This window comes from Helicoverpa armigera, chromosome 14 (assembly GCF_030705265.1).
Source record: "Helicoverpa armigera isolate CAAS_96S chromosome 14, ASM3070526v1, whole genome shotgun sequence".
NCBI classification, from domain to species: domain Eukaryota; kingdom Metazoa; phylum Arthropoda; class Insecta; order Lepidoptera; family Noctuidae; genus Helicoverpa; species Helicoverpa armigera.
The window spans coordinates 1,282,137-1,426,315 of NC_087133.1; the positions used below are offsets into that span (position 1 = coordinate 1,282,137).

Consider the following 144,179-nt stretch of genomic DNA (forward strand, 5'->3'; position numbering starts at 1 on the left):
TTATCCATTATTAATACCTGTTATCACCGCTTTGGATGTACATAGAATAGTCAAGAGCTGTGTCGCACGGTTTTTGTTGGTTGTCAATTAACCACTTTATTTTCTACCTCTATTTGTAAGTGATTATGATTATTTCAATTTTAATTATTGTAATATTGGCTTTATATCATGAATATCCTATTGTTATATCCTATTTACTTATTTTTATAGGTACTTCCTTTGTCTATTTCAGTAATGTACGTAAATAATGCATTAACACCAAATCGTTTGGCCATCATCCCCATGAACTATGCAATTAGCTTTACTTGCTTTATTTACTCTTTTCTCATGAATATTTTATGTATTCAATGTGTAGCAAAAATAACACCATACATAATTACTCAGGATATAAATGTTTACCTCAGAGTATCTATCATGTTCCCAGCTGGTTTATGGATGTCTAATGAAATATATTGTTGTACATTTACTCACCTTAAAAATGTATGCATCAAATGGATCAATAGCAAACTCTGTTCACATCCATGTAAAACTGCACTTATGTGCTAAATTATATTTTGAATGGCACCCATTATATACAACAAAATATCTATAACCTAGAGAAAACTCAGTACCGAAGCTCTGAAATGTCAGCTCAAATAGTTTTTAGTATATAGAGCTAAATGTTTCTGGTTTTATATTTGTATGCCATGACAAGTGGCAAACATGTTTTAAGCACATACCTTTAATAATTGTATTATCCTACATGCATGCACCTGCGTGTGTATGCATGTATACACATGTTTGGGCAATTAAATGATTGTTTTCTATTCCATGGATTAATTGGAATGAGAAAAAAAAATATTAATGCTTATACCTGATTGTCCAATGTCTCGGGTACCTGTTGCATCGCGGCGGAGAAGGTGTCTAATCGCCATCAGGCGTAGTGTGTGTCAAGCAGTAATCTACACACAACTCCGCCCCTAAGACGACCCACTGACCCAAGAATCTTGTCTGGTCGTCGTCATTATAGGCTCCACAAGTTGTTGACCATGTCGCTTTGTTTTCCTTGAGTAGATAAGTCCTTGATACATTATTGCGGTTGAGCAATCAGTGCTGTGGTCATCTCGTCTTCGTTTAAGTGTTTCGCATAGTGTGGCGTGATCATTAATTTTATTGTATTCGGAGCATTCGCGCCCCATTGGTAATTAGGCGTTTTCTGTTCTTCCCGCTTCTGATATAAGCTAGGGTATGATCTCCTAGCCTTAATCAGAAATAAAACGTCAATTCGTATCACAATAACTTCTTGTATTCACTTTTAAAACACAATTTAATATCAATCGTAAGAAAACATAGTTTATCAGTCCACGAAGGAAGCGCATGGGAAGCGCGCGCTCTCACTGTCAAAATCTCTTTTTAGTGTTGTCCTCACAGTAGAGGTAGTGTTGTCCGTATAAAACTAAAATGATTTAGTATACTTCGGTAAATATAGTATAGTTCCTTAATGTATGAAAAGAGAATATAACATACAGAACAACACAGGATAATATTAGTCTAACAAATAGAAGTACTGAATAACAAAAACTGAGCCCTATGTTTTATAGTTTCTATTTCTATGAGCTTAGAAAGTACTATTGTACCGCAAGCTGGAGATTTTTGTTTGTTTGCATGCAGAACAGAACACCATCATGGAGAGACTTCTCGCAGATAAATACTCTTATTCTTCTTGAATACCCTAATCTCAGGAGCTACTCGTCCGGTTTGAAAATTCTTTCTGTGTTAGATGGCCCATTTATTGAAGTATGCGATGGGCTCCTTTTCCCACGTTCTTTGTTGTTCCCACGGAACTCAAGTGGTACAGCAGGCGAAAGCTACTTATACAAATAAAGTTCTAAATCTATCTCTCCCTTCCAGTACCGTCAATTCGGCAAGATAGGTGTAGGTCGCCACAACTTCAGAAGCCTACAGAAGATCAAGCATCACCTGGTGTTCACGCCGGGAGAGACCAGAATCCACATGCCACAGATAGCGGTCTTCTTCGGAGACGTTGTCAAATTATTCAGAGAATTCTTCAGGAAAATCGGGACGTAAGTCCTTTTAATACCGCCAAAAAAGAAGTTAGGTTAAGGAGGTCATCATAAATAGGGATGAATATCAAACATCCATGTATGTAGCAATTGTACGCCCAATAGCAAAGAATTCTAATACCATATCTCCATATACCATACCATATATCATCCTCCGAGCCTTTTTCCCAACTATGTTGGGATCGGCTTCCAGTCTAACCGGATTCAGCTGAGTACCAGTGCTTTACAAGAAGCGACTGACCTGCCTGACCTCCTCAACCCAGTTACCCGGGCATCCCAATACCCCTTGGATGGACTGGTGTCAGACTTACTGGCTTCTGACTACCCGTGACGACTGCCAAGGATGTTCAATGACAGCCGGGACCTACAGTTTAACGTGCATATACCATACCATATATCCAGTTTTTAAGTCGCTCGTTGTAAAACACTGGTACTCAGCTGCATCTAGTTAGACTGGAAGCCGACCCCGACATAGTTGGGAAAAGGTTCGGGAGATGATGATGCAAAGTTTTATTTTTGCCCACAACGAACTTGCAAGACCTTTTTGAGTTTATACTACAAAATTTAATTTCAGCCGCTTACAATTCAGTGTAAAATGAACAATAATATTATTGTTTCAGGTTCATGTCAAACGGTATCAAGAGTCGATAACACACAGACTTCAATTAGACATGTTATTGAAACTTCAATGTACCGACAGATTGGTCAACCAGAAGTAATGTGCCATTTGATACAAATTGTCAACGATGATATTCCGCTGTGCCTAATTCAATAAAAAACTTTAGAAAAAATTTCAAGGGTCAGGTCAGGGACTTCTTTAGAAATAATCCATTATGCAGAGATTCCACCAGAATTGTTCGTTAATAAAAATGTGTGAGTCCACTGCTAGCATACGTTCGTTCGACGGTTTCTCAAAAGGTTGAGAAACACCAGATAAAACCAAATACCTTATTGAGTAAGGAGTATTTTTTAAGGGAATGCAAAACGATCCCATTGATAAAAAAAATTGTACTTATAACGTTGTTAAATAAAATAATTCGTTATGTTGTTAATTTTAGAGTATAGGTATTTTGTTAAATTAAAATAAATATAAGCTTTATTATTGTTAAATCTGTTTTATTTAAATAATATTAACAGCCGTATCTACAGTCTCACGCACACATTCATACATTTGTCAACAGTTTTTGTCTAAATTGAGTTTTGTACACATATATCACTTTGAAAAATAATACGTTGCCTTGTAGTTTCTTCAAAAATTAGGCAAATTAATTTGAGGAGTTATTAACATAATTTCTGACATTATATTATACTCCTAGATATTTACACTAATTTCATGAAGATTTTTTTTAAACAACATATTTCTACAAAGCCATATTTGTATGCATAATTTACATCCAAACATTGGTTACCAATACCAATATTACGAGCAACCCATATTTTAAGACATAAGTACAAGGGCCCCCGAATATTTGATATTGGCGCCCAACGTGGGACATAAGATCCCATTGTAATCCCAAGCATAAAAATTAAACTAATAAATTAATATTAATACGGTTCGTTTCGAACTAAAAATGTATGGTAACCGCAGTTTTAACTAAAATATGTGAAATACGTATTCAAAACATTCGACCATATAAAAGCATCGATTTAAAGTATTTATAAAATGATGTATCTGTCTATAACAACATAACTCTGTGTATACTGCTATCTTGTTTTGTTACAAAGAAAACGAAAGAGACAAAACATAAGTTCAACGTCTGTCGAGTTGTGTAGTGTAAGATATTTCATAACAAAAATATTATATATGTAGTTACTTACATTATATTTTAACAACACATGTCGTTAGAAAAAAAACAACAAATACATAATATACAATAGTAACAAAGAATGTATCTACGAATATTTCAAGTTATTACCAGTTTTTTTCCAAGTCTAATAGATTTGCCGCTCTGAAGTTGTTTCATGCCCTGCGACGAATTATAATTTATTTATTATTACTCATCTATTTGCAGACCGACTTATAACCGACTTCAAAAAATGAGGTTCTCAATTCGTCGGAATCTTTTATAAGTCACTGTTGATCACTACTAACTACTTTTTGCCAACTTCAGACCGGCAAAGTAATATGACGAAAGCTGTATATTTCTAATTGTAATGAAGGTTATTTTAGAGTCCTTGAGTGCGGTTTTCATAATGTTTTCGTAAGTCCGGGATAATAAATCTCGTTTAAAAATGCGTTTTTTAGGCACAGTCGTAGCTTTGGTAAATGTCGTAGACATTTTCAACAAGAAAAAGGAACAGTCAGCAAAAAAATCTTATTTTTTGAGTACAAAAAGTAAATCCTTACTGTTTTCCTATTAACGTATTTATGAACCCTCATTCAGGACTTATTTCTTCACAAGTCCCTCTAAAGAGTTACTTGAAAAACATCTTAATTCCATTAACCATAAAATAATTTTTACATCAAAACTTTTTCTGCTGACCGTACCTTTCACAAATGACAGTAGCTACACACGTTCCATTCCACGCAGTTACCAACAGACATACATACATACATTAAACAATATATAGTACATACAATATATCTACAAAGGCCTACGATTGGCCGTGATTACTAACAATTAGCTTTAACTTTGACTCTATGTATTGTACTCTGCTCACCAGCTTGTCTTTAGGATTAAATTCTGTGTATGGAATCTGGAGTACTTTGTAGCCCTGGAAAGGAGAATGAAACACTTGAAAAATCAATCTTAAGTTAAGGATATAAGGTCTTAATTTGGTTAGCAAAAGTTTGTTATGTTGAAATATTGTAGGCTTTGTTTATAAGGGCAACTTTTGGCCTGTTTCAAACATTTAATGAAATGTGAAGACATAACGAAAGATTTTGTCAATTACTAGGTGATAATATTTAACACATACTGATATTTGCAAGGAAACCGTCTGAGCGGTTTTATGGGGTAACTGTTTCATAAATAAAAATTAAATAAAGATATAAATTATATGTTACCTTAAGTTCGAGTAGCCTAGTGTAGAGCTGGTTGATGCCGAGCGGCGCCGTGGTCTTGCGCGTCATGTCGTGGTAGTCCAAGCCTAGCACCGCTATCCGGAAAACGCTGGAAATACAGTTAATTGTAATTAATAAAAGGGAAATAGAAGGAGGTATAAAATAAATTTTATTAAATAATCTTCTTTATATAATAGAAAGTCCTGTCAGTTACACTATTTACAACTCAAAAACGGGTGAAGCGATTTGACTGGAAATTGAAGGGACAAGACTTTCTATCACCAACCATTTACGGAAAGTATTTGCCTCGGGACGAGGGTGAAACCTCGGGCAGAAGCTAGTACATAGAAGATATCTTACCTTTTGTTATTTTTAGCTTTCTCTAAAGGAACAGGATGGCACTTAGAATCGACAGCAAATTCTGCATCTGTGGACAAAAAAATGTATATTCAAAAAATAATCTTTTATTTAAACATCTTTTTCTAGCAGTTTTAATTGCTCTTGTTGTTTTTTTTTTTATTCATTTCCAAACATGGAGTATCATATTATTCAAAATTTTTATTTATTAATATCCAATTATAAGAACTGGATAAATAAGAAAATAAAGTCTCGACCCAACGGATTCTAAATATCTATAAATTATTTGCACTTAAACAAACAATTCGATCCACTTTCATCTACATTAAATTTAAAATAAAATATGTTACTCACCATACAAGAACCCCATACCAGAATTGCACTCTCTTTTCAAAAACGTGTCCGCAGACACAAAACTCTTGAAAGTATCCATAATGCTCTGTACATATAGAGACTTGTCCTTGGTGTGTAATACCGGGACTCCGACGGAGATGTGGTCAGCCAGGCGCGGGGAACCGGGGTGGACCAGTGATAGGTAGGAATCTATCATCATTAGCTTGCGACGGGCGGGGATTGGTATTTCTGAAAGAGTGGAAAATATAGATGTTGAGTATTTACCTGAAATATATTTTTTTACAACAAACTACATCACATTTTCCAAAAAGGTTAAGTATTTATGGAAATAGACGTTTTACCTCACGAAAACTGGTGAGCTATACTTGTAAATGTACAGACACCAACAAGTTTCTCCAAACTGTCAAATTTTGCCAATCAACATTGAACCTTATACTTTAGAGTTAGAGATCAAAATCTATAAGTTGGACTGATGTAGTAACTTTATGTGTTGGCTTCTGTACTACATATATTGTATGCTATGTGTAGGGCCATAGCCTTGTGTATGACTCACCCACTTTCATTACATCAAAATTGTGAATAGCTCAAGAATCTTTGTCATTGTCAATTCAAAACTCGCGGGTGACAGTGTTATACATAACTATCTTTTGAAGGAATAAACAATAACTAAACCAAAAGGAATATATTTACCAGCTACAACATCAAAACATGTTAAATTCCTTACCACCAGCAGACAGCAACTTGTCAATGAACTCAGGCTTCAGCGTGGACTCCAGGTGATGTTTCTGAGCTTTGTTCAGGGTCAGCAGGGAGAACACTAGGTCTAGCCATGATGACGACTTGGACATCTCTTCTTCTTTGAGGGATAGGGCTGTCTGCAAGGAGATAAATTATGTTGTCAATTGTTTGTGGTAATGTTAATGGCGGATAGGAGCTAAAATCGCCAATATGTTTGGCGAGAATTTTTGTGAGAACATCTTCAGAATTAACCATGTTATGCTCATGAAACAGACCGGTAAGATGTTAATATTTGTTGTTATATGTTGCCAAAAATTGAAATTCGATTAGCTGGCAACCCTCAACCACGTAATTACAGCTCAATGACTTTGCTTACTGTCTTGTAAATTGGGTTGGAGCATTAACAGTATAAAAAAAAATAACAATAAAAATGGCAGATAAAAAGCTAAGTCAAAAGTTTAACTATTTGACATAGACAGACTAACATCTATGAAAAAACACTTACTTCAAGCAAAGCTGACGTAGATTGCGTAGGCGGCAAATAATCAACGGTTGCCATGGTAACCACAGCCGACGCGATATCCGTCGCCCTACACAGCTGTATGTGGTTTTGTAGCCAATCAGCGATCGCCGTGAGGACTGGTTCGTGTCTGTACTTCAGAAGCCCTAGGGACACTGTGATGGAGTTCACGACTGCTGACTTCTCTTCGTTTGAGGGTAGGCAGGTTATTACGTCACTGAAAAGGGAAAATTTTGAATTAGGCTGGTTGAAGACGAGTGACAGAGAGCTCGCGAAATATATAGGATGGTTGAAGAGGAGTGGCACGCGGTAACAGTAAAGTCCGAAAGTGCCCCTGCTATTTTTTTTAGAGTGGCAACACAATAACATGCGTATTTGGAATAAGAGCTATTTTATGTAAATTATAACTGCATAATCTTGTGTTATCTGTGTACAATTAATTGTGTGAATAAAATAGTTTTTTTTTTTTTATAAAACCACTAGCTGGTGCCCGCGACTTCGTCTGCGCAGGTTTAGTATTTCGAACAATATGGTTACAAATTGTAGCCTATGTGTTATTCTGATGTATAAGCTGTATTATTGTAAAGTTTCATTAAAATCCATTCAGTAGTTTTTGCGTGAAAGAGTAACAAACATCCATACATCCATACATACAAACTTTCGCGTTTATAATATTAGTAGGATTATTATCACCAAATTCCACACCATTTCTGGCAGTATTCCCTTTTTGAGTAAGCATAAAAATCTATGAAATATATCAGTCTCCTCAGACACTTTTAACTTTATTGAGGTTTTTATCACATTTATAAACGGTTTGTTATAAATTTTTCCTTTCACACAATATGTTGCTTTTTGCCCATGCTTCTCTTAACAGCTTATTTTTAAAACACACTTACTCGCAAATCCTATCAAGTAACACAGGATCGGGGAAGTTGAGTGATGCCATAGCGTACAGGAGATCAGCTGACTTCTTTAGGTCAATGACCTCGGTCTGGTTGGTGATGTTGTGTGAGAGAGCGCGGAGGAGTGGGGTACTACGTCGACCTTTTTGTTGAAGCGCTTTCATTACCTAGAAGAGTATATAGTTTTTATTTTTACTAAATCATAAATGTAAGATGTTAATGTTATACCAATACGGCAACTTCTTAAATAAAAATATTGAATATCATTTTCATAATTATAAGACCTATTTGTAAGTAACTGGTTTCAACAATAAAGATTGATTGATTATCCGGTACAATGGAAATCGGATGCGAAACTGTATTCAACATAGTAAGCAGACATAGGTACAGACTGCCAAACCAATTATAGAAGACTCCATTATCATAAGAGATATTGCTAGGCCAGCTGGCCAGATAAGTACATACAAAATTGATTCTCAAGTTTTAAGTTCCATAACAAGTGATTGCCTGTTGCAAATGAAAAATGTCTGGGATATTACATAAAGAGAACTAAAGAACTACTCAATATTAAGTATGTTGAATCTTAAAAAAAAATTAAAAAACTTTTTAACCAACTTTAAGTAAGCAACTCAACTTACTTTAATCATCTGCGGCAAAGTCAAGTTTGTAATCAATCTGGCAGCCTCATCATCACCAGTGATGCCCAAAACTGTGCTCAAATCCTCAGCCATGGTCAGGGAACCTATTGCATGGGTTGACGAAGACCTGGCCAGGATACGGCACAGCTTGAGGAACCGGGCATCCTTCTCAAAATCTGCTAACTTGACTTTGCTACTGGTTGTCCATTCTGATAATATTGATACCATCTGGAAGGAAATAGACATTTAATTATTGGAGGAAAATATAATATTTATAGAATAAAAATGTGATTGTGGATGTTATGTACTTTTACTGGAAAAACAGCTGAAAAGGTTTGAAGCTTGATAGTAGCACGAGCTTTATCTTAGCCTGAAGCTTTTCTCAGAACATGGATGCAACCAGATAAAACAGCTAGTCACTCAATACAATATTTTTTAAATTATATGTCACCAAAGACTCAAATCAACATAGTTAGGATAAGGCTAGGCAGATGATGATGACCAAAGATTCACATTACTTTATTATTATTTGACAAATAAGTTATTAAACAGGTATGCTATAACCGACCTTCAAAGCATGTCTTCGTGACACAACAGGGTTTTCAGCAACCACTAGCAAAGTATTTAAATCTGATGCGTTGGTTATCTGCTTCTCAATCTGTGCTAGCCTATTGTACTTCACAGATTTTGGACTCGGCTTGCTTTTCTCAACCGGGTCTATATTGTGTAGGGATGCAAATGCTGCTGCTACTAAACCTGTAATAAATCATTAAGATATATTTAATAATTTTCTTAACATTTTATTTCATGGATAAATTATGGAAATGCCTGATTCCAAAATATTTCATTCATATTTTTTTATTTAACACCTTCACTGTTCATGATGCAGACACAATAATTAAACAATACGTGGATATGGCTCTTGGGACAGAGATTTTTTTGAAGTAATAAGGCTGAGTGTGCTGAGTTAGGGGCACCAAAGACCTGATTATAGAATCTAGAATTTATTGTGGTATATATTAGGGTAATAAAGAATAGGGGTGAGCATATTGTTTTCTTTCAACAGTCAATGCAGGTGTAAAAATCTGTTAGGAACATAGCAAGTAACGGAGAGGAAAATAATTAAAGATTTACCTGAATTATCCTTGTCATCCCCCGTTAGACCTTCAACCTTTTTATCAGCTATGTTTGTGGATAGGTCCAGCTTCTCAGTTTTGAATACTGTAGCGCTGGGGCCTGAGTATTTCCTCACAACTGCCCTTGAACCTAACCTCCAAATCAGTGCCCCGCTTAATTTCAACATCTGTGACCGAAAGAGGATTATTTTTATACACTTCTTCACACAACTAACTCCAGCGAACCACCTAATGCAGTTACTTATGCGTTAAAATCTAATATTTGTGTTAAAAATACGTAAAAATCGACTTCTTACATCACGACTTCAAGCTATGATAATCAATACTATATTTTTACTGTTTAATAAAAGATGTTGAAAAGTATGAGCTATTAAAGTACCTTTGAATATTATGAAAACGACCTGAAAAGGAAAATTGCAGTTTTTACAGCATTTACAAAAAGCAAAATTATTTATCTTTTTGACAATGGAATGGCAATGTTGCTAACTGGAAAAATATATTACAACTGCAATCGTCAAACATTGTTAACTAAACGTAAAACAAACGGGTTTGACATGTGATCACGATATTTGTAGCAGTCACGAAACGTTTTCTTCATATTATCTGTAACACTAGTGATGTTCACCTACGACTGATTAACGACTAGGTTTTTCAGATCACGTATTTCTTATTTGTTTAAAAATCCAAGTAGTTTGATCAGACTTGGAAATCAATGAACTTTTTGTTTATCCTTTGTTTTGTTCCAATTTTCTTCTCAAAGACTGGTCATAAATTATAGCATTATTATTAAAATTCGTTATCAATTTTAATCTCACTGAATTTGAATTGAAATGTTTCACATCACTAGTCCAGAAAATTGCAAACGGCGGTCGTGGGAGGAAGTTTTGTTGTGATATTTTGTTGTTATTTTTACCAAAAACAGTGAAACCGGCATTGAAAATCATGAATATGGTAAGTAAATTCATGAAAACGCCCATAGTATCAGCATTATGAAGTGTAATCAACAGATTAGGATTAAAATTATTACCGTTTTAGACCGATGAGTCTGTACGAATTTGAATTGGTTTCCTATGAATTTCTGTCTTATTTTTAATTAGAATGCTATGAATGATGTCTTATTTGCATGAACTGTTAAATTCTTACGTCAAGACAGGCATAATCTAAGTAAAAATAGCAGAAAGCATGGTTATAATGTGTTTTACAAAACGGTCATATCACCTACCTTCAGTTTATTGATAAATTAATTACTACCGGCGTTTCGAAGAAGATCTTATCGCGTTTGCCCTTTTGCTTCTTTCAATGTCCTATATCTCAGTGATGGCATAAGTTTTTGTAATAACAAAGCATAAAAAATACTTGATATTGACAAAGGATGATATAATTATAGATTGACATGAACTTAAAATCAATTTTAGTAACAATCAATATTACCCTTTCCTCCTACCCTTTTATTAGCAGAAGCTTACCTGCCTTTGTTTCAAAACAAATTGAATTTATAGCCTATCTGTGAAAGCCTTTGGCAATTCTAAATGTTTGCTTAAAAGAACATATTATTGTTAAATGACTTGTTAACAGCATACTTATGGATTTGCAAAAACTTTCCACTTTTAGTTTTTTTTTTAGTATGCGACAACAGTAGCCAATCTTAAGCATTTCAAGGTAACTTTTTCTATAGCATAGCTCCATATGTTACAGAGCTGTGTGTTTATTCCAATGTAAAAAGGGTATTTACTTATAATCTCTTATTGTAAGTTATACTAACTTACAAAAGACAGAGGCTACCTTGACGGTATTTGCGTTTTACTGAAATTGCGTTCTCAAATTAACTGAAATACTTTTTTCTTTGTATGCTGTTTGTTTCCTAGTAATTACTTTATAGTACATAGTATTGCAAATGGACTTCCTATGGCTGAGATAATGATGATGAAGAATGATAAAATCCTTGCTTTGACTTCAATAGTTGCTGCACTAGCTCTCCTACAATAACAATGTTAAAACGTGTAACAAACATACAAAGCTTCTCATATTCATATGTTTAGTAAGTCTATAAAACGGGAGATATGCATAAACATAGATTGCGATAATTGCATTTCTCACTGCCAAATATGAATTACACCCACTTGCGAAAATATTTCTATCTTATCAGGTTAATCACTTAGCATTCAACAACTGGTTGCAACCAGTAGTTTGTAGAATATGTAGGTATATAGGTACGTAGGTTTATTAAATAATCCTTAATTTGTGTGTCAAAACAAGATTATTTTTGACATACTAATTTTTTTATACCCAAACGGATTGGGACAGATGAGTGAAGAGCCATCTTCTGCCTGGCGTTTTCTTAGTGCATGTTTATCTTGATGTGTATAAATCACAATGAGAAAAATATAACCATGATTTTTCCTATTAGATTTTTACCAACAGATTCAGCTGGTAATATAAAATTGTACTTTGTATTAAATACCTAAATAATTTTGTTTATTTCACAAAAATTTGACATACACTAGTAACATACTTTTTCAACATGTTTCATTGCTTAGTTAAATACAGTGTTTACGTGAACTCTGGTTCCCATGTGAAGATTTACCTTGTGTTATGGGTACCAGTATTGTTATTGTGTGTGCAGCTAATTTATTTCTGTTGTTACCTTTATAATGTGTTGATAGCAAAATCTTATTATGTTAGTATCACTTCTGGATAAATAGGTGAATGCCAAATCTTATCAATGATGACAATCAGATGATGAATTTTATTTATGCTTATAAAAATAAATGTTCTTATCTCAATCTTACAATATCACTACTGATTTGTGTTTATTGATTTGCTGAGTTTTTTTTGTGAGATATTGTAAATAAAAAAAAATACACATGCATTGTTTTTTAAAGAAGTTCTTATAATGCAGGTCAATGTGCTTTTTGCAAACTCTAAGTTATGGAGTTGTTGTCCTACTATAAGTAATGTAGTAAATAAGCAATTAGCCCATTCGCCCACGTTTCTACGTAGAACTGAAATAAACAATTAATAAAATATACCTGTGTTGCCAACAACAATAAGTATAAATAACGCCAAATCAAAGGGCTAATTTATATCCGTCAGGCCGTGCGTCACTCTGCAATCGAAAATAGACTATACACCTATTCTGTGAGATTTTTATTTATAGTGGTATGACACAACCAGCTAACGGTGAGTTGCACCATTTAACTATAACGATAACCAGACCATTTTCAGTCAAATTGCCGATTTGACCAATGGGTGGAAAGTACACAGCTGGTTATGGTTTTTTATCGTTAGGCTGCGTTCAATCCAAACTGACTGACAGCCGCCGCCGAAAGTCAGCGTCTTTGCATAGCGTAATAACATATCGTCGTTCATTGTTGTCCGAAATAAATGTATTTTATTTTATTTATGTTTAGATGTGAACGAAAAATATGCATAGAAATACAATAAACTGCGTAACGTTCGCTCTCATTCGGCGACTGACAGTCAGTTTGGTTTGAACACAGCCTTATAGATAAATGGTGCAACTCACCCTCAAGCTTGAAGCAGAAGATGGATGGGAAGGGCCTTCTAATTTACGTTAGAAGTCAAGATTGTCAGCAGAGACGAGGAATTTGGGCAGGTTTCCATATTCTTGGTATTTTCTTTGATAGTTAATTGGATTTTTGATGTCACATACGTTATCCATCAAGGCTAGCTGATATTCATGGGTAGTGTAGTAAACAGTTAATATTTAGCTATGATGGTTCATGAGACCAACAGGTGACAGACCAACAGTCGTCGGCGGGCAGTCTTATTAATGGAATTCCGTAGTACCCTTTGTATGCGGAACCTCAAAAAGTATGTTATTGAACCTTTATTAGGTTTCACCGAGAATTACCTAAGTATGTAAGTCCTAGTGACTACGTAACAGTAAATAGGTGAAATGTCAAAAGGTCCGTATACTTCGTAATAACTAATGAATGAATTATACGTAAACATGTAGATAGCTGGTACTTTGCCAATTATGTATTGCGAAAGCAAGAGTTCATTATAATTGGATGGAAATCTATCGACAAATTATAGTTTGTTTATTACGTCTCTGGACCTATTATAACTTGATGTATCTTTGAGGAGAGCTTAATGAGGACCCACCATTTTAATTTGCCATCCGAAGAAACTCTTAGCGACGAGATGGTCCCATGGACTGTACCGGGCAGGTGGTACTCACGTTACGAGTATCTTAATATAAAAAATAAACTTACAAACATTTATATAGAGAACCTTTTCCTTTTTTGGAAGTCTGTTAAAAATATCCCTGTAAATTAAATGTCGTTTGTATTCCATGCAATTAATTGAATTCAAAGTTAGTCTTTGCTTTCGTCGTATATTTTTACGAATGTCCGAACTTTCTTGTATTTTAGCAAGTCCAACATACACCCCTAAAGTGGTGAGTGCACAATAATACAATAATTAGTAGTAAGTAAGTATATGTAACGGGTTGTCATTTCCAGGCGGGGGCTAAAGGCGTCGGTGCGGCTCGCTGAGCGCGCCCCGCTCCGCGCCCCCTCCCGTCGTACAGGTGAGAATGAAAATTATCATGCAAACAATACTAGAAAGTAGAATTTTTAATTTTGAGGATATGTGATTGATGAAGAGCTGTGGGTTCTTAATTTCTCAAGTATCAGGGCTAAAATCCTTTCCAACTCTTTAGGAGTGTCTACAAAGTTTCTTGACGGTTCTTCTCCATAAGATCCACTCCTTGGAGCCGTCCTTGGAGGCGTACGAAGTAACTATGTTTTTAGTAACCTGTGCCATAGGGCTATTTTAAATAAGAAATCTTGACTTTGAAGTATCGATCACCACCCTATATATCTAGCTAGAAGATTGATTGAGACGAATTTCTTTTCGAGGAAAGACCGTGATCTTACTGTTAATGGCTTTTAATAATGATTTATTGACCAGGTACTTCGTGAGGTGTTGTTAGTGCTTCACTCGTTGCTACGGAGTTCAGATGGATCCCACACCGGCTTACATTTATAGGTAAGTTCTTATACATAATATCTTAAAATTTATTCCAGCTGTGAAGTTAATTTTAGACCAGGAACAAGATTAATTTTGAAAGAAGACCGATCAACTTCGAGCTATTTTTCTTCCGCAGTTTAGACCCATACAGCGTCCAAATGGCAAAACTGTCCACATAACGTGAGCAAATTTGCGATTACCGTTTCAGTATTTTGGGAAACGTACAAATGAATAGAAGAATCAAGGTTTTGTTAACATGGAATAAGTTATTGTCAATAACACCTTTGTTTCTCATATCGAAGTAGGATTTTACATCACAATCATTATTCCCTTCTAAAAGTTCTCACAGAGATAAGCACGTCATAAGTGCACTTATAATTAAACTTCTTATCATTCACTTGGATAGATTCAGACAGTTTATCTTTGCAATATTCCGTAAATAAACAATAACACGTTTCCTATTACGTACTTATCTATGTAATAATAATATATGTATGAATTAACTTTCCTCTGTTCACGTATTATTCAGAATTCAAATCTTGATTTTCTCAAGTCGATCGTATTCCCAAAGAGTGGAAAATTTAATAAAATCGTGAATGAATGAAAGCAATATTTGATATTTGAGAAGTCCTCAGCGTTGAGAGCTGAAATCTTATAAGTAAAGAGGAGAAAGGTGAATTAATATATGTACTTACTAAGTTGTTTATCAGACTTTTATATTTCGCGCGAGTTAAATTCACAGAAATTCGCTTTTCTGTTTAATAAAATATTCAACGATCACCTAGCCATCCTTTCCAAGCTTAAGCGTATGCAAAACAAAACATAGTTACCTACCATCCATAAAACACCCTAACTGCACAATGCCTGCATTTCTACAACTTTCGAGGAACAAAAATAAAACACGAACTCGCTTCCCCCATTACCATTCGCCGTGGCCGGATCGATACGGAGCCGCTTCGATTCCCGACCCAAACACACCCGGGTAAATATTCCCCTTGGGCCAGTGACGTGTGGGGAGACTTGTGATTGACATTTCTGAACTTTTTTTATGGTGTTAATAATGTTGCCATTAACTTGAGTGGCTTTTGAATGTTAGGTTTATTTGTGTGGTTTGATTGTTATGGTTGATATGATAAGTAATTCGCATGCAACAAAGTGTGTGCTAAGTATGAATGTAGATGGATGGAGAGGAAGAGGAAGACCTAAAAAAAGTTGGATGGATTGCCTGAAAGATGATATGAATAGGAAGGGAGTGAGTGTCAGTATGACGAGTGACAGGGGAAAATGGAAGAAAATAACATATTGCGCCGACCCCAAGTAAAATTGGGAACAGGGCAGGAGAAAGAAGAAGAAGAAGATTGTTATGGTTGGTAGGTCAGACGGTCTTTATACATTGGTGTACTTAGTAGCTTTTTGAGTCTGTGGCTTGCTCTTTAGTCTTGAAGTTAATGAATGTTTAATCCAACCTACGCTAAGTTCTAGGAATGATCATAAGCTACGCCCACTTGTATCTTAGAAGTATTTCTATACCTTTGTAACTTGATAAGCCTTATACAGCAGTATAGACCGATAGAAGCAATATAAAATCTTGTAAAATAGCCTCGATGGAGTGGCAATACGTAAATGGACGGCGCACCCCGGTCCGTCAATCCCGCTACTTGTAGTTGGTAAATATTTTATTACTACATACCTACTTATTTTTATTTTATCGTTAGTTCTACTTTTGTAGCTTCTTTATATCTATAGTAAAAGCAAAACAAAAACTGTATTTTTATTGGTACCATTTTACAGAAACTGACTAAACTTAAATGCAACTTAAAATGCAACCAATTGTAACCGGGATAATGTCGCCGAATTTATTGCCTAAAATCTAGGCCATGAAAGTTTAATAAAAATTAACTTTTTGAGTACCCTTTAATTACATATACGAATTAAAAAACCCATGTCAATTATCATTCCTAAAATCAAGCAATTCAAATAAACGTCGCATTAATACCGAACCCCACTGTGTCAAAATAACAAATCCCACGTTTTTGTACTAAATTAATATTAGGATGTCTGCACACGGTATTGGGGTGCAAAGGGATCGTGCAGCAAAGGGGAAATGTTCGTGCAATCGTGTTGAACCCTGCCTTATGCTTTAGGGCTATATTTTTTCGATGAGGAATGGAGGTACTTAATCTTTTCTGCAAATTGGAAATGTCAGCTTAAGCTCGTAACGTTTTAATAAATGCATTATGTTACAGACGAATATAATGGCTAAGTTATCTTTTTAGAGGCATACTAGGTATTCGCTACTTCCTCGATTTCACTTGTGCCTCTGATGAAAAACTGTTGTTTGTCATTTACCAGATTTCAATGTTGACACTGCAGTATCATCCTTAAATAACATAGGTAGCGTTTTGGTCTTTTATCGGTCTACCCGTGACCATTTATGCTGTAAAGGATCCGAAACGTCGGGATTAAATAAGTGTAATATAACCACGATATAATCCGGATAAGTAGTTTTATTTAAATAGGTACCGAGCGTTATTTTCCTACGATTCTATTTATATTTTCCTTGTTCTTTAATCTCAACCTACTATAAATCTCACCCTTCCGCATTCTATGTAAAACTAGCCCCCATACCCCCGTATCCTTTACTATGGAATAGTGAACCTGCTAACACACACTCAATGGTCCCCATATATCAATAGGGGTGCTAATAATGGGATCGATTCACGTTGATGTAGGTACCACTGATAGCTTTGTAGGGATGGGGATATGTGGTGTGTTCTGGCTTTAGAGAAGTTTTGCTTAAAAATGGTATGGGGAAGGTTTTAGGAGTGATTTTGAAAAATGGTTGTCGGCGATTTAAATAAGCCACTGACGTAGCAAAGCAACATATTCGTAGCTTGTGTTACCTCTCTCGAAAATCCATAATGTAGCTATCTAATAGTTTGTGAAACCAACTATCTGTATGATACAAAATTCATATTCGAAGCTATGGTAAAACTTACAAGTCATGCCGCCCTGTATCAATCAAAAATAACGTAACCAAACATCATCATCCATGAAATATTAAATCTTTACCAACACATTACCCCTAAAAGTCATTTAGGCCCCATCATTAATATTTAATTCCCCACAAACTGTAGCGCTATTCAAATAACTGAGTTATCTGCCGAAATACTGGGAGAGGAAAATTGCAGCGCGTAGCAATAGGGAGGGAAATCTAATCTCCGTGCAATAAGTTGTAATCCCCTACAGAGGGAAAAACCTTCGGCTGAGAGGGACGTTTGGGAACTTTCGTCTTGCAAGAATGATTACTGTCTTGGCGTTTAAACGGTAATGGATTTCAAGTAAGCGAATGTAAGTCGCTTTTGGGGGTAGAAGCATTGTTTGTTGGTAGAAATATATCAAAACCGACTTCTGAATTTAGGGTAATTTTTTCTTCTATTTTGTTATCATTTGAATTACCTACTTTTAGAGGTCTGTGGTCTCATCTTTGGTCTTTAGAACGTTCATTAACAATTTAAACAAATATTTCCTTTAAATTTTCTAATTCGTTTTTATAACCCAGACGATTTTCCCAACACAATTCCACACAGTAAAAGAGAGCACGAAAATCTTTATTTCTCACATTTGTCCTGTTAAACGTACGGTTTAGCAGGATCCCGTCGGGTCCCCACACATTTATCTAAAGCAACACGAGCGGATCAATAAGCCACGTGGTATGTATTCACGTGCGAGCCAACCATGCGGCTTCCAACGTGGCCACCTACCTTTATACCAAAGCTGGGATATAATGTCCTTTTTTTCTTGAAAAAATATAATTTTGTAATCATCATCTGCTTAACTTTTTCCTACCATAAATGACTAGCCTATGTTCATGTAGCTGAGTACCAGCATTTATAAGGACTGCCTACCGGGCCACCTCAGTGCAATTAAACTGGTTGTCAGACTTTTTGGCTCTATGACTACCTGTAGCAACTGCCAAAGATGTACATATATAAATCTGAAAGAAACATCTTTCAAGACGGGTTTAAACTATATTTTTCTTCGAATGCGGTAAATAAGTAGGAAGTTGTCAAATAATTGCAAGCTTACAGCAGCAGAACTAGTTTCCAGTAGAAAACTTGTTCGTTTTTCAGTCGTTCCAACTTTTCAATTTGCACAGTTTTCAGATGACTGAACAAGTTACACGTGCGACCTACATCTGGAGTTTGTCCATTTCCATCTGAGTCGTAAATAAACATTTTAGCTTATGTAACTAATGTAACCTTACTTTTACGTCATACATTTAGTTTATTACTATAACGAGATACCTAAGTTACTATCATACCTTCAATCTTCATCGTTAACGGCAGATTTCAATGACCCGTCAGTTAATTTGCCTACTGGAAATAGGAATTAAACAACTTGTTTGAGGCTAATGTCAAAATTCATAAGCAAATTATCAGATGGATAGATTATGGAAATCCAGGGTTAACAAAGATCTGATATGATGAAGTGACATCCTTAATACCTGTAGCAACTTCTTACCGTTAAATTGTCTCCTGATCGCCTAAAGTTAACTTTAAGCGGATAATGCGATAGCCACGCTTGACAGAGTGATTGCTGATCGACCTTTCAGCAACTAGATCTAATCCTCTTATACGTCTCTATTTGGTAACACCGGCTTTTCAATCAGACGACTAAGAACAAGCCTTTTTGGGTCTTGTTACAAATCATCGAGCTTATTATGTATTGCCTTACTGTGTAATTCACGAGTCCGATCACAAGATTTTTAATAAGTTTTTTTTTTAAATATTTACCTGGATATTTTCATCCCAGAAAATTGAAAATACATATTGTATTGAGGTTTCTTAGTGGTCTCATGTGTTCTGAGCAGTGTTTACAGTTCAGCTCGTGGTAATTAGAAATGGCGCTGGTGTATTGAAGCTCGAAGTTACGTACTTGTCAAAGTATTCATCCAAAGAGCAAGGTGCTAATTAAATTGATTGGACGAATACACGCTAGCTTGTCAGGTGTTTTAATTAAACTTGCTTCCAATTTGAACAGGTTTGATGAACCTCCGTTCTCCTTTGCCTTATGAGGTAATTTACCTGCTTCTTGATAAAATTTTGCGAAGTACTCTATTAAAAATACAAGTTGAATTAAAATTTTCCACCTGGGGAGCTTTGAATTTTAAAATACAACCCACGAAAAGGCCCTTCACACTACGAAGAAGTGCCGTAACAAATTCCCTAACACACTTGCCTCGATTAAACCCTACATAGTGATTATAAATGAAAGACAAGCAGTTCCTTTATGCAAAGCGTCCTTATTACAAGCCGGACAGCCACTCCTACGCCTCAAATAGTTCTTACACCCACAGGACTTGCAAAGTCTATAACTTATGCAGACCACAGCGTTTTAACACCAAACACAGTATTGCTTCCGTTCCTAATATTTTTGCTCTGTCAACTTCTGTTTGCTTGCTAGCTTGTCGCTTACTTTAATGGCTTTCGCCGTCTGCTCTTCGATAGCAATTTAAGTTATCGATGTCTGAAACGTGAATTTTAATCTGTTTAGTTTGTTGGAATTTGAATCTTGAGTTGTCCTAAGTGATTGTAGTGGTTGCTAATGTTGGTATTCTGAATCGCTATTAAAGAAGTTTTTCATTCTCATAAGAGAAGCCTGTTCTTTCCAAAAATCTTTTCAACTTTCCTATTATTTTGTCACGTCAGTTTAAACCTGTAATACAAAATAGCTTGCAATCGCTCATCGTATTAACTTCTAAAAGCGGCAACTCATTTTTAAACATTTCCACGGACATTCACGTCTCCTGTCGCAAATCCCATCAAATATTCACATGGCAACATTTTACAGCAAGTCGCGAAACACTGGGGCCAAGCTTCCGTTCCTAATATTTTGTTCTGCGACGTCAGAAAATATTTATGCACTGCATGTCGCTTCCTTCGGGCTGCGTGAAGTGAATTTATTTACTTTGTGACGTATCATCGTGCTTATGTTCTTTGTATTTGCCTTTGCAAACTCCATAGTCCAAGCTTTACCAGAGTCCTTTCAATTTTTCTTGTCCTCTGCCCATCATTTAATATCTTGACCTTCGCTAGTCATTATGTAGTGTATTGTTGTGAAAAAGTTATTCCGAAAATGTTAATCCCACACAAATTTCTCTTATCGTATCTACCAGCCCCGGATGAAAGATTGACATTACGGATCCTAAAGTGGGCGGGATATCAAGCCTAAAAAAGTTTAACTGGAGTGTTCAACAAAAATAAATAATTACTCTAATGGAAACTGACTTGTAGGCGGGAAAAGAAGAACAAAAGCACCTGTAATATTAAAGAGTATAACCCTACTTAACTTGTGAACTTTATAGACAAAGAACGTACATAGCTTATTATTCTCTACGAGCAGAAGTCTGCAACTTCTAATTAAGATAAGCCACTGAAGCTCTCCGGCTTTCTTTCATTCGTATAAATTAACAGCAACAATCATAAAATGTGCTCGGTTCAGCCACACAATAATCTTTCCTCCTTATTGTTCGGAAATCCAATAGAATTGAATTAATATAGCTTGTGCTACAAACTGATGTTGTTGGTTTCCCTTTGTGCAATATTGTTATAATTTATCCTTTGATTTATTGTTTTGATTCTATTGGTCTGTTATTTAATTTATAGCTTTCTAGGTTATTTCTTATTCATTTAAGTTATGATACAAAACGTGATCATTAAGTAAACTATCTGATGGTGAACAATGCAAAACTTGCTACAGCATTTCACAAAACAATTGACGTCTAGACAATAGCGGTTCCCCAATCCAAATTAACTAATCCTTCTCAAACCGCAGTCGAATAACAAATCCAAACAGTTAAAGGTCAGTCCAATCCCAGTACTAATGTAAACAATAGACTATCCTTCTCTAATTACAATTAGTGTGAAAGCGAGCTACCTTGGGCTTATTGATTGGACAATCCGGCTCACGTGGATGCTGTGGCTGAACGAGTCACGTGGACTAAGGGGATGAGGGCTGTGGCCAAACAGTGGGATGGAAAGTTCTCAGAATCTTACCAAATTAGACCCATGTTTTGAATACTAGGGATGATTAATAAGCACCCTGAATGCAGTAATTAAAACCTTTGAAGGCAAGGTTTCAAAGGAACGCTCGACAAACCTCAATTAGGCTTTTACAGGCCACAGTTGACTGAAAAAATACAAAATGGTAGTTCTCTAATTGAAAATGACGTAGTTGATGAATATGCAAACAACATATGACCCAAAGGAGTGATAGAACATATCCGGATGGTTATATTGGCGTGATAACAAAGTGAGTTTAATGAAAGCGCCCGGTAACAGCCTTCTGAGCGAAACAACGCCCACCCTGGCGTTTATACCCCCATTCAAGTTCACTGCGACCGCACCTCATCCCTAGTGTTTCCCCAGATTTTATCGCCAAACTAATTTCCACTTTATGCGTTCAACATAAGCCCGATTACTGAACGCGCGTCGTAACTTCTTGCGACGTTTTAAAAGTGAACGGCACGCGTTTGTCGAATAATAGTGGGATGGTGAAATTGTAACCTTATGTGGGTGGATAGTAGGTTGGTATTGGGTCGTCTGTCGCGCGCACTTACGCAGCCTCCCCTAGGGTTGGCACGGTCGATCCTTGCAGTCGCGTCGCCGGCGTTGTCCGGACGTGTCCCGGCGCTGAACACTTTTATTTTCATAATTAATCAACAGTAACAAAACAATCCACTCTCTCCTTCCTCGTGGAAGGAAATATGTTGGATTTGAATATAACAAAATTATTTCGCGTTTTTAACTCGCGCAGTTAATTTCGTAGAGAATCAATTTTTTTAGTATTTTTTTTTCGTGGTGGCGATGAAAACTTGAATAGTGAGAACTGCCGTGGAAGTTATGTACGAAGGATGTGATGTGTTTAGTGCTAAAAGAAAATTAAATAAATTACAGTGACATCGGTGGTGTTCGCGAATTTTCTGCAATATATTCGAGCTTAGTTTAACAGGCTTAGTCGTTAGGGAAACAGTATTATTTTTTATTGAGGAGTCTTTTACAAAGAGGTATTGTTTGGTGATTTTAATGTATTGGATATCGTCCTGTGTCCGCTTGTAGTTAGGACCGCATTATGTGACAATGCTTTTGTCTTTGTGAGACAAATACGCTTCGGTACTGCAAATGACTACAATAGTTTGCAGGATGACAATTTGATGCACTAAATTGATTGTGTACAATTCAATTTGCCTAGATCTGAACACAGTAAAATCACTTCAAATCCTGTTATGAAACGCTTGCAGTGAATCATTTTCTGAATTGAAACACAAAATAGAGTCGAATCGCACAAAGGTTTAACCGCTAGCCGAAGATTGATAGCGTCAGTAATAGATTCAGCAGAAAGTTCGCGTTATAAATAGCTGACGTAATCACTGTCTAATCGCATTGTCAAGATATGACGTCACAGACATTATTTTGATAAACAGACGACTAACGGTGGATGGTACAGCACTCAGCACGGCATTGGCAATGCCTACATTTTGGTATGAGCAAATATTTGTTCTAGACATGCACTGGGTTTTGTGTAAACTTGTAATTTTTGTACAACGGTAGATTTTGAATAACGTGTGATTCACAGATAAGTAATAATTTAAAAGTCTCACATTCATCATTGAACAAACAAACATTGTGTTAATCCATAGTTATTTCAACCTTTAAGTTGAATCATGTTTTACGTATAGTCATCAACATTCCTAACAGTATTACGGTAGGTATACTTTCTAACATAAACATTTTCCATTTCATGAATGGTTCCAGCAATCTTACTAGATTATCAGATAATGTACGAGTACAAGTAGTGGGGTTACATAACTCGCACGATGCAGCCGGCACCCTACACGATTCGTCGGTTTCACCAAATTAAATTGTTATAATTTTTCCTTTTCAAATTCTGACACATGCACCGTCACGCCCTTTTCACATATGAGTGATTAACTTAAATCTGTACCTTCGTTAACTAATGATTAAAGTATTTACAGGCTTCAAGGTTTCCGTAGGCGATTTGATGCAAGTAAATGGAATGTAGGCAGGTCTTAGCCTAATGAATGATTCATCATTTGGCATCTATAGTTCATCCGTCTATTTTTCCTTTACTAAGTTAGCGGCAACAATGCGTGTTCATATCTCATTTAAAATTACATAGATTAGATTGACAGAGCAACCATGTTATTCTTTTTTTCGAATGGTGATCCATGAGACATGAACCATCTGCACACCCTAAGGTCACAATCATTCGTAACTGAATATCTCACGCAAAGTTTATTTTATGGGGACATCCTTACTAATTTAGCCCAATGAAATCAATGTGAAAACGAATGTTTACTTTTGATTCATCGAATGTTTGAATAGTCTCAACTGCCCAAAAGTGTCCTTCATCTAAAATTTTACTGTCTTGTCCTTCCGTTGCTAACATAAACTTCGACGCATCCTTCGCTACCCAATAAATATCGTAGCCTATAAAAACCAGCTTGTTGAACACATCCCCAGGTTTGTCAATACGAGACTGTTTACCGACGCAATGCGCAAGTCTGCCCGCGACCCTGGCTAGGAGCCAGAATATCAGCTGATTTGGACTCCGGGTGCCATGATGGAATTTTTATATCCATTGTGGTGTGATCGGAATTATTTTATTGGTTGTACTGTCGATGGTAGATTAATGGGTGTTTAAATAGCGATGGGTTATGCTAATTCAATTTTACTGATTATGTCACTTGGTTTGGAGTCATTGTTGTTCACATGGATCCAATATGTGAGTGTTCAATTTGATCGAAGTTTTCACCTATGTTTTATTCTTCAACATGTTTCGAATATGGCAAAAGGTTTAATTTTATTAAAGTTGAAAAATTATCACCAATAGGAAACTGAAAATAACTTATAGTCATTATCATTTCAATTTTCTCCTTTTTCAGCCGCCATAATTGCGATCGAAGCACTATTTTCACCGGACGACTTTCTAAAAAAAGTCGACGCCATTTTATTAACCACTTTAGCTTCCCTTTCCATTTCTCCGTCTAACAAATTTTATATTCTCTTAAAGTATGAATTAACTGCAAAGTCGAATAGTCTCTATAAATTCTTTGGGTATAAAAGTGCGGTCGTCGCGACGGTATAGTTTTTACTGCAGCTGTAATACTTTACGTGTAATAGCCATTAGTTCAACGCCCCTCGCTGGGCGCGCCTGTGCCTTGTCGTAATTAAAAGTGCCTAATGTCATTATGATCGTCCTTTTAGTTGCGATGAAAGAAAAAAGTTTTGTTCAGTCAGTAACTACTGTTGGCGTTGAAAAATACGTTTTAGAAAAGATTCTTTTAAAGTTACATTCTGTCTTTGCTGATTCTTCTTGCAAAATAAATTACTGAACTTGGCTGAAAACATTTAGAATTCATGGCAGTCAAAAAACTTGGCACGATCAAACTTTTATCTAAAAAGTAAACGAATCGTTACATTTTCTTGGCAAAAATCTGAAGATGAGAAACTGGCGAAAACTTCAGACGTTGAAACATAAGCAGATTATAATAAATCAAGTTGCGGATTATCTCTTAAACAAATTCAGGTGTCCTGAATTGCCTAAGATTAATTATAAGGTAATATATTTGTTGCTAGCCTTACTGATTGACATACGTAAGCCCACAGTATTTATTTTTTCTATGAGCGCGTGTGTACCAACTTCCTACTTATACATAGTATCAGCCTTGGAACATTAGAAGGCATGTATAAAGTTGACATGCATAGTTAATTATGTAACTAATAAATAGGGTCTAAACTAACCCAGACCCAAAAAATGTTCATACCAACCCATTTTATCAATTATTTTTTTCCTTAAGTTCTCAAGACAAATTAGTGCTGAATTCTACAACCGTTCTGCCTTCAATATTACTAATTCCAAAACCTTTTCAAAATATTATCCTCCAATACATTCAAATCCAGATTTCTCACACACACACCACATACGAGACAGGTATCACATGATGTACGATTACCAATAGCCGGATCATTCAGAGCGTGGCGATGTCGCGCAACCTCGATACGCGAGCCACTTCGCACCTGCACCGCAATCTTGTCTATGGTAATGAGATCCCAGAGATAGGAAGGTTTAACTTCTGTTCTATTTGGACTAACCATGGCTTGGTGGATTTTTGCCGTCTACATCTTTGGTTGTTTGCTTTTTAAAACAACGTTCAAATATCAGTTTTTTAGGTAGTCAGTCAGTCCATATTAAGGATACAAGCCCTTGCTTGGATTTGCCGTATTAATTGTAATCTTGTCGCAATTTCACTACACAACAAGAAATCTAGTAATGACTCATGATGCTTTTTTTCTAATGTTCGAAGCTTGGTTACCGACAATATCATCATCGTCGTCTTAATTACAATACGTCACAATACAACATCTTATATCATGTTACGTTTCAATTTCATGTAACTGTCATTAGCTACCAATCTACCACTCACGTACGTCCATGGAGAAACTACAAATTAATTCTGTATTACAATGTAAATGTTTAATCTAGTCACTACTCTAATAGCGATCGCCGATTGCATATCAATTGCATTCGACTTTAATTTGTAACCATCGCTTTCTAGTGTTACCTCACGTTACATGACAGATTCGTGTTTTTGCTACAGATGACAATTATGGAAAAATTGTCCATTTACATAGAAGTTCTGATGCTAATTTTAGTTATTAAATTGGTTTGATTAGCATTATTCTAATAGTCTATTCCATGCACGCAACATGTTCAGAAATCAATACTGATTTCAGTTTTGAAGTTAAGGAGAAAGGATATTACAGTACCAAACTGTAATATTATCATTCATGTTGATGTGGGATTACAGTTTCCAAGTAAGCCTCTCACTCAACCCCATCATCTGTTTCTATTTCGATTGAACACTGTACAGATGCACTGGTAAACGAACCCGCGTTAAGTAAACATAATTATATCGGCTGAAACAATATCCCACCATATCGGCTTGCGCATGCGGTTGCATGCACGCACGCTGCGTACGCGCCGCTCCGCGTTCAGTCTGCGCTCCACGCGGCCATTGGGCGCACAACCGCCGCCATTACTTTCTACATTCAAATTTCGAACCGCGTTCGCGAATACGAAATTGTTACTGTGTAATTATTTAGTTTTAATTGGTTTTTATATGTGAACATGAAGAGTGACTAGACTAGTGATTTTAATCATCAGTGTTTTTTTTTTGTTATAACTTTTTGCAAACAAAGCCCGCAGGGTTTAATTGAATAGTAAACGGGCAGAAATCGCAACATTATCGGCGGAATGCGTAGAAATCGTTCTGCATGAACGGTCCAATCGAAGACCTATCATGGAGGTAACCATCGGATAGTGAACTAGTGTACCTTCGGTGATTTCAGGCATCACTGGCTATTGTTTCATGGCTGGTGCGTCGGTAGCCGTTAGTACGCTTCTCTATATTTTTTACCACGCACAGGTGTTTACTAACTGTGGTCCACCGGTCCATCTTATCATATTAATGTTTAACCACTGTAATTTGAATCATTAGAACACTCATTCAACGTAGCGAACACTTAAAATCCCACAAAAGGGAGCATCACGGATATTCACGACATTTTTCTAACAAGGAAAAGCACTCTATAGAATGAAGACATCTCGAATACGAGTTTAACTACCGGATGTTTACCGTGGGGGTGCATCTTGACGTGCCACCTTCCACTTACAGTCACCTTGTACCTTAACACACTAACAATACGGAGTATAATTCAGTAGCGAAGTGTACAGTAGTACATCAGTCTTCTCACTTCTAAATCCGTATTTCAGGAGCTGGATATTCGGTAGTTAGGATCTAAATTTATGTTTCGTTCCGAAGTGTTAATGAGTCCCTTAGTGTGGGTGGTAGCCATGAAGACGATGTTTTGAATGCAAGCGATGATTAATTTATTGATTTATGATATGAATAGCCTGTGAACGGCTTGAGAATAATTTTAGTAGTATTTTAAGAGCTCGAAATATATTATGAATTGCTTGCCGTGAATTATATTAAAAGTACGAAAAAAAAAGTTCATAGAAACCCTATTATGCGTATGATAGTTCAATTTTCCTCAGTTATTTTCGGACAGCTTTCGATACAGTAATTGCCATACAAACCACAATATGTAAATAAATCATCGAATGTTTGTTAAACATCACTAATTATTGGTTTGTTTTCAAAACATGCAATTATATGCCAACAACATGGTACAATGTGTTAAGCTTAATACTTAACGGTGTTGAAATGACCGACCTTCAAACATCACTGCTGCCCACGGGTCCGCCTAAGATGGAACACATTATGAGAACATTAGGACTGAATCACTGTCTTGAATGCTTAACTAAAGAATATATCAAACAATGATGTACAATGGACGTCAATCATCTTGAAGATATGTTTTATCCTTAGCCTGCCCTTATGGGTGACGCTAAGACCAAGCTGACAAAACATGAAGTAGGGGCAACGAATTAGCGAATACTTTCTTAATAACATCCAAATCACTACATGATAGGAGAAAAGGCAACAAAGATAAAGCTAAAGCATCACAGCATAATAAAGAAAAATATGATAATATAAACAATCCACCAACAGAACCAGCTGCGATCCTCTATTCTTTCAACAAAACAGTGTCAGAAAGTGAACGCAGACCCAAAACCTTTGACACAGATAGAAAATTATATCCATTACACGAAGTGGCTAATAAATTTCCACCAGTGAGCTTCGAGGTCACTATCTATTCAGAACTTAATGGATAATACCGGACTGTAAATATTTTCACTATGACTGATATGAATGAAAACAATTCGGCAATACGATGAGGTGTTTCCTAAACAATGTGTAAGGTGTTTGGACAATCTTGTTTAATATTATCTTTCTATAATTAATCTGATGTAACTGTAATTATTTATAGATCTCTATAATTCCTTCGTTATCATTCATTTGTTCATCATCATACGAATAAATTGATGAGGATTATGACCCTTCTATTGCAGACCCATGAATTTTGACATCCCGTTATTCAGTTTTCTGCAGTGTTCTTATAACTACTTTCTATCTAGAAATAATTATTTTTGCCTCATATTCTTTTGTCTAAAGTTTCTAAAGTATGTTTTTTTTGTTTCAATGCAGTCTTTCTTCAACTTTCAGTAATTATTTTATTCTTATTTACATTTGTATCGTGCATTCTAACATCTATTAGAGCATAGAGCCTACTTGCATCACGATCAGAGTTTCTCAACTAGTATGATTCTCAGTATTACTGTTTATGGTGCATGTGCAATATTAATGTGTAATCAGCGTCATTTAGTGCAGCGATTGTGAGAGTTCTTGCAAAAAATACTTGATTTATTCTTTGAGGACATTCGATTACGCGTGGCCAACTGATTCTACGTTATTTATTGGTCAGTTATGAAATATTTATATAAGTATAGCTTCATATAAGTGTGTTATATTATAACAGTGGTGTTTTTCATTATTACCTATCTTCTCATCAATATTATCAACTTCATATTCATGTTCTTTGCGTTGATTATTTTCATATAATCCGTGTATATTGTGATGTTATTGCTTTAGTCGTGTGAAAGTTTTGATGGGATTCATCATCATCCTCATAATATCTTTGTCCTTAATAATCTGTCTTATGTAGATGTTATAAATTACTTATTTTTCTCTTATAAAATGATGTGAGTCAGCATTTTCACCGTTGTCAGATTCGGTGGATATCAACCGAAAGATCAAAAAATCCATAATTTCTAAATGTTCTTGACCTACGTCCACCTAAAAATAAATAAAGCATTACCTAACTTGTTACAACCAGTCGGTGGAGTAACGACCGTGCTCGAGTAATTTCACTTATAATTAGTGTAGTGAGTCACGCTCGGGAATAGAACCGGCGCTATACAGTAAACAGGTCAGCTCAGTGAATAAGGAGTTATGAGCTCGGAGAGAGCACATCTGTGCAACAATTGTTATTGTTCCACACGTTTTTATAAACGCCTCATTTAATTTATACTTATTAGAAGAGACAGTTGCATGTGACTTACAATAAGGAAATAAAGAATGGCGATGTTTCTTTGTCAAGTGTTTTTTTTTTTCAGTCAAGCGGCATATCAAAAACTAAATATTGAATATAATCTATTTCATGACAATGTTATGCATATTTAGTCTACAGTCAGGTATTATTTTTTGCCAATGTCAGGTCGATTTCGTTGAAGTTTCTTCCAATAAAAAATCTCGATGAGTATCGATATGGTTACATGACAAAGCATGTTATTGTAGGTAGATCATATGTTGCTTTGTATTATTGTTGTTCAAGTAAAAGAAAATCTCAAGTGAGCTAGTTAGAACGACAAGCATGTGTAGGAAGAAAGTGGGTTATTGTGGTCGTTGACAATGAGACAAAGCTGTCTCATCATTAGTTACCGCTATTTTGCTTTCTGCGTAAACGCATGTTGTGAGACGTACGCTAATTTCATCAAATTCAAAACCCTTTTCAAAAACAAAAATATCAAATAAACAACTCGGTTCAATAGGTTATTTTAGACAAGCTTCCATTGTTCATTTATGGATTCAATTGTATTTGGATTTGAAGAGACTGAAATGGCTTAGAGATTTCCAAAAATATCATCTATCAATATTTTATTTGAATCATCACCATGTCACATGATGATATAAGCTGAAATAATAATTCAATAGAGAGCAATAGCCTCATCGTGAAGTCCATCTGTTTCCAATTCTCATTGAAACGTGTGATCTAAATTCAGTATAGGAGATCCATCGTCGGAGTGTTCTCCAAAAGTGTTTGAAACGGCAGAACGTGCTTTTGCATTAAATGGATTTTTCAGGGCATCATTTTTAAAAGCATTCAGTTTAGGTTTTGGATTTTTAAAGTGGTCTAGAAGTCGGTTACATTCTACATAATGCCCTATATTTTCATGTTATGTAGTTATGGTTTCTTTAATATAATCATATTGAAGCGTAGCATGTGTACGTAAAATATTACATAGCTCATGGCTGCACCAATCTGCACTGATGCATACATTTGCATCTTAATTCTCATCGTTGTGGTTCAAGGGTTGCATGTATCTTACGGTGATGGAATTTCTGGTGGCTGGATATTAATGCTGCATATTATTATAAAATAAGAATTTATGAATATCATATTTTTTCATGTCTATGTTGTCTTGTTTTAAACTGCTCTCTCTAGCATACGGCCTTTAATATTGTCGGTGAACGTGGGTACTAGTAGCTTCATGTACAATTCTACTTATTTTTAATACTAGCTGGGTTGTCTAATCAATAAAACACAAAAGCGACATTGGCAATGAAAGCCCGGAATCGATGACTATTTACAATTCCAACGTTACGATCACGAAACATGTAAAATATGTAAATCATTACATTTGTACTTGTAAGTTTAATTCCTGAATACTATTTGCTTTCTATTGGTTAGAAAACTGCTTTATCGATGCAGATGTTCCATTGGCTGTTTAAACAGCGCTTTCTTTTCGCGGTTTTATTTCGCACAATGGCTGGCGATGTTCGCTTCTTCTTGGTTTTGATAACTTAAGACAATTATTTTCTACGGAATCTTGATAATAGTAATGTTAATAACTATGCTTGAATAGTCTTGTGCTATTCACTATATTTAAAATGCTCTACCAAAGCCTGTAAACATTAATCAATGACCCTAACTGTCGAAATTAATGAACAGGTATTACTTTACAAACATGTGGCATGACTCACATTAAAATTTAATAAACAGGTGCACTTTTTACACCTTTTAATTACTCCTTAATTTAGCGCTCTAAATATACCAGACGATTATCAAGTATAATACATGAAAAGAATCAAAATAAAATAAAGCTCAACTTATGACTCATGCGCAGGTGAGCGTAGCGTCTGTGCGTCTGCGCAGACCGATGACACATAATCGTGCTAACACACAAAATCATCACTGGCTCAGTCTAGCTTCTAATTTCGCTCAGCACACGAGCTTCTGAAAGATTTAATTTAGTAAAAATATCTAGCATATTAATATTATTTTGATGGAGCTATTCTTGTCAAACATAAGTTTTTGATGACCATGTTGCTGTCCTGTTCTTTAGAAGGATCACTAGACATGTAGAACACGTAAAACACATGCAGTTAGGATTTCTTTCTCATAAATTACTTTAAACTCTTCAGTTAATGTGAAATGAAAGAGAATAACAAATCTCTTACATTTTAAAGAGATTTCGGTAAACTCGTGAATGTTCGTTGAAAATGCTTGTATTTGTTTTACGATGTCTGCAAACTTTGTTCAGTGTTGTTTAGTATTCTGGTAATGTCTTCTCTGGCCTGCAATTTTGACCCAAAAACATTTTAGTGTTCTTAGCCGGTCATTGCTACTTGAATAAGATCTATATTTAGCCTTTTATTTATTTAGATTATCTTTGTAACTCGTGATCCTAGAAAGGCAAAGAAAATAAATGAAACAAGCTTCGTAATCGATAACGGTTCTATAACTAAGCTTGCCTAGATTCCAAAGTAATAAATCTTCGTTTCTACATCTCCTACCTTACATATTGATCATTCCTTGCATTCTATGTTAATCAAGTGTCTTAGTTTTGGTATGTTCCGAAATGATCGTAACTCATTCTCTTAGCCCCTGGCATCTGTGAATACGACATCAGAATTTCTATGTTCCTCTCTGAGGTTGCACCAACATCTTATGTAACATGTACTGAATTGTCAACATGTCTTACATTTTGACATGTTGCATTAGCAGAATTGATAGTACTTGCTGAAAGTTCAGTTGTTACTTATTCAACATTATCTATATCTCTACTGTCTGTGTAAATTGTTTACCCAAACTTTCGTTCTACAAAACTTGCATTGGTTACCATTTACCTAAGAACCGGTAGATTAATATTCTTTAGCCTGCAGAAATACACAGCTCACATTCTATTATTACCAAACTCCTAGGTCTGGCACTACAATTAATCTTAAACAATAACTTATAAGATCTAAATAGTTTTGCCCTCAATCTGTCTTGCAATGATAACTGGACTGCTCTAGGAACCAGGTCAGTGTACCTAGGCGTTTAGAGTATTCAACGCCAAGTTTATTTAAATGTGTATCATAGTTTAGAACTGCGTTAGGCTGACGCATGGATTTATTATTGTAATCCCAGGTAAGTCAGGCTTCATCGTTTGATACTGAAGCATTTTATATTGCGCAAAGGTACTCCAAAGTTTATTGAAGAGCATATTTATCTGAGTATCTTTGTATGACGTTACCTACCACTGCTTCAAATTAAGTGAGAAAGGTACTGAGTACTGAGATTACTGAGAGTGAAAGGTACTGAGATTTTAAGGGATGTGAAGATTATTGAATCAGAACAAATCCATTTACATCGTTCATCCATTTCTCCAAAATTATTAAAAGAGCTGATTACTAGCTTAAGCATTCAGAACCCGGCAAATCCTCAGCACTTATCCGAGCCTGCGTCACGATCGGTCAGATAGTTGGCAGCCCTGCGGTATGCTGTCACAATTAGTCACTATATTGTGATCTGTGTTCAGATACTATTCGCGTACTGATAACTGATACCGCCACTTAATTGATATGGATGGCTGGGAACGTGCCTACATCAGTGACATGTACTTGTGTTCCATCTATTTTCGAGGTCCTTTGGGTATGGCTTGGAATATCACGTGCCACGGGTATGAAATTGACGACAGTTATGTTAAAGACAAGAGAAGATATAGAAGGGTGGAATACTGAGATTATGACTTTAAGGGAATCTAGAAAAGAAGAGGTTGAACTCTAGACCTATATAAGGATTTGTGTGAATATTATCTATGTTAAACATCCGGCAATTTACAATATCGTGTTACTTCCTTCGTATTGAATTGTCGCTACCATTGAAAGTGTTATACATTTCGGTGTGAATTATCGTAACAATACAAGTAATTGTAACTACTGAAATCATGTATTCATTACATTGATTGGCACATCATTGTCTTACACACCCACCATAATAATGGTGTATACCTAATAAAATAAGAAACAGCTTGCATAATAATCTTTGCATAATCCTTCTATTTAAATACTATAACTACCAAGTCTTGTGATTTCGATGTAGGCGTTTCTAAGAAACAGTCACTAACCAATTAGTCCAAGGACCCAGGATCAAATTGTAGGACAATTTGCGCGAATTTATCTATTGTCCTGGTTTCCAATCGATTGACCAGTTTACCTACCAATTAAACAATTGTCGCTATTTACTTTAGACATAGATAAGAATACGGGCGGAAATGTTTCACAACTCACTCTTAGCAGACCTAGTTTAGGAACAGATAAAATAAATTTCGAAGCATCAATTGCAGTTAGAAATTGAATGGTAAGTAATCTAAACGAACATGTAATGTATTCGAGTCCTAAAGACATTCGAATAGTAGGGAAATAAACTTCTACTAACAATTTAATCCTAAGCCTTGGCTCGATACTTGGGTACTTAAACCCCATCGTGTAGAGAAGCCCACGACACTTCACTTAATCCCTTAAAAGGCTTTACGATACTATTTATACTAGAAATGGTTATTCAAATTATCGATACGGAATCGATTCGTCGCCCACTCGTATCAAAAGTTCTAAGGAAGTTAGTTGGCTTCCCTTCATCTATAAGTAAATTGTACGTAGACATTTTAATAGCGGACAGTTTTCTAGGTTCCTGTCGACTTGTTATGCCTAGCAAAAGACCGGTTGTTCGCCAATCCGCCCACACGATGTTGTAATCGATACATATCTCTAGCATCGATAACCACAGGGTGTCGTGAGCATGTCGTTAACTTGATTGTCAATCATTGAGCGAATCGCTCCGAGCATCGACCGGCTTGTAAACCTGTTACCTACATCAGATACATGGAATGGAAGCAGGTTGGGTGTAGTCTAGTTTGTAGCAGATTGCCAGCGATTGTTGGCTGCTGCCATCAGGTGGACTGGTGCTGAACTCGATTTGTTGTTGGCTTCTTTGATCTACTTATGTTCCCTTTGATATACGGCGTTCTTCGAAAAGGGCGATCCTTTTATTGAGGTCAGCCTGAAAATTAGAAATGGGTTCGTCGATTGCAATATTTTTCGTTCAATATGAACCTTCTGAATGTCAGCCTTGATTTTCCTAATGCATGTAATCTTTGGTTACTGGTAAATCAAGACTTGACAAGTAGTCTAGAAAGCATTCCCATAACTTCAGCAAAGTAACGTTACATTAGGTCAACTGGGCAACATTATCCGCATGCGACTGTATGCGGACAGAAACCGCGCGACCGACTCTGATTGAAACCTTAAACTGCTTTTATATGGCGACCTATTTCACGAGGAAATCTTTTTCTTATAAGAAGATTAAAGGTTTAGAGCTTTTATTGGAATTGTGTTCCATTATTTTTATAAGATTTCCGCGTCTATTTGAGATGTTAGTCTTAATAGCCTTTTCGAGAAACCAATAAAGTTTTCAGAATCTACAGCGAATTTCGGCTCCCCGGAAAGGAATCATCAGTCAAAAATAAAATGTTCGTTGATAGAAACGTAGAAAGGTATATTTAGGCATATTCACCTGACAACAGCAAAAATATTAAAGTGACTATCATTTCAAAGAAACGTCGTGAATGAGACCAACTAGATTGAAATATGCATTAATAATGATAGCCTGCAAGTCACACGAGCGGTGCAGTGGCCTATATTTCTATACGCCTAGACTTCTTAACTAGCTATTACTATTTGCTATCGGAAATTAAATATTGTTTGCTTGCACATAACTTCTTAATGATTTTGCGACGTCTAGGACTTACTTTGGAGATTCGATTGTTTTGATATGTAGGTATTATGTTTTAGTTCCTCCTGCTATTCTGCTATACATATCATAAATTAGCTTAACTTTACTGTAAATTCATAAGGTAGGTGTTCATTTTTGTCACTGACTAACAAACTTTTTCAGAAAAATTATGTTCAAAAAACAAAGAATATTTTGTATTCGTAACCTGAACTTCCATTCGAAATTCTCCTTACCGTCTCATAACGTCATGAGCGAACTATGTTGGGTATTGTTTTAAGCACTCACTACATTATTATTTATGAAGCAGAGTGAAGCGAAGCGGCGCCAACAATGAGCTATTGATTGCGTTCAGTTTTTAGTTAATTGAAATGTTACTAAGGTTGTAGGTTTATGCTTTGTTGGGGAGATAGTGATTCAAGGCAACATAATATTTTCAGACTTGGTAAAAACAAAGAGAGAGTTAATCAATTTATGGATACTTAGGGCAGACTTAATCCACCAGTAGAAAATTCACCGAGATAAACTTTTTGGACTAGTAATTGACACGAATTTCGCAACAAAACTATTATCGACTAGCGCAACCGTAACATAAATAGATACGCATCTTTCTGAGAAAAGTAACGCGAATTGTTGCCAATAGGGTAGTTTCCTAAAAAATAATAATTAGTCCGTCTTGTAGATTGTCCAAAATTAAGCGATACGTATTTTTTCTTTTTTAAATTGGATCAGAACTTGTTAAGATATAGCGTGTTAAAGTTGAGTGTGACGTCACAAGTTGCTACAATTTTCAGGAGACTGTGACGTAAAAGGCCCCCACTCCTAATTTTTGAAGCGTATTATCTTTGTCATTTTATGTTTAATTAAAAAAAGAAAAAATACGTATCCAATATTTTTTGATTATCTAAAAAGCGGACTAAATATTATTTCATTATTTCGACCCTGGATACTACCCTATTGAAACTATTGCACAATGCACTAGATAACTAGAACTCTTAACCAATATTTATTACATAGACATTCTAAATCATAACTCTTTAACAACAAGCTTCAAATATTTAGCACATCCCAATGTCAGATACAATTATCATATTGCATACAAAATGCATCATCGTACGCCTACGCTTAACGTAACACCTCGGCCTATCATTATTACATCACGCGATCCAACCTGGATGAGTCACCCAGTGGGCGATGGCAACCGGTCCCAGGTAGAATGTAGACCGTTTTTACCGGCCCTATTGGGAAAATATTCTGCACGTTTTGTAATTTGCAGCTCGCTAAAGTTTCTCGTTTGGAAGTCTATGCCCTTACGTGGCTTTGTTGTTTCAATCAGTTTCATCAAAATTATTGAATGCTTGCTTATACTTAATGGGTTTTTTTTACTTTTGAGCATATCTGAAGTGGATCGTAGTCTCCACCTTGACTAACAGGCTCCTGTCTTCATATTACGAAGTTGATTTTACCAGCTATTTACTTATCGAACTGTTCAATCCTATCGAATTGTTGTAACCATTCGGTAAAGTTGTCGCTTATGATTCACGCGAATTATTTATTACTAGGTACTTTTACTTTCGAAACGACATCAGTATTTTTCGTTTATTTCTTTTTTCATATTAATTACTTGCCTAGATTTCTGAGCACTGATAAATATTCACGGTCTAATTTACATCTATATTATCTCAACTTATTTGCAATGCTACGAAGACTGATATTTTATACCGTGACAAATAACTCGGTATTGTCTACCGACAGTATTGTCTGCGTATCTCTGATTACATCTATAATTATTATTTCAAACTCCACTCGGATTTTACTTTTAGTTACACTTTACTTTCACTAAGCAATCAATTATACGGAACGAAATGCTCGCAAAGGCTTGTCAGAATTCTTTGATTTATACCATCTCCGCTAAGTGCTTGTGGAAACGTGTATTTTTGTTATAATCTTTGTATTACTGCGTCTTTGTTTAATGTTGCATATAAATGTTTATCGATCTTCTACGTTACTGTCTGCTGTTACAAGGTTTCACATAATCTCATGCTTACCTATATTTTATACGCAGTTCTATAAAATTTCAAATGGGTGAAGATGTGCTTAACTTGTACACTCAAGTAACCTTTTCATAAATGCAGATTATGATTCGAGTCTAACGCGGCGTTATGAAACGAAGCCGGATCATTAGGAAAAGGAAAAAGATAATGTTAGATATTAAACTGTTGGTAATGATAGTATAACGAATTGACGCACTAATGAAATGCTTAACACCGGCTTATTACAGCTGCTATTGATACGAGGAAAAGTTTATTTACATATTTACATAACCATAAAGAATCACATAATACTGAAGAACGCCTGGAAGAGTAACTTGAATGATGTATGTGTACTAGTCTAAATTTCTAAGAACTTCTAAATCGCAAATGAATGCACCAATTGTCTCAGAGACAGCAAATGATATTAATATCCTCAGAAACTGCTGCATTCAAATATATGAGAATTTATTGAGGTATAAACCAATTGACCTGAACGTGTTTAAACGCATCCAAACGGGCGCCACTTAGTTACATCACTTAGTAACTAAATCTTGGTCCTTTCCTTATTATTGGTCCTATTAGCCTTAATGTCGTAAGAGTATGGTCCTTTTGCCTCGCCCACGTCGTCTTGTCTTTCTAGACCTAACTAAACATTGTCTTGGTCATCCCACTCGGAACGATTTGTATGCTACCGAACCTCCCAATGCCTTTTATAGAGCTTAGATGAAGGCGTGCGGTCAGTTATATTCATATTTGCATACAAATACGTTGAGTTTATTTTTTTCCGTTTGTATTGTTGCCATATTTAAAAGAAGCTTTTTATGACTTTTTGATGGCGTCTTGCGATTATAATCTACGTATTTAATTCACGTTCGCAACCAACGATATTGATTCATACCACTGCTGCTTTTCATCTCCCTATCTGCAATCGATATCGTATTTAACTATAGTGTGTTCTATTTCTCTCTATCACTGAACCAAATGGTTTAGCTGTAATTTATTGCTCAGTGTTGGTAGCTCTGGAAAACGAAACATTTGCCTTAGCATATCAAAAGAACTCATCGGAGTTTTCGCAGCATTACGCAGCAAAACAGCAACTTATCTCCTCCCATCGATCAGCTACTTCCGAGCCCGAAATCCAGGCCGCGGTTTCCTTTCAATCTTCACGCTATATCATCATGATTGTCCCTATGGTACTTGACCCCATCCGCATCGGAAATTACTACCACTTCCATAGGAACTGAGGTCTGACAACCTTTTATGGTTATTAATGACCATTCTTGATGGCTGTCGAATTTTTACATTATCTTCGCTGTTTTAACTTCCTCTGTCTCAAGGTTGTTTATAATGTAAACAGGATTAGGTAACAGTTTATGTAATGTGCGTTATTAATTTTCCGTGGCCTCGTGTATTAGAGAAGTATACATACTCACGTTTTTAACTTTCTTTATTTTACGGCTCGTTAACTTATTTTAAGCAGTCACCGCCCTAATCATTTGCGGTATTTGAAAAATTATGATTCTGAATGTGATGGTGACCTTTTTTAATCTGCAAATATTTTAAATTGGAAAGGCTTAATTTGATTTACGGAACGTTACCCTTTCCCATCACGAGAACTTTTCAACTCTGGCCACAGAGTGACATAAAAATAGACATACATACGTGGCTTTAATATTTTACAGTTTAACATAGTACTATCCACTGAATTAAAATTGTGTTTGAAAAAAAAAAAACAAACAATCAAATAAATTACACGCAATCGCAGATATACGTCTTCATCGTGCGTACGATATAATTGCCACTATTACCAAGGCTTCTATTATTTCTATGTCAGTAAGGTCATAATCTGTGTACTATGCTATCTTACTCTCACTTCTTTGAAAACTAATTTTACCATCATCAACAAATCATAGTTGATGGTTTGGTGAGAACTGTGTTAGGCTTTTGATTGACACAAATACGAAATTAAAGTCACTCGTACCAAAGGACCATAATATGCGATTTGTATGCAAGATTAAGTTTCAGCATTACATCATGTTATTTGTTTACTTACGATCATTACATCATTTCAGACATTTCCATATCTTCAAATCTTTTACGTTAATTACATGTTCATCAAAAACTTCAGTTGCTTTACCCTAGTATTATCGAGCCTTGTCAAAACGTTTTCAAAGAGCATACCTTGTATAATATCTTAAGCGTGGGAGTACCTATTATGAATATTATAATCTGTACGTAATACTCTGCTATTTACTTTCATTTTTAATGGCAACACTTACGATGCTCATCATGAGTTAATGTGTCATCTTTCACTGTCAGTTTTCTCTCGTTTGTGTTAATTAATTGAATCTAGAGTAGGTTGTTCACCTCAGAATGAATTGAATGAATCTACATATGTAGTTGCTTGGTTCTTTTTTTGTATCTAATGCTCTATTGAAGATGTGATGCAAAGCGAAACTGATCTTGATAGTCAACACTAAATCAAAAATTATCTACATTTTAGATCTTCCCAAAAAACAACAAGTGGCGAAAGGTTGGCTTTTTGGGGATGTCTTATGTGAACGTTGGATTTGCATAAACGATTCTTGATTACTGTATAAGATTTTCAAAGTCAAAGCAATGGTGATCATCCATTATGTCACAGTAGTTCAATCACTATCAAGGTTTATTTCAATAAATCAGCCAGGTTTACTCAATCCAATTAGAACAGTGGGTGGAAATTATAGTCCTTGGAATTCCAACAAAGTTTTTGTCGATAGTTTATAAACTATCATTTGCAATTCTGTTTCTTAACTAGGCAACTGATACAATTCGTAATTAGTTTGACAGGGTTACAAAAAATATTGTCTTTGTGCACGCAATAGAAATTATTTTAATTTCGTTTAGTTGGGTTTGAAATTGTTGCCTCCAGTAACTTAAAAAATACGTCGAAAGTTAATTCTTCGACACTCGCAGAAATCCTACCATATTCAAAGCATCCTAAACTCCTTGATATCGGAACCACTTCACAGCACATATTTCACATCAGAGGCCATCAGTGGGAATTTGAAAAAAGTCGGACACCAAGACTTGTTAGGTGATTGAACCTGCAGCTCACTCGATAAGAAGAAGACATGACAGGCGAATATTTCTCTTGCATGCCATCTTGTGAATCCCTTGGATCCAACAAAGGAAATTATTTAGTTCTCTTCACACAGAACTTACCCTGGTCAAACATAACCATTCACATAGCAAAAGAAGTCAGTCAAAAAAAGAATTACCTCCTCACCGGATCACGGAACTAGTAATATGCAAAGAATTTCTCGTGAAACAAGATTCGCGTTCACACAGATGGATTACACGTTACATTCATTGTTACACTTCTTATGATATGACAGGTACATAACATTTCGTAACTCCATTGTTGTCGTATTAGGTAATACATTGTTTCCGCCTACATTTTCTGGATTTTAGTGTAGTGTTTTAATTTTTATATGCTTTTGTTTCTTTCTAGGTGTTAGAACATTATCACCTTCTTGTGGGTCCATTCAACTTGATGTTTGTTAGATCATCAATGTGATTGTGAATGGGTTCAAATTCCCAAATAGATACTACTTTAGGTTATGTTCTATCTTTGTTTCTTCTTAACTCAGTCAAGTCAAGTCATTTCCAAAACGCTCTTAATTAGCCTTCGTATTGTACGACGCTCATATAAATCAAACTCCTAAAGCGTAGGTTTTGAATATAATATTAATTCCAACAGCCTTATTTCAGTTTCTATAGCTGAACTGATTAGTACTAATGACTCGTTTGCGTGAAAATGTTTACCACAAGTTATTTCATAAACTAGCGGAATTTATTTATGATGTTCATCTTGCCAAATGTTGGTGTACTGTACTGTATCTTAATATTACGTCTTTGAATAATGATATAGTACAATATTCCGGGCTAAAAGATGTAGAAGAAATACATGAAAATTTATTCAAAAGTTCTCTCTCGTATTTTTTAAGATACCTTTTCTGGAATTCCATTTCCATCGTTGATTTAAGCCACTCGACTTAATAAATATGGTAATACCAACATTTATGATTCTGATATCAACGTGCCTAAGGTGTATGATTTTCATAAAAAGTAATATTCCTACGCCACCAAGCACTTAAAATATCTTACCGAATTTTATGAAATAAATTGAAAATTTCACGCATAAGTGTTACAAGTACGAAAAAAAGTATTTATATCGACCGTGACTTATTCAGTACTAAACCCTTGACTTTTAAAGCTTGCCAGCCTACGGAGGTCATTTCTACATAAACATTTAATCGTTAATACATCGTAAAGGCTAGCTATCGGAAACTCGTAAAAAGTAATTATTTTCTCCGTTATTTCACACGTCCGAGTCGCTATGACGTACATAGATGTCGTAAAGCGACATGTGTTCCTGTCTACTGAAATGTTTATTGGATTTCACATTGATGCTATTTGAAATCGACTCTGAAATTATACTGGAAGAAGACCGTGAGCTCAAAAGTAATGGGACTGGTGTAAAATTAAATGCTGTGACGGACATTGGAGACGGAAAGCTTCTAAGTCCAAAAAAATTTCTTTACAATGAGCCTTATCGTATGCATCTGAAACACAGCCAAAAAATTCTCACCCCAAAACTGACAAAAGACTCAACAGATCATATTGGACTATTGGACTCATGTTACCAAAGACAAATATCATCACACAGTAACCGACACAAACACATAAAGAATATAAACGCAACACTGATAAAAAATCCGGTACAACATTTTGAACAAAATTCTACTCAAATCAGAATCCATATCCATTAACTAGATAATCCATTCTCCAAAGAATCTGAAATGGCGTGTTCTGTCCACACAATGCGTCTTAACATGTTCCATTTTGGAATGCGTTAAGATGTAGACTATCTCAAATATGCTCATCAGTGGCTAAGAACTAATTGCCGTCTCATTGTAAGTCGGCATTGACGTCTTTACGATTATGTAGAATTTGTAAAAAGTTCCCATTAAACATCATTAAGACAAAAACGTATCATTAGCATTTAGGATATTTTTTAAACAGCTGTTTTTTTATGTGGATGACTTAGCAACATGTCAGAGGTTGTCACGCAGATTTGAGGAAAATAAAACTTGTACTTGTGTTGCCCAGTGGATATTTTAAGAAGGGTCCAGTTAATACCACACAGGTGTACCACAATTTCATGCGGTCTCCGTAACCTAGTTATTACGACAATAAGCCACAGCGGCTCGTTACAGAGGTACAAAGACCCAAGGGACATTTATGAGCTCATGTTACGTAGACATTAGGGTACCATTTCCATTTACCTTTCCTTAGCCAATAAATTCTGGCATATTCGGGATACACTGGGGAAAATACGATATTCTTATTTCGGAGTAACATTTTAGCTGAAGTAGCAGTGAAGTTTCCTCTCATAAAAGATGTCGTATTTACAAAACTACTCATATTAATGTAGTTATTCATTATGTTGGATCTGTCACTACGATCAATCAAGAGACCACACGGCGCGCGCGCACCAAATTGCGCTATGTGTGGTCTAGCTTTTCTAAATTAATACTATGTTTGTCCATAGTTTGTTCTGCTGGTGAGTTTGCGGTGGGTGGTAATAGCGTTGGATAGTTAAATTAACTTTTACTATTTGCTTTTAGATGATGACAGGCAAATTGTTCAACGTTCAAATAAAGGTTAACAGAAAATATTTTTTTATACTACGCAGTTTGATACAGTATTTGAATACTGAAAAACCAAGGCCCTTTTCTTTCTTATTGAGTTTTCTAAATAGCTCTCGAATTTTATCACCGATTTATATCGTAGATATAAAACCATCCCGAACCTATCTCGTATTCCGTAACTTCTCGCAAAAATAAAACCTAATATTGCCAAATGTTCTAAATTGTATCTAAACTCTAGCTATAAAATTGTTCATTCCTGTGCGAATAAAGAACTTAAATTCGCTGTTATTGCGAAACGTATTCCCAGAACAAAATAGAGATAGCAGTCGTTTTGAAGGTCGCACACCGGAGCCAAGAATACGAGTGCCGCATTGCAGCCTAGATGCACTGACCCGGCCGGTGCAATACTCAGAATTATATATAGGTTAACTGTCGATTACCTATGTTACCGTGTCGCAATTTAGCAATATGTACTACACGAACAATTTGGAACATGTGGGATGTGTCCTGCTTCTGACAAACAGCCAAAAACCTATTGTTAATTCTAATTTTATAAGAAGTTATGTAAAATTTTTCGTCTGCGTTAAATCACTCTGAAATGTCACTTCTAATTATGATGGCTGGACGCAAAAGTCACAAAATTGTTGACGTAATTTTTCTCGAGAGCATGTGGTTTATAATACAGAACGTCTGAATTGAAACTTGAACTCAAACCAAAATAAATACTTGTAATAAGAAGTTGATTGACACATCTGTTCGTTCGTCCAGTCATTGACGCTAAGCTGGAACATTTTTGACTCCTAAATATAGTTTCAAGTGGTGTTCTCTCTCTTATGCCTTGCATACAGCTGAATGATTTTCTTTATCTGGTATGTAGTTCACTTGAATATCCTTAGTAGTAAGGATCTCAATATCAATCTGAAAATATACATTCTTGGCTGCACAGAACATTTCATTCAAATAGTGTTCCGGTCATTTGAAACTGTAGTCACAAAGTCTTTTGCTGGGCAAGAGTAAATCTTCCTCTTGGAAATGTTCCTCTGTGTTGTATAATTTATTAACTTTTAATTTACAAAAAAAGAGAAAAATATTTCTTCTATCTATCACACAAATATATCCGTTGCTTTTCCTCATTGCAGTCTTAATAACTATCAATTAAGTATATTTATTGATTTTGAAATTCTATTATACCGATAGTTATACAATATTACTTAGTTTCCACTTTCCCCGCTCGAAGAAAAAATATTGTTCAACCGTTTATCGTCATAAGTTGTAAAAGTCTACAGAAACTATCCGTTGTATTGTCTGAATAATGTTTATGTTCGAAGACAATGCACTTAGTGATATTGCTATCTTGAACCTAATGGTATGCTACAGTCTACAGTGCAGTCCCGGACTGCACTCACCTAATCAGGTATTGAATGGGCCTTTGTTTTCTGTTCTATCTTTAATTGAAATTAATTCAATTTATCGTTGTTACGTTTTACTTTGTATCAGCATGCAAAGTTGTGTTTAAATTCTTGTGTTTTATCTTTTCTATTGTGAACAATTATAACGAAATCTACCAACGACTATTTGTAGTTGATTACCTTCGACAGAATCCTCAATCTTTTAAAGCCGTGATATAGGTACATATCACATACATAAGTTCTAACTTTTATCTAGTACTTCCATTTTGTTCTTTCTAAATCTAGATACAGCCTGATGTTTTACCACATTTCTTCCACTTTCACTTTCCTATCACTTTGCAAGCACTGCTCGTGTTAATTAGCGTGGTAAAACGCTTTGAGAAATACTTTTTCATTTGATGATGTAAAAGTATTAGTTTGCCAGAACGGAACTACTGGTTTTGCAAACACATTTATCAATTTGAAATGAACACTATTATTTTTGTCGTTCAAGAAAATGCATGTTATTGCAAACTCGGCGAGACAAACAGACTATTATGAAATGGAGCGCAGTCCTGACCGGAGATACATTTTTGCGTTGCCTTCATCAATGTTATCTATGTAGGTGGCATTGAAGCCACATAACTTCATTATGACATTGCAGAGAAAATATAATGTATAATGACACACGACATCGAGAAAGGAATTGATTCATTGATATGCTTAGAAGGAAAGTCTCATTGACAATACCGAATTAGATTTAGATTTTTACAGTTTGAAGCTCACGCCTGCAAAATTCAGCAGAACTAATTGAGCATGAAATATAAGATGTCAATAGACTCAGTGAAGATCGTGTTGATTTCTATGCACCTGCAATAATCGGTGAACGTCCTCTATGCACACCATCCATCAGTGGTCTCGACCATACCGGTCTAGACGGGCCGTCTCACTCCAATTACAATAATGGCCGGGTGCATCGCGAAATTCCATAACACTTTCACCACTGTAAGTGGCTTTGCTTTCATGTGCCTAATGGCTAGAGAGTATGCTCTTGTTTTGTTTTATTGTTCGAAATGATTTATGTTCGCCAGCTTTTTTCGCGCTGTTCCATGTTACTTGATGTTACGTCAAATGATGAAGTTTTTTCGTTGTTATGTGATACGATAACTTATTGTTTTGTCACACGCTATAATTCTCACGCTAAGTAAAATGAGAAGTAATTATCAAAGTGCCGTTTAGTATAATTTTGACAGCTATTTGTGTGGTACTTATTTTAGGACCATGCTCTTTACTATAGAGCCATCTAAATCCTTAAAGAACCCTCATTCTTCCCTCGTATTATTTACAACTTCCCCGAATGCTATTATTGCATCGTTTATATCGTTAGCGGTTTACTTTGCCTCTCCGAAAACTAATATGCGTTCTATTTTTATCGTTCCCTCTTCCTGTACGGTTGTCACAGATCCAAATCCGTCATTTGTTCTCATACGTCTTTCTCTGTCACAGCGTGGTTTTAGAAACTGCGGGTTTTATTCTACGATTGTTTGTTAAACCTTGGAGGGTTAGATGACAGGGGCTATCAATTTCAGTCGCCAAAGATATTATTTTTGGAAACATTGTGGATTGTTGGTCGGTTACTAATTGGGATTGAGAATTATACGTGTTTGCGTTGTCAGGCTTTCAGTTATGTTTATTCGTGCAGTATTGTAACTGCCAGATTTATCAATGCTAATGAGTTTACTGGCAAATATTTGTTCAATACTATTTGCAATTTGCATTGTTTGCGTTCATTGACCACTAATTGATCATTACCATGGTAACCAATCCAACATACCAACATGTGCATTACAGGAATCGGTTTTATATCTCCCAAAAACAGTAAATCCATATTCGCTGGAAATACGTATTCAAATAAATCTCGTTTCATAATGTAATTTATAGCGATAGGTTTCCATAAACGTAAAATTATTCTACCACGAGGTACAATAAAGAGTTGCAAAACTGCAGTTGCCGGTAAGTTTCGACTCCCAAACTACACTCAGCGGCACGGAATCTGGCCCAAGCACATTTGAGCCTTATAACCATTATTTAAACGAAAAATCTGAATTTTTATTTTAAAATTGTTTAATTTACTCATTTTCCAAAAGAAAATGACTAAACAAACAACAGAATTGTGAGGATTTTCATTAAATTTCATTGAGTTAGAAAACAGAGTCCTTTACCGCAATAATCACCATAAACTTTTTAAATTCAAAATTTTTAACAAAACAGAAAGTTATCGAATTTTAATAATGGGTGTTTCTTCCTCTTGATCTGATGACTGCCTGCATACGATCTGGCATGCTCTGGATGATGTTTTTTATCTCCACCTGAGAGATCTCCTCTCAGGCAGCTACCAGCGCGGTTTTCAGTTCACTAAGAGTCCGTGGTGGGTTACGACTTGCTTGGACCTGTCTTTTAAGCATGTTCCAGACATGTTCTACAGGATTCATGGCTGGGTTTCTTGCAGGCCAGTCCAATTTTTGAATACCGACCTCGAATAAGTAATCGGTTACGCAAAGAGCTGCGTGAGGTCGAGCATTGTCCTGCATTATACGAAATTCTTCAATTCCTATGAATCCCTGACAGGGTAAAACATGATTTTGAAGGATCTCTTCAATATACCGCACTGTTGTCAGACGACTTTCAACAACCAATAATTCAGTACGGGCTTCTGAACTTATGCTTCACCAAACCAAGATGGACCCACCATGAAAACCGACAGTTTGCTTGGTAGTGGTGGGAAGAAACCATTCTCCGTGCTTTCTCCATTCACATTCACGGCCGTCTGGACCTCTTAAGACGACTCTGCATTCATCGGTCCATAAAATTTTACTCCATTGGTTATGCGTCTAATTTGCATGTTCTCTTGCAAACCTAAGTCTGGCTATGCGATAGAGCGGGAGAAGTTCCGGGCCTCGAGTTGGTCTTCGAGCACCCAGATCCCGTTCCTCCATCCTTCTTCTAATTGTGCGCTTACGGACGTTGACTTCCCTTGCTGTTTGCAAAGGCTGGCGTATCTCTAACGCAGTGAGAAACCGATTTTTCACTATTGCACGTACGATAAATCGGTTCCCGTGACCGACGAACACCTTACACTCCCATTTTCTGGTCTTCTTGTGTAAAGGCCAGTCTGGTCATACATTTTCTATGCATAATCTTTAACTTGTACGTGGTGCACTTAAAGTTTCAACCATCTTCCGCTGCTTCCGCCCTTGACGTCTAAGTAACACTACTTGTGCAACTTTAGCTGCAGTAAGGGTAATTTTCAGATCAAATTGTGAAAAAAAGAGAAACAAAAAACGATCATAATCATAATTTTTTTTTGGAACGTTCTTAGTACTTCGGCAATTTCTATCTGAATTTAAACTTAACTTTCTGCTTTGTGTTCCAACAACGGAATCTGTTTCTAGTGTTACAAAAGTTAAACAGACACACATTTTTCTGTATTTTAATTAACAATTAAGAAAGGACTGACAATATGTCATATGAAATTAGAATTTAGAACAGCTATCTGGGCTGATATCTACTTGTATTTGTTTGGGCCAAATTCCGTGCCGCTGAGTGTATTTGTGAGAATAACGGCCATACATTGTTGTTACCTAGATTTGGGTTTGTGGCCACTTTATTGCTCCTACGCGTGTATACTAGAACCTCGTGAACGAAATGGCTTAGAACGGCTTTTTGCTAACGTTTTCACTTACGTAACTAGTTCGACGACCCATACCGTTTTTGGTCAACTGTTTGTTTATGGTTTTTGTGTTTGATTCTCACCTTGAATTTAACTGCTGTCTGCCGTTTGCCTAAAAGTTTATTGAAAAGCAATGGGAGCTATAAATTAATTAGTTATACTCCGCCCACTATGGCAGATTGACCGTTTATAGAAAAAGCGTTATTGGTTTTATAATGGTGTCTTGACTCATCCGCCATTTTTATAGGTATTTGAAGCGTTGTTTTTAGATCAGTATCATCTGCATCAGAAGCTTTAGTCAATGTTTTGCATATCTGTGAAACGCACACTTCCACTTCTTTAAGTACGTTACATGTTTTCAGGGAAATGAGTTCTCCGTCAGAGATTAACTAACATCCTGCCACGGTTTTAACTTGAACAAGATCTTGTTCCTAACTAGAATATTTCAACGCCTAAGCAAAACGTTTTCATTTGTAAAATAAAAAGAAGTTTTTGCAGCATCATCATTGATTCTCCAATAGGGCTTGAAACCGCGAAGTAAAGAGCCATCGAAAAACCGTCGAAGTACTCGCCAACTGGGTCGAGGGTGGTTGAAATAACTACCAAGTTGTTAGCTTACAACCCTTCGTAAGAAAGCTGAAGTTAGGAAATAAATCTTCGAGTCTTTTGTTGCGAAATTGGAGTAGAACTCGCCATTGGAAATGAATGAAATTTTCTAGTTTCCAACTTGAATGAATAATGCTATCTTATCAAAACATGTCAAGGTTTTCTTTAAATGGAATTTGATGACGAGCATTTCATTCATGAATGTTAATTCGAGTATTTCCGAATTGGTAACGTCAATACCTAATATAATTGTTCTGGCTTGACGCCAGGGCTGAGTGCTTTCTACTGAGTCGTCACTTATCTCCCGTTGTGCATCATCGACAGCTTATCGAGTGCTGCTTCTTTTTATGGGCCAAGATTTCTCAACAGAACTTTAGAATACATTGCTCCTAACTAGAGTATTAAAACTGGTAGGAACCTACTTTTGGAAAGGGCTACTAGAATCAAACTTGTTTATATTTTTGACACCCACAAGTGCTTCTAAAGGTACACTTGAAGTAAATGTTTTGACTGTAGAAGTCAAAAGATTTACTGTTATTTAAAGTAAACATTAACAACCACTTTCTGAAGAAAGATTGTACAACAAATATTTTCAAAAATGCTGGCTAGGTACTATAAAATGAAACTTAATATATTTTACCGTTAATTAAAATCCTCGTATCTCCTCAAGTAAACAGAAACCGAAACACACACGATAGCAATTACAGCAACATCTATTCGCAAGGTTATCAAATAGCATGCGCATGGCCAATTCAATCTCTCTGTTATAAGGCTTATGTTACTACATACATACTGCAAACAATATTCTTTATACTTAGTAGGAAAAACTTAGAAAAATGAAATGCGTTGTATGAAGGACCTATCATCAAGACTTAGGTCTGTGTTGCGGTTTGAAGGATATGTGTGCCAGTGTCATTATAGGCATGCGAAAACTTCTTTTTAACGTGAACACACACTGCGATTTTCGAATATTGCAGATGTGAACATAACTGCTCCCATAGAAACTAAAGAAAACATTCATATTGATTCAGTTTATCAAATGAAAGCATATTAAACGTTTTCTCGTTTATGTTCGCTTTATGTATGTTCTATAGGACCTTGACTTAGTCCAATATAAACAGATAACGCCATTTCCACAAGACATTTACGTGCTTGCACTTCCCAACTGTGCGCCAAAACTTACGAGTCGTATGTTTAACTCGAACAGTTTCTATTGTGTTATAGTTTATTACAGTGTAATGTAGGTAAATACAAGCTTACTCCTAATTAACTTCACCGTGACCTAATTAATGCGCTAGCAGGAACTCTATAGTTTTTTCTTTTTACTATCTACATAATTTCATTCACAACTTTATTTTGAGAAAATGCGTAAAATACATCATGTTCTACACATATACTCAGCACAATGATCGTCGCAGTTTGGCGCGCTTCCAAATAAAAGAGCCGAGAATTACAGACCACTATAATAAAATTTAAACTTGTACCTCCCATGAGGGCCCTTCTAAATTCGCCATAGTGTTGACCTAATTCGCTTTCAATCTGGAACGATCCAGCGCTGTTTTGTTTATTCGAGGGCAACGCTTTTATAATGGGATTTAGTGTTCGCTACAATGATTTACGAGTGCCAAAGACTACACTTACTATGTAGGACACGGTGGTATCCAATACATAATCTCGACTACCGAAGCCAACACCACTAATACGTTATCCTTTTAGCTTTTAAACATTATGAAATAAACTGTAAAACAAAGTGCTAAACAAAATGAGTTCGCGGGACTATTATAAAGTGTCTTACATGAACAAAGGGGCTGATCGCTCCAGGGTCTCGGTAGACCATGACGTTCTCGACAACGATACGGAGTTCAACGCGAACCAGTTCAAACTGTACGATGACTTTACGACGGACCTTCGGATGTCCTTCAATCCTCTCCGACGCAACTTCCACGATATCACCAGGACTGATATGATGAGGAGGAGGGGAGACCCCAACGATTCTGGTGTTGATATGGAAAATGGCAACCCTCTTGAAGATGTGTCAACTTCTAACGATAGTGATTTGGTAAGTATTTAATACGTAGGAAACGTCGTAGTAACAATGATTTGGTTACTCTTTTTATTTCTTGTTTACACTGATAGCCGGTATGTTTTTTTTACCATGAATAAATATGCGAATTTTGTAAATCCTTTCATGCGCTTTAAATTATGCAGCCGTGAAGTTTCTCGTTTAACTGGTTACATTTATCTCGTTTGGCTGCAAAATAAATGGGTATATAAAAGTTGCAATTGGCTGGAGCTTTTAAATTGAACCGTGTTTTTCTACTCAATTTGTGTGAAGTATTCATAACAGATATTGGCTTTAGTTTACCCTTTATATTTCTGAGTAGTATAAAAGTTATTTCCCTTTAAAACTATTTGATGAACCAATAGTTCTTATAAATGCAATCAATGCCATCCGGGGCGACGTCCGAATACTACAAAGTACAATTAGCGATGGTCGGCGCCATCCATTGTGCTCACCGGACGGTAGCGCCTCGTCTAGCCATTGTCCGGCCAAGCCAATGGGCAATGGCAACTTGAGACAATACTCTATGACACAATCGCTTCATTTGGAAGGAAAGGGGTACTTTGTGGGGTCATTGAATCGCTTATTTGCAGTATCATCTATTTTTTTTCCTTCACTTAAGTGTTACTTGATATGCAGAATGTCATTTCTAAGAAACCTATTCTGTTTATGGCAAACTTCCTCAATCAGCCCACAATTATGTATTTAGTCTAATCAAAACAATAAAGTGGTAGTCTTTAAGACGACCTCAAAATTGCGTGCCTTAAATTCATACACCACGTCCAAACTTGTTACATTCCTATTAAAGTGACCTAATTCAAATACATTCGCATCTTGTTTCATAAAACTAACGATCCAAAGGGAACTTGCTAATAGGACTTTATGACGTAAGCGGTAACACTATTACATTGTAGACCGTGACTCATTGTGATGTTATACGCATTATCCCCATACGGGTGGCCAATGTGGTCATACGTGACACACAAATGTAATGCGCTCCATACAAGAACAGCTTAATTAAGAATTAGATTTATATTTGGTAACATCATCCATAATGTCTGCACGATGAACCTTGTAAAGAAGATATAGAAGTGCAATATTTTTTCCTTTGAAACGGATGATTCATTTTACCGCTAACTGCACTTCATTGAGTCTCGTCACATTAGGTATTCTAACCCCGTTATTACTAGCCATGTTGACTGTTAATATATTTAACTGTAACTTATATTGTGAAGGCTTATTTAATCACTTAGCACAATATCGTCCATAAGTATTTGCTTCGGTATTAAGGATATTGCACATATGGTCTCGCACAGCGCACGCGCCACTTTTCAAGCCGGGCCAACCGGTATTTTAACCCGTCCACAAATAAATATGAAGTTAAGTACGCCACGGTTACGTACGGTTGACCAACTGGCCTTGACCATACATGTAATTTAAGTGCAGTGTTCATTTCGGGCAACATTCATCAAGCATTACCTCACCACTAGGAGTCCTTAACCTTGACTCCGTTACCCTTAAATAGTCTGGTATTTAATTTAGTTTTTTTCCCTATTGTTGCAGTTGGAGAACGAAGTGATGGTAGATCCCTGGAGCAGCATGGACTCCTCGAATTCACCGTTAACTGACTCCGGACCCTCGGCAAGTGAAGACTGCACCCCTTCCACTTCGAGTGAGCCCCATCGCGGGCCTCTAGACGCGTCTTCCCCTCTTTCGCCTGACTCGCGCCGCATATCCAACCCAAAAGACACCAAAACAAAGATTGCCCCCAAACACATTCCTCCAAAATCTTTAGACAAGGCGCGTTCGCGAGAGCTTACCCTTGAACTAGAGACCCTAGAGCCCGATCTTATCTCACGCCGGCCACATTTTCTTGACGAAGATTACCAACCGCCGTCCAAATCGAACATCGAATGCCGAATCCCCAAGCCGCATTTCCTCGACCACTCTCCGTCGCCCGATGAGTTCGATGAACGTAGTGATATCACAAACCCGAACTTCTTAGACGACGATGTCGAAGGCGACGACAATAATGCACAAAAGAAGGCTGGAGCTCTACCAAAGCGACCACAGAAAAACCAGCCTTCAACTTACTCCAGCTCTGAAGATCGGCCGCATAGAACAAGTTACCGAAGCGCTTTACATTATGGATTAGAAAGTGCGGCTCGATCGAGTGAGCGGGACAAAAGGGCTTCCCAACTATACAGGGGGACCTGGCCAGGAGAGCGCGATGTCTGGACAGGTCATGACTCGGCCAGCGTTCGCAGTTTCTCTAGTAACGGTTCCGCAGAGGGAGCGAGACCCTCTTCTAACTTAGAAAATAAAATGGAATGCGTTTGTTCCTTAATTTCTCTATTAAGTTTGTCACCAGAAAACAACGCAGATTTGAGCGGACCATTGTTAGATATGAGCCGATCAGTAGAAAGTTGCATCGCTATGCGGCAAGCAGGATGCATCCCATTACTTGTTCAGTTAATACATTCGAAGGTCCCTAGAGAAACTCGAGATCGCGCGGCGAAGGCGCTTCGTAACATAATCCATACACAGACTGATGACAAAGCAGGGAGAAGAGAAGCCAGAGTCTGGAGATTGTTAGAACAAGTCAGAGAGTACTGTTACGTTTTAGAAGATCTTGTAGAAATGAGAAAAGAAGGAAAGGAGGTTATAGAAGATGATGCGACCAAACATCCGAGTCAAAGTGTAGCAGCTCTGATGAAGCTATCATTTGATGAGGAGCATAGACATGTGGTGTGTCAATTGGGAGGATTGCAAGCACTAGCTGCATTAGTAAGCGGTGACCAGGCGGCACACGGCAGCAGAACTGATGACAACACATGTCTGACCATGAGGAAATACGCCGGGATGACATTAACGAACCTCACCTTTGGAGATGGCAACAACAAGTCCTTGCTCTGCTCCTTCAAGGATTTCATGCTGGCTTTGGTTGAGCAGCTGGAGTCGCCGAACGATGACATGCGGCAGGTACGTTACCTTATTCGGAGTCAGTAATAATGTAGTTTAATTTTGCAAAAAATCTAATAATCACAAAAAAATATTCATTTTACAGGTAACAGCAGCTGTTCTGCGAAATCTTTCCTGGAGAGCAGATACCAACAGCAAGCAAGTGCTGAGAGAAGTAGGCGCCGTCAAAGGTTTGACTAAAGCCGCAATGACGTGTCAAAAGGAAGCCACACTAAAGTCAGTCCTCTCAGCCCTCTGGAACTTGACAGCTCATTGCTCAATGAATAAGGTAGCTTTGTGCTCAGTCGATGGAGCTCTAGGGTTCCTCGTAGACATGCTGAGCTACAACTCCCCAACGAAAACATTAGCTATAGTGGAAAACGCAGGTGGCATCATGAGGAACGTGTCGAGTCATATCGCCGTTCGAGAAGATTACAGGCAAATTCTCCGCGAGAGAAATTGTTTAAGTGTCTTACTGCAACACCTCAAGTCTCCGAGTCTCACTGTTGTCAGCAACTCTTGTGGCACGCTATGGAACCTGTCCGCGCGATGCCCACAAGACCAACAATTCCTATGGGACCACGGCGCGGTGCCGATGCTCAGAAGCCTTATCCACTCAAAGCATAAAATGATAGCGATGGGTTCAAGTGCTGCCCTCAAAAATTTGCTCAATTCCAAGCCGGGTAAGACGCACATAATCTCTTTAGACACGACAGCTAGGAATATGAATCTTCCAGCACTTCCAACATTGGGAGCGAGGAAGCAAAAAGCTCTGGAACAAGAATTGGACCAAAACCTGGCCGAGACATGCGACAATATTGAACCGGCAACATCCCCGACGACAAGTAATCGGGAAGAGAAGAATTTGTTCACAGCCACCGAGAGGCAAATCGCCATGAACTTAGAGCGACACAGGATGACGTCTAGTTCGCCACTAATGGGTACGTTGACTTCCCAAATATCTTTAAGTCACAGCGCACATTTGGCTAGCTACCTGAGCTGCAGTAACACGTTATTAAAGGGTGCTCTCGTCACTCGTTCAAACACAGGCAGTGCGGGTAACGTCAACAGATCAGAGAGTAAGGATTCCGTCACCAGTACTCATTCAGACTCTGTATTCGAAAGAGTTATGCGTCCTGGCAAAGTGCCAGTACCTACGCCGCGGAACAAAGACCTAGTGAAGAGTGAAACTTCCAGTGAAACGTTTAAAGGATCCTCGAAGCAACACAAAGATAACTCTTTCCTTCGATACCCAACTCAACCTCCAATTCCTCCTCCTAGAAGTACTACAGAAATGAGAACAAATTACACAGAATCCGGTTTTGACGTCGACCAGGATTCTTGCGACCAACCCATAGACTTCAGTAGGAAATACTCGGAGACTAAAAATACCGAGTCTGAGGTTGAAAAGCCAAAGGCTGACAACAAAAAGTATTCGAAGAAAGACAGTCCCACAACGTTCGGTGATTATCAGGAGACGGATTTAGACCAGCCTACGGACTATTCGTTACGTTACGCTGAACACCAATCGGAGACAGGTTCGGACTTGTCGGAGCCACCTGGTCCCTCCGTCCACGAGGACACTATCAAACATTTCGCAACCGAAGGCACTCCTTACGAAACTCCGGCCATCTTCTCAACAGCTACGTCAATGTCAGATTTGAGGGTTATCGGGAAGGACAATAAGAAAGCCGCGACCACTGTCAAACCGAACCCAGAGGCGATGACGCATTCTGATGAAAAGGATACTTGTTCCATCGAAGACCCGCCGAACATCGACAACGATAGGGCAGCTTCGACGCCTCAACCCATCTCTGTGTCCGAACCGATACCTGAGAAACGAGAAGTTTTTGACAGTAAGTTCAGCTCGGGAATGATAAGTCCTGAAAAGCCGGTGAACTATTGCGATGAGGGCACTCCTGGGTACTTCTCGAGAGTGAGCTCTTTGAGCAGTCTTGGCGAGCCTACTGAAGAGGACTGTTTAGCTAAGAGGAATGCTATGGCCACCATCAACGTGGACCCAAGTCCTCCCGAACAAAGTACCAGCAGTTCTGCTAAGGACAAAGAAGGTAATTACATCTTATTAGACAAAACAATATTGTGAAGGAAATTGTAAAGAGCAACGGATTTAACAAAGAAAAATATTCCCATCCGAGCTTCTTCTTAACTTTCTCTTATTCCAATGCTTTTTTCTTCTTATCCATATCATTATCATCAATTTCTTCAAAAAGGCCTTATTTATCAGCCTTAGGTATCTGCTTGTTTTTTTTAAATACAATATAAACATGTAATTTTACTTACTTGAATGAAATCTTCCCAGGTTCAAAAGCAGTGACTTTCGCAACGGAACCGGTGTCAGTGTGCACTGGGTCGGAGCCAGCCTCGGCTAGGGCTTCGCCCCCGCCGCAGCGCTTCGTGGAGGACACGCCCCTCATGTTCTCTCGCTCCAGCTCCTTGGGATCGCTCCCTGAGTGCTCGCAGCAAGATGACCAGGGCTCTGTGGTGTCTGAAGTTAGGTAAGATACACCAAAGATATTTAGCTGTGAAGTAAGCAAACTATATTTAATGTAATTTGACAACTGCTAACTTTTTTAATGCCTACAACGTATACAACTCGATCGTAAAAACTTATATTCAAATCACTCGGAACACTTTCCAACATAGTCAATAGTATAACCAAAGTTTTCTCTCTTAAATATAAGTTTGAAACTAATAAAGCCTAAGTAAATATGGACTACCTGAAAAATTACATGAATAAGAAGTGAGTGAGTATTATTATGACGAGTGATACATTGCACAAGATACATTGTGATACATTGTAACAGTACAAGAAGAAGAAGAAATATCACGTGTTATATCATTGTTCCAGTCGCCTAACATCAGGCTGCATCTCCCCGAGCGAGATCCCCGACTCGCCCGGCGCCTCCGCGCCGCTGTCGCCGCGCACCCGCGCCGCGCCCGCCCCGGGCTCGCTCACCGCCATGTCCACGCCGCCACAAGGTATCTACATACTACTGATGATGATCCGCCGGCTTATCATATTACTTATCGACTCATGTAAGGAGATCAGCCAACTGCGCAGGACATATTATAGTGCACAAGCATTTGCGCAGAATAATATGTAGCACTTGTGCACTATAATATGTAGGACTCAAGAAGGAACTAAGAAAGTGGCTCAAAGTGGGCTCAAACAAAATACATGGTGTATAACAATGAAAAAACTTTCGCCTTTAAAGTATTTATGTGATTGTCGACACTATACATGGACATATAGACCTTTATTTTTCAAGTAAATGGGAACGTTAAAAAAACCTGTAGCGTCTTGTCATTCAAATTAATAATTCGCAATCATTGACAAATAGAAAATGATTGTACCAGCGAAATTAAATTAAAAGGAAATGATTTATCTTATCTGTTACGTGTTTCATCAGTTAAACCGATTACATACAAAAATGTTTCTTCAAACATTTTTGTATGTAATCGTCATAATATTTGAATCGGAGAGAGAGTGCACCTGTGTCTGCGCAAATACTTGTGCACTATAATACATATGTCCTGTTGATCTCCTCAGAGAGACCAACAATAGGTCTACGACGCAATTATTACTATTATATTTTTTGCTTTTCTCCATTACCGCTACACAAGTGACAAATACAGTTAAATATGGTATATCTACTAATCTATATTGTTTTTATTCTTCAGAGCCATGCGTAGGCTCGGTGTTTGAAGAGCGGGTGTCCCGGTTTGTGGTGGAACACACTCCTGCGCAGTTTTCGGCTGCCACCAGCCTCTCCAGCTTGACTATTGATGATGAGCCCAAGCTACCCAAGGTTAGTACAAATATTTTGAAACATTAATATTGTTCGCCTGCTCTGTAAACTTAAGAGAATAAAATCAATGAAATGTAATAGGGAGTAAAATATGATAAAAGTCAAAAAGAATATTGCAATGTTAAGTACATAATATATAGTATTGTTGTAGTCCTAGAATTGTGTAAAAGGTATCCAGTTGTGATTGAAAACTTCTTACACATCAAAAGAGTGGTACTTATTGTAATAGTGATGACTTTTTAAGTATCTCATGCTATATAAGTATGCATGACTATATTTTTATTATTTTCACAGCAATCATTGAAACTATTACCAAGACTAACTCATGAGGAAGAGATCGACTCATCTCCCAGCAATAACCCAGATGACGTATTACAGGACAATAGAAATAGGTACATACAAACAAACATTTTTTTTTTATATGTATCACTTTATATTTTTTGCTAAACTTATATGGCCAGGCTTAGAACCAGCTGTGATCAAATAAAAAATAAATCGATGTTTTCTTTTTTCAGAGACCAAATGCGGACAATGCGGTCGTCGAACACAGTTCCTATTGAGCCTTTAAGAGGTAAGATGTTTGTTCAGCTGTGTTCAGTATTCATCTTCGTCCAGATGGAACTATTTCGCGCAACCTGATAAAAAGTGACTGTTTAGGTCAGTGGTTCTTAACCGGTGGTCCGCGGACCACTGGTGGTCCCTGGAGGCATTCCAAGTGGTCCGCGAAGCTTAGCTTCGCGACGTTGCTATACGTTATCTAACTTAATTTTTATCGACTTATAATTGCGAGCGGGGGTTTTCGCACGGACGTATATCGGGTGTGTCATACCTAGTCACCCCATTCATGAAAATGAAGGTTTGGGCTACATTGTACGAAATATTTGTTTTAAGTCCGATAAAAATTTCGCGCTCGCTTCGCTCGCGTGTTCAGAAACTATATGCCCTTTTTTTGTATTTGTCAACAAACAAAAAGTTAAGTACGTTTGGGGTAAATTTTGCGTAATATTTGGTTTAAGTCCGATAAAATTTCGCGCTTGCTACGCTCGCGTATTCAGAAACTATATTATAGCCCTTATTTTTGCATTTGTCAACAAATAAAACGTTAAGTACGTTTGGGCTAAATTTTACGTAATTTTTGTTTTATGTCCGATAAAAATTTCGCGCTCGCTTCGCTCGCGTATTCAGAAACTATATGCCCTTTTTTGCATTTCTCAACAAACAAAAAGTTAAGTACGTTTGGGGTAAATTTTGCGTAATATTTGGTTTAAGTCCGATAAAAATTTCGCGCTCGCTTCGCTCGCGCATTTGGAAACTACATAGGCAAGTTTTTCTTTATTTGCATTTGCTTACCTACACAACTGCCGAGATGCGTTTAGCTTTGAGTAGAACTGACCCAAAAATTCAGTTTTTTTTTTTGAAATAATAAAGAAATGAAAGCTAATTTAGGTAAACCGATGAGGTGGTCCCCGGCAAGGCAAATTTTGGTTAAAGTGGTCCCTCATGTCAAAAAGGTTAAGAACCACTGGTTTAGGTATAGGGATAAGTAGAACCTTGAACTTTGAATTAAAGTCCACGGTTCCACTTATCCCTTTTAATATATTTTGAATGTTATACATTCTTATTAACATGTTTTTTTTTTGTACTAGGAACTCAAACCCCAGGCGAAGTGTGCAAAGTATACTTCACGGAAGACACCCCCGCCATTTTGTCTAAAGCCGGCAGCAACTCCAACCTGTCTGCTCTGTCCATCGACTCTGCGCCCGCGCCGCAATTGCACGAAGCCCACGATTTGCACGACTCACGCGATTTGCACGAAGAAAGTGATTTGCACGACTCGCGCGATTTGCACGACGCCCATGATACGTCCGATAGCTCGAATTTGAGTGATGCGGGTGATTTGTTAGAAGAGTGTATACAGAAGGGTATTGCTAAGGTAAGTTATTATAAGATCAATAATCGAAATGCAGTCTCTTGATATACTGAAAAATGTAGTTATGCTGAAACAGAGTTGGCATCTTTAATTTCTTTTTTTATTAAAATTACTTTTTTTTTACTATTTGGGCTAAAATGTTTCTAAGTGAATACTATTTATCTGTAATTCGGAAATTTCGATCTAACTACATATTTTTTTTAATCTCATTAAATTGAGTTATGTTGCCAGAAAATAAAAATATTAAATATTTCATCGCGATGGTTTAGTACATATATGAATATGTAAATTATCACGTATTTTATATATATTATTTTATTCAAAGGTGGTGAAGAACAAAGGGCTGACCTCTGACGTCAACCCATATAGAGATGAAGTTTACGTAAGTCATATTATTTACTAAAAATATTTGAATCTATTCTACAACTTGTACAGTGAAATAATCTATTATTTTATACATTTACAGCGATCCTTGCCGCCATACTTGCGTTCTTCGACGGAGACTGTCAGAATGTCGCATGAGTTCGCCAGGAATGTTCGAGACAGGTGAGCGATTCATATCAATTTGTTGTCATTTTCATGTTATGAAAGTGTATGTGAAAAGGGCGAATGTGAATAAGACCAAATTCTTATCTCATACACACATAACTCATCTTTTCCGCTGAATGAAAAATGTTCACTACACCATAATATAAAACATACCTAATAGCTATTATTTACCAAACGATGCGCCCAGCGGCTTTATTGTGAGCGAACTCTTACTGAATGTAACGTTTGTATGTATTGCAGTCGGTCGGGCAGTTCAAGTCCTCCGCCGCCGTTGCCGCCCAAGCTTACCCATGCGCCCGCGCCTCCAAGACCACCCGCGCTAGATGACGGTATGTTCTCTATAATTTGTCATACTTTCCTAGGAAAAACTACCGACTATTGACTAAAAATGAACAGTCCAGAAGTAATGGAAAATAAAAAATATTGGATGCATGTTTTCAATTTCTCCCAAAGACTAATGAGCTATGTTCAACGTTATATTCAAGTATCAAAATATGTAAGAGTTATTATTATTATTTGCAGGCCGGAGATATGAAAGTCGTCTGCCCATCAAAAATGCCAGCAGTACACGTGATCGACCACGAACTGCCGACGTCGCCAACCTCGCTAGAAACGACTCCTTATCTTCCCTCAGCCTCGATTCCTTCGGCTCTACTGACCGCGAGATATTCGAGGAAACAGTCAAAGCTGGCCTCTCCAGCGTCAATCCTAGAGCTAAGTACTGCACAGATGAACGTACTAGAGCCCACTCAGCTGAAGGAGTTGCCGATACTTCGCGAAGGGACCGAGTACCACGGTCCTTAGATCGTGCCTCTATGAGAACAAGGCATGAACCCGAACAGGCTAACATTCGCAGCAGTCGAGCAAGACGGCGACGGTCACCGACTGGTACCGCAGCAAGGTTAGAACGTAGTACGTCATTATCGTCGCTTAGTAACGAGTCGTTTGGTTCTACCGATCGTGAGGTGTTTGAGCGTAGTGTGCAGCGAGGTATGGCGCGACGGCCTGAGGCGCGGCGCGGACGGTCGGACGACCGACTCGAGGCGCGGCGCAGACGAGGTGCCTTAGCCCGGGTAGGAGCTGCCAGAGCGCTGCTAGAGGAGGTGATAGCACGTGGCGCGCGCCGCCCCAAGACAAAAAACGTGCCCCCGCCGTCTGCGGGGCGCGCGCCCGCAGGCGGGGGGGACAACCGCGACACACATGGCTCTGACCAACACACGCGTAGCCAGCACGCGCGCGTAGCCGGCGACGCCACGCGTAGCGACCACTCGCGCGTAGCAGATGACGTCACGCGTAGCAAGGACCACCTCGTCCCGCTCCCGTGTGACGTCACGCGTAGCAATGAGCAGCTCGCGCCGCGCTCGGCCGACACTACTCTGTCAGACCCCGAGCGCGACCTCGACCGCTCCAACGAGTCCTACGCAGATGTTCCCGACGACTGGAGCGATGACGGCAAAGACCACGCAGACGGCGGCACTCTCACTCGACACTCCAAACAAAACAAACTCGAGTGGACTGATATCAAGTTCACCACCAAACCACTGGACGATCTACCGCTACCAGACGACATCTCTAAACGTGACACTGACACGTGGAATGATAACACGTGCCCTGATGACGTCACCTTCCCCACCATCAGCGGTTCCGTTCACATGGTATCTTCTATAAGAAGCGAGGTAGCCGACCATAACACAACGTTACCCGACTTGCTAGAAAAAAGCGAGGTACCACCCACCATGGCGTTCTCGAGGCCAGATTTAACCAACAAACTGGAGTTGGACAGAGAAATACCTCAGTCTCCAATTGTCATGATAATGGATACCGATCTAGATGCTGATCGGCTGATGTTGGATAGTGTACCTGAACCCAGTTTCACGTCCCTTGTTGATGACGGTGAACAGAAGTTTGACTCCATTTTATCAGCTGCTATAGAGAAAGAAGCGGCAAGATTAGCTGCTCAACTGAAAAGTTCCCACTACGGTATGGAGAACAGTGTGACGTCACTCACTTCTTTAGACCTTGACAACGTCAAACCGCCGTCAAACCTCGGCAGCTTGCTGTCTCTCAGTGCGTCAGGCCAATGGGACGAAACTTCTCAAATGTCAAAGAAATCGCAAAAGAGTAGGAAGAAATCACTCCCTGTAGCCTTGATGGTGAAACGAGCGCTCAGTAACTCGATGAACCAGGGCAGTTCGGAACATTTGGACAGCAATCCCGTCAGTTTCCTCGACAACGTGAAGCCTCCATCAGAAATGGAGAATATTGACATGGAGAGCAGCATGATCTCCGTCTCCAGCATAGTTTCGGAAGTCGCGGAAGTCAGGGACCGTACTCCAATAGTCTTCGACTTCAAACAGCCGATACAAGACTTCCCCATGTGCAGTACTTTCACTAACGTCTTCCATGACTTAGACAAGGTTAACCCGCCATCTTTGTTCGATGAAATTGCTGAATCTACCTTAGAACTTGAACCCACGACCGCACAGCCTATGTATGACGATTGCGTGTCCACTTTGAACGTAGTCACTGATATTCCTTCAGGATCTGAAAACTGTACGCCCATACCTTCAGATATGAGCAGTGTGGAATCTACGCCGAAGAGACAGAGAGATCCCAAATACTTGACTCCTAAAGAAAAGAGGCATGCAGCTAAGGACAGATATCAAACCTACACTATAACTGATACAGTCGCCGAGAACGACGTTGTACTGGAAGTTGAAGAACCATTCGTTACATGGACCAAATCCGAGAGCGATAGATCCGATGAGTACGTCACCGCAACTTCCGAAATAAAGTCCAGAAGGAAACTAAGCGCCAAACAGAGGAGATTGGAAGACAGAGCTAGGTACCAAACTCAAACTGTTGACATTAACACTATAATGCCGCAAGAACCGCCGCAGAAAGTTGTAGACCCACACTTAGAGAGTTTGAAACAGCGGCTCGCGGCCAAAAAGACCATGAAACAAAAGCGAATAGAGGACGCTGAACGTTTCAGAACAAGGACGTTAAGCGAAGACATTCCTCCGTCCCCCACTTTCGTAACCAAAGACGCGAACTTTGAAAATGTTGAAACGACAACTGGTTACGACAGCTTGTCATCCAATGAACTGAACCACCAACAGATATCGGATGACAGACAGGATGACGACGTGTTCTCACGAGAAACTGACAGCGGGAACAATGAGGATGACTTCGAACTCAACTCCACACAAATGCAAACTTACACGAAGAGCTTCAGAAACTACTTACCTGTTATCGAAAGTCCTGCAGCGGTTGACATGTGTGTCGTGTACAATCTTAAAAATATAGAAATGACCGCGTCATATAAACGCACGATACAAATGCAGTGTGATAAAAATCAGAACCCAAGTAGCAGTGACTTCGCGAGCTATGAGGGAGATAGTAATTCTGAAGATAAAGCTCATTCGGAGTCAGACCCGGAGACCTCCCGGCCTAAGCCGAAAATTATTAAACCCGCTCGACGCGACGAAAGTCTTGACTCCAACGATTCCCTTGAAAAGGAGAATGATGCTCCTAAAGCTATTAGAGGCAGAAAGAAGGCCATGTATGTGTCTCCATACAGGCGAAATGTACCCGCGGCTCCTAAAAAGCCCGCGACTCCGCAAACTAAAGTAGCACCTAAGAGTGCCCCTCCAAAACTCACAAACCCCGTCAAAGCCCACACAAGTGCCAAAACGTCTAAGCCTTCCGTATCCAAGACTCCAAGTGCAAACACTTCCCCTAAAAAGTCTCTTCCTAAATCCCCCACTAAGGTGCAACAGAAGCCAATATGTATTCCCCCTGTTGCCACCAAACCGTTACCTCTAGAACGACAAGGAACGTTCACGAAGGAGGACAGTTCTGTGCCCACTCAGGACTTGCCAGTGCCAGTCCCAGACAAAAAGACTGCAGTTCCCAAGGCAGCTAAGGCACCTACGCCGAATAAAAACAACACGTCTCCTTCACGACTTCCGCAGTTCAATCGTACGCGACCACCCCCAGCTAAATCTAGCCAACCCAAACCTTCCACGTCTAGGGTCACAAAGAAACCAGAATCCACCATGAAGAACTCGCCTTCAAACCACAGCTTGCAGAGCAACGAGAGTGGAAAGACCATCACCATAGCTTCGAGGAGCTCTCGACAAGGCAGCACTTCCAGTGTCAATTCCATACAGTCTTCTAAAACGAATTCCAAAGACATAGAAAGCAAAATAGCTAGCTTGTGGAAGAAAGTAGAACAGGCGAAGAAATTGCCCGCTAAAGCTGAGAAAAAGGTTTGGATTGAAGCTGATAAGGAACCTCCCAAACTTATCAGGAGTTCGACCTTCGAGGGGCAGCCGAAGGCTTCTGTACCTTCGGCTCCTAAGCAGAAATCCGCTATAGGTATACGAGTGTCACAAATACCTAGTTTAAGGCCAAAAACTGTACCGAGCAAACCCGCAGGACCAGTGAACAGTGCTAAAAAAACAAATACTAGAGTTTTCACCAGGAAACCTGTGAATGGACAGATAACATCTTAAATATTAATGTTTTATGGAATTTTAATGTTCTTAGTGTTATGAGGTCTATCAATTAAACAGCCGTTTGATTCAGTGATATACAGACATGATGTACTAAATATCGATTGACTATATAACATTTGACCTCATGATTTGTGAAACCAGTGAAATATAATGCATTGCAATTTCTTTGCTGTGAGGCCTACACACTCTTGTGTGAAACCGGTCAATTAAGGAGTAATATTGTAATACAATGCATCGACCTTTTCTATAGCAAAATATATGCATATGTGTGAGTGTTATACACATACACTAAGTTCTATATTGACATAATAGTTTCTGAGTTTGATTATCTTGCTGGCTGTACCTAGCTGCCCTTTTTCTCAAAGACGCATTGATTGCTGAAATGAATATCAATTATAGCAAGTTAAATAGGCGAACATTTACAAATCGAATACCCACATTATTGTTAATCTAATAAAATAAATAAATGATTATGATAACACTTCAAATGTTTGACAAAATAATATTCTTATACTTATACTGGCTTACTTATGAATGTTGTCAAACCTTTCGAGTGTGGTGCAGTGGTACAACTAATGTTATCGTCCAATATGGTTATTATAGGAAGGTTTATCGAATTCCTGTTCGTCGAATATAAGTGCAATATTGATTAAGCTATACTTCGCTAACCATCTTTCAGTTTGATCGAATAACCTTTCTGACGAGGATGAAAGTACCACTAGATAAATTAACTTTAGAGTTAAATTAATTCTTGATTGTGAATTGTTCTGGAGAGTGAAATACCAGTTAGTGACCTATTTTCATTATTTCTTTTACATTTCTTTTGTATATTTGTTGCATTTATTCATATTTTAGAGACTATATGTTTGATTATCCTATTTCGACTGCAATTTTAGTTTTATAAGGAGATATATTGAAAGACATAGTCACAATTCTTTTTCTACTGGCATAATATTATTATTTACTGTAATTTCGAGATCCAGGAATAAACTACAACAATATATTTTGGAATTATCTATAGGACTTGACCCCAAGGGTTTTGAGTCAGCTTTATTGAAATCTATTATAGTTTATTGATATATCTCGATGTTTAATTATCATAAGTCGCGTTTTAACTGCCCGAAAGCAAAAATAAATGTCTACTTTTTTTTGTAAAACCTTTCCCTAAATTCTTTTTCCAGTTTCACACTGGAATTTTTAGTGGAAACATATGTTTTCTTACTAGAAATACTACTGTGTGTGACTACTAATATTGTAAATATATCCCCGCTAAATTATAGTTAAGGTTAACCGTATGCAATTTGTATATTTTTTCATAAAATTAACAACGGAAATGTCGTTCGCTTTGGAGTAAACATTGAGACCTCGAGAAATCAGGTTACCTGTCCCGACGGGCAAGTCTCAGTTTTACGTCTAGTCAGTATGTTAGATAAACGGGATAAGTAATTTTGGCGTAAGAAACGTAATTTTTACACATGAAAGTGGATCGCATCGATTGTATAATCCGCGCAGATAGAGAATAGATCTAAAAATGGCGGCGGGTACTCATGGTACGATTGGCAAAACAAGTTCTCAAACATCGACAATGAAACTCAACAATGAATATCAACGAAAACAACAAAATAACGGAACGAATTTAACGATAACTCGGAGCGTCAAGAAGCGTGGATTATTTTTTTGTAGCGCGTACTACACTGTGTGAGTATAGACAGCGATAAAGAGTGAGCGAGAATGCATGCGAGCGGACGCCATTTTCAAATCTATTCTCTATCTGCGCGGGTTATAACAGTAATCTTTAGGTTATTATTTAATTAACTGGCTTCCTGTAGTTAGATCGCATTTACGGTTTTCACTTAGGAAATATACATCGTTTCTGCAGGAAAATCGATACCTCAGTATTTGCGGATCTGTTTGTATTATGAGCCTAAATTCTTGTAATTTAACGTTTAATCGCCAACAGTTGCTTTTCTTTCATTCAGAATAAATTATTAATTAAAATTGTACAAGTAAAACATATTTAAAGCATCTAAGCTAAGGGCACGTTTCCCTGACCGATTGCAGACGAATTCCATTACAGGCGCAGTGGAAACGCGACCTCAGTATATACCAATAATATAGTTATACATTATTACCTAAATAATCATGTTTAAATGTCATGATTAGTACTGATTCCTTTATTATACGTAGATTAGTAGTCGCATAGATAATTTTCTTTACTATCACACGATGTAGCGAACGCATCAGTTTCATGTAATAAGCCAGTTTTATATAGTTGAATAAAATAGATATAAGGTGCGTAATTTGATGGTAAATAAAGGATAATTACCGCATTTTGTGTATTATTTTTAACCAGGAAAAATATTCCCCCGAGTCACCAGTACTTAAGAGTTCCAGTTTACTTGCTAATGTTTATTTTTTTTTTGTAGATGCTAAGAAAATTCAGAGGGTTTAGAATTGTGCCAATAAATAAAACATCAATTGAACTAGTCAGATTGTATAATGTAATGTATAAGGATCAATAATTAGTTCCATTCAGATTTGAGTAGCGTCCTACATAAAAGGAAAATTATCTTGCACACATCAAATCGTAGGTACATATTGATTATAGCAATAATATAACTGTAAAACCTATGTCCCTTATAATTATTCTGTTTAATAACGTACAAAATATATCAATGCGTAAATGTAAAGTTACATCGCAATAATAACAAAAAAAGAAATCTATAATTACTGTTATCCATGGAGGCATGCAGAGGTAGTTCGGTACATTACTTATGTATATCACCCAGACAGAAGAGTGTGAAAGTGCAGGCGGTCGCCGTCCACCGCTGTATTACACTCCAACTTTCACACTTTTCTGCTTAGGTTTTTAGTTTAGTGCTAAATATATGAGCCTACGTCTTAAAACAAATCCCGTACAGTTATCGAATAGTAGAAAAAAATGTAACAGCGTTTTTATTTACAATTTATTATATGTATAGATTAGAAGCTTGACGCACAAAAAATACAATTTCTTAAAGTATACATTTCATGTCAAAAGTTTCAAACATCAAAGCGAAAAAAGCTGATTTTACATTATCCTTTCCACCTAAGAACGTAGTGGGCCATGATTTGGCCAAAATAACTCAAATCGAAGGTTGCTATCGTAAGCTCGATAAAATCATGGCCGACTAGTTACTAGCCTAACGTGTTGATTTAGGCCAATTACATATTTAGACGACAAGACTCTGATTACTACATTTTTAATTCAAATTATCAAAACTTCATACATGAAGACCATACCCTACTGGGTTGGTCCATGTAGTACATTTGCTATTTACTCTTAAATCTGATAAATTTCAATTGAATACATCAAATTCTATGGGTATTTAAATACAGTCTTGTCGAAAAAATAAGTTCATTCACAAAGAAAATCATTTTAGTTGATATAGGTGTCAAGGATAAAATTGATTACAGAATTATGTACAAAATATTTTCACAATACCAAAATGCGAGCCAAATAAACCAGTAGGTACGTAACACTATGTATACTTATTATGCATTTTTACTTGTTTTAACCTCTAAAATAAGAGTTTTGAATTAAAACGTAATTTATTTAGCTTACTACATGAAACATCGACCGGGTTTTGATAAACTTCACAACTGTGCCTTACTTGACATATTTCCAAACATTTCTACATATTTTACTGTTAAATATTTATTTGAAAAATATCTTCTTTAAACTTTGCTATCGGCGAATACGTTCATATCAAAATTGTCCATCTTACTCGTTCTGCAGACTGCCAACCTGTGTCGGTATCGTCTGGTCCTGTCTAGTTAACTTTTTGATTTCCCCAGCTCGTTTGAAATGAACATAGTCTGCAAACTTTACCGCTTCACAAAACGAAGTTTAAGGAATTCGTTTTACTTTTTATAGTAATACGTTATGTATTACATTTTAGACACACATTTATATTTACTTTATACGTATTTCTCAAAATTCGTTTTAGATAAATCCCTGTAAGTATAATCGTAACCCGGCCTGAAAACCTTATATTTTAAGACAGATTTAGAACGGTACCTATACTGTACACTTGTTGGGTATTGGGGTAGTATTGTGTAGCCATCATGTTTCGGGTGCGATGTGTCGCTTACTAATCGTTTTTTAACACTTCCGTTAAAATAGAACCACAATACCCTGTGTTCGACTATAACCTAACACCTAAAAGCTAGGGACAAATACGGTCGCAAAGGGTACAATGAGAGAATTTCGGGTTAGTTTCGTTACTCAGTCTCGCTCCGACGATCTCTTCAGGTGAGGCCTTAATCTTACGTAAATTGGCTCTTTGAACCCCATCGGTTTTAAACCGCAATCACATTGGTGTTCGTTGAACTACGGGAGTGTAGTCTACCTGAATTTTACTGGTTTCATAGAGAAACAATTTTAGAGTTCATTGCAGTGTAAGAATAAGCCTAGGCGTGTTCTGTCAATGGCAGAGAAGTATTGACGTCAATACATTTTTGGCCATCGACCGAAATTTATTGAACAGGCGTTCAATTTATACCGCAGACGGATCGTGGGATTAAGCCCTGGAGAATTGCTGCTCATTAAGATCAATGTATTAGATCAAAAAAGTCGTGGTGGCCTAGTGGACAAAGAACCAACCTCTTGAGTATGAGGGCGCGAGTTCGATTCCAGGTCAGGCAAGTACCAATGCAACTTTTCTAAGTTTGTATGTACTTTCTAAGTATATCTTAGACACCAATGACTGTGTTTCGGATGGCACGTTAAACTGTAGGTCCCGGCTGTCATTGAACATCCTTGGCAGTCGTTACGGGTAGTCAGAAGCCAGTAAGTCTGACACCAGTCTAACCAAGGGGTATCGGGTTGCCCAGGTAACTGGGTTGAGGAGGTCAGATAGGCAGTCGCTTCTTGTAAAGCACTGGTACTCAGCTGAATCCAGTTAGACTGGAAGCCGACCCCAACATAGTTTGGGAAAAAGGCTCGGAGGATGATGAAGATCAATGTATTAGGATCTAGCGAATTCTAACCAGCTTCGCACTGGTGCCTTGCAGGGCAAGACAAAGTACTGATAACGCTATGCGCTTCATAAAAACTCATTTTGTTTGTATCTTTCTAGTACTCCTAGATCCTAACATTTGTAAACTGTGCTCTATTATTTAATACCCTTGTTTTATAAACCTACCTATTTTATTTATACTTTTAATTCTTCTATTGTAAACGGCAAGATTTCCGCGAAAATATACAATTGTCCCCTTTGCAACAAATTTTTAACATCAAAATGGTTTTTTCATGATTACAGAAGTTCGAAATAAGTACTATTTATATTGAAATAATGAAAGCCTCAGGTGAGGTTAAAGACATCTTATATTGTATGTGAGTTAATGCTATTATATTATAACTGTCGTAAGCTCGCACGGAACTGACAGCGTTGTACGGACCGCGCGGGGGAGACGGATTTTTCCTTTTTTTTTTACATTATTTATAATTTAGACATAACAGATTTACAAACACCGACCACGACAAAAAGACATAGAATACTGCTATCATCGACTTGGCAAAACTTGTACAATTTTAACGCCACATGAAGATTATTTTATACTATGTATTTTTTTTTTCGTCGCCCCTCGCGCGGCCGCCAATTGAGGAACCAATCTAGCGTGGTTATTGGCCGCGCCACCACCGCCCGGACAATTCCACTACGAGTGAAAATGCAGACAAAAATAATTTACGTTCCTGTCCGGTCGGCGTGCGCGCGTTTAATTTCGTTTTGTTAATTTCCTTGCACGGGATCCGCGATCCGCTCATGCTGCCGGCCTCGGCCGGACTGTGTGCTCGATGCAACTCTGCCTATACCTTGTGCAGGTGATTCCAGGCGCCAAATACTTGCTTCATTGTTAATTTTGTCGTTTTCTTGTCAAAGCCTATGATTATCCGATAGCTACGCCGTTTTTCTATTACATTAGTTTGCTTTCGTTACGTCTGACTTTATTCCGCATAAATCCCTGACTTATAAGTCGAATTTCAAGTTCAAAGAACTTATAATACCTAGCAGTCTTTGGATATCTTTATCACTAAGACCCCTCTTCCTCATACTTGTAAATAATTCTCTCCAAAATATATTTCGGAGTTAAATATTTTTTCTCTTTTTTTAACATTTACATCAACATTTTAAGTTTGCAGCTTGATTCTGCTTAAGTAAACATTGTCAAGTTTTTATTTTTTGGTGTGGAAACACCGATTTCCTTTCAATTTAATTAGAATGCTCTTGCATCTATATGTTTTGTAGCAACATTACTTGTCTATTACCGAATGCTCTGGCGGCGGGCGGCCGCCGGCAACTCGCGATGTTTAACGGTTTGTACTCACTCGTTACGTTACACTCTCTAATCTTAACACTAAATATACATAAAAAATATCACAGCACTATCGATTCACTTACACTAAAATCACGACGCTTGGCGTCGCGACTTCCGAATAAAAAAATAACAATAATAATAAAGGAATCGAAATTCAAATGCATGAGCACACCGCCGTTGGTCTCCGCGATACTCCAACACCACGTGGTTGGAACCAGCCAACCACGGCACTACGTCCTACCCAAGTAAATGCTTGTCAGTCAATAACATTAGATCTTACAAGAATCCCTGTAGAAGAGAATAGCACATAGGACAGCATATACTGTCACCGAACAAGAACCTGTGCAGAATGTGCGGCAACACACTTGATGACTACTCACTCATCTGGACTAGAATGGACTTCAGTTCGAAGCCCCACGATTACATAACTCGAGCTAGCTAGCTATACAGCTGACATCCAAAAGCAGTCGAGATACATTTCTTGCCTTCCATTCTCCACAATCCTATTCCCTAGAACCAACGGCGGCCTCAAAAAGCGTCGAAAATGCAAGTGCCGCAAGTACCAAAATATTTACAAATGCAAATAATTTGTTCACCAAATCATCTTACCCTAACTTTGGATCATAATCATCGAATATAATACAATATTGGAACCGAATAGTTTTTACTGCAATTTAAAGATTTTACTGGCGTCAGGCGACGCGTGGACTTTATATGCACGGCTCCTTTAAAAAAGAAACAACTTGTTTTGCTTGCAAATGATAGATATTTCGTTTTTATTATTCCAAGAGGCTTATGTCAAAAAACCACCACCTGCAAGCAATTAAGTCGTTTCTTATATAGAAACTGCGCAATCGTCGCGTACTGCGAACTTCAGGCGAGCATGCCATGTCTCATATTACTAAGATATTCGAGATGGAGGCTTCACAGCCAGTAACGACCATTTAAACAAACCATTTTAATTCTGACATTGGTCGATAAACATGGCAACGTTATAGGTGAAACATCGACATGCTCCACTAGCCCGCAGTATTCGACTAGGACTCGCGTTCTCGTCGTTACATGGCACATCACTACATACTGTTGTACATCTGAACGAGGCATACGTTTAAGCAACAATCTATATCGATAACTTAAACAACTAAATGAGGTAGCATTATTATGAATATGATTAAAGAACATTAACCAACTAATGTTTGGTGGGATCTATGTTATATAAATGTATATATCAACAGTTACATTAAAATATTTCCTATGGATTACTGAGGTATATAGTCGTTTGCCTGAGGTAGCTGTGTGGTCGGCCGAGCGGGTCCCACAAATTAATGTAATCTTTATAATTAAACATCTATAGGTGATTGAACCCGCTTGACCGGAACGAATACTATTAAATCATTAAAATCTACTATTAGTGTGGGTGTCGCACGTTATAGCGTAATTGCACTTGGTTGTTATTACGTATTTGGATGCACGAGAGATGTAACTCGAATGTTTTGCTCACATTGCGTTAGAAATAGTACTATGAAATAAAATTTACGGCTGGTAGTTCTCTGAATGTTTCTATGAGGTGTATGTCAAAAAACTACTGGCCGTAACCAAAATGGATCGAATTCTAGCATTCAAATACGAAATACTGAGCAAGTGCAATTACACCTTTGGCATTTCAAGTGTAGTGCGAGAGTGTCGGGGCGTTTAGAATATGTCGGTCTTCAATATGGAGAGTCGATTGAGTTCAGCGTCTTCGAAGACGCTGTATACCTTCGTTATGATAGGCTCCCAGGCGTCAGCTGGTGGAGCCTCCGCGGGCGGCTTGATGGTGAGGCGCGGGTCGATGTGCGGCAGGTACTGCTCGTCCAGGTCGATGACCCCGCCCGACCACACGCCGAACTCCGGCCCGTACTCCGCCGGCACCAGCCCTGCAGGCTCCTGCCCGGCCAGGCCCGGTATGCCTTCCCCGGGCAACAGCAGCTGTCCGTCTTGCCCGGGCCACGCCTGGCCTGCGGGCGTTGCTTGATTGGACATTACTTCTGTGGAGAGCTCTGAAATCATAGTTCGACATTTAAAAATGTGTCTTATTTATAAATTGATTCAACAAAAGTGGAAATATTGAACTCACCAAAATCAATAAATGTGGTGCTGTTAGCCGGCAGCATATCAGTATATTGTAGTGTATCTATGTTTTCAATAATGGAACTTTCATTGGAAATACTCCAATCTCTCTTTATGATGGTTGGATCAATACTGTCCATTGTACTATCATCGGACTCAGCAAAACTGTGTGTCTCTAGAGACATTTCTGAACTCGTAGAATCGATTCCTGACTCGATTTTCATTTTAGTGTCGCTATTATCGATTACAGTGACTGGGACTTGTTCAGGAGTAGTTTTCATTATATTATTAAAGGTTTGTATATCTTTCTTGGGTATGTTGTGTATACGGCGCATATGTTTGTGAAAGTTGGGGTGGCTGGCGAAGGTCTTGGGACAGACGGTGCACTTGAAGGGGCGGTGTCCGAGGTGGATGTTCATGTGCTGCTCGAGCACGGCGGCCTTCATGAAGCCCTTGCTGCACACGCTGCACGTGTGGGTTCGGAGAGCTGAATGGGTTTTGGAGTGTTGAACGAGACGAGAGCGTTGGTTGAAGACTTTGCCACATACTTTGCAGACATGTAGGACTGACTCGAAGTGCGTGGGCACGTGCTTGAGGATGAGGTACTTCTCGCGGTAGGTCTTGGGGCAGACGGGGCAGGCGTAGTGCTTCTTGCGGTGCACGTCGAGGTGGCGCTCGGCGGCCGCCAGCGAGCTGAACTGCAGCCCGCACTGCCGGCACCAGTTGTCCAGCGCCGAGCGGTGCGAGCGCTGGTGGAACAGCAGCTCCTTCAGAGATTCGAACCTGGACATTATAACAACAACGTCTTATATTGTGATACGACAAAACCTAAAAACTTATTTGCAAGAACAAAGAGACAGGTCACATGGTAAGTCTACATACAACAGCAGTGGAAACCGTGGCATCGAAAATAGTTATTTGCTTATCTACAACTTGGTCATGCTACATGAATTCAACATTTCTACAGGAAAGATAAAACCTCATAACATAATTGACTCACATCTCATTGCAGCCGTTCTGCGTGCACCTCAGAGCACTAGTAGCATGCACAACTCGGGTGTGCTCGCACAATCTCTTAGCAGACTTGAAGCCATAGCCACAAGTGCCACAGCGGAATGGCTTGTCGCCTGAATCGGCCGAGTGGAACGCCTCAGTGTGAGTCACCAGGAGTGACAGCCGGCAGAATGACTTGCCGCAGTCAGTGCATCTGTGGGTGATGAAGAACTGACATTTAAATATTGCTTGATGTGAATTTAGAAACAAGATACTGCGTTGTCTTAAGACACAGCTCATTTTTGACTGAGAAATGGGAGTGCCACTTTAGTCACAATTTCATAGAAAAACTACAAATTCTTCTTTTATGAGCAATAAATAAGTATCCTTAAAAATTCGCAAGATTAAAATGTTAAAACATACAACTATAGGTACATGATACAATATACAGTGTACATGATATACATAATTGAGAGACAGGAAGGATCAATCAAATTCACTCAGCCCTAACATGAACCCTTTTTAAAGTAATAATCTTATGTTCAGGAGTACACCCGAAATAAAACATCAGTACATTTATTCATATAACAATCGCATTGGCATTACAAAATCAATTATAAAAAGAAAATATATGTACTCACTCGAATCTACCTTTGGTCATATGATCATAGCAGTGGTTTCCAAACAAATGGTATTTGTCATACTGCTTCCCACAAATATTGCAGGAGTACACCAGTGGCTTATCTCCGTGTTCTGTAGTGTAATGTGTATCAAACTCTATTCTGTTCTTGAACAACTCATCGCAGTAGTTACAGAGGACTCCTCCAAGGATGTCAATAGAACAGTCCTCCCCAATTTTCGAAGTAGTAATATCTTCATCCGTAAGTACTTCGCCAAAGTGGATAGTGAGATGTTTGGCAGCGTCCAGCTTGTTGTTGGTTTGTTCGTTGCACACCGGGCAGGAGTACACCGTGGTACAGTGCTTGTCTATGTGCAGCTCGCACATGTCAATACTTTCTATGGGATCCCCACATTCTTGGCAATTGTATGGTGGTTTCTCCTTCCCGTGTACAACTTGATGTGTTGTTAGTTCCTTTTTGGATGGAAAGCTACAAAATTTTGAATTTGTTATTTTGGTAACTATTGAATGAAAACCGAACATTGATAATAGTCAACTGTAGTGATAAACTTACTGAATTTGGCAAGTTTCACATCTGAAATTGTGAGTAGCATCAATGTGACTGTTTAGAATTGATTGTTTTGAAAATGTTTTGGAGCAATGTAAACACCTGGAAATAAAGACAATACCATTATACTTTTATCTTTAAATATAGAATAGAAATTTTTCTCTCTTTCAATTCTAAAATAGATCCATGAATCATTACAATTTGTGAATTGGATGACAAGAAATGCATGACTCAGATGCTGAGCCTATTTATATATAGCACAATTTTATTGTGTGAAAGATCAGATATTTATGTTTTTGAACCACAAAAAAAATTACAGAGTAGATTTTGCTGACCAGTTTACAAATTTTAACCCTTTAAAGAAGTCAAGATCATCATAATCTTGACTGACAGTACCATCACTGGTAGAGCTTTGCTCAGCAGAAATCAATACTGACCTGTGTTTGTTTTTAGCAACATGAGCTAAATAGCAATGGTTGCGGAAGCTGGGGTAGCCCGAGAACTGCTTGCGGCACACAACGCAAGTATAGCCTATGTCTGCGTCGCCAATGTTGTGGTCCACATAGTGCGAGTCGTAGTCCTTCTTGTTCCCGAACGTGGACTGACAGATGCTGCAGAAGATGCCGCCCACCAGGTCGATGGAGGTCAGCTTGCGGCCCAGCGCGCTCTCCAGCCGCTCCATGTCTAACCAGCCCGCGCCCTCCGGCTGAGTCGGCGAACCCATCACTACCGCCATATGCTAAGTATGATCCATCTATTACGTTTACATCGGTGTCAAATGGCTCTAGGGAACGCTGCTATTGCAAACATCGTATTATAATTTAATTTGCGGCTACATGTTTATTGTACGGTTTATTGCCTGAAAAAAAAATGTCGGCATGAGCAATCGTTGTGACCTTGGCCATTGTGACGGTAACAGCTTATTCTTATTACTGCCGGTAGCCGAACACACATATCTGAACATCATTACGTGGCTATTACGATTTACATTTCTCGCCGCGGCGACTTCATACGGATTAAAATTATAGGTTGTTCAGCCATTAGCACAGAGGAAGCACTTAACACTTTAGCACTAAAAATATCGTGCAATACTCACAAATTTAGGATGTAAACATATAAATGAGTATCGGACAACGTCCCCACACTACATTTTATATCATAACAGCGGAAATAAACGATAAACTTTAATAAAAACGCAACGCCGGATAACAAACAACGCCAAGAAAACGTGTGGTTTTTGATTTTCTGTCGTTCCGATAAATAGATTCACTACAATTTTGGGCATTACAATAGGACAGCTACATACATTTTTGGGCAGGAAAAGTGAAATAACTGCCAAGAAGTGTTAAAGATTGTACAAAGTTTTTATCTGGAACAAAATTCAGAACAGACTAAATAAAAATCAATGAAATGAATGAACCGAGGAGGTCGCGAACCAATTCGTGCAAAAATGAGCTATGCGCACTAACTTACTTTTCACAAAAAATTATACACAAGCATAATTTGCAGTTTTAAGCAATTAATGGGTAGTAAAATAAGTATTTATTTCATGAAAGGCCAAGAACTCAGGGAAATAAAACCTAGTTTTAATGGCTTTTCATACAACATTCATACATTCAAGAAGCTGTTACATGTATAGTTTTACCTTTATTTAGCTTACGACATACCCTGTTACCCACAATACCCTGTTTTGTGGTCAAAAATATTATGGTATTTTTCGTCTTACTAATGAGATTAATTAATTATACATCGCAGATGATCGGAAGTGTTTTTTTTAATCTATGATTGTCAACAATTTTGTTGTCAGTCAATGTCAAATCGAGTCAAGTTCAGTCAGAAAAATAGCGATTTGTAATATGTAATGCGAGTGTAAATTAATTAATTGATAAAAGAAGGTGATAGGAAATAATATTATTGAGTAGATAACTGCCGGTCCTCGCTAAGATAAAATTCTGAAATCCGGCAGTGTGAACGCTATGCTAAGAAAAAATCGCTGCAGTTATTGTAAGTTTTCACGATTTTCTCATTCTTTCAATGTTTACTATTGATTTTTCCTTTTTTTTTACCATATTTTATAATGTTTTTACCGTAACACAAATAGTAACCGCGCTTTTATGTAAGTAACATTGATTAAATAAAATATGCGTTTTAAAATATGTATGATCACGATACATTTAACATTTTCAAAATAAGAAGTGGTAACTAAAAAAATATAAGTAAAATACATTGGTGGAACTATTAGAAATAAGCAACAGCGAGGGTTTCACACCGTAGTGTTTTGTAATCAATGTCAAACAACAGTCTTGGCGCGATGCCAGTGATATTCCCGAAATAGTTTACGCCGGCGTGACGAGATTTTCCGTTTACTCAACACTGTTTTATTCAACTGAAATTCCAAATGATGGATCGACACCATCCCCTCAGCGCGAGCTTCCACGGCTCCATGAGGAGCAGAGACTCCTCATCAACAGTTGGCAGCGATGCAAGAGAGAAAATAAAAGACTGTTTCAGAAAATTCATAGCTTTTATGTTTACACAAGTGGGTGTCGGCGCTCTTGTTGTTTGCTACGCGATCCTCGGTGCGGCGGGCTTCATGCACATAGAGAAGGACAGCCCGGACAAGCAGCTGGAAGAAGTGAGGCAGCTGCGAGTGAACTGTGCTGAGGCTCTGTGGAACATTACCATCACCAACAACCTGTTTAATGAAACTGCTTGGGTGATTAAAGTGGATCAAGTACTCAAAGTGTTCCAAAACAATATCACTCAGGCTATTCACACAGGATACAATGGCAGATCAGCTGAGGATATTTGGTCATTCCCGGCAGCTCTTATGTACTCCTTATCAGTGTTTACAATGATTGGTTATGGGAACATTGTGCCTAAGACTGTTTGGGGTAAGATTGTGACAATAGCATATGCCTGTTTTGGGATACCAATCTATGTATTGTACTTCTGTAACATGGGCAAGGTGCTAGCTCAGACATTCAAGTGGTTGTATATAACTGCTCACGAGTGCAGTAGACGAGATGACACTCTATTTGAAGATGGTGAGATGCAGCCCGTCAAACGTAAGATTACAGTGCCATCAACAGCTTGTTTGTGGGTGATATCATTCTATATCTTGACTGGTACAATTATGTTTGGAGCATGGGAGAAATGGAACTACTTGGATTCTACATACTTCTGTGTAATAAGTTTGTGCAAAATTGGTTTTGGAGACTTTGTGCCGGGTGCCAATATTGCTGATTCTGCAGGTGGTTCTCACTTGAAGCTGGTCATAAACTTTATCTATGTTCTGCTTGGTATGGGCCTTGTGGCTATGTGCTACAACTTGATGTGCGAAGATGTCAGGGTGAAGGTCCGAGAGCTTCGAGAGGACCTCAAGAACTGTCTGGATGATATTACCCTCAAGATCACAGTGTGCATGAATGATACTAAGTATTATCATCAGAAAAACAGCAGAAATGTCAAATGACATGTATGTGTTTACGTGTTAATGCCGAATTATTTACGAAAGTATTATTTTTAAATTTTATGTTTAGATGTAAGTCCAATGTAATATTTTGTTTTTAAAATAAATGCATTTAATATGATCTTGTATTTTTATTTCCCTGAATGTTTGTCTAAAAGTAGTCCAGGATTTGAATCAATAGGATCACAACTGATGAATTGTCTGTATACGATACGTATAGTCCATACAGTAGTTTCGTATTCTGTAGATATCCGTGCCTATCACTTGACTCAAACATTCCCAGTGTCTGAGAATTATGAATATCCTTTGCCTGGGGAGAGATTTAGAGGGGCATTCCGGATTCTTATTGGCTAAAACCACCCCAGTGTCGGGTGTTACGAGAATCCAAATTCTTCCGCAGCTCCACGCTACTGGATCCAGGTCGTACTGACCTTACCTCTCTTTCTGCACCTCAGTGGAAGAGCAGCAATCAGCGTGAAGGCCAGGATGCTGCCGGTGCGGCTGCGGCGCGTGGCGGGACACGAGGGCCGCGCCAATGATGCGCTGTTCCAGCCCGCGACGCGCGCGCCGCCCCTTAAACAACATACGCTTGTGTTCTTTGGGGGTGATGTACAGGTACACCATACTTAAATTATTATAATATGTCACTGACTATGTTATTTAACTAAGATGAATATAGTCACTGCGGATTATTTTTAAGCTTATTTTTAACAAAGTTACAACATGCTACTCATGAGATAGTTTCAGTAATCTGGAACAACTCATCCAGATAGTGGAGTCGTGCCTAAATAAAGTCGGTTACGCTTCCTCTTTTTTCGAGATGTCAAATTGTGCTTACTTTTTAGTAACAACGGTTACTTTCAGTTCGTCATTGGAGACCAAGAAACAATCTATTCTACTGTCTATATCTCTACTCCTCTAAAATACTTTTTTCTGTGTTCGCAAGACTTGTTGTGGTTCCAAAATATCGCTCAAATATTATCTATTGACCCAGGACTACCCAGAAGTGATGCAAGCACACCGCGACAATCGGAACTACCTGAAATGGAACTTAGAGAATACGGTTCGGATGCTGGGACATAACTTCCCCACTAAACACATACTGGCTGTTAGACCTTCTAGGTAAGTCTTACTTTGACTCATTGAATATGAAACAAATTGGTTGAAAACGACCGAGATGTGCGCGAAAAAAAACTTCATGATTGAGAACATCCTCCTCTTTGGGAAGACCCATCAAAAAAGCACATATGCTATTGGGAAGGTTTTCCATGACAATAATTTTTCATGAGATTACAAGAAGCAATCAGGTTCATGCGTAATAAAACATAATTGCTGTAGGTAATTTAATACAAGTAGCCTTAACATTATAATTTGAAAGATTCAACCAACCATATTTGAGCTTACGCATCCCAACAAGAAACGTCTAAGTAAAAAGCTCTTAAATCCCAAAACTTCAGTCGTTTGAAAAACACCTCTATTCCTTAAACAATAGAGTTGACTACCTAACCCTACCAAGATCGTCTATATAATTGAAGTAGATACATCGGTGGTTACAGGATAGAGTACAAGAGTTTCAGCTGTTACGACAATTTTGTACCGAGCAACAACGCGGGGGTGCCCGAACACACTCCCACGCATAACGCCTTGCATCATTTAGAAAGGTCAGTATTCTATATTAGAGGGTAAAAATAACTTGACATTTTTGAGACCTTTAAGTACAATTTTCTCTGAAATTAAGGCGCTTTTACGGACTTGCGGAAATGTCAATGGTTACATAAACAAAAATATTTTGTAATAATATTATCTAATATTGTAAGTATGTAGCGTAGGATTTTATCTGATTATTTTTGTTCCAAAAAATGCTTTCTCATGCAAAATTGCTAATTTTAATCTCACAGTCGACCTTTCTGATAGTCATAAAATATGATAAGGACAATAAGTGATAGTGACGTAAATTGATAGGATTTGTATCCTGTATGTAAATAAATAAGCTGCATCTTTGAATGGTCGATGCAAACGAGCCATAGAGCATTAAATTATTGGTACATAGGGCATAATGATTGATGGCTTATGTATTTCTTATGACTTTTTTTTAATGGTGCAACCCAACTTATTGTCTTGCCTACCACAGTCATTAGCTCGTTTAAACGAAGCCTGATCAATATGGCTTATATTTCAGGCATTAAAAATATCATTTATCTTCTGTTTCCATTGTAGGCTTCTTCAAGGAGTGAGTAACAGGATAAAGAGCTTCTCATCATCAGAGCTAATTGAGGCTTTCTCCCCCGTCACTCTGCCTGAAGACATTGATATAGAAGACTTACATGTAAGTTTTATATGTATGTATACCTAGACTAGCATCTGACATTTTCCCCCCCGCCTTCAGTAGTCAGAGTGCGCCCGGAATAAATAGTAACCTATGGCTAGCTTCCTCAAAAATAAAACTAATCGGTGCTATAGCTCGCGCCTCCACCTCCGCGTACACCGCAACATGATTCCCCCCCTGCCCTTATCCTAATTTAATTCGCGGTCGGCGCAGCATGTTTTCTTCTTCCATACTCTTCTATCAGTCGTCATCCCACAAGTATCGTTCTTTCTAGCCATGACTTTCACACAATCCATCCATCGTTTCTTTGGTCATGCCCTTCCTCTACATCTGTCCACATTCATGCTCATACTTACTATTGTTATAAGTTATGCATCTTTGATTTAAATACTGTTGCATATTTAACTTCATAATAGGTATTAGGTACTAGCTTACTAGTTACTACAGCCAACAAATAGTAAACGTTATCGCTAATCGCAAATAAGCGTGAAGTATTTGACTACATAAAATTATAGCCAAGGACTCTGAATACAACGTTTGTTAAGATTTTTACCAAGAGATTATTTATTTATCAGAAGAATGATAGCTACTATTCCCTTATGTACATTTCCTATGTACTTCTCTATGTTCTCCCATTATACATATACGTACTCCCTCTATGTAGCACACCTATGTAGTATGTACTCCGTCGTATATCTACTAACTTGTTTTTTATTATTATTTATGGGAAATTATCAAACGACCCCTCCCGCTGTGGGTTAGCAGCGTGAGGGAGTGTCAGAATCAGACTGACTAAAACCCATCATGTTCCTACGTAGGCCTTTAATGTACCAGGGCCGCGGTAACTCTTTCGAACAATCCCGCAGCCCCGGGTATATCTACCTGCTTGAATTTTGTCGATGGGAACGTATGTGAATTTTCAGCCAAATCGGTATTGGTGGCGGCAGGTGTATGTGCAGATTTGTGCTCGGAATTTTGTTGCTCCTAAACTCCTGTACTCAGGTACCTACCTGTACCTCAGGTTTACTAAGACTGAACTTTTGTCTCCAGAACTCGTCAATCCACCCATCTTCAGAGAGTAGCAAGTGTAACGGCAGTGAGTCGGAGGCGAGCGGCTCTGCCGTCCCCCTCCTCGTGCCGCACAAGCCGTGAGTAGGTTTAGTTCCAATGGATGTTGTCTGTCACTAAACATGTTTGTTTTGGGTATTTGTACAGTTATCGGCACGGATATCGAGCCATGACCTTCACCTGCGCAGAAGCGATTTACTGCCTTATTGCCTTATGCGTACGGGTGCGCAAAGCGATCCCCACTCTTCCGCCGAGACCCCAACATCCGTGCCGGTATCTGTACATGTGTGTGTCTGTGTGATGCCCGGGAAATGGTCTGGAGCTAAGCTATGTGCCGTCAGGTGAATGATGATGAATGCTAGAATTGATTGTGAATAACATCTGTACTTAAACTAGAGTAATTTGTTCAGCATTTTTTTTTTTACTAATTACGTCTTTTTAAACTAAAAAAATGCTGAAATAAACATCTGTATTGTTTACTGTATTAAATCAAGAATAAGATCCATATAAACACTGACATAGTATTCTACAATACATAGGCCGAAAAAGAAAGCAATTTGAAAATAGATGCACCTCCATTTACTGCCAAGGCCTATGCCAAGGCTTATAACCGTATAACCGTAACATTGTATCAACATATAATAGGATAACCCCTTCTTGTGTTAATCCTAGAAACTTTTATTTTTTGATATTTTTCATAAACAATAAAAACATTCCTACAGTACCGAACCGGACCCACTCTGGTGGCGTGACAAACTCTCCCTGGACGAGTCTCAGCTGACGCTGGTGGGGTTCAGCAAGGGTTGCGTGGTGCTCAACCAGCTCATCTACGAGTTCCACTACACCAAGACCCTCACGCCAGGAGACTCACATATGATGAGGTTAGGAGAAACCATTAAAGTATCAAAAATTATCTGTTTCCTTCTCCTACCCGGATAAAATATGCCTTTGTCGCCCGGGGATGTTGTTGTTTGTCCTATATTGAAATAATTGTTCAAATCGCTTCTGTGGTTTCAGGAAACTGTTATCTATAATTATATTCTGTACCACAATGTTTCTATGAGACAAGTAGCGCCCTCTTTTATTTTTTTCTAGTAATGTATTGGATGTGTCCAATAAAGCGTCAGTCAGGGGTTGCCTGGGTAACTAGGTTAAGAGGCTCAGGCACTTGTCTCACCGGCAACGATTAACGAGTAAAGAGTAGAGCTAGAACTTGAAACGAGTTAGCGAGACGCGGGGAGCGAGTGCGTAGTTCCGATATTTGTGTAGCTCGGCTATAAGCGAGTGTGCGAATGAGGCGGGCGATTACTCGCATCACTCGCTCGCTAGATACGCACTGTAGAGAAATGACCACCGGTTGCTCTCTCGGCGTGAGTTCTAATCGCTTGGCGAGTGTCGCCGAGCGAGTGTTATCTTCCATACCTTTTGTCGCTCAGCGACAAACTAGTGAAGCGAGTGCTCGCCGGCAGTGTGAACAGTCAGCGATCAACTATTTGTACATGCATCTCTTTTATTCACACGGAAAGTATATCTATTGTACGTTTCTTGAGCGAGAAAATAGTCGATAGTTAGTCGTTTTCTCGTCTTTGGTGGGACAACTGCCTCAGATAGGCAGTCACTCCTTGTTAGGCAGTTGTCCCACCAACGACGAGAAAACGACTAACTATCGGCTATTTTCTCGCTCAAGAAACGTACAATAGATATACTTTCCTAGTGAACAAAAGAGATGCATATACAAATAGTTGATCGCTGACTGTTCACACTGCCGGCGAGCACTCGCTTCACTAGTGTGTCGCTGAGCAACAAAAGCTATGAAAGATAACACTCGCTCGGCGACACTCGCCAAGCGATTAGAACTCACGCCGAAGGAGCAACCGGTGGTCATTTCTCTACAGTGCGTATCTAGCGAGCGAGTGATGCGAGTAATCGCCCGCCTCACTCGCACACTCGCTTATAGCCGAGCTACACAAATATCGGAACTACGCACTCGCTCCCCGCGTCTCGCTAACTCGTTTCTAGTTCTAGCTCTACTCCTTACTCGTTAATCGTTGCCGGTGGGACAACTGCCTTAAGTATTAGTACTTAGTTGCAACCGTTTAGACTGGAAACCAACCCTTACATAGTCGGGCAAGCCAGGCAGATGGATTTAGGCGCATATCCAAATAATCTAAGTTAGACTATTTTTCCTATAGGTTCATGGAGCGCATAGTGGACATGTACTGGCTGGACGGCGGCCACGCGGGCGGCAAGAACACCTGGATCACTTCCCGCAGCCTGCTCGAGACCCTCACGAGGCTCAGTACGTACTTCCCGAAACCGGATAAACAGTAGTCTAGCCTCCCTTAATCATTTATTCAAACTTGGCTGCAAAACAGGACTTTTTGAACGTCAAAAACTTACAAAGACAGCCCCCAAAACGCCCACCCTTCACCACCTCCTATGTGTTTTTACTGGGAAGAAGTGGTGGAACAAACTCTATGTATGTCTGTTAAACATTGTTGAATAAGAAGATTTTATTCAACAATGTTTTATGAATAAACTGATATCTTCTTCTTCGCGAGTCGATGGCAAACTTAAATTTTTGAGGCCCAATATTTCGCTACGCATACGGCATTGTCAGTAGCGTTATAGAGGTCATCCACTATGCAGCTGTCGGCTATAAACTGATATACAATGTATATATTGCAGTATACAATATTCAATGTAACAAATAGGCATACACTGAAATAATTTTTCAAATCGGACCAGTAACAGCAGCTGCAAAGGAGATTGAAAAGACTAAATCTCCTTCATTGAGTCAGTCAATAGTCAGCCATCTAATATTGTGGTTCTTCCATTCGCCAGTTAGGTAAAAGTTATAAAACGTCGATGATTATTTAATTCCATCGAAGTATCCTTCTTCAACGGCCGAAGATAACTTTTTGGGAAATCTTTTAAAATCATATGTTTATAAAAATATTTCCTTTGCAGATGTGAACGTGTTCATCCACGTGAGTCCTTACCAAGTGCAGGATGAAGGTCGGCCGTGGATCGGCAGGGAGGAGAAGGCGTTTACTAGTCTACTCAAGAAATTGGGCGCTAAAGTAAGTTATGATTGCCTTTTGAAGTAAACCATGTCAGATTTCTGGGAGATAGAGAAAATGTATAAAAATTTAGATTTATTAGCGACTTAAGTTTCTAAACCTACTGATTATCGAAGCGGGATAACAAAGAGGTACCACGTTCCACGTCAGTTTTCTTAAGACAACTGTTTTTATGAATGATAGAAAGAAAATAAATTTTATTGCGCAACCAAAGACGCATACCACAAACTTAAAACTTTCATGTTCAAAGTAAACAGTTGTTTCAAGAAAAACAGACGTTTATAATGTCTCTGAAGTTAGGCCTTACTACGTAAACTCTATAAACTTCTTTCTTCCAGGTAAACAGATATCTTCACGACCAGCCCGGCATGACGCACTCACTGAACATGCATTTCGAAGTGCTCGCCAACTTCAAGCGCATGCAGGACAGCATACCGGCCGGCATGCCTGATACCTCCGACGAAGATATTTAAACTATATGTATACCGACATTCAGGAATTTTTCGTTTTGTTGGACAAAACTTTTCCGGTAAGTTTTTGTATAAACAGCACATCAAGCTACTCCAATGTGTCAGATCTGTGGAGAACCAAATGACAAGCGGAGATGTAGACAGTAGCGTGCCGAACTTAGCTGCGGGTGTTCGGGAAACGAGGAACGTTACTAGCGTTGCTACCCTTATACGCCTTCTTTGGGCCATTAAAAAATAAAGATTACCAATCAATTTTTGACAGATTGGTCTTGATTTGACAAGGAACCCGAACGCCCAAGTAACTGATCGTTTTGATTAAGCCTACTGTATGTTATGGCGGTTAACCTTTTTTTTTGGAGTCTCCGCTCATCTTTCCTTTCTCCGTTGTCAAATCCCAATCAACATTCAACCATATACTTAGGAGATAAAGTTGAAAATCTATTGAAGAAACTTGACAAATTGTACTAGTTTGATGTGCTGGCGTCTGTACAAAGGGTTTCAGGGTAGAAAGTTTATTTCCTTAGGAATTTTGAAAGTATTATTATTTATTCTGTAATTTGTCTGATGCGCCATACTTGTGTATTTAATTTTATAACTGCCAATGAATACCATAAGTTGCTAAATATCCCATTACTTATTTTCATTGGCGTTAGTATGTGCAAGAATTAAGTATAGAGTACAATATGTATGTGTCGGCGTCAGGATCCGACATCGTTAAATAAAACAAAGGCGTTCTCACACAATCACTTGGTTTATTCCAATTAACACAGTATTAGTCACTACAATTATTTATCACTAATTTGTGGGAGGTGTGCACTCGGCAACGGTCGGCGAACGAATGACCCGAGCCATAGATAATACACTATATAGAGATAGATACGCAACTCATCGTTCAAAACAACTTACTAGCGTGAAAGTTAACGGGCCCCCGTCACAAGATGGCGTGGTTACTTCATGTATGGTTAGGGTAGATGGCGCTTTTCAAGAGTTCTCTTAAATATGTTTTTAAATTTGAAAATTGAAATCACTGTTTTAAATTCAATTTACTGTAAATTGAATTTAAAACAGTGATTTCAATTTCCAGTTCCAGTTTCCAGTTTTCAGTTTCCAACTTCTAGTCTAGTCAATAATATTATGGGAGATAATAAAAAAACAAAAGATAAAGAGTACATTTATCGGCTAAGTATATTTTATTTCCTTTTTTTATGTGTATTACAATATTTAAATGCTTGTAACTTAATTTCATCATTTACATCGAAATTTGTTATTTTTCCGTTAATTATTCTATTAACCCCGGTGCACCAACTGTGAATGATTAAATTAATTGACATATTAATTATAAAATCAATTAATTTATTTTTATGAACTATACAAGTAATTATACTAAAATCACAATGGCAATTGATGTAAAATTTCATTTTTCTTTCAGATATTTTATTTCAGGTGAATCTCGTAAACATGCAACAATCATATAATATATTTCATTTAATAATTTTATAAAATCATCACATGCATTAAATAAGGATTTTTTCGTATAATCTATTTCATAATTAAATGATTCAAAATCAATTTCCTTTCTTAATATATCATTAGTACATGTTCCACATTTTTGAACACTTTACATTTCGATTTTTTACAATGTATCCTGCTACATATTTTTGATTCGGCATGCAAAATCGAGTCATTCCATTTAATTTGGTTCATTGTATTAATTAAAGAATCAATAGGAAAATCACCACTAACCAATTCAATTTCATTGTTTTGTTTTTCAGCAAGAAGATCTTTGAAAGATTGCAGTGATTTATTTTCATCTTTTTCACAGTTGGCACTTACAGAATGGGGCGAATTTAAATTATTAAGTAACAAAGTTTTGAACGCATTAATAAATTGTAGGCACGAGGGATTAACATTTCGTATCCCATTACTTCTAATGTTACAAAAAATTTTCAAGAGGGTCCTGATTGAAATTTCTGGTTAAAAGGCTAGTAACTTTATATTTGATTTTTAAAACTCCCACATTTCTTTAAACGTTTTAATATTGTGGATCCAATTTTGAAGGGATGGCACTTTTCATATCTTACTTCTTCTGTACCATCCCGTTTTTTTATAGTTTTAAAAGTCATTGAATCCAATATAGGAACTACCTCTGTCCATAATCTAAAATGAGGAGAATTATTCATTACACACCCCTTGAAAATTTTGGATCACCTGTATATGAATGTCCATTGAAAGAATCAAATAGTTTGTCCATAATGAGTAGAAAATCAGCAGTTTCTTCGCACTCCGCCGGAAGAAGGTTGTGTTCTGAAACAATATATTAAATAAGTACTAGAATACAGTTCATATCAATCTTTTTTGCTATTGTGGACCGAAATTAAAGAAAAAAGAAAGAAAATACATTTATTCGACCCAGATTAGGGGACACAATAAAAAAACAAAAATACAAAAATTTAATTAAAAATTAAACGGTGTGCCTCACGGCTGTGTCGAAAAGGCACAAACTTACAAACTTTAAAGTGGCAGTAACGATTTACTGTGCGTCTTTATCAGTTGGTTCAGTAAATAGTTGTGGGTGTAAATATAATTAGTAAGAAACCAACATTAAACTATATTTTGTAGTTTCATAATGTCTCAAATTTTTATTTCAATATGATAATTTTAATTTATTATTTCATTTCAATTTATAATGTTATTCCAACAATATATCTTATGCATCTTAAATATTGACATAGCCAATTTTAGATAAATTATTAGATATGAATTGTATTTTTATTTTGAATTTTATCGAGAGAAATAGCATCTCAATTGTTTGTTTTTAAATATTTTTGAACTTATAAATGTAGCCAGGACATCTAATATTATTTTAAAGAAAAATAATGAACTTTCTAATTTGTCTGTGGAGAATGAAGATGGTTAAAAACATGTAAATTAAAAATAAAAATCTAATTTAGTAAATTAATAGCAATTTTTTTTAAATATAGAGAAAATAATGAGAACAATAAAAGCATACTTACTTGCTAAGAATCTCAATGCTGATGATACCCTTTGGCTGAAAACTTGTGCAGCATATTTCACTTTCATTTTTGGAATTTTCTCTTTATTAACATGGTTTTCTGTTAATTTATTAACAAGCCTAATTTCATCATCCCCAACATCTAACTTCAACAGCATCTCCAAATGTTCCCACTTTGCATACTTTGTTTTCCCATCTTGTACAAATTTCAAATGTTTGGCGAGTAAATTATTTCTCATTCCCTTTAAAAGATGTGGAGGATCAAATAATGGGAAGACCTTTTGGTCTTCAAACTCGAAGGCTTGGGTCCTATATTCATTACCCTCTTGTAAATATTTGCGTTTTGTGTCTTCTTGAAGACTTTTATCACAGAAATATTTGTGGCTGATTGGTCACATATAGTGGCAATAACTATCAATCCAGTATTGGAGATTTCTTTTATTATTGTTTTGATCAGCTTCTTTAAATCGTCCTTTTCGTGGCACCTTGGCAAAATGAAAAGCATAAAGGTTGTTTCACTTTGCTTTTTATACCCTTGATCATAAAGACCAAGGCATGATCTGCGAGTTTTTGTTTGTCTGTGCCCAAAATCTTCAAAACCAGTTATCTGTTTTAGGGCAGGGTTGTAAAAACACCCGGAGCCAATGATACCTCATCAAACAGTAAATTGACCAACTTTTTTCTGCCGGCAATTTTGCTACTGTAGCTTTTAAATTTTAAATATATCAGGATTGAAGCCTGGTTTCAGTTCAAATTTACTCAACATTTTTGTAGGCTGCGCTTTGATGGCAAGACAAACATTTTTCGCATGAGGTTGTAAGCTTTCTGACTCTGTTTGTAAATGGTCAATGCCATGATTTTTCGTTAAATGTAAATCGCCTGCCTCGTGGTTTCTTTTTCCATTTCATTTGGAGGAAGTAAATATTTTTATTGTTGCAGGCATTTTATTTAACTCTTTCAAAATGATTTTGATGTGGAAATTTTCCTTGCAGAGAGTTTCTTGTTATTTTGTTCCTTATATTTCTTTTCAGCTTCAATACTTTCTGTTTTAACTTTATTATCTCCTTCTCTTTGGAGGTGACGACTCGTTTTAAATATTGACAAGTCCCTCTTTTCCTAGAACCTGTAATTTAAATTATGTTACACCTCAGATCAAAGAAATAGTGTTACACAAAGTTTTAATAGAATTGTGATAAAAATATGTTACATAATATTGTTCTGTTATTATATTATGACCAGAGATTGGAATAGGTAGGCTTCGAGGAACAGATACAAAAAGTGGAGACTTCCCTACAACAGCAGATACAAGCTTGATAAATATTTTTTATGGGGATTTTATGGGTAAACAAAAATGGATATAAAGAAGATCATTCAGACTCCATACATTTTTGGGCCTTTTCTACCAACGAAAAAAAATGGTATGGATGGTTAGAACTAGCTATTTGGATGAATAATTATTATGACACATAAGTTGTAGGATTATATCAAGTTATTATTATTAATCCATTTAATTCAGGTTTACAAGTTCGGAGATTTGTTATTGTCTTACATTTATTGATTCCTGCAAGTGCGGAAATAATCCTACCTAAAATTATAAACGCGAAAGTTTGTAAGTTTGGATGATGTTTGTTACTCTTTCACGAAAAAACTACTGAACGGCTTTGGATGAAATTTGGTATGTAGATAGCTTATACCCTGGAATTAGACATAGGCTATTTTTTATTCCGGTATACGCGGGTGAAACCGCGGGACGCAGTTAGTATGAAATAATCCTATACTAGTACTAATATTATAAATGTTGTGAGGATGTTTGTTCCTCTTTCCCGCGAAAACTACTAAACGGATTTAGATGAAACTTTACAGTAATATAGCTTATAAAAAATGTAATAACACATAGGCTTCACTACATAGTATAAAACAAAGTCGCTTTCTCTGTCCTTATTTCCCTATGTACGCTTAAATGCCCACTCTCTCTCTGCAAGAAGTTTTATGACCCTACAGTGGAAACAAATTGGAATCCTGATGATGGAAAGAAAAACCTAATGTTACAAGTCAAAGGTCAATTGTCAATAAAAATATTTACCTTTAGGGCGTTCAGCTGTCTGTAATGCATTCTGTACATCACTATGATAGTGGGTAGAGCTGGATGGCTCAATGACAGCAAGTTTATCTTGCGAAATGTTTAATAAATTCGACATGTCTGCCTCGACATGTCCCGATGGACCTTCAAGAGTTTGACCAACTGGTAATGTAGATAAATCTGCAAAAGGATGAAATTATTTATAGTTACTGTATAATTATGTAGAATATAGAACAATATTCATTTAATTCTTAGAAGATAGCATGTTGCATCAATTATTTTGGTATATAATATTCATTTTATTTTCTTCTAATTAGGATTAGATTATTCAGTAGAAAATTTTATTTAATATTTGAGGAACAATTTTGTTATTACAGCGAAGGCAAAGAAATGTGGTTTTGTTTCTATTAAGATTTAAATAACATAAGACATCTAAATAGTAGGTACCTAGAGTTGGTATTGCATTTGGAGTAAGTCGGTGACTGGCTGAACGGTAACACTCTTCAAAATGTCTGTCGCAAAATCGAATTTGGTTATAAATGTAGATGTCGCCTTTCTCTTGTAAAGCTTTATCTAGTACTTTTTCCACGAGTTAAACTTTTCCAAATGTGGGTATTCAGGTTTAGGAAATCGGTGCAATGGGCCTGAAATCAAGAAGTTTTATACATGAACAACTCACTCTCATTAAAATACCGTAATAGATATCATCATCATATGTATAAAATTTTAGTAATGTACTGTGATACCATCCTTGAATATTAATCTAACACTAGAAATAATAGCTGAGGTCTAGCAGTACTAGAACAGGAACACCACAGTTGAAGTAAATAAAATCACAGTAGCATAGCATGGGGTGCCGAGGGGCCATGGCCCTGGGTGGCGCTACTCTAGGGGCCGGCACCGCCGCCTAGCTGCAGCATCAAGCCAAGTAGAAGCTGATAGCGTTGACAGTAGAGGCAAAGGCATTTTTTGCCGCCTTTACATTGTCAGTTCCTATTTATGCCACCCCATAATACAATTTTCTTGAGAAGAGTCACTATACATTAAAGGTTGTCTGTAAAAGATCGCTTTTAGCGATAAGACCACCCATTGTTACACCCTTTTAGTTATTAAGTTTTAATTGTAATTTGTTATGGTGTACATAGTGTGTATAGATACCACCACCACCACCATAACAAATACAACAAGATAGATAGATATCTATCTATACTTCTAGCCTACCTCCCAATAACTTCTTGTCTACTAAAAGAAGATCTAACCTATCAGGCAGGCAGGGTACTAAATTTTTCGACTCGCTCTTGAATTTTTACATCTGCTTGTTTTTCGTTTAATTTGACAATAAATGCTTAGTCCACACAAGGCTTTATGTTTTTTGAGCTTTAAAGGAAAATCTAACATATCCTAGTTTGCAAAAAATATTGTTGCATGCTGTATGAATCGACAAAGTTATACATAGATCATTAGTGTATGAATCAACAAAATCCTAGGTAGGATGCTAAAATTTTCACACTGCTGCACTACATATCAAAGAGAGCCAGTAACAATTTCTGAAAGTATTCCTTCCAGCACCCTAGTGAATCCCAAAATCATGGGCTGAGACCGCACCTGGTCATGAGTCGATATCAATAATAATTCTTTCTTGCCAAAACCATCTTTAGAATTTTATTAAATTGTAGTCATTTGAATTTAAATAAGTACCTAAATAAGGGGGCTCGCCCCTAAGACTACCCACTGACCGGCAGCTAAATATACCTGCCGGCGGCGGAATCCCATGCTACGCCACTGTAAAATCATAGTTTTAAAACCTGATGAAGTTATTTGGTCAGAGGGTCGTCTAGAGCGGGCTTTGTCTTATACGTAGATTCCGAGTCTTTTGATTGGATATAAAAGTTAATGTGCAGTTTCAATTGTTTGTGTAGGGTCAGGACAGGAGTGTGTGTGGTAGTGCATCTTAGATTTTGATGACTCAAGGACTATGATGACCACAGATTGCACGGATGACAATAATGGATATTGTGCAGCCTATCAGCAAAAGATAAATTACGTGCATTATAAAGTTAAAAGTTTTGAACTTACCGTCATTGTCACAATCAAAGTAGCACTTATATCTTGACGTTGATGGCATTCCGCCCTAAGACGATCCACTGGACGCATTTTCTAGTCCTAAATACGGTGCCGGGTCAATGTAAAAGCAGTCGATCGAGGTTCCAAAATACAAAGCCGGGTCAATGAAAATGCAGTAGATCACAGGTCCAAAATACGAAGCCAGGTCAATCACAGAAGCAGTCAGTATCAGAGTCCAGGAACACGCAACAATCGTAATAAAAACCAGAAAATAACACTCAGAATAAACCAACACGTTAGAAAACGGAAAACGGTTTAATTTAAAAGTATGGTCGACTGTCAATGTCAATCGTCAGTGTTTCAAGTGGTTTCAAGTAGTGTGATTATTGTGATTAACTAAGACGTCCTCATAGATAAAAAAGAATTAAAAATAAATCATAAAATTATTTAATTACAATATTTGTTAATATTTCTAATCACAAAACTTTTTTTAGATTTGTTATTAAATCGATGAAATATCGGTCTAAGGTGCAGTGACATCTAGTGACTAAAACGAAGTACAAATACCCAAGTTACGGGGCATCCGTCACTAGATGGCGCATTTCTAAAAAAAAACCTCAGAAAATTATTGTACTTCAGTTGCATCCCCATGACCCGAGCCGTGCGCGCGCGCCGCTTTATATAAGGTCCACCGTTGACAGATCGACGGTTGACACATCGACGGTGGCGCCGTCACGGCCATGCTGACATACGCTCGTCCTCGAGCGTCTTCTGAAAACAAGACAGCAAACTGCTCGATCATCCTGACATACTCAGTCACATCAAATCAAGTCAAATCAGTCAGTCAAATCTTTAAGTTGCGAGGTCAATCACAAGAGACTTAAATGTGCTGCTCCGGCAAGCCCTTTTTTACAACCAGAGACTGTTAAACTATTCTCATCGGTATTACAACCGGAGACCGTTAAACCATTCTCATCGGTATTACAACCGGAGACTGTTAAACCATTTTTTTAAATTACCTTTTTCTCTTTTTTTTTAGCTTACTTTTTTTTTTCCTTTTTTTTTCTTTTCTTTTTTTTTTAAAAATCTCACATAGTCTACACAAAATAGTTGGTTAGTCACCAGAACCTACGACCCATTAAGGCCAGTTCTTAACATGATTCGGTTTGTCATAAGTCGCAGAACATTGACCCAGAGAGCCATTTCCTAAAATCAGTCACACCAGTCACGTGTCAGGGCAGTCCCCAAGATTTGTCACACTTGTCACATGTCATGGAATATCGGCCCTGCGAGCCAGTTCAGTTAAGTTAGTTACGTTAAGTCCACCTATCATCACTTTCTGAAGTCATGTCAGTCGAACATCATGATCATTTCTGAAGTCGTGTCATATAAGTACAGGTCAAAGAACATTAATTGAAATTCGTCACTGTCACAGTCATTATCAGATGACACCTTATAGCTTCCATGATCGTGAGCCGCCGTCTCGGCCTCCTCAGTCCTTAGTTGGAATACAAGCTACTTCAAGTAAGCCTACACGGGTATGTCAGGTATGTTACCACAGCACTTTTCGAGTGGTCTTACTAGTACTCGAATTCAATATAAGATGGTCTCAAATCAACCTTAGCGATTTCCTATAAAGTTTCACGACACTAGTTGCACGGAACCATACAGTTGTTCCCATGGAGAATATTCGGCAAGAAACCCCATAGAAGATACCTATCATATTCTACGTCTATTACAATGAAAGCAAAAGCCCTAGAAATTCCTATGCAATTGAGTTTCGGTTTCTTCCGCTCAAATTAGACGAACAAAATCATCTTCAAGAGGAATCTCACTGTTGTCACTAAAAGATTAAAACGCTCTGTTTTGTCGAAGCTAGTTTGCTGTATCTCGAATTTCTATCTACGACTAAGCAGAGTCGACTAAGAAGCTCGCTAGATCTGAAGACATCGTTCTCATAGAAATAAAATATAAGCTCGATTGGTATACGGTATATTGCACTGAACCTGGTACTATTTGCTACTCAATCAACATCAACAACAACGATCTGAAGAGTATGATGATGACTGACGGGTATATGATGATTATAATGAACTTCTACGAGCCCGTCGCGCAACGTTCGAATCATTCTCTACAATCGCAAATAGGCACTAAAAATTTCGCATTGCTCGCCCTATCTGACTGTTGGCCAAAATTCTACTATTGTTATAAGAGTAGTAGAATTTTTACAGGATTCTCGAATACTCCGACTGGTATACGATTATCTGATTGGAAAGACTAGCCGGAAGACAACAGCTACTGTTCAAGGCCTAAGTACGGATTCAAATAAGGGATTCCTAGTTGAAAGGTTGTATTCGATCCCTGAAGTCAGACTACCAAAAGGCCCAACTCTATGATCAAGATCTACGAATTCGTAAAGAGAGGTCAGCTATTAATATAGCCGTTTCTAGGTAATTACAATACAAAGACTCAACAACCAAACCTACTACAACCACACAGCCAATTCTACTAGTCTGCTATTGTGAGAGTCGAACTTTCAGACCGAAGTCAGACCTAGCACTACAACGATTTGGGATATCTCCGCCCAGTCCGGGACAGTCAACGTCGCCGCGCACAACCGGCAAACACTGAGTCACGTTGACTATAGGGATAATTTCTCGACTTATCAACAGCTAGAACGGCAGCTAACGTCCATTGCAAAACTCTCTCGGTATCGTTATCCTCACATTCAATAAGCAACTAACTATATCTAGTAGAAAAAGTCAAACCAACTATGTCAGCCTCCCTTACAATGAACTCTCTGTTCGCGTTTACATACTACCTGATTAACCAAACAGATCGACCGATCGTGGCGTAGAGCCAGACACCCCGTCAACTCAGCCACAAACCCGACAATTTCTGCTCCCCCGGCAAATTTCATCTCAGACGGCATCCGTGAAGTCAGAAAAGGAAAGTGCTTAGGCAACTGACTAAACTTTGAAAACATTTGGGTCAGCAGTGGCCCCCCCAGCCGTCAAGTCCCAAATGTGTGGCGCAACAATAGCCATCCGCGCCGATGAGGCAATATTCTGGGAACAGCAACAGTCCTCCTTCGGCAAATCTAACCTAAACAAGAGGCAAGTCCTTCACACCGACACGCTCAGAATAAGACAGGCACCACCCACCAGACCTACACTCCAGAAATCACAGCCATAAGTGCGCACCAACACTAGCCAGAACGACTCAACGGCACTACACCCCTGACACATTTCTCCTACGCATCACGAGCTGCACTACCACCAGTTACGGATTTCATGAACAGCAATCACCTTTCAAAAGAAGATACCGGTCAAATCAGCTGCCAAGCATGAAATAAAAGAAAGATCCATAAATTACAACTACGATTGTCACTCACACGAACGCCTTCCATTCGACAGGCTTTACATGACCTTTGTGTCCCTTAGCCGACTTATCAGCCCATCCTGGTTTTCTAGGAACCACAGTAACGCGACACTAACTATACTCACACAGATTTACACGAGTCTCTTCCTGATCACCACGCTGCTATCGCACAGGCCAACGGGTCTTTTCCAAGTCACCCCGATACCCATCATAGGTACAGCACAACAATAAAATCACTAAGTAGGCGTAAGAAGTAACAACACCTTGCCAACAAATCTATAGTCTGACGTATAATTGAATTATTCTATGTAACTGAAAGACATTAATCAGAACCCGTGGAACTACTTCTCAGCGTCGGTGATTCCACTAGTTAACTACCACTGACAATAATTGTGTGCCAGCTGATTGTTGACCACGGCGATCGTATAATTAGCCCTTATTACGAGATCAGCCAGCCGCACACATTATAGTGCGCAGGCATCTGCGCAGACACAGACGTACCCTATTCCTTCAATCTCATAGCGACACAAGGACTGACCACAAGGAGGACCGACATCAATGCGCTCTCCAATGAAGGGTGCGTCGATCAGCATCTTCCAGGCTCCGGGCTGCCTTTTGAAAATTTCCAAAACCAACAAAGCGAACTCGTCCCGACCCGAGATCCCGAGCACAACAGTCGCACTACGTGACAACTAAACCAACGACACAGTTCATATCTACCAATACCACTAGTCAACGAGGCAGTTCCACGTTTAATAACCTCGTGTAAAAAAATAACCTCAACATAAAACTATGGATTAAACAATGGATTGGTCTCACCGGGTTTTCCACTCAACGTGCATAGCGATCGCACATCGCTATGGCGCGCAGTACAGCAAAGCTTTCGCGGACGTGAAGCCACGGAGATGCACAAGCACCAACACTCCGACCTCACAAAGACACGTTGGGCATAACCGTGGTTACCATACTTGTACCTTCGCTGAAATTCTTAATAAATCTTCTACTACAAACTCCATTTTAAATTATCGACTTCCATTTTTTTTTCTTTTTAGTGGGTAGGCAACTTATCTTCACGTGGCGGGTTCTCCCGAAATCAGTCTGGTCATTCACAAACCAACCAACATCATGTTGCAGTACGAGATTCACCACCCAGGATTCTTGCTTGTGCTTGCCTGGCTTGATTCAATGCGATAGCAGTGCTGCATCAGGCGTATCAACTTTTGCCATTAGAATCTTCACATTTTGAACACGTGGGCGATGCAGGGCAATCCTTAACAGATGTGGGCATTCGGATTGCATCCCACTTCTGATGTCGGCGTCAAGGTCCGACATCGTTAAATAAAACAAAGGCGTTCTCACACAATCACTTGGTTTATTCCAATTAACACAGTATTAGTCACTACAATTATTTATCACTAATTTGTGGGAGGTGTGCACTCGGCAACGGTCGGCGAACGAATGACCCGAGCCGTGCGCGCGCGCCGCTTTATATAAGGTCCACCGTTGACAGATCGACGGTTGACACATCGACGGTGGCGCCGTCATATGTTAATTAAATTAATATAATTATGTATTTGCGCTAGTGTTGTGATTTTGAAAGGTTGATTTCCACTCCCTAATAACCACAATTTTATGAAAATTGAATGAATGGGGTGGGAAAGAAGAATGAAAAAGGTTGTGGGGAAATTGTGAAAATCCAAGACTTGAAAATATATGCAATACCATTGATTTTTGATAACTAGCTTGGCAGTTTTTGTTAGCCCTGGCGAAATAAGCCTAAGGCCTAGAAGTTAAGAATTATTTTTTTAAAGAATACTTTTAGTAGTGTTACTGTGTATAAAACCGAGTTAAAAACTCATTTTATTTGCGAGATATCCTCTCAAGAACTGAATTTTAATTTATCACTATGTATTATGTATAAGTCATAGAAAAGAGATTATGTTCTAAGCGGGTCGGATATGCACTTCGTAGTGTTAAAAATTGACGATTTGCTATTTTTAGAAACAAGTTGCCAATATTTATGTACGATTTTACTGTGTATTTATCGTAGTGCTAAAGCGATACTCGCTTTGTTTGTGATTATTACGAGTCATCACATCCTTCCAAGAGTCGCATTTTGGATACCTAGGGTATATGTATTTATATTTTATAGGTAGTAATGGTACCCTTTCGATGTACATACGGGCCGCTCGCATCTTTCACATACTCTGAGTATTGAATTAAAAAAACGGCTCGCGACAGTCGAGCCGTTGGTGCACCGGGTGACAAAGCCCATGTTGAAACGATACCTTTACTCCTAACTGCGTGACTGCTCACTAAACAAGAAGGCTAATTATAATTAAAATAAAATGAGACAGCATGATGTTTTAAAACTATTTTGCGGTGACTATGTTTAGTGAGTAGTTGCAATTTGGGATTTAGTATTACCCCATATTAACTTCCAAAATAATTTGGAAGCTGCTCAGTCATTCTATTGGAGTGTATTCAAAGATATATGCAATAGTTGCAAAATTATTTAACTTGTGTTGTACTATTTTACTTGTTGAATATACTCCAGTGTCATATAAATAAAAACGTGTAAACACGAATAAGTTATTTTTAAATATCTTTACAATTATTATATCATAGCTGGAGGCTAGGCTGGGCCTACTAGCTACTTCAAATTATCGTTTGATAAGAAAAGCATGTTTAGGTTAGTGAAGAATTCATGTAATTCAGTGTATAGTGTAAATAATTGCTTTAAAATCGACATTTATTTGGATAGAAATGAAATTGATCTCAATTTGATGAATAAAATTATTTTTAAAGCAACCATTGCCTGTCATTATTCCTCCATTGTTACCAAGATTTTTATATTGATTGGGCTGCCGGGAAAAATTTAATTAAAAGAGTTGTTTGCTCTTTAACAGTTTAATAAGTAAATTTATTCGTATAACTAAATACAGTAACCAATGTACTACAATTAAACCCGCTCGTATCCAAAACAAAATGCTACAAATTAACACTCGCCAGGTGACACACCAAACTACTCACAGTGTAACCTTCAGAGCAAAGGACACAAAAACTGAGTCAATTGAAATGTGTGCATTCCATTAAACTTATAAAACAAAACTAATCTAAACGATACCAATAAACTTAATATTTAAATTAATTCGTGCCAAATTGTAACCCGCAATTGACAGTTGCGACTCGCCCATGTTACTCTGAGGGTGACACTGCAAGCAGTTTTCACAAAACCGAACATAAAAACGAGTGGACAACAGACATACTGACCTACACATACATACATAGAGAGGAATGATTTAGTCCATTGATTATTAACATAATTGATTTTCAAAAAACCACAGAGATTTCATTACAGTGATACTGGTGATTACTACGATAAGTTATGAAAACTAAACTACAGTTTACAACAATAAGAGTTATTTTAAGTTTGGTATATTTGAATAATTATGTGTAGTAGTTTAGTTTATATGGTGAGGAGATCTATTGGGTGGCTAGCAACGACATACAGTTTGATCTGAATATACACTAACTAGATTAATGCACTTTTGAGGCAGAATGCTTTATCATAGGTTGAAGCTTACACAGAATGTTATCTTAAATTAATATTTGAACTTAATTAAAAATACCCCTTCATATTTAATATATGTAAGGGTTACAGAATTTTTAACCAGTATGTAAGCTTAAAACATAGTTGCATCAAGCAGAATTTCAAAGAAGTTGGAAGTCATTCATAATTTTTTTTTCTATTCGAAACTTATTTAAAACATCGTTTCGCTTATTTCGACCTTCAACATGATGGAGAAATATATCCCATTAATGACACAAAAACCATAACAAAATTACTCACTGGTCAAAAACTCCGTTCTGAAATTCATTTAACAAAATCTACCACACAAACCATGCAAGCATCATCCTACACCATCTATCCTTCTCTTTACATGTTCTCAAACTGTCCGTCTTTGTCTAACAGTAGGATGTTAGGGTTTTCCTTCTCGAACTCTGTAGGTTTCCTGAGGCGTTGCTGGTCGGTCCACTCGCCCTCGGCGGCGCCCCATTCGCCCACCTTCTCGCCTATCACGTCTATCTCGTCTTTAGCTCGCTGCTTCTCCACCTGGGAAATGGAAATTGGTGATATAGTATTCAATAACTACTATGGTAAAGTAAATTATTATTATGTGATAATGGCACGTTGTAATGGGCAGAAAACTGACACTAGGGCTTGCTAGGCTAATTAATTTGTAAATGCGGATTAAAGATATTTCAATGAAATCGATGAAGAAGCTTGATGTTACATGATAATGCGAATGTTAATTGCAGGATGTCTTCACTTCTTGCAGTAGCTTAGGGGTAGTGTACCATCTCAACAATGAAACATTGTTCAAATCAATTCAATAGTTTCAGAGCCTCTAAATACAAACTGTTTTAAACTTTAGTAAGATGATGCAATTTTCATATTGCCAGTAAGTTATATTCGCATTTACTGTACCTATAATATAATTTAAAAACAGATGAATGAATTCAGTGTGTAATATGTGGAGCGAGAGTGCTATTAATAAGTTCGCGAACCTGTTACCTCCGTGTCGTGTTTAGCGAACTTGTCGAACATGTTGGCGTACAGTTGCTTCTCCTTCTGCTTCTGTTTGGCGATCGTTGACTTGCACACTATTATTTGGTTCGCGGCAGCCTGGGATAAAAATAAATAAATGTTTATTATGTGCACAGTTTTTGCATATTAGGTAAAGACTTGACATGTGTGATAGTACACCCAAAGAGGTAGACATGCCTCTTCGGGTGACATTGTTTCAATAATAACATTGTTATTTCTATGAGAAAAGAAAATGCTAATGGCATAGAAATGATGGTGCAATGCAATCTAATTTTTTTTTTTGCCATGTCATCCATTTACGAGAAATAGGTGTGACAATCTAGAAATTGAATTATAAAGAACTGGGTACTATGGTAACTACCTTATTCTGTGGTTCAGCCTGAACAACTTTCTCAAAGTCTTTCATGGCGAGTTCAGCTTCCCCTAGGCCTAACAAGGCCTGTCCTTTCCTAAAAAGGCCCTTGACATTGTTCTCGTCAAACTTAAGGGCCTTTAGAGCGTGTTCTTTGGCCTCGAAGTGGTGAGCAGGAGTGACCTTCAGGTAGACTAGGGAGAGGTTCAGATGGGCTGATAGGAGCAGTTCTTTTGCTAGGTTGCGGTTCTCTTCCGTTTCACTGGTGTCTTCTGGCATATCTGGAGAAGGAAACAAAATTGTAATGGGCGTTTTATAAGACTTTTTGTATGAAAAATGCAGCTTTGAGAGTTCTGTGCTTACTTTCCTACTACTTCTCCCAGTGATATTAGAAACCATTTTCATGGCTCATTACTAAGTCATTTTATTCTAAAAGCCTAACAACAAAACCCACAATCCTAATTATTAATAACTCAATACTAAAGAATTGAGTATTGAGTAAGGATTCAATAGCGAAATATACAATTAGAAACTCACCTTCAAGTAATGAAGTAACCCTCTTGTACATCTTAATAGCCAACTGGAACTTGCTTCCTTTAAAGTAGTTGGTGCCCTTCTCTTTGAACATCTTAGCTTGTTCTACCTTCTCGGCGCCATCCATAGACCACGCCTCTTTGGTCTTCTCGAAGTTTGTTAATTTCACTATGTACTCCACTGCAGAATTCGGTGGTACACCTAGATCGGCGTTCCCTTCAGATTTGAAGGCATATTTCGGTTGGATGGTTAACCTGGACTTTTCTCCTAGAGCGAATTTTTCGAGGGCTCTTTCGATTCCTTCGCATACTTTGTGTTCGCTGCCTTCTCCGAGAGGGAAGGTGACCGTTCTCGTGTCGAATACTTTTCCGTCGGCTTGCAGTCTGCCTTCCAGTTCGACTGTTGAGGAAATAAGGTAGAATTGTATCATGAAATGTGCTTAAAATTAAAATATGAAAACGTTATGTTTCTCTATTATTTTCCATGTTTAAGATCTAACCTTCCTACCAAGTCATAAAATGTTTGAAAACTGTTAATCGGGCCAACATCTCCTGAAGATGTCCCGTGAATGGGCGAAACTCGTGTCGAATATCCAAAGCTTCGATTAACTATCACGAGGAAATATGTAGCGTTACATACTTTTCCAGTCATGGATTTCCGCAAAGTAACAAATGATTCCTTAATTATTCCTACCAATATTAAAATATCTTTAATTTCTACCAAAAACTGGTCCTACATAATCTAGTCCTCACCACATTCACAATAACGTTTATTTATCATAATATTGTGTATCACATTTCAGCCTATTCAGAGCGTCAAATGTGCGCCTAACAATAAAATATCATGTTGCTGTCGGTGAAGGGAAATGCAGCTTTTGTATTGAGTTGAAAGCAATCCCTCTCTGTGTGAATAAAGTGAAAGGAAGCATTGTATGGTAGATATATGTATTATAGTTTATATGTTTGTCTGTAGAAATATTCTTGAATTACATGTGAACCTGGAATCTATTATCTAGCTTCAACCATGTATTTTTCATCTATGGCAAAATAGGTTTAGGAAATAGGGAAAAAATACTGAAAATAACGTAATCCTGCTTTCTGCTTATATGTACTTATGCATATCAATTTTAAATTTTCAAAAACAACAGTTTGTAAGAATATATGTATGCATATTTGTTAGGTACTTTAAAGTTTGAATTTCAATCGTTTCCTAATGATTTTTTTATTTAAATATTCCCGAGATCCCGTCCTGGTCCTAGTGCGCTACGCGCTACAGTACCTACTCTTTCGCGCAAAAAGATCTGAATGGATTTTAACAAAACTTAGCAGCAAACAAATGTAAGCTATAAAGGCGTGTAAAACAATACCTGTGACCATAGCGCCATCATTGGGACCGTCGTTTCCGGTGCCCTGCTCGAGGATGTGACGAAGGATTCCCTTGTTCTTGCCAGGAGACAGGTCCTCTACCTTCCAGTCTATCATCTCGATCTAAACCATGTTAATATAGATTTAAGGCAGATATTTTCGCGAAAACATAGAAAAACACAAGTTTGTATTTTTCTTTGCTTTCCTGGCTTCATTGAATGGATCTATTTCATCCATTCCTTCAAACAGAGGAGCTTCCAAAGATGTTAGGGGAAAGAATGAACGTATGTGAAAGATTTTTGTCATCAATATTACAACAGGTTAAGGTAGAGGTTTTTAATTATTAAAGCCTTAATTAGTTAATAATGGTACTTCATAAAACAATTCACATCTTTTGCAATGCAAATAATAAGTCAACAACTGTCAATGTATTCAGATGGTATAATGTAAATAATAAGTGATTAAAATCATTATGCATTCAGTATATCTATTATGCATTCAGTTTTGCAAATTTATCCTTGCATATGGTCCAATTGATCACAGGTAATAATAATTATTATGATTCCCTGAACAAGTGACCCATTTCAAATAATATCATAAAAAGGAAACAAGTCTGGGGGAAAACAGCCTAGTGCTTGTATGATATTATGTCAGAACAAAAATGCCCTGCTCGAGTAGATTTTTCATTTACATTATTTTAAATACACTGCATATTTATGTGAAAAGGACAAATAAATATGCAAGGAAGTAAGTTAATGCATAAACAAATTTTCAGTTGGTAACCACTTCCTGTAACCGCTGTAACCTCTATCATTTAGTCATTCATATCATTCCAGGACATTTGTGGTTAATTGAATTTGTTAAAATAAATAATAATTCTTCAGATAGAAGCCTATGTTCATCCTCATGTGAAGGAAATTATTCTTGCCATCATTCTTATACCATTATTATTATACCATTTTTTACTTTTTTGGATTTAGGATATCCCGTTTTTGTTTTTTAAAATCACATAGTCATCTTAAGATTGCTCAATGAGAATATGCTTATCATTATTTTTTTTCTGTCATTTAACAATTATATACTCCATATGGCAAATTCAAAGACAAATTTAAATTAAAGCAACTCACCTCAAACTGCAGAGTAGAATTAGGCGGGATCTTGGGAGGGCTGCCAGCACTGCCGTAAGCATACAGCGGGGCACAGGTCAGCACACAGACCTCACCCTTCTTCATGGTTGCTACTCCGATGTCCCATGCTTTGATTACAGACCCTACAGAAGAGTTTGGTATGTCAGTCTTTGGCAGCATGGTTATGGAGAATACTGTAGGTACATCCTGGCCACATGTGGTATGTGCAAGAGAAAAAAAAACTTTTCCTATTCTAATTTTGAATTTGTGTTCTAATAAGACATGTGTGTTTAGATTACTTTTTGTGATTATTAGATTATGATGACTCAACAAAATCTCATGGAATTGTAATTAAACACATCTTTTTTTCTGTATTCAGTTATGAACTTTCTTTCATCATCCTTCACTTCAGTAAATTTTAATGAAGGTAGGATACTACCTTCAGTGTGGGTTTCATGTTTTCAAAAAAAAAGTATTCAGGGAATTGTAACCCTTCAAACATTTAATTACTAGTCTAGTGATAAATGTGGAATCTAATAATAGACTATACTCATAGATAAATCGATCAAGGCAGCCGATCAAGAGGTCAAGAACTAAATAATTATTAAAATAAAACAATTACCTTTGCCCAAATTGAATTCGAAGGGTTCATTTCTGTCTCTGCTGGAGTCGAATTTGGTGCCGTCCAGCAGCGTTCCTGTGTAATGCACGGTGACCTGACATCCTGCGTTGGGAGTATCAGTTCCCGTACCCTCCTTGATGATTCTCTTCAAAACACCGCGGTCACCAGTCTTGGTGATATCAACACCTTCATCGACAGTCATTGCGGATTATTTTATTTTATAATTAGTTTAAATTGATAAACTCGCCACGCGTACGCTGCTGCGGCTTATTTTATACAAATTGATTATTTTTTCTCGAAAACTCGCAGTCACCAGTCACACAGTGAGTCGCGCGCCGGTCCGATTTTTTTGAATGAAATCGTACCACAGATGATACACGAGGAAGCGTGGTTTGTTCTTTGTGGAATTTTCTAGATTGACTATAAACTGTTTGACACCGAGGCTTTTGAGCAATGTAATGAAACGTTACGTTTATTTAATAGCTTCACTGCAATTTTATTGATTTCAGATGTCTAAGATTAGATCAATTTATATATATTTTGTCACTCTGAAATTTAAAATTGTGTTTAGTACAACGAAAATGAACGTTCATGCCAGTGTCACTCTCTTTTCACCCTTTTTGCTGAGCCCAAGAAGAGGATAATATTATGATAAAGCGAACTAGCCATCTTATTAGTTACTTTCATTTGCCAATGTTAATTTTCTGTGGTATTTATGCTGCAGACGCATAAACAAGGGTTTAAAATACACCAAAACAAAAATATATTTACAATTCATTTATTATGAGGTTTCAGTCTTTAGAAGTTAAATTTTACAGAATATAATATGTACCTGACTTTATAACTTGCAATAAAATGAACCTATGGGTAATCCTTACCCTTGGACTACCCATACATTAAATGCTGCTGTAGCTTACAATTTTAAATAAATTATGCACAGCAATTCTTATATGCAACTAATAGCACTTAGACCTAAATATTAACAAAGATCTGCCTTTTCATGGCTTCATTTAACATTTTAATTTTAGTGAACAATTTTATACTTTTAAACTATAATCTGTTTATAGCTAATATATTTTTGCATTGCATAAGAGACTTCATAAAAATGGTACTTCTGTTACAGAATAAATATGTACACCTGAATAAATAGAAGCAAAATGTAACAAATAAAAAAATAATTTAAGCTGCGGAATACAAATGTTATCATTTTGAAACTCTAGAATTATGTACATATCTAATCAGCGGTTTTACAAACATAAGTCTTTATATATAACCTGGATGAATATTTTAACAATTGTTAGGACATTTTGTTACATAATATCTATAAAAGTTTGGTGAACTTTGCGATAATAGTTTTTTGGTTGCATCAGTCTTCCATTCATCAGAACCATCACAACAATCACAGATACCATCGTTTACTTGACTAGATGGAATTGTATTGAGGGCTACAGGCTTATTCCTGTATTGAGTTGCACAGTAAAAAGTTCCGTTCACACAGGCACTTGTGCTCGGCTCGTCAGTACCATCTTCACAGTCACAGAAGTCATCATTCACTTGCTCGAAAGGAATTTTCTGATCAGATTTTAAGCACTTGAACTCGTTCTGATGATTTGGTCTGTATTTCAACATATGGTTGTACAATACACCATGGAGTACACCGTTTGTGTTTATAAATCTATCAGCCTCGGAACGCAAATGCGTGTACGTTTCTACTTTTTCATGTTCCATATCTAGGACAGGAACCACTCTGTTGTTATTGTCGGCTTCCGAAGTTATGGTTAAAAAGAAATACAATTGATACAAAATGAAACATACGATCATACAAAGAGTTAGTAATATAATGTTCTTCTTTTTTTTAAGTCCCATCATGCCGCTCATTGAGATCTAAGCACTTTCACTGTATCACACAAGAATTCACTGATATTAATAAATAAACACGGAAGAATATAGATTTACATTACAAACGGTAACACAAAACATCCGCAAGGCTGACCTCTGTTTATACTGCATCTTGCTCTTTTTCAACATGTTATGAGAGACAGAAAGTAATTTAGATGCATCAGATGTGAATAAAAAAGTTGGAATGTTTTGAAAGAACAATGACAAGTGCAATCCAATTTACGCAACCTCAAAATCAAGTAAGAACAAGAACGGAATGAGAAAAACTACTGCGTAAAAATAAAAAACGTCTCAAAAGTCAAAGTCAAACATAGTGACATGTTTGGTTACGTCATGGACGGGTAAATAAAAAAATTACGTTTATTGACGAGCGAAGAATTATTTGGTGAAAAGTTATTGAAAATCATTTAATCGTAAATCTAAATCAATGTGTGAGAATTAAGGCCATCATCATGGATTTCTTGACGGTGGACCGTCAGGTGTCTACCTCTTCGGAGAAAAAGGCGGATGAATCTGAAGCCAATGAAGATCTTGAGGTACACTACGTTCTTATTGGTTTTTGTTATTTTGCTCAAGTTCCCAATTCAAATCAGTATTTGTGACTGGCTATATTCGTCCTGTTAACTCGTTTACTATCCTAAAAACACGGCCTTCGATTATTGCTTGTCACAGGACGACAGACAACAAATTATTTTCCCTTATCCTAATTTTAGATTCTTGCTACTAAATACAGTAAACAACAGTGATTTTGAGGAAGTTTCCAACATTTTCGTCGATTGATGTAAAATGATTTGTTTATTTGGGACCTTTTATTACTAAGTGGTAATAACAAATATGTACTTAAAAACATAATAGCTGATTGTGATAAGCATTTATCTCTACTTAATACTATACATTGTTATTAAAGTTTACTGATCCTTATCAGACAATGTACACACAACAAGGCTAGTACGTAGGAACTAATTAATCCAGTATTTGTACCTGTCATGACTGCCAAGTTTTTATATATCTTTATACAATGCTACATGTTTATTGGAACTGTTTTGTAAATTATTTATAGCCCAGTTTCTAAGAAAGCAACAAGTTGTGTTAATGTTTTAACACTTTTCCCCTAATATATTTATCAATTTACCTAGAATGAAATAAAGGCTACTAAAAATGTAAAGTGTACCATGGTCAGGTGAGGTTGGCTTGAGTTCCTGGATTGTTCTTGGGACCTCCTTACACCCAAGATCTTACTTGATCAATGAAAAATTTTTATGCCATAAAAAACTGGCCATACTCAGCAGTTTTTATAAAAATAGGTTGTATAAAAAGTACACATACATTACATAGGACTCATAAGATGTTAACTTGCGGAATTTCGCAATATTCTATCTATCTATTGTTTTGCTTAACAGAGATAGGCATATGTTGTTACTTGTATGTGGTTAAGGTCTAAATTCTATCAGTATTAAGCAAATCACCCGATAGTATATTAGGAACAGCTTTACTCAGCATCAATTCTATTACCTAGGTGGACAATTCAAAGAGTGTGCTGCTCAAGATAGCGACCCTGTATGCCGAGCAGCTGATGAGTGATCTGATCTTGGAGGTGGGAGGAGTGGGGTACCCGGCCCATCGGCTCATACTGTGTGCCAGTAGTGAAGTATTTCAGGTGGGTAAATTAGAAGTTACAATGAAATATCAACATTTTCAATGGATTTATATACAGTGTGCTGTTGGGCGTAAACTAGGGATTAACAGATGACAAGTTTTTGGCCTTATAAAGTTATTTGATTGGAATTTTGATGATTATACTGTATTTTCCACATGAATTTTCTTAGTATGCAACCTTTGGAGGGTATTTGTAAGTCATGTGCATGCAGCCTAACTAAAAAACAACATCTAAATTGGTCCACCAGTTTATATAGCTGTCAAAGTTAAAACACCACTCTTATGCATTGTTGTCCATCAACAGATAGACTTTTCTCAACAAGGTTGGGGTTGGTTTCTAACCAGATGCTGCTGACTACTAGAGCTTTATAAGAAGGGACTGGATTTAATAAAGGAAAATCTTTATTTTGCCTATTTCAGGTGATGTTGATGAACCGTGAGTGGAGCGAGTGGCGGGAGAGTCGCATCGTGCTGCAGGAGACTCCCACTGCTGCCTCCGTGTTCCCACACTTCCTTAAGTAAGTCACTGCTTTCCTTGTAAGATAAGATCTAATTTATACAGCATACTACATGAGTATTTAACTCTTTGAAGGCAAGGTTTTAAGTTGAGGTATTTTTTACTTTTTAGGTAGGTCAAAGAAATAATAAAACTAATTATTATTAACAATAATTTCTGCTTATTGGGATCTAACCTTTAATCATGGGGTATTTTGGTGCAAAATAGCAATTATTCAGCTTATAAGCAGTAGTAATTTATAAATGTTCATAAAAAACAAGTTATCAAAAAATCTGTTTGTTCCAGGTATTTTTATACTGGCCAGATTAGAATATCACATCATACAGTGTTGCCAGTGCTTTCTCTTGCCGACAAGTATAATGTTAAGGTAAAAATACGATATAAATATTGAACCTCCTAACCTTTGCAAAGCTACTTACCGCATCGAGACATTAAGTCACATTGCACATACAAACTTTCGTCTTTACATATATTATTATTGTGATTTTTGCATCACACAGTTCATCATCAGCTTACTAAATTGCAGTTTGGATCATGTTAATTGTGCCAAACTGCTTTGGCTCCTCTTATAACTACAAATGAGGTGTTGTTCCCACAGGATCTAGTCACGCTCTGCCTGGGCTACATGTCGCAGCACATCGCGCAGGCCGCCAAGCGCGGGCAGCTCATCTCCTGGATGCAGTACACCATGGCGTGTGGACATAATGACGTCGCTAAGGTAACAATACCTGACTTGTTCCCACAGGATCCAGTGACGCTCTGCCTGGGCTACATGTCGCAGCACATCGCGCAGGCCGCCAAGCGCGGGCAGCTCATCTCCTGGATGCAGTACACCATGGCGTGTGGACATAATGACGTCGCTAAGGTAACAATACCTGACTTGTTCCCACAGGATCTAGTCTCCGCCAGGGCTATTTTATTTAGGCAGTTTCATGTCTACATCTTCTTCCTCCGAGCCTTTTTCCCAAACTATGTTGGGATCGGCTTCCAGTCTAACCGGATGTAGCTGAGTACCAGTGCTTTACAGGGAGCGACTGCCCTATCTGACCCCCTCAACCCAGTTTGATGTCTACATACACATGAATAAATTACTACGGCTAATGGATCCACGTTATCCCCTGGGGACTACCTACTTCCCTTACCCGGATGTGGATAAAAATAATTCTGTGTCCTTTAGCTACCTCTGTACCCATTTTCAGCCAAACCGTTCAGCTGTTCTTGAGCTGTAAATAGTGTAACTAAGAAACTATTTTTTTTTGTAATGATATTGAAAATAGCTTTAGCTATTTTTTAGGTTGTGTAAGCTAACTTTTACTTGCTGTAACCACCAACTTTGTTCGTGCAGGAATGTCAGAACTTCGTGAAGTGGAACTTGGAGTGGGTGTGGTCTGACAGCGACCTGAGCGAGCTGGAGGGCGAGACGCTGGTGCAGCTGCTGCAGCAGAGCGACCTCGTGCTGCACAACGAGATGAGTGTCTACAGGTGAGTGAAAAGGAGCCAGTGGAACAGCATTCACAAAAACCCCTCCTTTCACCACTTTGTACAGTGTTATGGCAAGAAAAAAAAGTGGGGATGAATAGACTTCTCAGCAACACAGCTGTCTATAGTCAATTGGGTGTCAAATTGTTTCATGTAGTAAGGCATGAAGACCAAAATGACTAGCGATGATGTCATAAAGCAAAATCTAAGAAACCAGTGCCACCAAAATGCCGGTTTGCGAGGAACGTTACTAGCTCAGCGCCCATTTTTTATAAAACTAAAAGTTTTCGACAGATGTAATAAACCGAATATCTCGTTTGTTCACTGGTATCATTTTGGTCACGCTTACCGTACGTGTTTGTCCTAGAAGGTGCCTGGCCTAACTGCCTTATGGCATCTCCGCACGTCTCTTTTTCCTCCTTGATATTATGGTTAGGTTAGGTATGGGTTATGTAATAATCTCTAATGACTACATAACTATTTTAATATAATTATTCCGTCCAGGTTCGTAGTACGGTGGTTGAACCAGCAGCGCGAGCGTCTGTCCGCGTCCGACTTCACGGAGGCCGAGTTCAAGACCCACTGGGAGTCTCTTGTTGCTGCCGTCTTCTCTCATGTCAGGTCAGTTATTTACTATGCTATGATAAATTGAAAATATATCCCCGGAAAAGAAAATAAAGGTACGTGATTCTACTGAGGCGGAGACGAACGGAGCGCTTGACTATTTCCATCGGCATGTCTGTCCATCATGTATGTCTGTGTATTTGTGATTCTTTCACGGTAAAAGTTCTTGATGGATGCTTATGAAACTTTGCTTTGGAATAATAGGCTACTTTTTATGTATGCGCTCTAATTAGTTACTGACAAATAGCTAGTGTTTCTCCTAAAAATGTTTACTTTTTATGCAGTTATCGTAATATTGTATTATTTTCCTACAGATTCCCCATGATGTGTCCCAACCAGCTGGCTAAGCTACTGCTCTGCCCGCTCACGCAGGAACACAAAGACTTCTTCATGGAGAGGATGGCCATCGCCATGAGCTATCAGTCAGGTAAACTAACGTCCCATCTAATCTACCACGAACGAACGTTACACTGGTAGATACTTCGAAGAATAACAATAAATATGAACCTTAACGTTGTAGTTATAGGGTGCAATTTTCAGTTTCGTTTGAAGACCACTTTCTGCTATATTTCTCTAGTATACGAAATTGGTTATGCGATCTATTGTACACACGAGTACAGACATTAGTACATATTTATAAAATAAAACATTGATGTGTTTAACTATGTAAATCATTTAAGTATAATTATTAGCTGTCTCCCACATTTTCATAAGCATCTCATGGAAATTACTTCCCGGACATGGTCAAAATATGGATTATATAGCTTTCCAGTAGTGAAAGATTTTTTAAAGCGCTTTCGTAGTTGCGGTTCATCATCTTATAATCTAATATCAAATGTAAAATCTTTTTTTAACCGACTTCCTAAAAAGGTTGAAGTTTTCAATTTATTATGCGCAATAAGACTCATTTTCTTTTCTTTCTAATTCAGATGTATTTTTTTTCAAATTAGGATATTTACATAACTTTCTTTTTCTTTATTTTATAACTTTTTTGCTTTCTATTTTTAAAGTCAATTGATAGTACCTAAATAATACAACAAAATTCCTAATAAGTAACTAAATCTTTTTAACCAGGTCAATACGAGCGCGTATCAGAAGTCCAGCAAACAGAAGCGGGCCGCATGCTATTCACGCCCCGCCTCTACACCGAAGACACGTGGGGCTCCGTCCTCGCAGTAGACAACTTCCACTCGCTGCCCTGCTACCACACCCGGACCTTCATCTTCAGCACCAGACCTTCCATAGCTGATGTAGCTCCTCAGGATAAGCTGACGGAGTGGACGGTGGACTTGTATCCGAAAGGAGTGTGGTTTAGGAAGAGCTTGCTGATCGTGTGGGCGGGGACTTATGATGTGAGTGACTTTTTGTTTTTCTGTGGTTTTGATGGTGGTTATTTTTGTGTATTTTCATACTAGCGGATTTTAACCTCCGTTCTTACCGGATATTACGGGCGGTGTCCGTGAGAAAAGTAAACAATTGAATGATGACTACATTTTTGTCGCTCGGAATGAGTGTACAAAATCTGCTGGTGTGAAAGCAGTCTAATGCTTTTAACAGTTAACATTAATTTAATGCTATAAAAGAATGACAAAGCAGATAGGGTCAAAACGTTCGTTGTTGTCGCTTTGTAACTACAGATATTCATTTGTAAGTATAAAAATGGCTATAGTTATCGGCACGGATATTGAGCCCTGACCTTCACCTGCGCAGAAGCGATTTATTGGTTTATTGCCTTATGTGTACAGTGCGCAAAGCGATCCCCACTCTTCCGCCGAGAGCTCAATATCCGTGCCGATAACTATATCAAAAAGTTTTGGGTGTTTGAAGTCTTGTTTCACGACCTCTGAGCTGCGAGTTAATAAAAATAATATTACTACATATTTTTTTCATTCTCCACACTGAACCTTATTCTTTGGAGATTTAGTTGCAAATCCATAAAAGATATTTTATAGATTGTAGAAGTTGCATTTGCTAGATTTTGTACTAATTCAGAGGTGGTGAATCAGACACTCAGTGTATTGTAACCTGTATAGATTAACAGTTTATTTCGTTTTCTTGCGCGAGCCGTTTTTCCGAACGCGCGGACCCAAAGGGAGGGTATGTACGGTCATCACAAGTTATTGTTGAGCCACCATGCTAAGCTTTTTCCTTGCATTTTCATAAAAAAATTATTAATTTAAAACCCTTTTTTTGCATATTTATTTTTACTCTTATCTTCGGTTATTTGTATATAAGGCCAGATATACTTTTTGAAAGAAATATCTATTGTTTTTTGGGAATATAGTCATCAATACTTTCTGTACTTATTTGCTTGCTTTCAATATTTTCGAATGACATCGGTGGCTCAACAATTTCTTGGTTCGATTGTATGAATGACAGGCTTTTTATTTACATTATCATGGGTTAATAAATTTATTAGTAACTCACAAAAAAGGGAACCTAAAAAAACTGAAAGCACTTGAGTATGAAAGCGAAATAAAAAGATTGAATAAATGTGATCATTTTATTTATTTATTGCTTATGTACAGTGCCTACTGAATTGCGTTATTTTGTTGATCGAGATTATTTTCCAAAACTTATACTAGGTGGCTATTTTGCTAATTTAGTTGAATAATTTATCGATAAAATTATATCGATATCTGACTCGCAATCACTAAGCACGCTTGCATCACATAAGACCCGTAATGCATAACAATATGCACATATCTTGCTTTGAGACCTTCGAATAGTTTCTCTAACTAATCGGTACAGTTTTACAGTGATTTCAATAACTCATCTATTTGTCGAATTGCTTACTAGAGATTGAATTGTGACATTGGCTTCATATACAGAATGTCAAATTTTAACAAAGTACTCTTGTAATGAAACAATGGATAGATAGGGTATAGAACGTCGCAGTAAATTGACAGATAGGTTACTGAAATTGCATTTAAACACCCGATCAACAAAATACCGCAATTCCTTAGGCACCAATCGCCAATTCCTCATAACCTTCTTTCCCCAGGTGCCGGAAGTTGTATTGCGGACGGTGCGGATATCTATCACGTGTCAGAACTGCCCCGAGTATACCGTCAACCAGTATGGCGAGACTGAACAGTTGGAACCTGATGTCAGGGTTAAGGTTAGGATATTTTATATAGTTGTCGTAAATGAGATATAATCGTCAAGTATCGGAGACGGTGCTGATCTTGATTTTTGCTCATCATCATCCAGCCCTTATTTATTCCAGTTTTATTTGGAATCGGCAATTTTCGCTATATTGACTAGACTATTTATATAACAAAAAATTCTGGACACTTCGCACACGGTCGGTTAGCCCGAAGTTAGATTGTGTCGGTGCTAATAATAATAATGGCCTCCTGATAGATTGTCGACCATAAGGAGATCAGCCAGCGCAGTACATAATTAACATTTGCGCAGGCACAGGTGCAATTACTATTCCCTCATAGCCCGATATCTCTCATATCACGACGACCATCATTTACGTCCTCTTCGATACACGTGTTTATGTATCAATCGCATTATGAAAATTTTGAGAAATCTACAACGCGATATTGTCCTACTTAACTGGAGCAAGGAGCCTAATAAAATGTATTGTTCCTCAGATCGGTATTCTAGTGTGGGGCGTTCAGAAAGGAGTGGAACATGTCTCCTCCGTCGTAGAACGAGTCCATCGGTTTTCACCACAAAACAGGTATCAGTTCGTTTATTACTTCTGTAAATGTGGTTATCTATTTTCTATCTATACTAATATATGAAGAGGAAAGATTTACTTTAGGAACAGCTGGACGATATATTAAATATCCACTTATGTAACAAGGCTAGTTTTTTTACCTGTCTACTGAGCTCACACGGGACGCCTTAGAAACTTCTGGCAGGAGCTAGTTTGTAAGCTAACACTTGTTTTTGTGTAAAAGAATTTAGTTGAAAAATGGTGGGGAGGTAGGTTAGAACTAGGAGACTTTTATTTCTTTTCCGGGCATGGGAAGTATAGATCCCTCGAGACTGAACCAACTAGTAACTTATAACTTTTCCTCCAGAGTGCTGAACATAGACGGCGCTTTGGACTTCGACGAGCTGAACACGCCGCTGTACTCGCCCGCGCCCAAGCGGGACCTGTCGCCCGCGCCGCCCACGCACAAGTACAGCGCTTGTAACACGTATGTTAAAAATATATTTATAGCGTTAAAAGAATTTAGAAAAACACTCTTGACTTAGTTGAATTATATTTATTTTATATGGAACTTAATGAACTATTTAAAAATCATATCTTACTTTGACTTAAGTATCAATGAAACGAATTTATGCTTAGAGCAACGCTAATTATAATTTTGTATAAAAATATACAAATTCGTTTTTGGTCTGAATCGAAAAATCTCGCTATCACTTGTGAATATCCTAAAACTTAACGGCTAACGTCACAATGTACCTTATTAAAAAAAAAAAAAAAACAATCTTAAATTATAATTATTTCAATGATAGCCTGAGAAAGTATATAGACTGACCCGTGGTCAACAGCTAGCAATAATAATTATGTATTTATTATGAATATCATAAATGATAATCTTCTTTTACATCCATTCTAAATAGTTGTCATGACAGAATATTTATTCCTAGTAATATTTGCAGTGGAAGTAAGCGTTGTTCCAAGTGTTCGGATACCTGCGACTTCCCTGAACCGAAACACCTGTTGGGACCTAACAAGGATCAGCTGCGGGTAAGTCATATACGGCAAAATTTATGTATTAATATAAATAAAATTCTAAATGCAATTATTTTTGTAGATTAGATGTTCAGATTTTAATAGCTTTTAACTGACTTTTAAAAAAAATGTGGTTCACAGTTTGATCCGTGTATATGTTTGTGTACGATAGCCTCACGTTTGGCTGATCCGATTTTAATACGGACATAAGAGGTCTTATGTATGTGACTGAAATCGGTTTTATTTCTATTTTTTTGCAATTGCAATGACTAAAATGCATAAAACACTTAATGCGTTGTTTAGAATTGTGGTCGTACTAAATACTTATAGATAATTATAATATGTTTTTTACATACTTATGAAATCTACTATAAAAGAGCTAGTTTTCCCAAATAGAATATTATTTACTTATATAATTTCCTTTACTTCCCAGATACAAGTAGTAATAGTTCCGCTAACGGACTACTGCCACGTGAGCTCGAGCGAGGCGGCGCAGGGATGACGTCACAATATCGCGCACTCGCTCTGCCGCCCGTCCGCCGGGCACGAGTGAACGAGACAACTATATTTCTCTCAGTTTCAGCTTTATCGCAAGAGATGAAGGTGAATAGATGTTGGTAAAGTATGTTTGTTAACTCTGCCTTGCTTGTATAGTTTGATTATAAAGACAGAAATACTGCTTAATCTATCTTATCTACTTTAATTTAATAAGAGGAAACATTTTTTTCTTTGCACAGGCTTCGAAATTTCGAACTGAATTTACTTGAAAAATTATTTTACTGTTGGGAAACTATATATACTATATTATCCCGTTACGGGAAGAAGTTCCCCCAGGACGCGGGTGAACGAGTTACATTAGCTATATTTTATTCGGGTGCAGAAAGTAGAGCCTCATAGCTGGTATATAAAATGTGTTTCTGTCTCTGTCTTACGATAGTTATAACCAATAGTGGGAAGGTGACAAGCATACTTTTAAGCAAGAACATCTATTCATATCTTTGTCTCGTTTAGCCACTGAGTTTGTTAAGTACATTAATTATTAGAAATATTTTTACACCATATTGTTTAAATATGTTTCGTTGAAAATATTTAAATATTTTTTTAAAGAATTTTAAGTATAATTTATATATTATGTTAGCTGAAAGAATGGTGTAAATTATTTTAGTTAATGAATAGAAAATTTTGCAAAAAAACCCCGGTGTGTTACCGGGTGACTTTGGTTAAGCTTGCTAGGTTAATTTTATTAGCCTGATAATTTAGATAAAATATAAATGTAAATTATTATGTTTGAACGAGGCTAGATAAACGACTGGGTTAAGCAAGGTCTATTTGAGGTTATGAACTCATAGTCCAATGCTTAGTATTGTTGAAGTAAGGATTTTAATGTGTTATGTATTTACTGTGGGTCGCATCACTTACCTATAATGCTAACCGAACCATTTTCAGTTGTCAAATCGCCGATGTGACCAATGTAAGCAAGTATACGGCTGGTTATGGTTTGGTTATAGTTACATGGTGTAACACCCTTACTGTATTAATATTAAAATTCTAGAGTAATAAATGTCAGAGTTTGGGCTCTTTTTAAACCATATTGATGTACTTAAACACATGTTAAGCCATTATTGTCTGAATTTGATCGATTTTCAAGTCTGTATTACTAAATTGAATTACTTGATTGGCTTTTTTATAATCTGTATCATAATTAAAATGTATGTTCTTGAAGTAATTCGATCATTGTTACTATTGTAGAACGGTTATGTTTTTGAGCCCTTATAATTATTTTTACATTGTCTGGTAGCTAAACCTAATTTATATTTGTTAAAATGTTATTGCTCTCGATGTAAACCTTTTTGGTGTAATATCTCGGTGTTGGTGAAATTCATTAGTGTTGCCATTAATCAAAAATAAAAATATCACAGATAAGTATAAAATGATAATTGCGTATGAATGAAAATTTAATTTAATATAATAATGTTACATAATAATTCAATCAATGTAATATGTAGATCAATTTATTGCCAGCCTAATATTTATGTTGTAATATTCTGTTATTTGAGGTCTAGTTTTTTAAACCTCTTTTTAATATTTCTTAAACTGTTTTTGGAGCTTAGGTACGCCGAAATATATTTTATGTTACTTTGCAGCGCTCCATCTTTGTGTAAATAAATTGTTTTAGTTTTAAAACAATGGCGTCATTTATTTATATATATCTGTAACCATTTCAGTCAGTTATATTGGAAGACGAGCGCACGAATTCTACACGTATCTTGTTGGCTCAATTTTTTTGACATTTAAATCTTCAATGTGAAAGGAATATGGAGATTCTTACTGTTCATTATAATTATTAATATTTCGTATCATCATTTTATTGAATTTGTCTCAAAATAGCTTCAGCGTGTTGTTTTCGGCCCCACGTTCACAATCTAAAAAATCCGGGACTCCATAGTCCTGTGGTTTGGCCGAGACATATGAACCAATTCAAGCAGGTTGTATTTGCTATAAGTTTATAATTTACAACTCATGTTCTTAGCTCAGAGCGTTAAAACTGGATACTCGCACAAAATGTGTAATTTCTTTCATTTGTTTTACCTAAACCCGCTGTTGGAGTATATTATTCAGTGATCAAATGCAGCGTACAGAACTTTCATTGTAAATCCCTGAATTTGACTCCCAATCTAAGTGAACATTATGTGAATCCTATATTTTTTAATTGGTTTAAAAAGAATTTGGTGTCCCAGTTTAAAATCTCTTTATGGGTGTTTCCAGTCTTATCGATTGATCGACGTCGAAAATATCGATCCATGGCATCAATCGATAGGTCTGGCAACACTCAGTTATGCTGTATATTATTATGTGCAATATTAATTGTCCTATTATACTGTTCGCTGCAGTATTATTTTGTCTGTTCGTGCGTAATTTGTTGTAAACGTTTGGACTTGAATATTATAAGTTTGAAATATTTTAAATGAGTTTTTTTTTGTCTCAAAATAATTAAAACCATTATTATACGTATAAAGTATTTATTACAAAATTGACGATACATGTAGAACGTAAAATAATACAAAGCTCTTCAATGTAAACAAACCTTAACATATTTCGTACAGAAAATTTCAAAAAATGCCAAGCAATAGGAATACACGATATTCGTCGCTAAACTGACTATGTAATTAAAAATATAATCATGTAACATTTATTGACAAGCATGGATTACATTCATGACACCCATAGTTTTAAAAATACTCAAAATTACATATCATGATTTCAAAAATCTTACAGCAACTTGACTATAACATGACTAAGGGTTAGTTTGAAAAACGTCGAGTTACACCATTCAACTATAACGATAACCAAACCACCTTTACTTGCCGCTTATTGGTCAAATAGACAAACTGAAATTAGTTCAGTTATTATTATAGCTAAAAGGTGCAACGCGCAGTTAATATTACAAGCGTTTTCCATGCGACTTTAACGCACGGACCACGGGCTTGCTTTCAAACTTAGCCTAAACCAAAATGATTCTAACTTTTAAAATACAATTTTCATCAATATCATAGGCCAAATTGGACAATTTCGAAGCTTACCACTAAAATGTTGACTGTACCTTAAACTAGGCTTATCTTACGCAAATATACATAGAAACCTTGTTTCGGGGCAGAAGCACGTTTAAAAGCGGGTAGACGAATGTTCAAACAATACAGTTGCAACTCTGTGTACCCTCAGAGGGTCGTCATTTGAATTTCGAATGCTTCTTTTTTATATTTTTAAATTAAGAACAATTCCTTTTTTATGTATTTGTAAAACGGCCAGTTACAGTCATTTTCCGATATATTTTATCGCGGAAAAGAGACCATAATACCAATTAGTACGAATATAAAAATGTAGTGAGGCCTCGACAGTTTAAAACTGGGTTCAGTAAGATCTTTAAGACTTTAACTATAATATTCATCTTAATTAAAGGTAACGCCTAAACTTCTTAAGATATAGTGTATCAAAAATAATCCGTAAAATTATCATAAGAGAGTACAAAGAATACATTTTAAAACTAAATACGTTTGCACCATTATTGAATAAAAGGAATACTTTTAAGTACTACGCTAACTTGAGCCTTCACTCGTAATACGTAAGATATAAAAACTATTTCAATTCACATTGGATGGAATAGTAAAAGCAGAATTTCGAAGTTTAAAAAAAAAGCAAAGTGATAGATTTGCTTTTTGGTATTCACAGTCTTCAATTCCTTACTAAATAGACTATGGTTAGTGTCCAAAATGTATTTTTTTTTTAGTTATTGTCACAATTTTTATAAAAAATACTATTCGGAAGTTTATCTTTTGATCTCAAAACGTCTCACTTGTTATCACAGTGTTGCATTAAAAATATGAATCGAAAATTATTAGGACCTTATAGATTTTAAATGGTAAAATAATCTTAGAAGATTTTTGAAAGCGATAAGCACACACTTTGTCGGCCACATAGGGTCTATTGACATCTATACACTGAATATTATTATATACCATTATTACATTACTTGTAGTAAACATTTAAAAAGCGACATCGCCAGGAGTTTCGCAGAAACACATATTTGTTGATTAAATACTGACTAATCATATACATATCATGATGTATGAAGATCTACTACACTTATGGCCGATTTCAACACCTCTTTACAAGTACCAAATTTATTTAGGACAAATTCATACAATTATATTTATGAATTTATCTGGTAAATAGTATAGACGGCAATAGAATAGTCTACCTCAATCTGTCAAATTTCTTCAATCGATCTTCACCCTTATCACAATAGTGGAAGGTTAATGTTCGATTGGTAAAATTTGACATATTCGGTTAGGTTGATCTGCTGACGTCTTTACATATTTGGAAGTTATAAAACCGGCCTTTATACATCTAAAATGTAACTTACATTTGAGAATAACTTGTGACCGAACATCGCTACAACAAATCTTCGATGCAAGCGGTAACGTTATACAAAGTGCATTTTTTTTTCAAAATTTTCGTAATGTATGTAAAATGGCTGTCGGTTGATACAAAAGTATTTTATTTATTAGGTCATAGGAGCAACTCTTTCGGGAAGAGGTTCATGGAAGCATAATCTTCGAGTACCTGGAAAAAGGATGAAGAAATTTGAAAAATAGTTTTATAGTGAAGCCGATTTATGATGTAGGAATAATTATTGTAAGACAGCGACAATTCTCCGAATAAATTAATTCCTAGGCTGCCCGAAGACGAACGATAATCGGCTACTGATTTTTTTGAGCAAAATAGAGTGTGCGTTCGCGCAGCGGAATGTTGTTGAATTTAAAGATTTTAATTATGCAGATAATTAGTGTAAGACGTCCTATAATTGTGTATGGTAAATAAAAATTTGTGTATGCAGCCATTGTGGAGAAATTCACCAAAAACAGATTCCGCTGGGCGAACGTTGGCGAACGTTGTCCTGGCGGAACTTTTTTTAATCCATAGACTTTAGAAGAAAAGAGATGTGTCCGAAAATTAGTGTGTATTTGTGTATAATTGATTATGTATGAATGCAATCAGTGCATGCATAAACTTCGGAGAAATTCAAGTTTCCGCTACGCGAACGTTTGGCCATTAGCTAGTTTTCATATAAAGCGCTTACGTAGAGAGCTGTAGATTTTTACGTACGTTGTTTTGAATTTGTTTATATTTGTTTAAAAAACAGATTTAGAAAAAGTCGTAGGGTTTAAAAGATAAAAATATAAACGTAAAATACACTTATTAGGTCTTAGTTCTTAAAGTATGCAGTTTGGGGTCTAGCTTTTCACGTTTAACCAAACCTTGTAAGTGTCTCCAACATGTTGCCAAGTATCAATGATATTCCGTTAGTAATTAAAAAGTTATAGGATATTTTACCATGAACAGATCACTGTTTACAAAGCAGTCGAATATCACGACGTTCTAAAGTAATTGCATGGTAAAATGTATGCCAATAATTAGTTTAGTCATTCAACTATTCACTTGCAAAATTTCATGTCATTAAATTCAGTAATTAAAGAAAGACAATTATAATACTGACGGAGCATCGAAACCCTACATAATCCGACCAAGTTCGGATAGGTACAAAAAAGCGGCCGTGCCATATGTCTAAGCAACGTTCTTAACTTGGAAGGTTAGTATATTTATTAATATGGTACAGTTGCGTACACAAGCGTTAGGAAAAAATAAAACAATTGCATTTCTTGAATGAAAAATATTTTTTAATAATAACGCCACTATCTACGACATTTTAGTTAAAATACGTAACGTTTATTAACGTTATTTTTAATCACGTAGTTAAGTAATTTATGTAAGTAATAATAATAAAAATATTTTTGTACACTCATATTTAAATAGAGAAGTACTTGTTAATTGAAGATTTATTTTTATCGTAGATAGTGGCATTATTATTAAAAAAATGTTTATCAATCAAGACATACAATTGTTTTATTTTTTCCTAACGCTTGTGTACGCAACTGTTCCATATTAATAAATACTAACCTTCCAAGTTAAGAACGTTGCTTAGACATATGGCACGGCCGCTTTTTGGTAGCAATCCGAACTTGGTCGGATTATGTAGGGTTTCGATATTTTAATTGTCTTTCTTTAATTACTGAATTTAATGACATGAAATTTTGCAAGTGAATAGTTGAATGATTAAACTAATTATTGGCATACATTTTACCATGCAATTCCTTTAGAACGTCGTGATATTCGACTGCTTTGTAAACAGTGATCTGTTCATGTTAAAATATCCTATAACTTTTTAATTACTAATGGAACATCATTGATACTTGGCAACATGTTGGAGACACTTACAAGGTTTGTGTAAACGTGAAAATCTAGACCCCAAACTGCATACTTTAAGAACTAAGACCTAATAAGTGTATTTTACGTTTATATTTTTATCTTTTAAACCCTACGACTTTTTCTAAATCTGTTTTTTAAACAAATATAAACAAATTCAAAACAACGTATGTAAAAATCTACAGCTCTCTATGTAAGCGCTTTATATGAAAACTAGCTAATGGCCAAACGTTCGCGTAGCGGAAACTTGAATTTCTCCGAAGTTTATGCATGCACTAATTTCATTCATACATAATCAATTATACACAAATACACACTAATTTTCGGATACATCTCTTTTCTTCTAAAGTCTATGGATTAAAAAAAGTTCCGCCAGGACAACGTTCGCCAACGTTCGCCCAGCGGAATCTGTTTTTGGTGAATTTCTCCACAATGGCTGCATACACAAATTTTTATTTACCATACACAATTATAGGACGTCTTACACTAATTATCTGCATAATTAAAATCTTTAAATTCAACAACATTCCGCTGCGCGAACGCACACCAAAATAGAACACACTAATAGCAATAGTGCAACGCACACGTCTCACAAAGTCGGTCAGAAAGTTTAAAAAAAATCAGCCCGATTATATCTGTCCTACAAATCTCTCAGGAACTTTAGATAACAAATTATATAGACAGGCTTTCAAAATATTTTCAATCATTTTTGTCCATTTTAATTTCATCAGAATCTACGTCATCAGAAATTAATTAGAAGAATAATAATAAATACCCACCTCTTTCAAATTATCGACGGTCGGTTTAGGCACGTCTAGCGGCAGTAGCTGCCGCAGCCTGCTGCCGTCGAGACACAGCTGCTTGTTGAGCAGCAGCTCGGCGCCGGCGGAGGGCTCCAGCGGGGTGTGCTGCAGGGAGTACTTGCGACAGACTTCGGCCCAGGCGGTCAGGTGCTTGTCGTTCGCTTCCTCGGCTACTGATGTTATGTCGTTCTGTGGGTGTAAGGGGTTGGGTAAAATGTTGGTTAGAAAAGGGAAATTGTTGGTGACCTAGTAGGGTCACCAGGATGAAAATTCTTTACCCTGTGGCCCGTGGATGAAATACGGTATTTTAGAGCAATACATTGCTTTGGGTTTTATTTAACCATTGCAGAGTTAACTTAATTGTAAACTAATACATAATTATGCAAGAAAGTCATATTCTAAATCTAGGGGCCACCCGAACTAGGTTTATTTAAACTTGTACAGGCTATACTTTGTCTTATTCGAAGGGAATACCAATAGTGCAGGTTGTAGAAAGTAAATTATTTTAAAATATCAATTAAATAATTATCAAAAAGTTCATAAAAAATTGTAATGGTACAATCTTAGTTTTAGCACTACTATTGTCATAGAACATCTTTTAGAAAAATTAACCTCAAAAATAAATAAAACAAATAAGTACCTTAGCCAGCGTAGAAATCGCAGTGCCATAATAGTCATGATTAATCTTGAATATATCGGCCACCAGCTCAGCCAGCGACCCTTGCGTGCTATCAGCCTCGTCCACCACGTTGAACACAGCGCGGTTGGCGTCCGGCCGGGTGCCTAAACACCAGATGGCGCGGCAGACGTCACGGACGTGGACAGTATTCATCTTGAGGTCAGCTGTCCAGAGGAGCTTCATCGTTTCGTTTAAGTGTTTGTAGATGCCGCCGTATAGGAGGCGTGGTGCTGTGGGAAATGGGTAATATTGAGTTTTGAAAAAGTAGCTAAACAAACAAAAATTTTCAAATGTGCTACCATAAGCAGGTTTTATTTTTTAACACAAACTCAAAAGTTTACTTAATTACCTTAACTCCCTAAGCTTAAAGGTAGATGAATCGTATCGGACACGGTGTTTAGCAGTTTACAAATTTTAGATAGCCCATATACTGCACCTACATTATAGACTCCAATAAACATGAATATGAATCCACTCTGCTAATAATTATGCCCCCATAAAAAGTGCCTCCAGTAAGCATTTCATTTTAGAGTTTTTTCTATATATAGAAATAAATATTAGTTATAAGTAATAAATATTGTTATAATAATAAAAAATGATGTGCCGAAAACAAATGTAAAACGGTAAATACATGAACTTACATATGTATGTTCAGTGCAAAAGTGGATTACAGAACACGGTGTATGTGTAATTGTCCGTGATAATCCACTTTCCTTCATAACGGCCAGATTAGAAGACTTAACATTAATTACTGACCATAACACCAATCCACGCCATTCTGCAGTTTAACAAACTGACTGATATCGTGATGTTTCAGTATTTTCTTCGCAAATAAGTTTTTTGTGTGAAACTTGTTCAAATGGATTGATACTCATCTATGACGTCTTGACAATTTTTATAAAGGCCCGTATGCTATACTTCGAAACTATGTGTATAATTTGAAACTTAATCAAAAAACGGTTGAGCTTAGGTGCGGAAATGTCACTCAATTTTTAATTGGTGTTTTATGTATTCATATCGTACTCCCTGAGATAAGTTTAACCTACTGGTTTCCGCTCGCTTATTTTTACCCTTGTGATGTTAATAAAAGTAGCCTATGTGTATGTAGTTTCATCAATATCGGATTGGCCTATCCGTTTGAACGTAAGGTAACACACTCATACTTAAGGGGTCGGTGCTCAGCTGCGGGATTGTTCACGCGAGTTACCGCGGCCCTGGTACATAAAGGGCTTATGAAGGGACATGATGGGTTATATTCAATAATAGTTTGACATCCCTAGCGCTGCTAACCAACAGCGGGAGGGGTCATTTGATGATTCCCAAAAAAAGGGTAACAAACATACCAATAAGCACGAACAATAAGTATTAGATTAGTTGTGATAAAATCTCATAACAAAAAAAATGATAGCCAACTCACTCAAACTCCTCCTATCGCCGACTCCATAAACGATGGCTGGCCTGATGATAGTGTAGTTCAGCTCAGTTCCCATGTTCTTGAGTTCCTTCTCCACTTTGCTCTTCATCTTAGCCTCGGTCGTCCATGGTTCTACTGCGCACTCTTCTTTTTGTGGCTAAAATAGGTATTAAAAGGTTTTATTGAACTTGGCTTTTTTATAGTCAAAGTAAAAATGTGGGCTAGTTAAATTATGGTAAGTTAGGGCATTTTGGGGGTGCCGTCGTTGGTTTTCTTCTGACGGGAAAAATAAATAATTTTCTTTTGCTATTGTACTTAAAGAGGGTCCCGAAAACACAGTCTAACATTTTTATTGATATGTCAAGGCAATTTGTGTCCGGTCAATAATAGTAATAGATGTAATTTCGCACACGGAAAGCACATTATTGCCATTAAACCGAAGGTAAAGATTTCCGATAAGTTATTTTAAGACGTCCGAACAGCTTTAGAAAAAAAAAAATGGCTACATCAGCTACATGGCAAACCATTGTTCTTACTTCTACGAAATCCTTTCAAATCTTTCACACCACCTAACCGCGCGGAGAAAAGCTAAGGTGTCGTGTGTAAATCGTCATTCATTCTAAAATTCATTTACTCCCAACAATGACGTCACCACACCCGCTGGGCCCAATGACGTCATTCATCCAATGTCACCACAGGACCAGTTTGACGAGTACCGCCGGAACTGCGCCAATTATCGCTCTCCGATAGCTGCGTATCACACAGCTTCGAACGACAGCTTTTATGGATGTCGTTAACGAAATTTATTCATTAATGTAGCTTCGTAAGTGTAGGGAGGGCTTATCAATTTTGTGGGATGGTTGTATTAATTTTGTTAGGGAGTGTATGTATGGGTATATTGCCGTTGAGTTCGCTTACAATGCATAGGGTATATGCTTTTTTATATCAGAAAGGTTTTTCCAATGTTATTTTAGAGATTCAATTGATAATTATTGTTTTATATAGGTTGTTTTAGATAGAGACTTGAAACGTAAAAGCTTTTGGGGCAAGAAACTAGTTAGTTAATAATATTCCTGAATACTCATAGTACGCAATTTTAACCTATAACCATTTTACTGTAGAAAACTGAAACCCTGGAAGCCCTCGTGACAAAATACTGTATGTTTAAGTTCCATAGTTTTAAGGTCTCCAAGTGTCCAACTCTATTCAAATAAAATAAACTCACCTTATCACTGCTATGCATCTGCCCACTGGATATCTCCACCAGTCTCCCGACCTTCAGCTTGGCGCACTGCTTGGCCACATTGGTGCTTAGGGTATAAAGTCCCTCGGAGTAGACCGCTTCAGTCTGCCCCACCCGGGTCTCTCCCGCACAGTTCACTACCAGGTCCCAGGGCGCTTTGTCGCCAGGGTCTAATGCTGATGCACATGATGCTGGAAAATAATATAGGAATTTGAGTGAATGAAATGTTTGAAAAGATGGAGCTGTTTCTCCAATGAGGTTCAGCATTGTTTTAAGGTTCTTAAATCCATAATCAGATATGGCTAACGGGGGAGTTTGCTGCACCGCTTTTTCTCATAAGCAAAAACACGAGTTGCTGGGGAGTTTGTTGCGCCACTTCGTCCCAGCAAAAATACATGGGAAGTGGTGAAGGGTTTGGCGAAATGATTTTGTAAAAATAAAGGCAGGTAGATTCGATTCGAGTAGGCAAGTTCTGTCTCCTAAAGATTGAAATGTTAACTGACTGAGAAGATGCTAGAAGGCTGTGTTTATTTTTGTAATCCTGGAGTTCAAAGTACTTATAATTTCTCACAGTCACAATAACATCAAGTTCAAATAAAAGCAAAGCCATTTTAGAATCAACATCTACAGATTTTCTCTCACCTATGAAATTATTTATATAATAATTCCCTTCAATAAACCAAGACATTCCCACGCGTACAATAACAAGCTAATTAATAAAATTAACGTATAACTTATATTCAAGGAAACACATACATATGTGTGCTGAGCCCATGATAACAATACCTGTGGCTAATGTTTATAATATTCATAACTAGGAGGTAATGCATTGTATGCACAAATATGAGGCCGTGTGGAGTATTGTCGGCGCCACGCCGAGTTGAATTACATGTATGCGTGTGATTAAGACTAAGCATTTAGGTGGTTCAGAAGAACTTACAAAAAATGGGAAACTAAAATTGAGCCTTTTTTAAAAGGGCTTTGTTTTGGCAAAGTTTTGGAAACCTAGTTTTGACAGATATTTACGAATGGGGCTTTGGACATCTGAGAAATTCTACATGAAATGTACAGCTAGATTTCACTAATGCATTTATCATGACATCAAATCCAAGACCAAATTGTGTTTAGTTTAGACGAGCTTGAAGCAATAACACAACGTGATAAGGGATAGTGACTTATAAGTTACTCCAAGAGTCATTTTGGTTTCTTGGGGAAACTTGAACTTTTAAGAGTCTGAAATCGCCAATTCCCCTTGAGAAAGCGTGATAATTAACGCTCATATCTTCTATATGTCCTGCAGTGGGACAATAAAGCTGATGTTGATAATGGAATTACCAAAGCATTTATTTCTGCAGTAGGTATCTATTTAAAACAATGCCATAACTAGATCTCAATACTGAGAAACACAACATTTTCCTGCATGCCTTCCTACCAAATATCCTCATTGCTATAGCCGTAACAATTGGACTGTTTACTACCTTATTACGATTCAATGCATGCGCCTGACTCACTGAATATTAAGTCGCAAGTCAACTATACATGCTTGTTATAAATTAGACTTATTTATCTTTGCTTGGGATATTTCCTTTTAAAAGTCAATGAGCAGAATTTTAATTTGGTCAGTGTGAAGCTAAAATATTATTTTCTGCGTTAGAGATCGTGTTTTTGATTTACATGAATTTATACTGATATTATAAAGCCGAAGAGATTGTTTGCTTGACCGCGGTAATCTCGTAAGCATTGGTTCGATTTTTGTGAGTCGTGAGAGAAATGTTTTAGTGAGTCTATCTATCGAGTAAGGGCTAGAGATGTAAAGTGACCGTCATGTTATATGTGACCGATTAATCTGACCGAGCATATTGGACATTTATCCAATTTGACCGGTCACTTATTGTCATTTATTGTCAGCAACGTCAGAATCGTTTTTTTTTTGTTTAAAAATAGAATTTATTAGAAATAAACGTTTTTTCTTTCTTTATTTTATAAAACTACGGAAGTTTTAGAATCATCGAAGGTAACCAAATGTCATTCATCGATCTTTAAGATAAGATTTCGCCCGGCGGGAGATGTCGAGCGGTGTTTCGCAGGGGTAGGTTCTGGGCCGCTCTTGTGGAACATCGGCTACGACTAGGTGCTGCGCGCCGACCTCCTTAGCGGCGTCAGCGTGGTCTGCTACGCTGACGACACGTCGGTTCTGGCACAAGGGAGGTCGCACCAGGAGGCGGCCGAGATAATGACGCGCGGGGTTGCGACGATCATCGAGAGGATCTAGCTGCTGGGCCTGGAGGTGACCTTGCACAAATCCGAGGCCATGTGCTTTCATGGGCTTCGGAACGCGCCACCTTCAGGCTCCCAAGCTTCAGGCGCCCCCTGCCGTAAACTCTACGCGGGGGTCATGCGGTCCATGGCCCTTTACGGGGCCCCGGTATGGGCACGTTCGGTACGGCCGCGTGCTGTACACTACCTGAACGTGCCCTAAAAGGTGATAGCCATTAGGCTAATCCGGGGGTACCGTACGATCTCCCGCGAAGCAGCTGGCCTACTTGCTGGACTGCCACCGTGGGATCTCGAGGCGAGAGTCTTCTTGCGCCTGTACGACTGGCGCGAGGAGACTCTGCGCCGGGGGGAAACTCGCTGCCGCGGCAAGTTGTCGCGCAGCGGGCGGAGCTCCGGCGCGATCTCATGGTGGCCTGGAGGGAGCGACTGTTGCAACCCAGTGCAGGGCACGCCACCATCGTGGCGGTAAGTCCCCTCTTTGAGGAGTGGCTCGGGAGGAGTCATGGCGCCCTCACGTACCGCATGACGCAGGTCCTCACCGGACACGGTTGTTTCGGGAGGTACCTGTACCGAATCGGTCGTGAGGAGGCACCCGGGTGTCACCACTGTGCGGACAGCCCCGAGGACACGGTAGACCAAACAGTCCAGGTGTGCCCCGCATGGGAAGGGCACCGCTGGGTCCTCGTCGAGGCTTTAGGCGGCGGCGACCTCTCTCGTCCGGCCCTGATCCAGGCCATAGTCCGGGGCGAGAGGGAATGGGATGCCGTCGCCTCCTTCTGCGAAGCAATAATGCTCGAGAAGGAGGAGGCGGAACGCCAGAGAGTTCGCACCTCTCATCCCAGCCGCCGTGCTGGACCAGGTAGACACCACGGGCGCCGGGTGTCGCGAGATGACTCCCGGCCACCGTAGGTGTGGGTCTGTGGGCGGTGAGTTCCGGTGGCTCATCGTCCCTCTGTCTACTTAGACGACAGACCCGTGTCGACACGCGCTCCTCAAAGAGATGTCAGCAACCCCAGAGGGGCCCAGTTGGGCCAAGGCCTGCCGGGGCTGCGGGTTGTTCGAAAGAATTACCGCGGCTCTGGTACATAAAAGGCCTACGACGGAACACGACGGTTTTTAGACAGTAAGAGTCTGACACTCCCTCACCGCTGCTAACCCACAGCAGGAGGGGTCATTTGATGATTTTTAACGTCGATAAAAAAAAAAAGATTTCGCCGACACTCTATGATTAATGATTTGTCAGTATACATCAATAAAAATAAATACGTACTTGAGAGTCTATCTTTTTAAAAGGTTATCTATGCACTATGTTGGTTTAGAAAGGCAATTATAGGTATTATTTCACATTCATAATGTTTTTAATTTGCTTGAGACGAAAATAATAATTGTACCAAGTAAAAAATACTTATTTAATATATCTGACCAGTCTGACAATAAATGTCCAATGTGACCGGTCATTTAATAGTAATTGACGGTCACTTATCGTATGTGACCGTCAGTTTACAACCCTAGTAAGGGCTAATGTCTATAACTTGCTATTTATTCCTTCTGTTCTATTGGCTACCACCAGCGCTTAGGTCTTCGTCTTCGTCGGGTTTGAGTAGTTTCCACTACTAAGTATATACTACCATGGGAATGTCATGTCATGTCATGACATGACATGGGAAGAAAAAGTATTAACTTCTTTATTCAAACTGACCAATTCAGCGATTTACCTGAAGTCGAAGTAACGGAGAAAACCTTGGTAGAAAAAATAAATCTAACAAAAATATACAATCCCAAACTACGTTAGTCATAAATCTTAATATAACCTACATTAGCACTACTATTACTAAACCACTGAGCGTAACCTTGCAGACTTTCACCTATCTGATGTAAATAAAAGTTAGTACTTATTGTTCAGTTATAAAAACCGAGTTTAGAATTCGATTCATGTTCACGGAACGGACGGATTAAGGATAGAAACATGAACATAGGATAAACGCAGTTTATTTAAGTACTGGGAATTATTTTGCGGAAAATGCAGAAATAGGAACTCGTTTCTCCCTCAAAATCCAATGGCGTTATTGACGAAAAAATCGCTTGGATTCTGAAAGATATGGACAATTTGACGAGATTTTGATAAAGGTTTTAAAATTCTCTCGATTTGCACACATAGGTATTAAAGTTGGGTAAAGAAAAACGTCTCGTGCCTTCATACTCATCACTTAGGTACCTACTCACTTCATCACTATATTGAGTTTAAGTCCCGATTGTTTATAGGTAAATATGACGAGATTTCAGATGACAACTAAAAGTAATTTCATTTCAAAACTCCAGGCTAATGATTAGCTACACTTTACCTATCGGCCGATGAACGCAAATTCCTTCATTAGGCACACAAGTTTATCATAATCCACCGTAACATTTGACACTTGACTTATGTTGTTTATAGGGAAAATACATTTTTTCCTTGTGATTAGACATACCACGCAGACTTGTGTATTGTTTGCCTATTATTTATATACGATTGAATCGGTGCAAAGACAATGAAATAGGTGTTTGCCAAATTCATAATAGGTAGCATTTGGTAGAAAAATATGATTCACACTGAAAAACAAGTCTAGTAATCTATTTTAGAGTAATGAGTGTCGAGGAATTTGTGAACATATTATTGTAGTCAAAACATAATTGGGAATCTCGAGTTCCGGGGAACTATTAGGCGCACTCGGATAAATGAGCTATTTAACAATGAAATAATGTTTTCAAATCGGTCAGAATTCGTAAAAATATTGCGTTAAAACCAAAATTATTTATCTGAGGTCGACTCGAGACTTGCTATGACGATGCTGTAGTATTATTACTGAACCTTTGCTTACTATAAAGAAATGGTACATATCCTAGAAATGGAATAGAGGCTCCTGAAGCAGGGAGAAATACCTAAGAAGCACCATTTAGTACATCTGCCAAAATAAAGACTTTCTACAAAAAAAAAATGGCCCACTGTTCGTATTATTTGACCGATGTACGTCATTCGCGGTCTAGTGCACACATTTACATGTTTCTTTTTAATTTTGCAACAACGGGTTCACGCGACGATAACGGACACACAAACGTTTGAGTAATCTGGGAGCGGGGTGACTCATCACATGCGAGAATGACAAACCCTCGCGACGGATTGAGTGGCAGATTTGATTACCTACAAAGTTAATTTTGAGCGAAATGTGTGTATACTATAATAGACAAGCTGTTTAGAGTCGATTACTCGATTCGTAAGCATCCCGAAGGAACTACATGATGTATCCGGATAAAAAGTAGTCTACAGGTTATACCTTTAATCGATACATTGGCTTACAATACTAAGTAGTTGTTTGTGAAATCTATCCAGTAGTTTCTGAGTTTAGTGCGACAAATGCGATTAGCCACGTCTTTAGCTTTATAAAATTAGGTTTAGAGGTACGATTACTGAAAAGAGGTTTATACCAGTTGATCTTCTGACTGAACCATGTAGTTTCTCCAGTTCAAATAGGTATAGAATCACATTTCAGACTTTTATATTATTATTATATTTATTAACGAAAGCTTTCACAGCGCACTTGCTACACCACTAATGGACAGCATGTGGACAACCAAAGTTCAGCCATGATATTTAAAAGCCTTGCGAATGGCTTCGAATATACCCCTTTCAGCAAATGTCAGGGTGAAAGGTCGAATAGCGTTTAATACCCCCTCGAAGGGCGTGGAAGATTGTTTGACTGTCTGCGGTATTGGTATTAAAAACCGATTAAATTATATAATGAGGTTCATAACTTTGTGTTGATGCGGTTTTATTAGATTGTAGAGTAAATATGAAGGTGCGAATTATAATTTTGTCCATGAACAGACTTGGTCTTATGTATGTTTACCTACTTTCATTGCTGAGCGTTCGGATTTCAATCGAAAGAGTAGGTATATCCAGGGATGTCCATTAGAATGGTTCACTCGTATTCGTCCAAGGTCGGTGAGATGGAGTCACGTACAAGATACATTACAACTTTGCCAAAGAACATTGCAGGTACAATAGGTATACCTACAAGTTCAAAAGTTACTTGTAGTTTCGTTTCAGCACAGTTCTTTATATAAGAACCAGCTTCCACCAGTTTTCATTATATACTGTGCGAACTACTCTGCGCACCCGGATACAAAATAGCCTCAAGAAATGGGCTATCTAACATTGATAGAATTTTTCAAATCAGTTATAGAAGAGTTCAGAATAGTTCCTGGGATTACTGCATTCAAACAAACCAATCCTTCATATTGATAATATTAGAACCTATGTACCTATCTATTCTATATCTATACATATAATAAAATGATAGGAAAGTCAAAACTGTACATTGAATATTTTTTTAAAAGAATAGTTGGGGGGTGATCCATGATCGATTCTGAACTCAAATATATAGTTTTTAGAATTTTTGTCTGTATGTCTGTTTATCTGTTTGTCTGTATGTTTGTCCCGGATAAACTCAAAAAGTACTGCATGGATTTAAATCAAATTTTGCATGACTATTACCTGGGGGCCGGTTCAACACATAGGCTATATATTATCACGCTATCACCCACAGGGGTTGAGCAATGAACGATTAAATAAACGAAATTGGAAATTCTATATTGCACACGCAGACGAAGTCGTGGGCAACAGCTAGTTAACTATACAGATTCAATCAGTGTATTCGGTAATGTTTTAGCTTAAAGAGGCTTCAGCTTTACCAAATCAATGTTTAGTCTAGACTCGTATATGCAGAGGCCATAGTACCGCAGGTAAGCGACCGTAAATCCACCTGAATCCTTACTATAACTTAATATTATAAATACGAAGGTAAATCTGTGTTCTGAAGGTAACTCCCTATTAGAACATCTGAATGTATCTTGATGAAATCCGTTGCAAGAGCCAATTGTTAATGTTGTGGTTAGGAACGTTGGTACACTCAAGTACCTACCTGGTACATTAGACTAAAAAAAAAACACTTTTTTGCTTTGCCCTAATGATCTTAAATAATCGATATTATACTTTCCTAGAAGGTTAAATCTATAAAGAGTTTTCTTTAAATAGCGCCGTAGGATTTTGGCGCAAAAATTCACCGGGGGTTAGCCGGAAAACTCCGCGGCAGTAATTGTAGCATACCATTAAACAGTAAGGCTACATTGAATATCTTTTGGTAGATATTACCCATAGTCCATAACCATGACAAAAATAACGTTATCCGTAAATTAAATATGCATGCATGCGCTCACGCAACGGCATGCATGAAAGCATGAGTAATTAGCTTTAGAATAATTAGGCTGATATTACGAAATCTTCTGTCTCAACGATTACGGTAATCGAGAGGTTGAAATAACATCCTATTTTAGTATATTCTAGGTATAAATCTGTAGTATAATTAAAAGATACATTATGTAGGAAGTGAAATTGGTATATTTCTTATATTTCAGGTGTGTTTGTTTGTACCCTGAATCACAGATTACTTAACCCAATTAGAAAAATTTTGACATGTTATTTACCCCACATATAAATCCACTGGTTGAATTCTGAAATTGTACCTTCCACATGTAATTTTCATTATTTTCAACAATAATATGTACCATCTGCCTAGCCTTTCCTTAACTATGTTTGGGTTTGCTAACAGTCTATCCGGATGCAGTGTTTTACATAGAGCAACTAGTGTTCAAGAATAATAACGAGATGTTTTACAAGCCAATTAAGTAATAAGTCACAGAGATAAAAGGAGACAAAATACAACAATATGGAAATGAATCACTCGGCTAATTGATAAGTTCTGATAACACGGAGGCCACTGCAGAAGTTAACTGCATTGAATTTATTTGTGGACGATACATAGTTGCTGTATTAATGTTGTTTTACTTTAATTATGGTTCTAGATTGTTTTTATTCTACACTATTATTTTATAAATCACTAGCCGTTTTCCGTGTTTTAAATTATGTCCCAAGGGAACTTCATCTTAGACTAGAGTTTTTTTATTCAAATAATAAATCCCTTAGAAATAAGACAAAGCTTATAAATCGCTAGCCGTTTTCTGTAGTTTAAATAATGTCCCAAAGGAACTTCATCCTGGAATAGACTATTTTTTTATTTAAATCTTTAATTTTTCTTTATTTAGGAAACAAACAGATACAGTAACAATTATAGCACAAAGTATACAATAAAGACAAAGTTTCCACAGATTATTAGATTATACCCAGTTACATATGCTGTATTTTATAGGTCATCAACAAGCATGCCTAGTGCGGTGAGGATGGTATGATCAGTAGATTGTTTTAATTCTACCATTAGTGTTTAATAATATTCTTCTTCTATGTTATTGTAACACCAATCAGGAGTAATTTAAATATCATATGTTATTATGACTATGTTATTTTTGGTGGTGAGATTATGCCGCTTATGTAAAGCAAAAAGTTTTTATCTTATCTCTTTACATGTTGCTGATAATGTGAAAGTTGAAATTGATGTTTTGCTTTGGTCATGATTTTGGTCAACGGTAAAGAGAATTTTGTAGTATAGAAATTTATATATATAATAGTGATAGAAATTTAGGATTGTTATAGCTTTCATATGTGAAATTATTCATAGAAGTCCATTTAGATTTAGCTGAATTTGTGAGACATAATCTTCATGATAATAAAATCATGATTTATAATCCTCAATTCAAAAGATAAATCATATATGTTCAGGTTGTGCTACCTCTAAAACCATACAATTCTAATAAGAATCATATAAAAAATGATTTCCTACATAAAAGATAAACTATACTTTTTAGTTATTAAGTAAAAAATAAGTTATACTTACTGGTATTAATGAGGTTCGCGCTCTTGTACTCAATACGGGGGTCTTCGAACACCTTCGAGTGTGTCGGGTTCAAGAAGGCCAACTGCGGCGGAGTTTTGTCCACCACCCGCAGCGCGCTCACCAGGTCATTCGATATCAAGTATTCCACCAAGTTACGGCCGATAAAACCGCACCCTGAATCAAAACCACACCATCAACCGAAAGCCTTCGAAAGAGGATGACTAACATTTAGGACCGTTACGAGAATAAAAAAAAAACACGTCACTTTAAAACAGGAAAATCAACAATACAGTCGAAATTCATGTAGTGTCTACTGTTAAAGTAGGTCCTCGTGAAAGAAAATATTTACCTCCTAAAACCACAACTCGTGGTTTTGAATTATCACCGGCACAATCAGACATTTCGCTAGCCGTTTCACAAAAATGAATGACAGTTAGAGTTTTGACAGATCATCCGACAGCGACTGAATTTGAATGTTACCAGTTGCAGAATTATTTTTCTACTCATTTAGTAGATTTACTTGTGAACAGAATAAGGAATACAGGGATTGTCTTTTATTACGAAATAAAAACAACATTTTTGGATACCATCTTATATTATTATTTAATAGGAAGAAACAGTATCATCTGCTTTGCTGTTTCCTATGTAGGGTTCGGCCTCCAGTTTAACCGGCTGTTTTACATGGAGCGATGGAGCTGCCTATCCGATATCCTCAACCCAGTTTCCCCGGCAATCCGATACGCCTTGGTAAAACTGGTTGTAAGAATTTCTGCCTTCGTACTAGACTATCCTCGTACCTACAGACCGCATCAGGAACTTAAAACTAATGAGTTTACAGTCTCCAGTCTCCATTCAATTTCACAACTCTTTTTCCTACGTTTTGTAAAATATTATATTCTTATTTATTTAATTCTTTAGGTATCTCAGGGTCTGCAGCTTCTTCGTTTTGTGCTACCACATTCTCGTTAATTTTTGGTTTCGCATCTGGTGGCAGGAGGGTTGCAACAAAGAATCCAGCTGAAACAAAAGTATTTACATGAATTTCATATTTCATGCTACATATTTATAACTACTTTGTTTTTGTCGTGAACCCATTTATCGAGGAAGGCTATAGGCTATTTTTTATCCGGGTTTGTGCAGAGGTTTCCACGGGATGCGGGTGAAACCGCTGGCAGAAGCTAGTATAATATATTCGAAACCGTTTTTGCACATTTTGCGTCTTTGTCCTACTGATTTATTAAAAAAAAAACAAGTCTAAACATAATTTCGTACTTATTACGATGGTACGATTAGTACGATGATTTTTTTTTTATTTTATTTACATTCCAAACCGGACGTGGACTATACAATATTTTTTACTTACACATAACTAAAGCGACATATCCATACAGCATGGGCGTGCAGTGGTTTCCTAGGAGGCTGGCGATGATCTGCACGCTGAAGAAACCAGACCCTCTGGCTACCACCACCGACAAGCACGTCGCCATACCTCTGTAATTATAATAATTAGAGTTAATAAAACATTGCAATTTCAATTCTTTACTTTTTACAGTGTCAATTAACCACATTTAAATTTTTGCCTTTACATTTTAAGTACTTCTTAAACCGTCAGTTGCACAAAGCTCCATTAAAGTTAAAGCTTCCTTAAATCTATTGCTGACTCTTTCTTTGTCAACAAGATAAAAAGTGTTAGCAAGAAAGCCTTACTGTAAAGAAGCCTTATTGTAAATAAATAAATGCTTGTTTTAAAAAATAGCTGTAGCCAGACTCGATTGTTATGATGAACATAAGAAAACCACTCACCTCAAATGTGTAGGATTCAATTCAACCAAATAAGTATTAACGTTGCCCAAAATCTGCGCGACATATAAGAACATGAAAAACAATGCTATGCTAAGCATTGGTACTTTCACGTACAGTAGCATCACTCCACAGAGGGATGATACGACGAACACTGCCAGAGTTAGTTTCTTCTTTCCTAGAGGGCCCACGAGGAACGAGAGTGTTATCATTATGATGGTTGATACTAAGGAGTATGTCAATGTAGCGTAGAGCGCTTTTTTCTCAATAGTGCCTGTGCATTCTGTTGATGCCTAGAAAATAAATAAAGCTAATGTCAGGTTTTGAATGTAAGTGACAAGGTATTATTAGGATAGACACTAAACTATATTTCATTACATTTGTATTATTTGATTTCGTTATGTTTTTTTTCAGAAACGTAGTCAACGTTGAGTCTCATCTTTTTCGAAAACTACAATTATTTTAAAATTGTTTTTTTTTTTCAATTTTATTTAAACAATGGCAAAGATAAAAAATTTCTATTTAACTTACAGTGCTATTAGATCCACTTGCACTCTGACTAGCCACTTCGCAAAATGTGCTGCCATAATGATTTGAACTGTCTCCGTCAGCAAAGTATGCGTTTGTCATGGTTGGCACCCACATTGTAAAGCCCGTTGATCTGGAAATACATAACAATATTTTTTATTTCCCAACACATTAAAAGACTAAACTAAAGATATTTAGGCTCAGACACGGCCAGCACGTCAAACTATTACAATCTGCGAAAAAAATCTACTTTACCGCTAAAGTATAAGGTTGTATGTGGATTGGGAAAATTTTAAAGATTGGAGCGGCTTGACATGTTCTTTCAAGAACAAAAGTCCCGAAATGAAGTTGCCAGTGTACAAAACAAATTAGTAGAATAGAAGAAAATGTGAGAAAAGAGGTCACATTACGTGTATTTACATTAGAAATACTTTTGGACGTCATAGTTTGAGATAAAGATATTTTAAATGTAACAAATTAGATGACAGATAAATATAACTTACGTCATGTAAGCTGTTAGAAGTAAATAGTAGAGTATGATCGAGTTCTTCAATAGTGGAGGTTTGAAGAGAGGAGCGGTTTGGTTCCACATTTTCTTCATCAAAGAAGTCTCTGTACTATTAGCACGGGACTCATCCAAATAAACAGACATTACCTAGAAATTAACATGAAAATCAGTAGGGTAGGTTATTTATCTAAGTGTCTACGTATCTGTGTTTACCTTGCTATTCTTTGCCTTTATCTAGGTATCTGACGAGTGACGTTTTCTTAGTTTGTTTCTATTATCATGAATTGTTACGTTATCATTAAAAATAGAGCAAATAAAACGTAACTATTTAATAGGCTACACTACCCCAAAACATTGTATAGCTTAGATTTGTTCTTTTCATCAATCACTTGATGTGATTGACATTGTGAGAACCGCTTGTTTGTTTATACCTCGTATCAGGAATAAAGTTTATTTGCGTCGTGATTAATGAAAAAAACCATTCGTGTGACTCAAAGATTTTTCGTCATAACGTTAATCATGTATTCCAATAAATCAAGGCATCAATAAAGATTAATTAATGTACGTAAGGAACAGTCATAGCATTCAAGATTCATATAGGTATAAATAAGTATAGTGCACTTGTTAAAGGTAATATCGAACAGTATTTACTTCTGATTTGCTCGAGATAATCATTAATATTTATTGATATTAATAAGATTCAGATATTTCTTCCCATGTAGGTACGCAGACTCATTTATAAGTAGACATTAAGATAATAACGATACTTACAGAATAACCACCCTTCTTAGATCCAGTGTTGCTCTTGTGTATCGATTTCAAAACTTCCAAAGCCTCATCATGTCTGTCTTTACTGAGTAAGAATTTGGGACTTTCTTGTAGGAATATAGTGCATACGATTCCTAAAGCACTCGGCAAGCAGATGGCTTGCATCAGCGACCTCCAGGGTGTGTATGCTACGCCAAGCCAGGATATCTCGTAGCTGAAGGATAGCGAGAATAACGGTATGGCAAATGCTGTAAAAAGTAATAGATTGTTATTTTATTTAGATGAAAATTAATTAAGTAAAAAAATATGTCCGGTAGTTTTTTACAAACAGGGATTAATATAAATGTGACCTTCTCCATCAAAACAATGAAAAACAAAAACTGACATCCTCTTTTGTCAGGGAAAAAAGTTAAAGTGCTCAAAAAGAGGTATCGGGGTCCAGGTATTTAAAGGGCTTCAGAAAGAACAGTGTGGATTATAGTCGGTAAAAGTCTGACACTTCCTCACAGCGGAGGACGCCGGGGGGATAATTTGACGATTTCCCAAAAAAAAAAGGCAGTAAAATGAATCGACTTACAGCAAATCAATAACTGCACGACCATTGTGGCGCTGGCCATAAGGAACATAAATCTACTGCGATGCCTGCTGGGCACACTTTCCGCTAACAGCACGAAGGCTGCCGCGTTTGCAGCTGATGAGCTGTAAACACAAATAATTTAGGTTAACCATAACTTTATAACGATCAAAAAATACTTCTATACGCTTCTATAGCTAAAAAATAAAAGGGACAGTTTTGTTTCGAAAATGTGGCGGGGTTTTGCCCAGTATTGCCATACTTTAAGTAACGCTGTTAACAATGGTAGTTTTTTTTTTTCACATAATAGGATCGATTTTCGATGCATTCAAGTTTTAAAAATAAAATATTCACTCACAATGAAACTGAAAGTAACTTGAGAGTGGCCAGCAGTGTGAAGTTAGGAGCCATGGTTGCTGCTAAGCTGAGGGCGAAACCCACTGGCATGGCTATCAATAGTGTGGTCCTCCGACCTATAGTGTCTGCGCATAGACCCCATACATATGAGGAGATTATTACACCTGGAAAACAGAACATGGAAGATTATGTCTTATGTACCTACTTTCTAATAAACACCTTTATAGACTCTTTTATGTGCACCCTTATGTGTTACCCGTACATGCTTCCTTATCTACTCCCTTATTTATTTAGGTAGGTACACCGCTTACATGTTCCCTTATGTACTACCCCTATGTTTAAATATTTCACCAAATGTTCTCCCATTACATATTTTCCTATTTACTTCCGTAATTACTAATTAATTAATACTCCCTTATGTAATTCCATTGATACTATGGTCCCCATGAAGGCCAGATTCTTTTCCGATAGTATACTATGTATCGACCTCCTTTCTCGAACCTTTGGCCGGCAGAAATATTAACCAACCTCTTTAACCACTTACCTATAAGCGGTATAGCAGACAGCAACCCTTGTTGCATGGTGTCCAGAGACATGTCGCAGGCCACAGCTGGCAACACCACGGAGATGCCGAAGATGTCCATGTACATCGCCACGATCAGGAAACAGCAGGTTATCAGCATGCCCACATTGTATTTGCCGAAACCTGGTAACGAGTAGCATCACAAATACATATTAATATTTCGGTCAGTAACTAAAGTCCAAAAATAAAATTTCGGAATATTGCAATACATTTCGCGATAAAAGTAGCCGAGTTTAGCGAGTTTTTTAATTTGTAATTATTATTCTGTTTTCTAATCTAGACATTATTTTGTTATCGTTATATGGGAAATTTTCCTGCCGGCTGTACTTATATTACTATTTTTGTTACAGATTTATAGGAGAGATAGAAGTTCGAATTTCGGGACGTAATTGAAATGCATGAATTATCTAAATATCAGCTAAAAACTAAACAAGTGACAAAATACTTCCGCGTTAGGTCTGGAGCTACTTATCAAACGCATTTAAAAAAAGTTGTAGGAACCTATTTGATAACCCCAATTCTGGCAAACAAAAGAAAATCGTGCGATATGTCGCATGTATTGCGGAAGCCATAGGCTAGTGATATCGCCGGCACAGCTAGTAGATAAATAATGCCTGGACATAATGCCTGGACACATTTTCACACACGGTCGGTTAGCCCCATGGTAAGTTATTAATTAACTTGTGTTATGGGTGCTAACACAACTGATAATCTACATATAGCTACATATGTATATACATATTGATAAATACATATTGTAACACCCAGACCACGGCCAACAAACATGCTCATCACACACATGTCGATCGAACCGGGAATCGAACCCGGGACCTCAGGTTCGGCAGTCCGGCATGGTGACCATTGCGCCATCGAGGTCGTAGATAATATACTATACCCTGACTCTGAATTGACATTAATTTGTACGTAACAATTGACAACAATTTGCGTTCGTTTGGCTCTCAAATATTAACATTGGGATCTCGTCAGGGCGTTTTAAATACTGTGGAAGATTTTAGTGTCGTCTGAGTAGTGTCATTAGTTTAAATATTTGATCTAGCGTAACAATGAATAGACAAAATAACGAAACTAGCAGAATCGAGCAGCCTTTCTATCAAGTCTCCCCATTTGTTGATCTATTGCTGAATTTACTAATCTCTACTAGGTAATATGGGAAACTAACTCTGTCTGTCTGTTACGCTTTCACGTCTAAACCATTGAACTGATTTTAATAAAATTTGGTACAGAGATAGAGTTGACCTAGAGAAAGAACATAGGATAGTTTTATCCCGGAATTTTGAAGAATTCTCTTGGAATCGCGATATAACCGAACTCTACGCGGGCGGAAGCTAGTAGGTATTATAAAACTGAAGAGTTTATTTGTTTGTTTGTACTCTCTAATCTTATAGACAACTGAAACACCACTTGAAAAAATATACGATAACGATAAATATATGGTAACGATAAGTTTCTTTATATAAAGTCGAGCGAAGGCAAAGACGCGGGTCAAACTGCGTGCGGTCGTACTACTTATATGACGTGTATTGTTTAGTATTAAGATCTTTCATGAAATACTGTATTCTTCAGTAGAAAGTCGTGATTTTATCCACGTGTGAAACGTGTTGACACTGACCGACAAGCACGTGCGTACGTACAGTAACAGTGCAAGTGGCTCCAATCCGTTATTCTATAGACTATAGAATAGAGTCATTGTCTACAGAGATCAATGGATAACGTGATCCGTTCCAAAGCATTATAAATTAATGGAAAATTATTGCTCGAAGGTTCAAATGTCAAGAGAGGAATCAAGAGACGACTTATTGCATGGTAACGGGGAGAGAACAGGGGAGGTACCTTCAAGAACACTTAAAACATCGTGGTAACGAAGTTCGAAGGATAGAAGGAGAGTTTGTTTACAGACCTATCATTTCTTAGAAATAAAAGAAGGTGGTTGTGACTGTTGAGGAAGTTGAAGGTTCGCACACAATAGGCAGAAATAGTAGGAGCTGCACCATTGACATTAGAAGAAAACATTAGGTACAAGATTTCTAGGTAGGCCCTTAAACAAAAGAAGGAGATTCAAATATTACAATGCCAATGACAAAATACAAGAAAAACGGCTCTGATGGATACGGACATGTAAAAAGGAGACCACCCGAGTACATCGGCAATGCGAAACTTTCGCATATCCGGGTATATCGAGAGCGTAGAGGTAGGCCAAAACTGCGGTAGTTGAGTGTCGTAAAGATAGACATGAAAATCTGCGAACTCGAAGTGGAATATGTCCTGGATAGAGCGAAGTAGAAGATTTCCTCGATAGAGTGAAGTGGAAGAAGAACATAAGGAAAGCGGACCCCGTCACAAGACGGGATAGACGTTAAGAAGAAGAATGCTTTTGACCTACTCCGTTCCCTACAAATCTGATGATGCCGAATTGCAAGTCATACCCTTGATGGATAGCCTTAATAAAAGTTAGATCATAAATGATGGTGATGACTCGATAAAAATTAGCTTGGAACTGGGCACACATCTCTTATCTCTACACGTCTGATCGTACATCGTACGATTGTAAGATAAAACGTCTAGTCTGGTGAAGACTGGTTATCGAGTTTGTTTAGTAGTTCAGTAGCTTATGTTAATAATGGCGCAATATAACATTAGATATAAAGATAGTGAGAATGAGGAAGTAGTTCCGTCCAGGACTTAATAAAGCTTTAGTGGTTTGGTAAGTATTATTTTTTTTATAGATAACTTAAAGGCACGTGTGTTTTAAGGCATCATGTTATAATTTCAGTTGAAAAAAAAAATCGTTAGATTAGCATTGCACACCTTGGGCCCGGTTATTTTTTAATTAAGTGCCTAGCTACTTTAACTTCTATGGATGATTATTTTAGTCAGGCTCCATTTTTTAAGCGTACCATGCTAATAAAAAAAAAATACTCACCAGTGAGGTCCAATGCCTCGTCGAAAGTACTTTTCTTTGAGACTCCATCCCCTATAGTGAATGT

At 37.4% G+C, this 144,179-nt stretch overlaps 9 protein-coding genes and 2 long non-coding RNA genes across 17 annotated transcripts in view; 4 read left to right on the forward strand and 7 right to left on the reverse strand.

Moving 5' to 3' along the window:
* Positions 1-3,158: 3,158 nt before the first annotated feature.
* LOC110376159 (FAST kinase domain-containing protein 4) lies at positions 3,159-10,251 on the reverse strand. Its single transcript, XM_021334544.3, has 11 exons — positions 10,092-10,251; positions 9,711-9,879; positions 9,145-9,332; positions 8,577-8,804; positions 7,933-8,105; positions 7,022-7,253; positions 6,503-6,653; positions 5,779-6,006; positions 5,428-5,494; positions 5,071-5,176; positions 3,159-4,778 (listed from the first exon to the last, which is right to left on the reverse strand). The coding sequence occupies exons 2-11, from the start codon at positions 9,877-9,879 to the stop codon at positions 4,659-4,661; spliced, it is 1,662 nt and encodes a 553-aa protein (XP_021190219.3). The 5' UTR covers positions 10,092-10,251; the 3' UTR covers positions 3,159-4,658.
* Positions 10,252-10,520: 269 nt separating this feature from the next.
* LOC110376150 (adenomatous polyposis coli protein) lies at positions 10,521-67,230 on the forward strand. Of its 5 annotated transcripts, XM_064037902.1 has the most exons (15): positions 10,521-10,663; positions 14,200-14,267; positions 14,651-14,728; positions 52,671-54,089; positions 54,175-56,137; positions 56,389-56,584; positions 56,938-57,068; positions 57,771-57,898; positions 58,193-58,290; positions 58,414-58,469; positions 59,545-59,831; positions 60,154-60,210; positions 60,295-60,374; positions 60,618-60,706; positions 60,900-67,230. In XM_064037902.1, the coding sequence occupies exons 4-15, from the start codon at positions 52,686-52,688 to the stop codon at positions 64,895-64,897; spliced, it is 8,487 nt and encodes a 2,828-aa protein (XP_063893972.1). In that variant the 5' UTR covers positions 10,521-10,663; positions 14,200-14,267; positions 14,651-14,728; positions 52,671-52,685; the 3' UTR covers positions 64,898-67,230. The 5 variants fall into 5 exon arrangements, with proteins under 5 accessions (XP_063893972.1, XP_063893968.1, XP_063893969.1 ...); XM_064037898.1 differs by lacking the exons at positions 10,521-10,663; positions 14,200-14,267; positions 14,651-14,728 and adding exons at positions 22,356-22,778; positions 50,762-51,104; XM_064037899.1 differs by lacking the exons at positions 10,521-10,663; positions 14,200-14,267; positions 14,651-14,728 and adding exons at positions 26,766-27,101; positions 50,762-51,104.
* Positions 67,231-67,378: 148 nt separating this feature from the next.
* Positions 67,379-76,944, reverse strand: LOC110376148 (oocyte zinc finger protein XlCOF6). Its single transcript, XM_021334530.3, has 7 exons — positions 76,646-76,944; positions 75,987-76,408; positions 75,556-75,651; positions 75,004-75,471; positions 74,370-74,576; positions 73,377-74,152; positions 67,379-73,299 (listed from the first exon to the last, which is right to left on the reverse strand). Exons 2-7 carry the CDS (start codon positions 76,283-76,285, stop codon positions 72,953-72,955), a joined length of 2,193 nt encoding a protein of 730 aa, XP_021190205.3. The 5' UTR covers positions 76,286-76,408; positions 76,646-76,944; the 3' UTR covers positions 67,379-72,952.
* Positions 76,945-77,337: 393 nt separating this feature from the next.
* Positions 77,338-87,304, forward strand: LOC110371632 (mitochondrial protein C2orf69 homolog). 2 transcript variants are annotated; one of them, XM_049837034.2, is made up of 10 exons: positions 77,338-77,553; positions 79,477-79,636; positions 80,016-80,143; positions 80,560-80,682; positions 81,239-81,347; positions 82,398-82,495; positions 83,138-83,296; positions 84,608-84,714; positions 85,386-85,498; positions 85,837-87,304. In XM_049837034.2, the coding sequence occupies exons 2-10, from the start codon at positions 79,508-79,510 to the stop codon at positions 85,969-85,971; spliced, it is 1,101 nt and encodes a 366-aa protein (XP_049692991.1). In that variant the 5' UTR covers positions 77,338-77,553; positions 79,477-79,507; the 3' UTR covers positions 85,972-87,304. The 2 variants fall into 2 exon arrangements, with proteins under 2 accessions (XP_049692991.1, XP_049692992.1); XM_049837035.2 differs by having other exon boundaries at positions 80,578-80,682.
* LOC110376149 (TWiK family of potassium channels protein 7) lies at positions 77,573-79,142 on the forward strand. The gene has a single exon (XM_021334531.3). The coding sequence runs from the start codon at positions 77,948-77,950 to the stop codon at positions 79,022-79,024; it is 1,077 nt and encodes a 358-aa protein (XP_021190206.1). The 5' UTR covers positions 77,573-77,947; the 3' UTR covers positions 79,025-79,142.
* Positions 87,305-88,218: 914 nt separating the features above from the next.
* LOC135117777 (uncharacterized) lies at positions 88,219-89,500 on the reverse strand. The gene is made up of 2 exons (XR_010277162.1): positions 88,983-89,500; positions 88,219-88,272 (listed from the first exon to the last, which is right to left on the reverse strand). It is a non-coding gene; the product is annotated as an uncharacterized LOC135117777 (long non-coding RNA).
* A 452-nt stretch (positions 89,501-89,952) lies between these two features.
* On the reverse strand, positions 89,953-95,274 carry LOC135117762 (uncharacterized). Its single transcript, XR_010277138.1, has 4 exons — positions 93,138-95,274; positions 91,509-91,705; positions 91,065-91,241; positions 89,953-90,104 (listed from the first exon to the last, which is right to left on the reverse strand). It is a non-coding gene; the product is annotated as an uncharacterized LOC135117762 (long non-coding RNA).
* Positions 95,275-99,397: 4,123 nt separating this feature from the next.
* LOC110371609 (FK506-binding protein 59) lies at positions 99,398-105,458 on the reverse strand. Of its 2 annotated transcripts, none has more exons than XM_021327940.3 (7): positions 105,118-105,458; positions 104,496-104,638; positions 103,371-103,491; positions 102,008-102,403; positions 101,480-101,751; positions 101,086-101,196; positions 99,398-100,623 (listed from the first exon to the last, which is right to left on the reverse strand). In XM_021327940.3, the coding sequence occupies exons 1-7, from the start codon at positions 105,317-105,319 to the stop codon at positions 100,447-100,449; spliced, it is 1,422 nt and encodes a 473-aa protein (XP_021183615.1). In that variant the 5' UTR covers positions 105,320-105,458; the 3' UTR covers positions 99,398-100,446. The 2 variants fall into 2 exon arrangements, with proteins under 2 accessions (XP_021183615.1, XP_021183616.1); XM_021327941.3 differs by having other exon boundaries at positions 100,467-100,623; positions 101,079-101,196.
* A 1,852-nt stretch (positions 105,459-107,310) lies between these two features.
* On the forward strand, positions 107,311-118,960 carry LOC110371681 (uncharacterized). Its single transcript, XM_064037837.1, has 14 exons — positions 107,311-107,552; positions 108,533-108,673; positions 109,093-109,190; positions 109,475-109,556; positions 109,788-110,054; positions 110,535-110,671; positions 111,173-111,289; positions 111,607-111,719; positions 112,367-112,644; positions 114,297-114,413; positions 114,898-114,986; positions 115,333-115,452; positions 115,922-116,009; positions 116,428-118,960. The coding sequence occupies exons 1-14, from the start codon at positions 107,469-107,471 to the stop codon at positions 116,494-116,496; spliced, it is 1,800 nt and encodes a 599-aa protein (XP_063893907.1). The 5' UTR covers positions 107,311-107,468; the 3' UTR covers positions 116,497-118,960.
* Positions 118,961-118,994: 34 nt separating this feature from the next.
* Positions 118,995-136,556, reverse strand: LOC110371682 (uncharacterized). Its single transcript, XM_049837033.2, has 7 exons — positions 136,406-136,556; positions 136,057-136,230; positions 126,938-127,146; positions 125,716-125,869; positions 124,260-124,528; positions 123,596-123,808; positions 118,995-121,115 (listed from the first exon to the last, which is right to left on the reverse strand). The coding sequence occupies exons 1-7, from the start codon at positions 136,455-136,457 to the stop codon at positions 121,062-121,064; spliced, it is 1,125 nt and encodes a 374-aa protein (XP_049692990.2). The 5' UTR covers positions 136,458-136,556; the 3' UTR covers positions 118,995-121,061.
* Positions 136,557-136,692: 136 nt separating this feature from the next.
* Positions 136,693-144,179, reverse strand: part of LOC110371578 (uncharacterized) — a 7,609-nt gene continuing 122 nt past the window's right edge. Inside the window, exons 1-10 of the mRNA XM_049836986.2 lie at positions 144,116-144,179; positions 141,136-141,297; positions 140,593-140,755; positions 140,238-140,359; positions 139,664-139,908; positions 138,888-139,039; positions 138,388-138,517; positions 137,860-138,149; positions 137,420-137,547; positions 136,693-137,073 (exon numbers count right to left, since the gene is read on the reverse strand). The exon at positions 144,116-144,179 is cut by the window's right edge and continues 122 nt beyond it. Coding sequence (XP_049692943.2) covers positions 136,955-137,073; positions 137,420-137,547; positions 137,860-138,149; positions 138,388-138,517; positions 138,888-139,039; positions 139,664-139,908; positions 140,238-140,359; positions 140,593-140,755; positions 141,136-141,297; positions 144,116-144,179 — 1,575 coding nt within the window. The 3' untranslated portion in view covers positions 136,693-136,954. The remainder of the gene's footprint in view (positions 137,074-137,419; positions 137,548-137,859; positions 138,150-138,387; positions 138,518-138,887; positions 139,040-139,663; positions 139,909-140,237; positions 140,360-140,592; positions 140,756-141,135; positions 141,298-144,115) is intronic.

Coding starts and splice junctions, on each gene's coding strand:
- LOC110371682 (XM_049837033.2), bottom strand. CDS start 136,457: ATGTCTGATTGTGCCGGTGATAATTCAAAACCACGAGTTGTGGTTTTA. Junction 127,147..136,056: donor CGCGAACCTCATTAATACCA/GTAAGTATAACT, acceptor ATTATTTTCCAG/CATCATGTGCATCAGCATTA. Junction 121,116..123,595: donor CCGTCGATAATTTGAAAGAG/GTGGGTATTTAT, acceptor TCCTTTTTCCAG/GTACTCGAAGATTATGCTTC.
- LOC110376149 (XM_021334531.3), top strand. CDS start 77,948: ATGATGGATCGACACCATCCCCTCAGCGCGAGCTTCCACGGCTCCATG.
- LOC110371632 (XM_049837034.2), top strand. CDS start 79,508: ATGCTGCCGGTGCGGCTGCGGCGCGTGGCGGGACACGAGGGCCGCGCC. Junction 80,144..80,559: donor CTGGCTGTTAGACCTTCTAG/GTAAGTCTTACT, acceptor TAATTGAAGTAG/ATACATCGGTGGTTACAGGA. Junction 80,683..81,238: donor GCCTTGCATCATTTAGAAAG/GTCAGTATTCTA, acceptor TTTCCATTGTAG/GCTTCTTCAAGGAGTGAGTA.
- LOC110371681 (XM_064037837.1), top strand. CDS start 107,469: ATGGATTTCTTGACGGTGGACCGTCAGGTGTCTACCTCTTCGGAGAAA. Junction 111,720..112,366: donor CGCCATGAGCTATCAGTCAG/GTAAACTAACGT, acceptor CTTTTTAACCAG/GTCAATACGAGCGCGTATCA. Junction 114,414..114,897: donor AACCTGATGTCAGGGTTAAG/GTTAGGATATTT, acceptor ATTGTTCCTCAG/ATCGGTATTCTAGTGTGGGG.
- LOC110376148 (XM_021334530.3), bottom strand. CDS start 76,285: ATGGCGGTAGTGATGGGTTCGCCGACTCAGCCGGAGGGCGCGGGCTGG. Junction 74,577..75,003: donor ATGACCAAAGGTAGATTCGA/GTGAGTACATAT, acceptor CATCACCCACAG/ATGCACTGACTGCGGCAAGT. Junction 73,300..73,376: donor CACCACATTTATTGATTTTG/GTGAGTTCAATA, acceptor CTATGATTTCAG/AGCTCTCCACAGAAGTAATG.
- LOC110376150 (XM_064037898.1), top strand. CDS start 50,808: ATGAGTTCGCGGGACTATTATAAAGTGTCTTACATGAACAAAGGGGCT. Junction 54,090..54,174: donor CGAACGATGACATGCGGCAG/GTACGTTACCTT, acceptor TTCATTTTACAG/GTAACAGCAGCTGTTCTGCG. Junction 60,707..60,899: donor ACCACCCGCGCTAGATGACG/GTATGTTCTCTA, acceptor TATTATTTGCAG/GCCGGAGATATGAAAGTCGT.
- LOC110371609 (XM_021327940.3), bottom strand. CDS start 105,319: ATGACTGTCGATGAAGGTGTTGATATCACCAAGACTGGTGACCGCGGT. Junction 101,197..101,479: donor AGGCTGAACCACAGAATAAG/GTAGTTACCATA, acceptor TTTTTATCCCAG/GCTGCCGCGAACCAAATAAT. Junction 100,624..101,085: donor TCGCTAAACACGACACGGAG/GTAACAGGTTCG, acceptor TCCATTTCCCAG/GTGGAGAAGCAGCGAGCTAA.
- LOC110376159 (XM_021334544.3), bottom strand. CDS start 9,879: ATGTTGAAATTAAGCGGGGCACTGATTTGGAGGTTAGGTTCAAGGGCA. Junction 9,333..9,710: donor GGATGACAAGGATAATTCAG/GTAAATCTTTAA, acceptor GATTTATTACAG/GTTTAGTAGCAGCAGCATTT. Junction 4,779..5,070: donor CTAGGCTACTCGAACTTAAG/GTAACATATAAT, acceptor TCTCCTTTCCAG/GGCTACAAAGTACTCCAGAT.